This window comes from Oncorhynchus tshawytscha, linkage group LG11 (assembly GCF_018296145.1).
Source record: "Oncorhynchus tshawytscha isolate Ot180627B linkage group LG11, Otsh_v2.0, whole genome shotgun sequence".
Classification (NCBI taxonomy): domain Eukaryota; kingdom Metazoa; phylum Chordata; class Actinopteri; order Salmoniformes; family Salmonidae; genus Oncorhynchus; species Oncorhynchus tshawytscha.
The window spans coordinates 47,431,558-47,564,537 of NC_056439.1; the positions used below are offsets into that span (position 1 = coordinate 47,431,558).

General features: G+C 43.5%; 5 protein-coding genes, 3 non-coding genes and 1 pseudogene across 14 annotated transcripts; 6 read left to right on the forward strand and 3 right to left on the reverse strand.

Moving 5' to 3' along the window:
• Positions 1 to 11,473: 11,473 nt before the first annotated feature.
• On the reverse strand, positions 11,474 to 60,744 carry LOC112262090 (serine/threonine-protein phosphatase 2A 56 kDa regulatory subunit gamma isoform). 3 transcript variants are annotated; one of them, XM_024437791.2, is made up of 16 exons: positions 60,547 to 60,744; positions 57,173 to 57,241; positions 55,443 to 55,596; positions 35,203 to 35,402; positions 30,652 to 30,762; positions 30,055 to 30,147; positions 28,513 to 28,643; positions 28,291 to 28,350; positions 27,988 to 28,096; positions 26,707 to 26,760; positions 19,515 to 19,685; positions 17,483 to 17,610; positions 16,706 to 16,807; positions 16,261 to 16,333; positions 15,618 to 15,657; positions 11,474 to 14,450 (listed from the first exon to the last, which is right to left on the reverse strand). In XM_024437791.2, exons 1-15 carry the CDS (start codon positions 60,571 to 60,573, stop codon positions 15,646 to 15,648), a joined length of 1,494 nt encoding a protein of 497 aa, XP_024293559.1. In that variant the 5' UTR covers positions 60,574 to 60,744; the 3' UTR covers positions 11,474 to 14,450; positions 15,618 to 15,645. The 3 variants fall into 3 exon arrangements, with proteins under 3 accessions (XP_024293559.1, XP_024293561.1, XP_024293560.1); XM_024437793.2 differs by lacking the exons at positions 15,618 to 15,657; positions 55,443 to 55,596; positions 57,173 to 57,241; positions 60,547 to 60,744 and adding exons at positions 15,274 to 15,391; positions 43,203 to 43,390 and having other exon boundaries at positions 11,474 to 14,437; positions 16,249 to 16,333; XM_024437792.2 differs by lacking the exons at positions 55,443 to 55,596; positions 57,173 to 57,241; positions 60,547 to 60,744 and adding an exon at positions 43,203 to 43,387.
• A 686-nt stretch (positions 60,745 to 61,430) lies between these two features.
• dync1h1 (dynein, cytoplasmic 1, heavy chain 1) lies at positions 61,431 to 109,720 on the forward strand. The gene is made up of 75 exons (XM_024437790.2): positions 61,431 to 61,790; positions 67,714 to 67,801; positions 68,172 to 68,345; positions 68,451 to 68,706; positions 68,980 to 69,166; positions 69,407 to 69,678; positions 70,227 to 70,454; positions 70,679 to 71,755; positions 71,903 to 72,082; positions 72,410 to 72,559; positions 72,690 to 72,836; positions 73,015 to 73,155; positions 73,426 to 73,602; positions 73,734 to 73,844; positions 74,043 to 74,162; positions 74,536 to 74,775; positions 74,906 to 75,061; positions 75,318 to 75,431; positions 75,539 to 75,649; positions 75,891 to 76,100; positions 76,298 to 76,444; positions 76,709 to 76,875; positions 77,310 to 77,483; positions 78,646 to 79,000; positions 79,285 to 79,479; positions 79,711 to 79,993; positions 80,341 to 80,441; positions 80,566 to 80,725; positions 80,952 to 81,192; positions 81,369 to 81,552; positions 81,884 to 82,096; positions 82,602 to 82,840; positions 83,073 to 83,229; positions 83,631 to 83,858; positions 84,024 to 84,254; positions 84,702 to 84,842; positions 85,810 to 86,043; positions 86,686 to 86,892; positions 87,293 to 87,414; positions 87,710 to 87,875; positions 88,639 to 88,802; positions 89,063 to 89,192; positions 89,568 to 89,701; positions 89,835 to 89,949; positions 90,382 to 90,543; positions 91,304 to 91,518; positions 92,535 to 92,739; positions 93,149 to 93,322; positions 93,506 to 93,625; positions 93,816 to 93,936; positions 94,333 to 94,528; positions 96,183 to 96,300; positions 96,813 to 97,028; positions 97,372 to 97,584; positions 97,955 to 98,082; positions 98,401 to 98,554; positions 98,989 to 99,286; positions 99,484 to 99,737; positions 99,957 to 100,091; positions 100,266 to 100,360; positions 100,541 to 100,715; positions 100,919 to 100,994; positions 101,234 to 101,394; positions 101,593 to 101,704; positions 101,828 to 102,012; positions 102,320 to 102,433; positions 103,881 to 104,051; positions 104,358 to 104,575; positions 105,241 to 105,344; positions 107,141 to 107,355; positions 107,686 to 107,839; positions 108,084 to 108,226; positions 108,666 to 108,834; positions 109,014 to 109,138; positions 109,339 to 109,720. The coding sequence occupies exons 1-75, from the start codon at positions 61,538 to 61,540 to the stop codon at positions 109,465 to 109,467; spliced, it is 13,935 nt and encodes a 4,644-aa protein (XP_024293558.1). The 5' UTR covers positions 61,431 to 61,537; the 3' UTR covers positions 109,468 to 109,720.
• LOC112262466 lies at positions 99,338 to 99,409 on the forward strand. The gene has a single exon (XR_002955353.1). It is a non-coding gene; the product is annotated as a small nucleolar RNA SNORD50 (small nucleolar RNA).
• LOC112262465 lies at positions 99,793 to 99,864 on the forward strand. The gene has a single exon (XR_002955352.1). It is a non-coding gene; the product is annotated as a small nucleolar RNA SNORD50 (small nucleolar RNA).
• Positions 104,112 to 104,182, forward strand: LOC112262468. Its single transcript, XR_002955354.1, has one exon. It is a non-coding gene; the product is annotated as a small nucleolar RNA SNORD50 (small nucleolar RNA).
• On the forward strand, positions 107,497 to 107,564 carry LOC112262467 (annotated as a pseudogene).
• A 346-nt stretch (positions 109,721 to 110,066) lies between the features above and the next one.
• LOC112262092 lies at positions 110,067 to 112,666 on the reverse strand. Its single transcript, XM_024437796.1, has 6 exons — positions 112,603 to 112,666; positions 112,307 to 112,414; positions 111,945 to 112,012; positions 111,719 to 111,793; positions 111,094 to 111,189; positions 110,067 to 111,012 (listed from the first exon to the last, which is right to left on the reverse strand). Exons 2-6 carry the CDS (start codon positions 112,344 to 112,346, stop codon positions 110,449 to 110,451), a joined length of 843 nt encoding a protein of 280 aa, XP_024293564.1. The 5' UTR covers positions 112,347 to 112,414; positions 112,603 to 112,666; the 3' UTR covers positions 110,067 to 110,448.
• Positions 112,617 to 120,561, forward strand: LOC112262091 (WD repeat-containing protein 20). Of its 2 annotated transcripts, none has more exons than XM_024437795.2 (4): positions 112,617 to 112,952; positions 117,054 to 117,236; positions 117,459 to 118,289; positions 118,373 to 118,655. In XM_024437795.2, exons 1-4 carry the CDS (start codon positions 112,683 to 112,685, stop codon positions 118,520 to 118,522), a joined length of 1,434 nt encoding a protein of 477 aa, XP_024293563.1. In that variant the 5' UTR covers positions 112,617 to 112,682; the 3' UTR covers positions 118,523 to 118,655. The 2 variants fall into 2 exon arrangements, with proteins under 2 accessions (XP_024293563.1, XP_024293562.1); XM_024437794.2 differs by adding an exon at positions 119,380 to 120,561 and having other exon boundaries at positions 112,619 to 112,952; positions 117,459 to 118,751.
• Positions 120,562 to 123,099: 2,538 nt separating this feature from the next.
• Positions 123,100 to 129,943, reverse strand: LOC112262093 (MAPK/MAK/MRK overlapping kinase). Of its 4 annotated transcripts, none has more exons than XM_024437799.2 (12): positions 129,825 to 129,943; positions 128,708 to 128,822; positions 128,198 to 128,287; positions 128,027 to 128,097; positions 127,822 to 127,900; positions 127,623 to 127,671; positions 127,311 to 127,489; positions 127,029 to 127,130; positions 126,747 to 126,920; positions 126,485 to 126,608; positions 126,092 to 126,283; positions 123,100 to 125,509 (listed from the first exon to the last, which is right to left on the reverse strand). In XM_024437799.2, the coding sequence occupies exons 1-12, from the start codon at positions 129,868 to 129,870 to the stop codon at positions 125,432 to 125,434; spliced, it is 1,299 nt and encodes a 432-aa protein (XP_024293567.2). In that variant the 5' UTR covers positions 129,871 to 129,943; the 3' UTR covers positions 123,100 to 125,431. The 4 variants fall into 4 exon arrangements, with proteins under 4 accessions (XP_024293567.2, XP_042186126.1, XP_024293565.1 ...); XM_042330192.1 differs by lacking the exon at positions 129,825 to 129,943 and adding an exon at positions 129,691 to 129,709; XM_024437797.2 differs by lacking the exon at positions 129,825 to 129,943 and adding an exon at positions 129,025 to 129,338.
• Positions 129,944 to 132,980: the final 3,037 nt, after the last annotated feature.

Here is a 132,980-nt window from a genome sequence, read left to right on the forward strand (position 1 = left end):
CACTGTAAATATAACATTTTTTAGTACACCAACTTTACCTAAAAAACCTGAGATCCAGTATGACAAAATAGGTGCTGTGATTCTCACATAACTGTTAAAGGGATAGTAAAGGCCCAAATTTCAAAATTACACATTGGTTTCCTTACCCAGAAAGGTTATGTAGTCCTCCTGACATGGGGCCCTGAATAGGTTTATACTCCTTAAAAGAAGGCACCATTAATTGTATATGAATAAAAACATATGCAAATGATCTAGGAACACACATCTAATTATGTTTCCTAATTTGTAGAGCTGGTCTAGAGCATAGAATAACAATGACAAGGTACATTAGTAGCGGAGTTTGCACTTTAAATGACTGATATGTATATTTTTTCCAAATATAACAAATAAACCTTCCTTTCACTGTGACCTGGCAGTTAGGTGTTGGCTTTGGCTCCATAACCACTACATGGTCAGGCAGTTAGGTGTTGGCTTTGGGTCCATAACCACTACATGGTCAGGCAGTTAGGTGTTGGCTTTGGGTCCATAACCACTACATGGTCAGGCAGTTAGGTGTTGGCTCCATAACCACTACATGGTCAGGCAGTTAGGTGTTGGCTCCATAACCACTACATGGTCAGGCAGTTAGGTGTTGGCTTTGGGTCCATAACCACTACATGGTCAGGCAGTTAGGTGTTGGCTTTGGGTCCATAACCACTACATGGTCAGGCAGTTAGGTGTTGGCTTTGGCTCCATAACCACTACATGGTCAGGCAGTTAGGTGTTGGCTTTGGGTCCATAACCACTACATGGTCAGGCAGTTAGGTGTTGGCTTTGGGTCCATAACCACTACATGGTCAGGCAGTTAGGTGTTGGCTTTGGGTGGGTCCATAACCACTACATGGTCAGGCAGTTAGGTGTTGGCTTTGGGTGGGTCCATAACCACTACATGGTCAGGCAGTTAGGTGTTGGCTTTGGGTCCATAACCACTACATGGTCAGGCAGTTAGGTGTTGGCTTTGGGTCCATAGCCACTACATGGTCAGGCAGTTAGGTGTTGGCTTTGGGTCCATAACCACTACATGGTCAGGCAGTTAGGTGTTGGCTTGGGTGGGTCCATAACCACTACATGGTCAGGCAGTTAGGTGTTGGCTTTGGGTGGGTCCATAACCACTACATGGTCAGGCAGTTAGGTGTTGGCTTTGGGTCCATAACCACTACATGGTCAGGCAGTTAGGTGTTGGCTTTGGGTCCATAGCCACTACATGGTCAGGCAGTTAGGTGTTGGCTTTGGGTCCATAACCACTACATGGTCAGGCAGTTAGGTGTTGGCTTGGGTGGGTCCATAACCACTACATGGTCAGGCAGTTAGGTGTTGGCTTTGGGTGGGTCCATAACCACTACATGGTCAGGCAGTTAGGTGTTGGCTTTGGGTCCATAACCACTACATGGTCAGGCAGTTAGGTGTTGGCTTTGGGTCCATAGCCACTACATGGTCAGGCAGTTAGGTGTTGGCTCCATAACCACTACATGGTCAGGCAGTTAGGTGTTGGCTCCATAACCACTACATGGTCAGGCAGTTAGGTGTTGGCTTTGGGTCCATAACCACTACATGGTCAGGCAGTTAGGTGTTGGCTTTGGGTCCATAACCACTACATGGTCAGGCAGTTAGGTGTTGGCTTTGGGTCCATAACCACTACATGGTCAGGCAGTTAGGTGTTGGCTTTGGGTCCATAACCACTACATGGTCAGGCAGTTAGGTGTTGGCTTTGGGTGGGTCCATAACCACTACATGGTCAGGCAGTTAGGTGTTGGCTTTGGGTCCATAACCACTACATGGTCAGGCAGTTAGGTGTTGGCTTTGGGTGGGTCCATAACCACTACATGGTCAGGCAGTTAGGTGTTGGCTTTGGGTGGGTCCATAACCACTACATGGTCAGGCAGTTAGGTGTTGGCTTTGGGTGGGTCCATAACCACTACATGGTCAGGCAGTTAGGTGCTGGCTTTGGGTCCATAACCACTACATGGTCAGGCAGTTAGGTGCTGGCTCCATAACCACTACATGGTCAGGCAGTTAGGTGTTGGCTCCATAACCACTACATGGTCAGGCAGTTAGGTGGGTCATTGCTATTATGCGGTACATTTTCTGTCCCCAGGAAATCTAACTTTAGTGTAAAATGGGGATTCCAAAAATATTTAAATATAAAGTCAGTAAAAAGAAGTGTTCTTTGCCTTAAAAACAAACATATGGATCTTGAAAGAGGAATTTGACACATTTTTCACACTTTCTTTCAGTGGATGTAGGCGTTTTTGCCACGTCCCCAGGTGTTAATCATCATTGTAGTTAAATTCTCTCTCATTAATGTTCTCTTGATTTGTATTTATTTAATTTAAGATTTGTGTCCCCGATATTGTATTTATTTTATTAAAAGATTTTGTGTCCCGTTCCGTCCTTTTAGCTGGTTATAAATCGACATTTAAGAAAACAACCTCTTCCGACAAGGACACAGGAAGTGTCAGAATTTCAGTTTGATCAATGTTCCATGTTGTTAGTTTATATGTCCTATACAACCCGGCTAAATTATTAAAAAAATGTTTTACCAAATACAAAAATATGTTTGATGGAGAAGTTAAAATCATGTTCAAGTGCTCAAAATTATGCTAGCTCAATCTTGCTTGCTCACAGAGCTATGGACAATTTAGGCTCAAAATATCCACCCTGTTAGGATTATGCACCTAACAGGTTGGAAAATGCACCTAAAAACAAGTGGCTGAGCTTGATCAATTTGTTTTTCTGAAAGTTAAAACGTCATTCTTCTGATAGAATACATTTACAAAAGTTAGGTCCAAAACGCACCACAAGGCAGAAATGACCCTGAGAAATTAAAAAATGAGAAATGACACTACGTTGTAGTTTATGCCTGAAGCAAAAAACAATTCATTCAGTCAGACCCCAAAATAGGTTATTTGGGGCCCTCTTGTGGTCAATGATGCTACCTACAATGAGTTCTTAGAGGTCAATTTCAATAGCAAGCTCAGCTCGAAAGGGAGACTAACCCAATTACACAATCATTACATTTGTATTACGGACAGTATATGCAAATTGACTTAAACATATTTGATTTAAGAAAATCATGGTCAGTTGTATAAAGGCAGTCACAGGAAAGGTGCTGTCCGCACAAGGTGCTGTCCAACAGTATAATACACTGTACAGAACATTAAGAACACCTTCCTAACATTGAGGTGCAGGTTTGTAGACATTTTTCCCAATTTATTGAAAACAGAAACACCTTATTTACATAAGTATTCAGACCCTTTGCTATGAGACTCAAAATTGAACTCAGGTGCATCCTGTTTCCATTGAGCATCCTTGAGATGTTTCAACAACTTGATTGGAGTCCACCTGTGATAAATTCAAATGATTGGACATGATTTGGAAAGGCACTCACCTGTCTATATAAGGTCCCACAGTTGACAGTGCATGTCAGAGTGAAAAGCAAGCCATGAGGTCGAAGGAATTGATCTTAGAGCTCTAAGATCGGATTGTGTCGAGGGATCTGGGGAAGGGTATCAAAACATTTCTGCATCATTGAAGGTCCCCAAGAACACAGTGGACTCCTTCATTCTTAAATGGAAGAAGCTTGGAACCACCAAGACTCTTCCTAGAGCTGGCCGCCCAGCCAAACTGAGCCATCGGGGGAGGTGACCAAGAACCTAATGGTAATTCTGACAGACCTCCAGAGTCCCTCTGTGCTTCCGGCGCCGACAGAGATGGCCGCCTCGCTTCGCGTTCCTAGGAAACTATGCAGTTTTTTGTTTTTTTACGTGTTATTTCTTACACTAGTACCCCAGGTCATCTTAGGTTTCATTACATACAGCCGAGAAGAACTACTGAATATAAGATCAGCGTCAACTCACCATCAGTACGACCAAGAATATGTTTTTCGCGATGCGGATCCTGTGTTCTGCCTTACAACCAGTGTAACCGAGTGGATCACATGCAGCGACCAAAAAAAAAAAAACGACTCAGAAAAAGAGGGAAACGAAGCGGTCTTCTGGTCAGACTCCGGAGACGGGCACATCGTGCACCACTCCCTAGCATTCTTCTTGCCAATGTCCAGTCTCTTGACAACAAGGTTGATGAAATCCGAGCAAGGGTAGCATTCCAGAGGGACATCAGAGACTGTAACGTTCTCTGCTTCACGGAAACATGGCTAACTGGAGAGACGCAATCCGAAGCGGTGCAGCCAGCGGGTTTCTCCATGCATCGCGCCGACAGAAACAAACATCTTTCTGGTAAGAAGAGGGGCGGGGGCGTATGCCTTATGGCCAACGTGACATGGTGTGATGAAAGAAACATACAGGAACTCAAATCCTTCTGTTCACCTGATTTAGAATTCCTCACAATCAAATGTAGACCGCATTATCTACCAAGAGAATTCTCTTCGATTATAATCACAGCCGTATATATCCCCCAAGCAGACACATCGATGGCTCTGAACGAACTTTATTTAACTCTCTGCAAACTGGAAACGATTTATCCGGAGGCTGCATTCATTGTAGCTGGGGATTTTAACAAGGCTAATCTGAAAACAAGACTCCCTAAATTTTATCAGCATATCGATTGCGCAACCAGGGGTGGAAAGACCCTGGATCATTGTTACTCTAACTTCCGCGACGCATATAAGGCCCTGCCCCGCCCCCTTTCGGAAAAGCTGACCACGACTCCATTTTGTTGATCCCTGCCTACAGACAGAAACTAAAACAAGAAGCTCCCACGCTGAGGTCTGTCCAACGCTGGTCCGACCAAGCTGACTCCACACTCCAAGACTGCTTCCATCACGTGGACTGGGAGATGTTTCGTATTGCGTCAGACAACAACATTGACGAATACGCTGATACGGTGTGCGAGTTCATTAGAACGTGCGTTGAAGATGTCGTTCCCATAGCAACGATTAAAACATTCCCTAACCAGAAACCGTGGATTGATGGCAGCATTCGTGTGAAACTGAAGGCACGAACCACTGCTTTTAATCAGGGCAAGGTGTCTGGTAACATGACTGAATACAAACAGTGCAGCTATTCCCTCCGCAAGGCTATCAAACAAGCTAAGCGCCAGTACAGAGACAAAGTAGAATCTCAATTCAACGGCTCAGACACAAGAGGCATGTGGCAGGGTCTACAGTCAATCACGGACTACAGGAAGAAACCCAGCCCAGTCACGGACCAGGATGTCTTGCTCCCAGGCAGACTAAATAACTTTTTGCCCGCTTTGAGGACAATACAGTGCCACTGACACGGCCTGCAACGGAAACATGCAGTCTCTCCTTCACTGCAGCCGAAGTGAGTAAGACATTTAAACGTGTTAACCCTCGCAAGGCTGCAGGCCCAGACGGCATCCCCAGCCGCGCCCTCAGAGCATGCGCAGACCAGCTGGCCGGTGTGTTTACGGACATATTCAATCAATCCCTATACCAGTCTGCTGTTCCCACATGCTTCAAGAGGGCCACCATTGTTCCTGTTCCCAAGAAAGCTAAGGTAACTGAGCTAAACGACTACCGCCCCGTAGCACTCACATCCGTCATCATGAAGTGCTTTGAGAGACTAGTCAAGGACCATATCACCTCCACCCTACCTGACACCCTTGACCCACTCCAATTTGCTTACCGCCCAAATAGGTCCACAGACGATGCAATCTCAACCACACTGCACACTGCCCTAACCCATCTGGACAAGAGGAATACCTATGTGAGAATGCTGTTCATCGACTACAGCTCGGCATTCAACACCATAGTACCCTCCAAGCTCGTCATCAAGCTCGAGACCCTAGGTCTCGACCCCGCCCTGTGCAACTGGGTACTGGACTTCCTGACGGGCCGCCCCCAGGTGGTGAGGGTAGGCAACAACATCTCCTCCCCGCTGATCCTCAACACTGGGGCCCCACAAGGGTGCGTTCTGAGCCCTCTCCTGTACTCCCTGTTCACCCACGACTGCGTGGCCATGCACGCCTCCAACTCAATCATCAAGTTTGCGGACGACACAACAGTGGTAGGCTTGATTACCAACAACGACGAGACGGCCTACAGGGAGGAGGTGAGGGCCCTCGGAGTGTGGTGTCAGGAAAATAACCTCACACTCAACGTCAACAAAACTAAGGAGATGATTGTGGACTTCAGGAAACAGCAGAGGGAACACCCCCATCCACATCGATGGAACAGTAGTGGAGAGGGTAGCAAGTTTTAAGTTCCTCGGCATACACATCACAGACAAACTGAATTGGTCCACTCACACAGACAGCATCGTGAGGAAGGCGCAGCAGCGCCTCTTCAACCTCAGGAGGCTGAAGAAATTCGGCTTGTCACCAAAAGCACTCACAAACTTCTACAGATGCACAATCGAGAGCATCCTGGCGGGCTGTATCACCGCCTGGTATGGCAACTGCACCGCCCTCAACCGTAAGGTTGGCTGTTAAACAGCCACCACTAACATTGAGTGGCTACTGCCAACACACTGTCAATGACACTGACTCTACTCCAGCCACTTTAATCATGGGAATTGATGGGAAATGATGTAAATATATCACTAGCCACTTTAAACAATGCTACCTTATTGTTCATTGTTCATCATTGTTCATCTCCTATTGTTCATCTCATATGCATACGTTGCTACTGTACTCTATATCATCGACTGCATCCTTATGTAATACATGTATCACTAGCCACTTTAACTATGCCACTTGGTTTACATACTTATCTCATATGTATATACTGTACTCGATATCATCTACTGTATCTTGCCTATGCTGCTCTGTACCATCACTCATTCATATATCCTTATGTACATATTCTTTATCCCCTTACACTGTGTATAAGACAGTAGTTTTTTTGGAATTGTTAGTTAGATTACTTGCTCGTTATTACTGCATTGTCGGAACTAGAAGCACAAGCATTTCGCTACACTCGCATTAACATCTGCTAACCATGTGTATGTGACAAATAAAATTTGATTTGATTTGATTTGTGGAGATGGGAGAACCTTCCAGAAGGACAACCATTTCTACAGCACTCCACCAATCAGACATTTATGGTAAGAGTGGCCAGACAGATGCCACATCTCAGTAAAAGGAACATGACAGCCCGCTCGGGGGTTTGCCAAAAGGCACCTAAAAGGACTGACCATGAGAAACAAGATTCTCTGGTCTGATTAAACCAAGATTGGAGGAAACATGGCACCATCCCTAAGGTGTCTGGAGGAAATCTGGCACCATCCCTAAGGTGAAGCATTGTGGTGGCAGCATCATGCATCATGTTTTTCAGCAACATGGACTGAGAGACTAGTCCGGATTGAGGGAAGTATGAACAGAGCAAAGTAGAGAGCTCCTTGATGAAAACCTACTCCAGCTTGCTCGGGACCTCAGAAGGTGGATCTTTGCCCCAGTCTAACAGGACAATGACTTGCACACGTACAAGACAACACAGGAGTGGCTTCGGGACAAGTTTCCGAATGTCCTTGAGTGGCCCAGCCAGAGGCCGGACTTGATTGAACATCTCTGGAGACCTGAAAACAGCTGTGCAGCGACGTTCCTCATCGAACCTGAGCGCTTGAGAGGATCTGCAGAGAAGAATGGGAGAAGAACTCTCCAAACAAAAAAGGTGCTCCAACAAAGTACTGGTCTGAATTTTGTAAATGGTCTGAATTTTACCTAAATGGTTTTATTTTATACATTTGCAAAAATTTCTAAACCCGTTTTTGCTTTGTCATTATGGGGTAGTGTGTGTAGATTGAGGGATTAAAAAATAAAAAATACATTACTGCATATTTTTTAAATGTATCAATGTGGTAAAAGTCAAGAGGTCTGAATACTTACCAAATACAAGCAGGTGCTTCCACACAGGTGTGATTCCTGAGTTAAATGAAGCAATTAACATCCCATCATGCTTAGGGTCAGGTATAAAATTGCCCAGTTGCCAATTTATTTTGGCTACCATGGCTAGAAGAGATGTGACTTAGAGAGGGGTCTCAAAATTAGCATACGGGTTTTAAAGGGTGTGTGTGTGTCAGTCACCAGATCTCAACCCAATTGAACACTTATGGGAGATTCAGGAGCAGCACCCGAGACTGTTTTCCAACACCATCAACATAACACCAACTACGGAATTTCTCATGAAAGAATTGTCGCATCCCTCCAATAGAGTTCCAGACACTTGTAGAATCTATGCCAAGGCACATTGAAACTGTTCTGGCTCAAAACTATATTATGACACTGTTGGCATTTCCTTTATTTTGGCAGTTAGCTGTACATTGACTTCTACACGGAGTGTAAAAAACATTCAGAACATCTGGCCTTTCCATGACAGACTGACCAAGTGAATCCAGGTGAAAGCTGTGTCACTTGTTAAATCCCACTTCAAAATTATGTGTAGATGAAGGGGACAACACTGGTTAATCAATTAAGCCTAGAGACAAATCGAGACATGGATTGTGGATTGATTGCCTCCCATCTATCTTCAGAGTTCCTTCTGTTAGGTGACCTAAACTGGGATATGCTTAACACCTCAGCAGTCCTACAATCTAAGCTAGAGGCCCTCAATCTCACACAAATTAAAGGAAACCACCAGGTACAACCCTATATCCGTAAACATGGGCACCCTCAGAGATCATCCTGACCAACTTGCCCTCCAAATACACCTCTGCTGTTTTCAATCAGGATCTCAGCGATCACTGCCTCATTGCCTGCATCCGCTATGGGTCTGCGGTCAAACGACTACCCCTCATCACTGTCAAATGCTCCCTAAAACACTTCTGCGAGCAGGCCTTTCTAAATCGACCTGGCCCAGGTATCCTGGAAGAATATTGGCCTCATCCCGTCAGTCGAGGATGCCTGGTTGTTCTTTAAAAGTAATTTCCTCACCATCTTAAATAAGCATGCCCCTTTCAAAAATGTAGTACTAAGAACAGATATAGCCCTTGGTTCAATCCAGACCTGACTGCCTTTGACCAGTACAAAAACATCCTGTGGCGGACTGCATTAGCATCGAATAGCCCCCGCGATATGCAACTGTTCAGGGAAGTCAGGCACCAATAAACAAGTCAGTCAGGAAAGCAAAGCCTAGTTTTTTCAAACAGAAATTTGCATCCTGTAGCTCGAACTCAGAAGGTTTTTGGACACTAAAGTCCATGAGAACAAGAGCACCTCCCAGTTGCCTGCACTGCATTGAGGCTAGGCAACACGGTCACCACCGGTAAATCCATGATAATCGAAAATTTCAAAAAGCATCTCTACAGCTGGCCATACTTTCCTCCTGGCTACCCCAACCCCGCTCCGCACCCCTCGCAGCAACTTGCCCGAGCCTCCCCAGCTTCTCCTTCACCCAAATCCAGATCGCAGATGTTCTGAAAGAGCGGCAAAACCTGGACCCGTACAAAGCCGCTGGACTAGACAATCTGGACCCGCTCTTTCTAAAATGATCCGCCGCCATTGTTGCAACACCTATTACCAGTCTGTTCAACCTCTCATTTCATCCAAGATCCCTGAAGATTGGAAAGCTGCCGCGGTCATCCCCCTCTTCAAAGGGGGTGACACTCGACCCAAACTGTTACAGACCTATATCCATCCTGCCCTGCCTTTCTAAAGTCTTTGAAAGCCAAGTTTATAAACAGATCACTGACCATTTTGATTCCCACCGTACCTTCTCCGCTGTGCAATCCGGTTTCCGAGCTGGTCAAGGGTGCACCTCAGCCACGCTCAAGGTACTAAACGATATAACCGATCGATAAAAGACAGTACTGTGCAGCAGTCTTCATCGACCTGGCCACGACTCGACTCTGTCAATCACCGTATTCTTATTGGCAGACTCAATAGCCTTGGAATCTCAAATGACTGCCTCGCCTGGTTCACCAACTACTTCGCAGATTGAGTTCAGTGTGTAAAATCAGAGGGCCTGTTGTCCGGACCTAGTCTCTATGGGGGTGCCACAGGGTTCAATTCTCGGGCCGACTCTTTTCTCTGTATATATATCAACGATGTTGAGGTTGCTGCGGGTGATTCCCCGATCCACCTCTTCGCAGACGACACCATTCTGTATACATCTGGCCCTTCTTTGGACACTGTGTTAACCTCTAAATGAGCTTCAATGCCATACAACACTCCTTCCGTGGCCTCCAACTGCTTTTAAACGCTAGCAAAACCAAAATGCATGCTTTCAACCGTTCGCTGCCCACACACGTCCGCCCAACTAGCATCACTACTCTGGACGGTTCTGACCTAGAATACGTGGACAACTACCTAGGTGTCTGGCTAGACTAAACTCTCCTTCCAGACTCATATCAAACATCTCCAATCCAAAATTAAATCTAGAATCTGCTTCCTATTTCGCAACAAAGCCTCCTTCACTCACGCCGCCAAACTTACCCTAGTAAAACTGACTATCCTATCGATCCTAGACTTTGGCGATGTCATCTACAAAATAGCTTCAATACTCTACTCGGCATATTGGATGCAGTCTATCACAGTACCATCAGTTTTGTTACCAAAGAGCCTTATATCACCAACCACTGCGGCCTGTATGCTCTAGTCGGCTGGCCCTCGCTACATATTCGTCGCCAGACCCACTGGCTCCAGGTCATCAACAAGTCTATGCTAGGTAAAGCTCTGTCTTCACGCTCACGATAACACGTAGCACGCGCTCCTGCAGGTATAGCTCACTGGTCATCCCCAAAGCCACAACCACCTTTGGCCGCCTTTCCTTCCAGGTCTCTGCTGCCAATGACTGGAACGAATTGCCTAAATAAATACATTTCCCTCACTAACTTTAAACATCAGCTAATCTGAGTAGCTAACCAATCGCTGCAGCTGTACATAGTCCATCTACCTACCCCATATTTTATTTTTTTACTTTGCTGCTCTTTTGAACACCAGTATCACTACTTACACACCACCTGCTCATCTATCACTCCAGTGTTAATCTGCTAAATTGTAATTACTTTGCTACTATGGCCTATTTATTGCCTTACCTCCTTATGCCATTTGCACACTGTATACAGACTTTTTTTCCTATTGTGTTATTGACTGTACGTTTGTTTATTCCATGTAACTTTGTTGTTGTTTGTGTCGCACTGCTTTGCTTTATCTTGGCCAGGTCCCAGTTGTAAATGAGAACTTGTTATCAAATAGCCTACCTGGTTAAATACAAGGTGAAATAAAATCAACATTTAAAGAGTGAATGGGCAAGATTTAAATGTCTTAACGGGGTATGCTAGTAGGTGCCAGGCGCATCGGTTTGTATCAAGAATGGCAACACTGCTGGCTGTGTGTGTGTGTCAAGAATGGTCCACCACCCAAAAGGGGTGTCTATACAGTAAGTGAGGAGGAAGAAATCATTTTTAGCCATATCCATTTTCCCTCAGATCAAATCATATACACTTAACTGTCAAAACGTATAATAACCGACTGCGTTTTGAGACTTCCGTGAAGTAAAATGCCTCCAGAATTGATGTATGGTTGAAAATATAAAATTCAAATATTCTCTTTATTCATTCTATTACAGATGAACACCACTTGAGATTGTGATAAAAGCACACAAAAGGCTACGGACTGAAATCTGGTCACAGATAATTAGGAAGAGGGAATTAAAGAAAATATTAGATGTATTATTTCTAATAATGCAGAAAGTTACAGGGGAGAGAGAAGTTATGTGCCACATTGACTTCTTTGTCATTGCTATTGATGTTTTATTCTGTACAGAGGACAATTTTATACAAAATTAATCTAGATATAACACTACATAAAACAAAGTAAATCATATGTACAATATTAAATGAAGCCACATAGTACAGATCACAGACAAAAGGACACTTGTCAAGTTATTATATTCGGGAAAGAACATGTTCTAACTAAAAACCTGCAGAGGCCAAGCAAACAATTCCAGAAAACAATCCAAAACATTTGTTGTCTAACTTGTCATACGAGTAATTGATGGGTCTTAAAAAAACAAAAACAGTTTGAACACAAATAAAAAGCAAACTGATCAAACATCTTTCCAAATGATACTGTTATATAAAAGTGAAGATTTTTTTTTTTGGGGGGGGGGGTCAAATTGTTTCGGCGAGTGCCATTCGTCCAGGACAAAAGATACATGGTAGTTAAATGAACACCTTTTTGCATTTAAGTATTAATAATGTAGTTACCAAGCCAAGCCTGGATGTCAGTCTTTCAACATTGGCCTTTTCCATTGGCAGCTACAATGCTAAAATGAGCATCCAGGCTACCAGTTGCCAGAGACTAGAAACAGAAAAGACAATACAGATTGGATACACATACTAGATTTGTAAGTTCAAACAATGGTACCAGAGAAAGATTAACATTTACAATGGGGCCCCAATCAAATTAAATTGTATTCGTCACATGCTTCGTAAACAACAGGCGTGGACTAACACTGAAATGCTTACTTATGTGTCAGTTCCTTGTCCAGTCCAGGAAATGGACAGCTTCCTGAACTTGAGAAAGCAGAACAGACTGTATATATAGACTCAACGGGACACTGAAGAGCGCTTCATTGAAGATACACAAACATGTCACATCTTTCAAGTTTCAGGAAGTGCTTTTTCAATAGACTTATTCTTAACGGTTACAGATATCATCCAAAGAGGTATTCAGGTTTGAAATCACCTCTTCCTATGCTCATTCAACTGTCACATGAAATGGTTGTCATCCAAACAGTGTTGCTGTTCTCATCCTATAGCATTCCGCCATTCGATAAACATCTCTCTGATCCCCATTTGTTCAGTACTTCACAACAAGACAAGTAACAGTCCTTTCAGCTCCACAGCAAAGCACCTCTGGGTAGGAGGGCACTGGTAAAAGCCAACACAGGGAAACATGAGAATGCTGTGGGGGGGGGCTTCAGGGCATGTGATACCATGTGTACCTCTGGAACATGCTTGACTAGCAAGCAGCGCCAGGGCTTCTGAAAAGCCTGCATCTGAGGACAAGGTGTGCTTTTGAGAAGGACTTCATTACAGTCGGGCTGTGCAGAATCACAGTTCTACAACGTCACCCTACATCCCAAATAACGTATTATGTGATCGAGATGAGTAATTCTGCACCTCGCCTTCCTCAAACTGACACCCCCAGGTAATGTGTCATAATGTCATTTCAGTTGGAACGTTTGTGGAATGTTCTGCATAACGTAGCATTACAGTGTGTGTGGCTACAGGTGTCTTGATGGACTCTGTGTCAAACCAAACACTTCCTAGCTGGCCATTGAGAGTTAAATGAAGCTTCCCAATAGCAGTAAGAACTGGGGACATGCATTATGTATGAATTAAGGAGACTGACATGTCTAAGAAGGGCTTTTGAATATGACAAACTGGGTGCAGACTAACAACCACCCAATGTGTTTCTCCGTATGAAATAAGTACCATTGTTTGAACTGTCAATATTTCATTGTGATCTGGCTCACATATTGCCAATGGACTTCAACAGAAGGGAAATCAATCCAACGAAAGAATGTGCATGGCACAAAGTGTAGTGTGTAAAGAGTCCAGTGTCCACAGAGAACCTCCCGTCCTGCCCTCCATCCTAGTCATAAAGTGACTTCATCAGAACAGATGGATCAGTCACTTCAGAAAGTCCTGTTGCTCTTCAGCTTATTAAAAAAAACAAAAAAAACAACAACATTTGAATCATCTGAGGCTCCAAAAAAATGAAGGCAAACGACACAGGCTGTCTACCTAGATAGTCATCCTGGTTTCTCTCACACAGAAAAACAGACACAGAAAGAACAAACAGTCTTGGCACTGGCAAATGTCCCTGGGATTACAAAAAAAAAAAAACGAGCGAAGAAACAAAACTTCCGAAAAGTCGATCCAGTCACCCCCCACCATCCAACAATGGCTGTTCTTAGTTTTGTTTCCCCTTAACAGAAACTGACATGAGAGGAAACAAGAGGAGCCTCCCCCATTCTGTTTCTGCTCTCTACCAACTGCGCTCAATGGGGGAACATAGGAGCTTGTCATGTTGCTAGTGGAACGGAACTTCCCCATTTTCATTTGTACAGTAAGAGCCTGGAGGGATGAGCCGATACTGTTATGCACAATTAAGCAAAAAAAATTGACAGCAAGACTAAAAAAGAAAGTTGCGGCCCCACCCCTCCCAAAAAGAAACACCTGAGAAAGCAGAAATCCAGGGGGGTGGGGGGTTGTGTACTGGCGACGATGAGGAAACTGGGCCAGTAATCTGAATGTGCTGTCTGGATGAGGGTGGAGAGAAGAGGGGACTGGACACTAGAGGAAAGAGAGAAGATGGGACTGGAAACTAGAGAGAGAGGGGCAGACCTAGAGCCCATCGCGGGTAGTGATCATGACGTCGGCTCGGCGACGGGTCTCCAAGGCTTTTGCGGTGTAGATGTCCTGAGGGAGATCAGACTTACGCCGCATCATAGGCCGGTCTTTCCTCTGGTCTCTCGTTCGTAACTGCAACAGGGGAAGGGGAGAGTGTTAGAGAGAGTTCGGTCCAATGGAATAAAAATGCTTTGCTTGTAACTACAGTATCCTCCTGAGTATGGTCTACTACGTGTTTGCCACAAGTACCACTCCTTTTTTCACATTACAAAGTCATGTTTAAAGACAATCACCAATTGACAGAAAACCGCTCACCATGCGTCATGCTAATGAACTAAGGCAGCCATGCACCAAACAGGACGGTGAGAAAAGAGTTGGTGAAATGTTAGCTACCTCATGACATTTCACAGAAAGAAAAAGAAAGAAGGGAAGGAAGGAAGGAAAGGTGAGTCGAAGAGAGAACAGACAATAACAAAAGTAGTTGATTCCAGTGTTCAGTCCATGGTCTGATGAGTCATCCCTCCTCTATAGGAGAAACAGTTGATGAGTCATCCCTCCTCTATAGGAGAAACAGTTGATGAGTCATCCCTCCTCTATAGGAGAAACAGTTGATGAGTCATCCCTCCTCTATAGGAGAAACAGTTGATGAGTCATCCCTCCTCTATAGGAGAAACAGTTGATGAGTCATCCCTCCTCTATAGGAGAAACAGTTGATGAGTCATCCCTCCTCTATAGGAGAAACAGTTGATGAGTCATCCCTCCTCTATAGGAGAAACAGTTGATGAGTCATCCCTCCTCTATAGGAGAAACAGTCCAGGACCCATTTTGAAAAGAGTGATCAGGGCCCAATGTCATAACATGTCTCAGAGTAGAGCATAATGATTAAGATGACAGGTGCAGGGGGGGACCTGATCCAAGATCAGCACTGACGGACAGACCGAAGACGGACAGTTACCTGGGCGACTTCTTCCGTTAGTCTTTTTTAACCTGTGAACTTCTTCATAGGTTAATGGGCCATCAGACGCCATTGCTACTGGACCGTTGAGGCCAGTGGAATCAACATGGATAAGAGACTAATGTTAACAGGAAACAAACACACAAAAAGAAATGGGAGAAAGAGACTTAAGTCGCATGCAAAGACGAAAGATTCAGAGAGAGAGTTTAGATAAACAGAAAAGTTTTGAAATTGGATGCTGGAGTCATGGCTTCTATTAGATATCTGGTGAGAGTAGAAAATGATGCGGTGCAGACAGACTAATTCAACTGATCGTTAGTACGGTCATTAAGAGTAGATTTTACCTTATACTAGGACTGTTCAACATCCACCCTAGAAGACTACCTATAATAAAACAAGACATTGGGAATGCAGTTCACAGTAGGTACTTCCACCTTAGTTTGTATTTACTGAGACCAGAAATGAAGCAATATAAAATAGGAATGCAGTTTAGGAAGAGCATTCAGTCAACTGGCATTTCACTTGACTTAGTACAGGGTTGGCTACGGAGATCGTATGCCAATATATCATTCAGCAACCAACCAATCTCCTGATCAACCTCCTGATCTTAATTTTTTTTAAATTTAATTTAATTTACCTTTATTTAACTAGGCAAGATCAGTTAAGAACAAATTCTTATTTTCAATGACGGCCTAGGAACAGTGGGTTAACTGCCTGTTCAGGGGCAGAACGACAGATTTGTACCTTGTCAGCTCGGGGGTTTGAACTTGCAACCTTCCGGTTACTAGTCCAACACTAACCACTAGGCTACCCTGCCGCCCCCCCTTAATCAGGAAAGGGTGATGCAGAGCATGTGGTAGAAAAGACTGGGCATACTCTGCACAGCAAACAGTCCTCAGAGAGAAGACGGAAAGGAAACTACTTCAGCTCTTTAGATGCCACGCATGTACACACTGCTGTGTGTCCCACACACACACACACACACACCTGTGGGTTGGATTTGGCAAGGTTCTCAATCTTGATCCAAGCCTCTTCCCGGTCTTTTGACTTGGCCTTCTCTCTATAGGAGGAAACAAACATCTACAATCATAACCTCAGCCCCCCTACAGTAACCCCCTCTACAGTCACTACAATGTATATATGATATATTATCATTCAGATTTGCATATGTAATAATCATTACAATACTGTCTAAACTTTGAGACATGCTAATCTGGAAGAAAATATATTATAATCTATTTACCATTACAATATATAGTCATATAAGATTTGATACATGCTAATCTGAATGAGAATATTACCTGAACAGGTTCCACATTTGAAATGTAATATTATCATTCACTTTAAGACTAGAATATGATGTACTAACTACAATCTGTAGTCAAGATTTGAGATATACAATATTCTCATTTCGGAGTAGCATATTACATACTTGTTTTTCTCTGCTCTGAACTGCTGTGTGCAGTCATCAAACAACTTCTGGTTCATCTCCATGAAGAGCTTGAGAGCGTTGTAGATGAGGCCATGGATGGTCCTGCACAGAGACAGACACACAGGCAAAGAGAGCAGCGAGAGTCAGTCTGCCCGTCATATCTATAAAGGGGAGCCCTGTCCTCCAGCCCAAACCAAAAATTAGATTCCAGTGAATGACTAAAGTAAGTCTGAACCACTGTTGAGCTCCCTGCAGTCAACACTAGCACTTTCAGAGCAGCTTAATATTAAAAGAAGTCTCGTTCCACATAAAACAGTTTGGTAAGGTGTTGAACTTTCGAATCATATATTTATTTTGTTTGTTTGTTAATTAAATATGCCTCCAAGGAACAGAATGTGTTTTATTGGCCATCTGTTTGATATAACCTGCTTGTAATGCCAGATGGCTGTGTACTTTTGCCACTGGTTATTTTGCGCCAGGCAAGCTCACACACAAAAAAAAAAGAAGCCAGGCAAGCTCACAAAAAAATGCCAGGCAAGCTCAATCGAGAGCAGCTAAAAAGTTTATAGTATTTAAACCCAGGTCTTGCTAACACTACATGTTCTGAGATCTTGGAGTGAGTGGCCTATGAGGGCAGATCAAGGTCACCGTTATTAGGTCACACAGCGGAAAATGAAAAATGTCTTCCTGGACCAGGTAATCCCTCCATATCTTAGTTTGTGGTCTTTCTTTTGGTGCCTAATGAACACGGCTCTCTTTTGAAGAGGGGCTACTTACTTGTTCCAGTGGGTCTTGGAGTTGCGGTAGAGCGCCGGGAACATGATGGGCAGGATCTTGGCTGCGTTGTCGCTGATCAGACTCATGATGTACTCGTTGTTCCAGTAGTACAGAGCTCTCTCTGCTACCTGCACAATGACCCACAGCACCATCGATGAGGACAGCTCACTCATAATGGTGATGGCAGGAGGCGCAGTATATACAGTCGTGGCCAAAAGTTTTCAGCAAACAAAGTTTGCTGCTCCAGTGTCTTTAGATATTTTTGTCAGATGTTACTAATCAAATACTGAAGTATAATTACAAGCTATTCATAAGTGTCAAAGGCTTTTATTGACAATTACATGAAGTTGATGCAAAGAGTCAATATTTGCAGTGTCAACACTTCTTTTTCAAGACCTCTGCAATCCGCCCTGGCATGCTGTCAATTAACTTCTGGGCCACATGCTGACTGATGGCAGCCCATTATTGCATAATCAATGCTTGGAGTTTGTCAGAATGTGTGGGTTTTTGTTTGTCCACCAGCCTCTTGAGGATTGACCACAAGTTCTCAATGGGATTAAGGTCTGGGGGGTTTCCTGGCCATGGACCCAAAATATCGATGTTTGGTTCCCCAAGCCACTTAGTTATCACTTTTGCCTTATGGCAAGGTGCTCCATCATGCTGGAAAAGGCATTGTTCGTCATCAAACTGTTCCTGGATGGTTGGGAGAAGTTGCTTTCGGAAGATGTGTTGGTACCATTCTTTATTCATGACTGTGATCTTAGGCAAAATTGTGAGTGAGCCCACTCCCTTGGCTGAGAAGCAACCCTACACATGAATGGTCTCAGAATGCTTTACTGTTGGCATGACACAGGACTGATGGTAATGCTCACAATGTCTTCTCCGGACAAGCTTTTTTCCGGATGCCCCAAACAATCGGAAAGGGGATTCAGAGAAAATTACTTTATCCCAGTCCTCAGCAATCCAATCCCTGTACCTTTTTCAGAATATCAGTCAGTCCCTGATGTTTTTCCTGGAAAGAAGTGGCTTCTTTGCTGCCCTTCTTGACACCAGGCCACCCACCAAAAGTCTTCGCCTCACTGTGCGTGCAGATGCACTCACACCTGCCTGCTGCCATTCCTGAGCTAGCTCTGTGCTGGTGGTGCCCCGATCCCGCAGCTGAATCAACTTTAGGAGACGGTTCTGGCTCTTGCTGGACTTTCTTGGGCACCCTGAAGCCTTCTTCACAACAATTTAACCGCTCTCCTTGAAGTTCTTGATGATCCGATAAATGGTTGATTTAGGTGCAATCTTACTGGCAGCAATATCCTTGCCTGTGAAGCCCTTTTTGTGCAAAGCAATGATGACGGCACATGTTTTCTTGCAGGTAACCATGATTGACAGAGGAAGAACAATGATTCCAAGCACCACCCTCCTTTTGAAGCTTCAAGTCTGTTATTTGAACTCAATCAGCATGACAGAGTGATCTCCAGCCTTGTCCTCATCAACACTCACACCTGTGTTAACGAGAGAATCACTGACATGATGTAAGTTGGTCCTTTTGTGGCAGTTCTGAAATGCAGTGGAAAAGTTTTTGGGGGAGGATTCAGTTCATTTGCATGGCAAAGAGGGACTTTGCAATTAATTGTTATTCATCTGATCAATCTTCATAACATTCTGGAGTATATGCAAATTGCCATCATACAAACCGAGGCAGCAGACTTAGTGAAAATTAAAATGTGTCATTTAAAACCTTTGGCCACGACTGTTGAGAGATAGAGAAGCACACTTGATTGGTGAAACATCCTTCCATTAAGCCTAAAAATAACTGTTCCAACATATCTCTAGAACCCCTCATGTTGGTTTCCACTACAAGGTCGAACCAGGCGGTACGCTCATTACATACTGGATCTTGTTCTGTTTCAATGGACTGCTTAGTTCTAGGAACCAACTAGAAACATTTCACTACTCAAATTCACTTTCCCACATAACCGTAATGACTAAAAGTTAAAGGACACCAATAACAGGGTTCCCATGGCATGGGGTCAGTCACCTGGAAGTGTGGGCTGGACACACACTTGGCCAGCTGCCTGAACAGTGGCTCCATGACCTTGACGAACTCGGATGGCTCGATGACGTCTAGAATCTCCTCCAGCTCGTTAAGGAACATCACCTCTTTGGGGGAGTGAGTCTTGGGCCAGTATTTCAGAAGGGCCATGACCACCTGGGAGACGCATTGAGCAGGGAGTGGAGTGGATATTGACCAACAGATCAGTGAGTAACATATACAATAATGTTCATGAATAAGCAAAAACATTACTTTAACTTTAAATGTAACTTTTTATGAAATCGTTTATGTTAACATGCAAAGAGCATTTACACACATTACTGTTCATTAAAGTCTAAATAAATTATTTGTCACATGCGCCGAATACAACAAGACCTTACAGTGAAATGCTTACTTAAAAGCCCTTAAAACAGTTAAGAAAATATTGACTAAATAGACTAAAGTTTTTTTTAAAGTAACAATAAAAGCTCTCGAGTGGTGCAGCAGTCTAAGGCACTGCATCTTAGTGCAAGAGACAAAACTACAGTCCCTGGTTCGAATCCAGCCTGTATCACATCTGGCCATGATTGGGAGTCTCATAGGGCAGTGCACAATTGGCCCGGGGGCATCCGGGTTTGGCTTGGGTATGCCGTCATTGTAAATATGAATTTGTTCTCAACTGACTAGCCTAGTTAAAAAATTAAAATAACAAAGACTGTATACCGGGGGAATCGGTACCAAGTCAATGTACGGGGATACAGGTTAGTTGAGGTCATTTGTACATGTACAGCACCAGTCAAAACATTTGGACACACCTACTCATTCTAGGGGTTCTCTTTACGTTTGGACACCTACTTATTCTAGGGGTTTTCTTTAGTTTCACTATTTCATACATTGTATAATAATAGTTAAGACAAACTATGAAATAACACATATGGAATCACGTAGTAACCACAAAAAAAAGTTAAACAAATCAAAATATATTTGAGATTCTTCAAAGAGGCCACCCTTTGCCTTGACAGCTTTGCACACTCTTGGTATTCTCTCAACCAGCTTCACCTGGAATGCTTTTCCAACCGTCTTAAAGGAGTTCCCACATATGCTGAGCACTTGTTGGCTGCTTTTCCTTCACTCTGCGGTCCAACTCATCCCAAACCATCTCAATTGGGTTGAGGTCAAGTGATTGTGGAGGCCAAGTCATCTGATGCAGCACTCCATCACTTTCTTGAACAAATAGCCCTTACACAGCCTGGAGGTGTGTTTTGGGTCATTGTCCTGTTGAAAAATAAATTATAGTCCCACTAAGCACAAACCAGCTGGATGGGGTATCGCGGCAGAATGCTGTGGTAGCCATGCTGGTTAAGTGTGCCTTGAAATTCTAAATAAATCACAGAGTGTCACCAACAAAGCACCCCCACACCACCTCCATGCTTCAGAGTGGGGACCACACATGGACTCAGACCAAAAGGACAAATTTCCACCGGTCTAATGTCCATTGCGCGTGTTTCTTGGCCCAAGCAAGTCACTCCTTATTGGTGTCCTTTAGAGATGGTTTCTTTGCAGCAATTTCACCATGAAGGCATGATTCAGTCTCCTCTGAACAGTTGATGTTAGGATGTGCCAGTTACTTGAACTCTGAAGCCTTTGGGCTGCAATTTCTGAGGCTGGTAACTAATGAACTTTTCTGGTGCAGCAGAGGTAACTCTGGGTCTTTCCTGTGGCCGTCCTCATGAGAGTCAGATTCATCATAGCACTTGATGGTTTTTGCGACTGCACTTGAATAACTGTTCAAAGTTCTTGAAATGTTCCAGATTGACTGAGCTTCATGTCTGAAAGTAATGGACTGTCATTTCAATTTTCTTATTTGAGCCATAATATAGTATTTTACCAAATACCCGTATGGCTCACAAAATCATTTTAAACGCAAGCCACCCCCCGTACCTGAACTTTGAATTACTCCCCTCTGGGCGCAGGTATAGGGCACCCCCTCAGCAGGAAAAACAGAAAGAGACAATCATTTGTGCCGGGTGTGACATCCCTCCTAAATAGCTCAGGCGAATGTTCCCAATTACCCCGTAAGGCCAGCAGGCTAGTCTTTTCTTCTAAAAAAAAATATATATATATTTCTTACTATTATTATTGGTGCGTAACTGTTATGAAAGTTGTTTTGTCAATCTTGTTTTGTATTTACACACCACTTTAAATTGGTACATGACACTGAAACAAAATTTAGTCAGTAAGAAAGTAAGTAAATAGCGCCATCTTCTGAATACTACCCCTACCTTGTCACAACAACTGTTTGGCTCAAACGCATTAAGAAGGAAAGAATTCCACAAATTAACTTTTAACAAGGCACACCTGTTAATTGAAATGCATTCTAGGTGACTACCTCATGAAGCTGGTTAAGAGAGTGCAAAACTGTCAAGGTAAAGGGTGGCTACTTTGAAGAATCTCAAATATACTTTGATTTGTTTAACACTTTTTTGGTTACTACATGATTCCATGTGTGTTATTTCATATTTTTAATGTCTACACTATTATTCTATAATGTAGAAAATAGTAAAAAATAAATAAAAGGAAAACCCCTGAATGAGTAGTTGTGTCCAAACTTTTGACTGGTACTGTAGGTAAGGGTAAAATTGCCTATGCCTAGATACACAGCAAGTAAGAGCAGTAAAAACAAAGGGGGGTGGCAGGAAGCTTGCTCCCAGTGATGTACTGGGCCGTACACACTCCCCTCTATAGAGCCTTATGCTGAGCAGTTGCCATACCATGTGGTGATGCAACCAGATGCTCTCGATAGTGCAGCTGTAGAACCTTTTGAGGATCTGGGGACCAATGACAAATCTTGAGTCTCCTGAGGGGGAATATGTGTTGGGCTGTGCCCTCTTCACAACTGTCTTGCTGTGTTTAGACTAGAGGTCGACCGATTAAATCGTCATGGCCGATTAATTAGGGCCGATTTCAAGTTTATAACAATCGGTTATCGGCATTTTTGGACGCCAATTATTTTGCACTCCACGAGGAGACTGCATGGCAGGCTGACCACCTGTTATGCGAGTACAGCATCAAAAGGACCTGGTGGCTGCAAGGAGCAGCGGTAAGTTGCTAGCTAGCATTAAACTTCTCTTATAAAAAACTATCAATCTTAACATAAATCACTAGTTAACTACACGCAGTTGATGATATTACTAGTTTAACTAGCTTGTCCTGCGTTGCAAATAATCATTGCGGTGCCTGTTCATTTATCATCAAATTACAGCCTAATTTGCCAAACGGGTGATGATTTAACAAGCGCATTCGTGAAGAAAAAAAACCGCTGTCGTTGCACCAATGTACCTAACCATAAACGTCAATGCCTTCCTTAAAATTAATAGACAAGTATATATATATATATTTTTTTAAACATGCATATTTTGTTAAGAAATTCATGTTTGCAGGCAATATTAACTAGGGAAATTGTGTCACTTCTCTTGCGTTCAAGAGCAGAGCAGAGTCAGGGTATATGCAGCAGTTTGGGCTGCCTGGCTCGTTGAACTGTGTTAAGACTATTTCTTCCAAACAGAATTTTACATAATTATGACAGAACATTGAAGGTTGTGCAATATAACAGAAATATTTAGACTTATGGACGCCACCCATTCGTTAAAATACAGAATGGTTACGTATTTCACTGAAAGAATAAACTTTTTGTTTTCGAAATTATAGTTTCCCGGATTTGACCATATGAAAGACCTAAGGCTCGTATTTCTGTGTGTATTATAAGTCTGATTTGATATAGCAGTCTCACTGAGCGGTGGAAGGCAGCAGCATGCTCGTAACCATTCACTCAGAATCACAGCGCTGTTCATGACTTCAAGCCTATCAACTCCCGAGATTAGGCTGGAAATACTCGTGCCTATATGAACATTCAATAGTCAAATATATGAAATACAAATGGTTTAGAGAGAAAGTCCTATAATAACTACAACCTAAATCTTCTTAACTGGGAATATTGAAGACTCATGTTAAAAGGAACCACCAGCTTTCATATGTTCTCATGTTCTGAGCAAGGAACTTACACGTTAGCTTTTTTAGATGGCACATAATGCACTTTTACTTTCTCCAACACCGTTTTTGCATTATTTAAACCAAATTGAACATGTTTATTTATTTGAGACGAAATATATGTTTATTTATTTTATTAAGTTAAAATAAGTGTTCATTGTTCATTCAGTATTGTTGTAATTGTCATAACTACAAATACATGATAAAAAAAATAATTAAATCAGCTTTTTTTAGTCATCCAATAATAGGTATCGGCGTTGAAAAATCATACTCAGTCGACCTCTAATTTGGACCATGATAGTTTGTTGGTGATGTAGACGCCAAGCTCTCGACACACTCCACTACAGCCCCGTCGATGTGAATGGGGGAGTGTTCGGCCCATCTTTTCCTGTAGGCCACGATCAGCTTCTTTGTCTTGCTCACGTCAAGGAGAGGTTGTTGCCCTTGTACCCACACTGCCAGGTCTCGGACCTCCTCCCTACAGTCTGTCTCATTGTTGTTGGTGATCAGGCCTACCACCGTTGTCGTCAGCCAACTTAATGATGTTGGAGTCGTGCGTGGCAGTGCAGCCGTGGGTGAACAGGGGGGGACTAAGCATGCACCCCCTAGGGGCCCGTGTTGAGGGTCAGCATGGTGGATGTGTTGTTACCTACCCTTACTACCTGGGGGCGGCCTGTCAGGAAGTCCCAGAGTTGCAGCGGGAGGTGTTTAGTCCCAGAGTCCTTAGCTAAGTGATGAGAGCTTTGTGGGCACTACAGTGGTGAACACTGAGCTGTAGTCAATGAACAGCAATCTCACATACAGTTGAAGTCGGAAGGTTACAAACACTACAAACACTAGGTTAAAGTCATTAAAATTTGTTTCTCAACCACTCATCAAATGTCTTGTTAACAAACTATAGTTTGGCAAGTCGGTTAGGACATCTACTTTGTGCATGACACAATTTTTCCAACAATTGTTTACAGACAGATTATTTCACTGTATCACAAGTCCAGTGGGTCAGAAGTTTACATACACTAAGTTGACTAACTTTAAACAGCTTGGAAAACTCCAGAAAATGGTGTTATGGATTTAGAAGCTTCTGATAGGCTAATTGACATCATTTGAATCAATTGGAGGTGTACCTGTAGATGTATTTCAAGGCCTACCTTCAAACTCAGTGCCTCTTTGCTTGACATCATGGGAGAAAAAAAAAAAAAATCTGACAAGACCTCAGAATGTTTTTTGTAGACCTCTACAAGTCTGGTTCAACCGTGGGAGCAATTTCCAAACACCTGAAGGTACCACGTTCATCTATACAAACAATAGTACGTATAAACACCATGGGACCATGCAGCAGACATACCGCTCAGGAAGGAGATGCGTTCTGTCTCCTAGAAAGGAACGTACTTTGATGTGAAAAGTGCAAGTCAATCCCAGAACAACAGCAAAGGACCTTGTGAAGATGCTGGAGGAAACCGGTACAAAAGTATCTATATACACAGTAAAAACGACTCCTATATCGACATAACCTGAAAGGCCGCTCAGCGAGGAAGAAGCCACTGCTCCAAAACCCCCATAAAAAAGCCAGACTACGGTTTGCAACTGCACATGGGGACAAAGATTGTACTTTTTGGAGAAATGTCCTCTGGTCTGATGAAACAGAAATTGAACTGTTTGGCCATAATGACCGTTGTTATGTTTGGACGAAAAAGGGCAAGACTTGCAAGCCGAAGAACACCATCCCAACCGTGAAGCACGGGGGTGGCAGCATCATGTTGTGCGGGTGCTTTGCTGCAGGAGGGACTGGTGCACTTCACAAAATAGATGGCATCATGAGGTAGGAAAATTGTGGAAAAATTGAAGCAACATCTCAAGACATCAGTCAGGAAGTTAAAACTTGGTTGCAAATGGGTCTTCCAAATGGACAATGACCCCAAGCATACTTTCAAAGTTGTGGAAAACCCGGCTTTAGGACAAAAAAAAGTCAAGGTATTGGAGTGGCCATCACAAAGCCCTGACCTCACTTCTATAGAAAATTTGGGCAGAACTGAAAAAGCATGTGCGAGCAAGGACGCCCACAAACCTGACTCAGTTACATAGGCTGTCAGGCGGAATAGGCCAAAATTCACCCAACTTATTGTGGGAAGCTTGTGGAAGGCTACCCAAAACGTTTGACCAAGTTAAACAATTTAAAGGAAATGCTACCAAATACTAATTGAGTGCATGTAAACTTCTCACCCACTGGGAATGTGATGAAAGAAATATAAAGCTGAAATAAATCTCTCCTATTATTCTGACATTTCACATTCATAAAATAAAGTGGTTATCCTAACTGACCTAAGACAGGGAATTTTAACTAGGATTAAAATGTCAGGAATTATGAAAACCTGAGTTTAAATGTATTTGGCTAAGGTGTATGTAAACTTCCGACTTCAACTGTAGGTGTTCCTTTTGTCCGGGTGTGAAAGGGCAGTGTGGAGTGCAAGTGCGATTGCGTCATCTGTGGATCTGTTAGGGTGATATGTGAATTGGAGTGGGTATAGGGTTTCCGGGATGATGGTGTTGATGTGAGCCATGACCACCCTTTCAAAGTACTTCATGGCAACCGACGTGAGTGCTACAAGCGGTAATCTTTTAGGCAGGTTACCTTCGCGTTCTTGGGCACAGGGACTATGGTGGTCTGCTTGAAACATGTTGGTATTACAGACTCGGACAGAGAGAGGTTGAACATGTCAGTGAAACCACCTGCCAGTTGGTCCGCGTGATGTTTGGAGTACCTGTCCTGGGAATCCGTCTGGCCCCGCAGCCTTGTGAATGTTGACCTGTTTAAAAAGGTCTTGCTCGCATCGGCTATGGAAAGCGTGATCACACAGCCGCCGGGAACAGCTAGTGCTCTCATGCACGCTTCAGTGTTGCTGACCAGATGGGCATTTAGCCCATCTGGTCACTGGGCAGCTCGGTTTCCCTTTGTAATACGTAATAGTTTGCAAGCCCTGCCACATCTGACAAGCGTCAGCCAGTGTAGTAGGATTATAAAGTGTAACCGATCCGTTTTGATCAATGGGTCGATATGCATTGCAATACAAAAATCTTCAGAGAAGACGGAATACGTCGTCACTGAAGGGGTAATCAATACACCTTACTTGTGAGCAGAAATTTCACAACTTACTGGTTCAGTGAGAGTGCTGTCCTTCTCTAGAAACTGCACCACACAGTATGCCAACTAGGGGGGGGGGAGAAAAAGACAAATGGAACACAATTACTGTCTGATCCTAAAAATCAGACTAATTGTGTTGACATTCACAACGATAGGACACAATTACTGGTGACACTGGCCGGTCCTGTCAGCCTAATTGTGTTCACATTATCAACGACAATAGTCACTGACAAATAATTGCAGTCATGAAGTTGCAGTAACTGTAATACTTGCAGTATAACTGCAATGTAACAAAATTACTTTTTGTAAGGTGTTCTCATTTTGCATTAGGCTAGCTCTAACACAGTTGATCAAGCTGTAATGTAGATATTATGCCATGGTCCATAGAGCAATGCATAGCACAGCAGTTTCACGATAGATATAGAGATATATATATATAGAGATATATATATATATATATAGATAGATATATATATATAGAGATACAGAGATATCTCTATCCATCTATCTAGTGAAACAGTCCGGCAGACACCAAGAGAAACACCGCGAGCGAGAAGCTGGCCCAGAAAGAGGCCCCTGACAAGGACCTTTGTCTTCATAGTAATTCTGGCTTGTGAGTAGCAGATATCTGATTCCAGCTAGCTTGAAGCAGCCAGGCTACTGCCCTCACCTCCCACACTGCCTGAACAGGCCAGGCCCCATTGGAAATAAGCCCCACCTACACCTAAGTCATTTCCATAGTGTGCATTCAGTAGGGCAAAAGGGGCAGGACAATCAGAATGTGGCAGATAGAAAGGGATTAAATAGAGCTGAAACTCCCTATTATTGTTGGCAGAGAATCATGTCTGTTGTATACACTGTATTTCTGTGTGAACATTCTGTAACGTCGCACCCTCTTGAAATGAGCCCAGGGTAGCATGGCTGATAGAACAATCAGAGCTGTGTCGTGTTCATTACAGTCACACAATGGAAAACGTTTTAAAATGTCCACACACACTACATGTTAAATGTATGTAAATTATAAAGTATTTTGTAATGTTCTTTTCGTTATGTTCTTTTCATTATGTTCTTTTCGTTATGTTCTTTTCGTTATGGTCAGACCCCAGTAAGACTAGCTGTCGCCATTGGCGTGAGCTAATTGAGATGAAAAAAATATTAAATCAAATCTTTCAACGGAAAACGAAAACACACGTTTCTTATTGGACAAGGAAATCCCTCCCCGTTCCAGTCTGTTTTCTTCCATTTTGTACCCAATGAACACGACCCAGCCCCTAAACAGACACAAGAGCTTACCTGCGGATGGTAGACACTAAGTGATTTGACTTTGTGCAAAGGCAACAGGACCTTTAAAAGGAATATCTTGTGCTCCTCTTTTAGTGGTAAGGCAAACCCATTGATTATACTGTGAAAGAGAGAAACAATTAGAATGATTCTAATATAAAATCACTTCAACTGAACTCAATAGCAATGAATATGAAACAGATAAAACAGCAGCAGAGCAATGGTTAGAGATCCTATCTGCAGTCCAGAAGACATTGTGAGACTGGATAGAAGTCCAAAATAACAATACACGCCGTGTTACAGCTTAAGGTGTACCTTCCAAGTATCTCCAGTAATTCTGCTATTCCATTATGGTGCTCAGTCTCATAGATAAACCTGTCAAAAACACAGAGATGTTACATTTTAGTTACACAACCAAACCTCCATTTCTTAGTGGTATGAAACACCACAAGTCACCATTGAATCTTTAGCAATTGATTTGATGTGTTAATAAACTATCTGACATAAAAAAACGAAATTGGCTAAGATTAAACTTACCTATAAAATATATTATTGATGTGTTTTCTGATGTAGGCCCGTAGTCCCAGGAACTTCCCATATATCCTGTGGAGAGTGGTTTTGAGGAAGTCCCTCTCCCGCGGGTCTTCACTGTCAAACAGGTCTAAAAGCTGGACACATGACATCCCTCCAGCGCTTAACATTCACTTTTTTTTATAGAATTAGAAGATTTTAGTAAATAAAATGGCTTGTAACAAACACCATGTGCCAAAAATGTGACTGAAAATTGTGTTGTGTGATGCAAGGAAACGCTTGAATAAAAATATCCTTCATTAGTACCACTGGTGTTGACAATGGAAGACTGCTGGTCTCTGATCCCATGTAGTGCATCTCTTGCCGTTGTGCCATGAGCAAGGCACTTAACCCTCCCCAAAGTTGAATATTGCACTGATAGGCTACAGTATAAAACACGTGGTCTGTCAAGCCCCACCCACCTGGAGAGCTACTGGGCATGCAGGCCTTTGATCCAACCCTGCTCAAACACAAGAGTTAGCTTATCAAGGTCCTGTTGAGCAGGTGATAATTTTTTTTAACAAAATGAGCTGTGGTAGAGCAGGTCTGGAGCAAATGCCTGCATACCCCGGAGCTCTCCTGGACACTCGAGGAGGGTGGTTGGTCTCCCAGCAACATTACAATTACAACCAAATACTTGGTCTTAATAAAATAATTCCCTCATTCGGTGAACCAGGGAGCAAATGGCGAAGGAGGATGAGGTAGCTAACAAAGATGTTTATCCATTTGTAAAGGTTAAAATATTCAGGGGAAATCTTGACAGCATAGGTCACAGGAGTTACTTGTCAATTAGTAACTTTGACAGAATTACATGGTCAGTGTATGTTAGGAGGTGAATCCTGGCCAATTTTAAGCGCTTGAGAAGGTTTTACAATTGGAGTACTCGGGAATTGAGTCATGCGTCCTCCGAAACATAACCCACCAAACCGCGCTCAACACCCACCCGCTTAACCCGGAAGCACCAATGTGTCGAAGGAAACGACCGAAATCAGCCTGCAGGCACCCGGCCCGCCACATGGAGTCACTGAATGAGCCGAGTAAACTGCTAAACCCTCCCCTAATCCGGACGATGCCGGGAGAATTGTGCGCCACCCTATGGGACTCCCGGTTGTGACACAGCCTGGGATCGAACCCGGGTCTGTAGTGACACCTCAAGCACTGCGATACAGTGCCTTAGACCCCTGCGCCACTCGGGAGGCCCCCACACTAGTAATTACACTATCAACAAATGTGCAAACACAGCTAGGCTCGCTTTGTCTCAAAGACACATCTCACGACAGCATGATTAAAATACCATTCGTGCTGGTCAATGTAGGCCTATATTAATTATACTCCGATGCACTCTGCAGAGATTTGGAGGACACTGAGCAAAACATCGCATCCGGAAGACACTGATCCAATTCTGATCGGAGAAGTCTAATTGTTTGATATTGTGATTTGAGTGATTTTGTTTCCCTTGTCCATTCGGACAATTTAAAATGTATAATCTGTGTTTCTTTCAGCTCTTACCTGCATCACAAACTTCTGGTCGATGTACTTCTTCGCTATGTTCGGTTGAAAGTCAGGAGATTCTAAAAACCGAAGGAAAAATTCGTAGACGAGCTGGAAAGAAAACATTTTTAAAATGCATAATTTGCAGAATGCATAGCAAGAGTGCCCTTCCTTACAAAAATGCTTGGTAAAAATCTAAAATATGTTTCATTAGATCACATAATTAGACAACCTAAATTTCATTAGATCACTTAACAGTGTCAGTAATTTGGTGGGTAATATTTGTATATAACATCGTATCATAATGATCCATAATAAAAACAGCCGTGCTCTTTTTGTCCAAGCCGAGAGGTAAGGAAGGTCCAACGATGGTTTATGCTGATTAGATACTTTAATTATACAGCACTGTACTTGAGAGAATGTAAGGTCTGCAACACTTCATTCTTACTCAAACAGCAGGTTTGTGTGTTCATTAGGACACGCAACAGAAAACAAAAAAATAGCCGGGTAAAAGTCCAGATAAAACCGAGGGTACTAAGTCTGTTTTCTTCATTTTGGTGCGTAATTAACACGACCCAGGCCATGTGAACTGGGTTAGTAAATATCCCTAGGTACCTGGAGATGTGGCCATGCAGCCTCAAGTGTAGGCTCGTCCTCCTCGGGGTCGAACTCTGCTCCTGTGGGGTTGGACGACGGAGGCAACGTTCGGAACATGTTCACCGCAAACTAATGGGGGGGGGGGCAAAAAGAGTATATTCAGAGTCAGTAGACCACAGTGATGAAGGCCAGTATGGAGTCAAATTGCTTCAGTGCCTGTTGTTTTACATAGAATGTAACAGGATTGCCAAGAACACATACCTGACCTTTCCGTCATACCTTAAACCAGGGCTATTCAACTATATTCTTAATGGGGCCAGATGTAAAAATTATTCTTTTTTTTTAAAGCAACACACCAATAAAAGGAGTCGTCTTAAACGTTGCTAAAAGTAATTTAGAAAGATGGTCGCAACCCAACAATTAGATCATAACTGAAAAGGAAAAGCAACCGTTGTTCTTTTTTTAAATTTAAACTATTAAAAGCTTCCTAAAACTTTAGGTAATCTCTTTTTTTATTTAAACTAAGCATCTCAATAAACAAAAATATGTCAAATCAGGCAATGCCGAATTCCAGTCTGAAGGAAGTATGCTTTGAATTATTTTCCCTCAGTCATTTTGTGCATTGTTTGTCTCACTCCCTTCAAACAAGTCCTTGTGAGCGTCAGAGGGGGAAACAAAAAGGCACGTACGTGTTCCTTAAAGTCATAGCTTTCAGAAATATTTTGTAGCTTAAACCATTAAACCAAAAATGATAAGAGCCAAATTCAAAATAAAGAAAAAAATGGTCAACATGCAACATAGGCGCGAGAAACCGCTAAAAACAGACTAAGACGACCCACTATAGTACTTGTAATTTCGGCACTGAAAGTCAGAGTTTGGATGAGATATTTTTTAATGTTCAGAATTGATCAAAGGGCCAGTCTAAATCAATTAAAACAGTCTGGATTTGGCCTGCGGACAGCCAGTTGCATAGCCCTAAACTAATCACAGATCTGAATTAGTGAAAGTGATAGAGGAGAGCACATTATCCCATCTAAAATCACTTCTAGATCTGTGTTTACCTCAAGGGACCAAGGAAGGGAGGGGGTGTCTGAAGTATTCCAAACACGTCCCTAGTTAGTATCCACTTGGCAAAGTCTAACACTGTTCAATCCTTTGACCCAAGCGGGTTACCATTTGTCTCTGAACATCAACTGACTCTGCGTGTGGGGTGCTATAACTGCTTCTGGCAGTGAAGACAGATCATGAGACAGTGCAGTTGGCTTGAGGAACAGAACACTGCTATTTCTGTTGGGCTGATAGCTAGGTACGCTATGTTCAAGCCTACATTTAGCTTTGAAAAAAAAAAAGAGATGTGTTTTACATTTTAATATGTCATCTTGTCTGTATGTAATTCTAATAATGAACTGCCTTTTGAAGATATTTAAAAGTTCTCCGGATCTGAAGATCCATTCATTCAAAGGAGAACGTTTTCTTAAAGCACTGTCGAATTATTATAATAACTCATTAGCTGCCCAGCTACATATGGAAGCTTAGATCTATATTTCATTTTTTTAAATTTTACCTTCATTTAACTAGGCAAGTCAGTTAAGAACAAATTCTTATTTTCAATGACGGCCTAGGAACAGTGGGTTAACTGCCTGTTCAGGGGCAGAACGACAGATTTGTACCTTGTCAGCTCGGGGGTTTGAACTTGCAACCTTCCGGTTACTAGTCCAACGCTCTAAACACTAGGCTACCCCGCTCTATTCTCTATAATAGAGAAACATTTCAGACTGGACATGGGTGATGACGTCAGACAGACAAGGAAGAGTAGAATAGGAGATTAGGAATCCAGGGCGAAGAATTATGACAATAATATGTATATATATATATTTTTAAATCGGGACTAAACGGAAGATTTTGACACATGAAAAGGCTTGCTGCATTTACACTTATTCATGAAAGCCTTATGCCGAGTCAATGACATTTCGCATTAAAAACCACGATGGGTGGCACACATGCAGGGTATTGCGTCGCTCTCCATATTTCAATTATAATTTTTCTTCGCGGCTTTGACATCCATAGCTACTTCCTATTTGTATGTGAGTCGTAACCAGGGTTCATGTCAATTCTGGAAGTCAATTAACATTGCAATTCCAATTTCTCTCATTGCCAAAGATTATCTATTATATTTTAGCTTCTGGTAGGCTAATTGACATCATTTGAGTCAATTGGAGGTGTACTTGTGGATGTATTTCAAGGCCTACCTTCAAACTCAGTGCCTCTTTGCTTGACATCATGGGAATATCAAAATAAATCAGCCAAGACATAGAAATAAAAACATTTGTAGACCTCCACAAGTCTGGTTCATCCTTGGGAGCAATTTCCAAATGCCTGTAGGTACCACGTTCATCTGTACAAACAATAGTACGCAAATATAAACACCATGGGACCATGCAGCCGTCATACTGCTCAGGAAGGAGACGCGTTCTGTCTCCTAGAGATGAACGTTATTTAATGCAAAAAGTGCAAATCAATCCTGGAACAACAGCAAAGGACCTTGTGAAGATGCTGGAGGAAACCGGTACAAAATTATCTATATCCACAGTAAAACGCGTCCTATATCGACATAACCTGAAAAGGCCACTCAGCAAGGAAGAAGCCACAGCTCCAAAACTACCATTAAAACACCAGACTACAGTTTGCAACTGCACATGGGAACAAAGATCATACTTTTTGGAGAAATGTCCTGTGGTCTGATGAAACAAAAATAGAACTGTTTAGCCATCATTATGTTTGGAGGAAAAAGGGGGATGCTCGCAAGCCGAAGAACACCATCCCAACCGTGAAGCACGGGAGTGGCGGCATCATGCTGTGGGGGTGCTTTGCTGCAGGAGGGACTGGTGCGCTTCACAAAATAGATGGCATCATGAAGTAGGAAAATTATGTGGATATAATGAAGCAGCATCTCAAGACATCGGTCTTGTAATAAAGTGCTCGCTGCATGGAAGTTAAAGCTTGGTCACAAATGGGTCTTCCAAATGAACAATGACCCCAATCATACTTCCAAAGTTGTGGAAATGGCTTAAGGACAACAAAGTCAAGGTATTGGAGTGGCCAGCACAAAGCCCAAGGAAGATTCGTGGGCAGAACTGAAAAAGCGTGCGCGAGCAAGGAGGCCTACAAACCTGACTCAATTACACCAGCTCTGTCAAGAGGAATGGGACAAAATTCACCCAACTTATTGTGGTAAGCTTGTGGAAGGCTACCCGTAACGTTTGACCCAAGTTAAACAATTTAAAGGCAATGCTGCCACATACTAATTGAGTGTATGTAAACATCTGACCCACTGGGAATGTGATGAAAGAAATAAAAGCTGAAACAAATCATTCTCTCTACTATTATTCTGACATTTCACATTCTTAAAATAAAGTGCTGAGCCTAACTGACCTAAGACAGGGAATTTTTACTATGATTAAATGTCAGGAATTGTGAAAAACTGAGTTTAAATGTATTTGGCTAAGGTGTATGTAAACTTCCACTGTATACACACATACTTTATTGCATTCTTTTTTTGGGTGCACAAAACAATTTAGGCAACAGGGATATTGATCCAGGAGGGGATTGAATGTCTCTGCGGTCACCAAGAAGCTTGATCTTGGCATCAAGCTAGCAAGTCAGAAAACCAAATGCATGGCGCCCTGAGCTTGAAATTTTTTTTTTGGCACGTTAGATTTCTTATAGTTATACTTAACTTATAAGCAGTGGCTAAACTCATATTGTCAGCATTTTTAAATAACCTCGGTATACTGGCCAAACCTAATGGGCAGCGCCATTGAGGCCATTTTATTCATTGGCTGATTGCTCAAAACTCATAGGAATCCCCACCCAGTTGATTACTTTAAAATGGTGGAAGCCCTCAATGGAAACACCCATGCTAAAAACAGGTTATATCCAGTGTACCGAGGTTATCCATTATAGGTCCTCTATTCATCTCTATGAACAGCGCCGTTATGAAGTACATATTTTTTCTAAAGTTGACGAAATTCCATGTGTCCACTTACATCAGTGCATTCATAACAACCTAACTGTTATGAATGTACTATTTGATCAAATAAGCCTCGTGTAGGATTTTAGCAATTGCATTTTTTTGTTGACCAAATTCAACACTCATTGACCTCCATACAGAATATCCTAAATTCGGATTTTCATGGACGGATTTTGGGGTGGAGTAAAACATCTCGATTCGGCTCTTTCTCACTGTCATTGCTTTCAATAATTGGGGGTAGCACATCCTGAACAGTAAGTCAGAAGGTTGTTTGTCCTACCCACTCTGAATGTGCGACCCCCAATAGAGATGAGAGATTATGGTAGCACATTCGGTAATATTGAAATGTGTGCTGCCCTACCCTTTGTATTCAATTCTGAACAGTAGAGACACAATAGTAGCACATTCTGATGGACAGCTCACACTGTCAGAAAGTAGCACTTTCTGGACAGTAGCAGAGATGCTCATAGCACCAGCCATAGAGACACCCCGATCGAGCTGGCCTTAGGGGTGTCTCTTCTCAGTCTGCTGACACTCACCACGTGCACCACCTCTGGGTAGATGGGCTCTGTGATGACATTCCGGTTGTGCGTGATGTACTCCACCATCTCGCTCAGCGCCGCCCGCTTCACCTCCTTCCATTTCAGGTCACTTAGTGGGTCTGACAGGAAGTCGAAGAGCACGCAGCACTGGCGCAGCTTCTGCACAAACAGCTTCTCCTGCTCTGCCGGAGCACAGTCTGAGGGGAGAGAGAAAATAATGTTTCATTTTAAATATTTTTGTGAAAAGGTCATTTTTAATGTAATAAAGTGCTCGCTGCATGCAACAAACTACATACAGAAAAAAAGTCAAACGCACTCAACTGAAGAACACATTCCAGTTTTTACCCTGTTAACTTGAGTCAACATCCTTATAACCCCATATGGTCTTACAGCTGGGGAGGTCCTTCATTAGAATATGAAACGCTAAGTTAAATTATTGCTCAAAATTCTAGTTCAAATCCCTGCTTGACCGGACTTAATGTCATGTCCCCTACTCAGATAAAAAGCCATCTTTGCCTGTTCCCACAAAAGGAGATTTTTTTCGCTGCCTATTAATAAGGTAACACAAGACCATTGGGTGCTTTCTGACCTGTTGCATCCTGACCGGTTGCATCACCGCCTGATATGGCAACTTCTCAGAATCCGACTGTAAGGTGCTACAGAGGGTAGTGCATAAAGCCCACTACATCACTGGGGCCAAGCTTCCTGACATCCAGGACCTACACTACCGTTCAAAAGTTTGGAGTCACTTAAATATGTCCTTGTTTTTGAAAGAAAAGCAACAAAAAAAAATTGGTCCATTAAAATGGCATCAACTTGATCAGAAATACAGTGTAGACATTGTTAATGTTGTAAATGACTATTGTAGCTGGAAAGGCAGATTTTTTTAATGGAATATCAACATAGGCGTACAGAGGCCCATTATCAGCAACCATCACTCCTGTGTTCCAATGGCACGTTGTGTTAGCTAATACAAGTTTATGATTTTAAAAAGGCTTATTGATCATTAGAAAACCATTTTGCAATTATGTTAGCAGAGCTGACAACTGTTGTTCTGATTAAAGAAGCAATAAAACTGGCCTTCTTAGACTAGTTGAGTATTTGGAGCATCAGCATTTGTGGGTTCAATTACAGGCTCAAAATGGCCAGTGTCAGACACTAGGCGGTGTCAGAGGAAGGCCCAAAACATTGTCAAAGACTCTAGTCACCCAAGTCAGGCTGTTCTCTCTGCTACCGTATGGCAAGCAGTACCGGAGCACCAAGTCTAGGTCCAAAAGGCTCCTTAAAAAGCTTCTACACCCAAGCCATAAGACTGCTGAAAAATTAATAAAATGGCCACCTGGACTATTTACATTGACACCCCCCCCCTTTATTCTAACACTGCAGCTACTCACTGTTTATAATCTATGCATAGTCACTTTACCTGGCATTTCACAATATGAGGAATGGCCTATGGTGGAGAGGCTTACGTAGCCTATTGCGCATGGGAACAGCTAGAAGAGAGGCCAGAGATGTGTGTAGCCAAAGTAAAAAGCTAAATATTAGGGCTAAAGGCCAAATATTTACCAGTCAAAGTGCACAAAAAAAAAAGTAAACAGATTATGAAATGACATATCTGTCTGTTCCTCCAGGCTATGCTCAGTGGTGCCCGGGCATGCAACGCTCCACTATTGATTAGGCCTACGTTTTTACAACACAGTGCCATGTATTCTTACCAAGTGAGTACACAATTACTTTCTATAGGCTGTAAACGGTCTTGATGAAGGCTAATGATTAGGCCTGATTACCAACAATGACATGACAGCCTACAGGCAGGAGAAGAGAGATCTGGGCGGAGTGATTCCAGGAACATAACCTCTTCCTCAACAAAAACAAAGAAGCTGACTGTGGACTTCAGGAAACAGCAGAAGGAGCACGCCCCCATCCACATTGACGGGGCCGCAGTGAAGAGGGTGAAAAGTTAAGTTCCTCGCTGTGCGCATCCCTGACAACCTGAAATGTTGCATCCACACAGACAGCGTGGTGAAGGCGCAACTGCGCCTCTTCAACCTCAGGAAGCTGAAGAAATTCAGAAACAAGATGCACCTGAGCTCAATTTCAAGTCTCAAAGCAAAGGGCCTGGATACTTATGTAAATAAGGTGTGTGTGTGTGTATGGGGGGGGGGTTATAATAAATAACTTTTCATTTATCATTATGGTGTACTGTGCATAGATTGATTAGCATTTTTTTATTTGATTTTATCCATTGCAGAATAAGGCTGTAAAGTAACAAAATGTGGAAAAAGTCAAGGGGTCTGAATACTTTCCAAATGCACTGTAGTCACCAATAGCCAGCATCCACCCAGTACCCTGCCCTGAACTTTAGTCACTGTTACTTGCCGGCTACCACCCGGTATGCAACCCTGCACCTTAGAGATGGCTATCCTATGTACATAGTCATTGAACAGAGGTCACTTTAATAATGTTTGGTTTTTGCCCTAGCACTTCACAGCTGATTCAAATAAATCAACAAGCTTTGATAATTTGAGTCAGCTGTGTAGTGTTTGGGCAAAAACGTGCACTATGTTTGGGAAACGCTAGGTCATAGCCTACTGACATTACAAGTGTGATTCAGAAATTAGGGATAGATTTTTATTATTACAGAAGAATGGATTCACAATGGTATATATATATATATATATAACGTTTCACATAGGATTTATTAAACTACAAAAAAATGAAGAATTCTTAAATCTGGTGCCACTCTGCACACACAAACTTGTTAGCTAGGTAGCTCCGGTCCAACGTTAAGCCAACTCTCAGAAGTTCAAAGACAAAAGCCCTTCACAGAAGCCGCTCCTCCGTAGATAGCATAGCACCCCGTATTATCGGCATATTCAACAGCGTTTAAGAAATATTACCTTCAACAGTGTTATCTTGAGATCAAACCAATATTTTGTGATTATTGGTGGTAAAAAATGTTAGCTGGGTTAGCAATTAGCACGTATGACATTTCAGTGGAAATACTCATATCAGCTTTTTTATAAGCGTTTTTTTATTTTAAATAGGTCCCGCATTAACGGCATACGGTCCCCAGTTATTGGCCACCTTACTATTTTGTTCAATTACAAGATATCCGATTGATGTTGTTAAAATATATAATAATAATAATTTTTACAGGTCACCAGGCTCGTATCCGACGCGCTTACTAGATAGTTGGCTAGCCAACCAGAAAAAAAAAATGCATGTCAACTTTTCACTGCGTAGCCCGGTGCGCCCTCCTGTAGACTTAAGAATGGTTCTTCAACCCCGTCTTCTTCATCTTCAGTGTGGGAACCAAATAATGTCTCATATGTTTTACAGACTAATCTTATGTTAAGAAAGTAGATATGTTTAATACTAACACGAGTATGAATAATGTAGGTAAAAAGTAGGATATTAAATTATGTGGTCTGTTGCACAGACACATTTTACAATACACAGCATATACATAAACTTCTTTGAAAACTATCAAAACCTAACTTGCAAAAACTGCAATGAAAATCGGTGGTCTTCTAGCTAGAAGGGTGCCTTCAAATCAAATTTAATTTGTCACATACACATGTTTAGCAGATGCTAATGCGAGTGTAGCGAAATGCTTGTGTTTCTAGTTTCGACAATGCCGTAATAACCAACGAGTAATCTAACCTAACTATTCCAAAACTACTACCTTATACACACACAAGTGTAAAGGGATAAAGAACATGTACATAAAGATATGAATGAGTGATGGTACAGAACGGCATAGGCAAGATGCAGTAGATGGTATCGAGTACAGTATATACATATGAAATGAGTAATGTAGGTAATGTAAACAAAGTGGCAGTCTGTCGCAAAACGTACGGTTATATTCAGGCCATTTAAAATGTTGAGCTCAAAGTGATTTAATCCTCCAACCACTGGCAAGTGTCTGAAGTTAGGGGGAAAAAAATAGCTGGAATTATGTGGGCCCAATTCAGATAATGTATGTCATAAGATTCCCAGCGCTTCAAGACAAGCCTCCTCCACCCTCTAGCTCTTTCCCCACCTGCAAAATTACAGTCACATCTTGAGCTTTACACATGTAAAACACTGATTGGTCAAGTAATTTAATTGTCGAGGTCATGTAAAGTCTAAAAAGGAAGGAATAATTTAAACGGGTACTTTTTTGTTAGTTATAACGGGTTCAGAAATTTATTTTGCAGTTCGATACTGCGGAATGGATTGAAAAAAACTAAACGATTGGAAAATAATTGTGGTTCCAACCCCTGGTTTAAAGCAGGCCTTGCAGGTGAAGGCGGTGTGTGTTTAAAGCTATGGAACACCGTATGGGTCAACGCGTGTCAAAAAAGATACACAACATTCTATAATAGAACAGTGTTTGACGTGTGTCGAATTTGCATGTGCAAGCCAAGCACCACCATCTCTGTCAAAGCTGTACAATACTGTGTTGCTAATAAGGCATTATTTGTTCAACTGTGTGAGCATTTGAAATTAGATCAGGACCAAAATGACAAGGATCAAAAATGTTTGCAAATAACTTTGATACAGATGATATTAGCAACTTCTGGGGTAGCTAGCTAGCTATGTGGGGTAACCAGCCTGAAAACAAAGACCAGTAGAAACGGCTGTCATTGTCAATATTCTTTGCAATGATTTGGGAATCCATGCGAGTAAGTATTAGCTTGGTAGCCACTTGTTCTTCTATTGAAATAACTAGCTAGCCAGCTAGTTAGCCTTGTTGCCCAAAACTAGCGTTACAAGCAGCCATCTAGCTAGTGTGGCTTGACCGGACTGGGTTGTGTGTTGTGAAACTAGCCACAATAAGGATTAGACAATAGTGGAATCTGTATTTCCCCATTCAAAATAAATCACTCTTAGAAAGTAGAGGTCGACCGATTAATCGGAACGGTCGATTAATTAGGGCCGATTTCAAGTTTTCATAAGGTACAAATCTGTCGTTCTGCTCATGAACGCCCATGTTCTCTGGGTGTCATGGAGTAGACTGACCCACCATCCATAGGTTAAGGCTGTACAGTGAAATAAGTATGCCATCAATGCAATGCTAAAGTCCAATACATCCAGCAGGATTTTAAAAGATATGTCAACAATTTGTTGTTTGTTTTTATATCGTTTTGCACGATCTATTCCACTATTTGTATTAAAGTGCTTCACTTTCATATAGAGACTTATTTTTGAAGGCAAACTGCAAATTCCACTATTGTGGCTAGCTTCACATAGGTGGGTCCGACCACCATTAATCAAATAAGAACGGTCTTATAAATTAGGGGTACTTCAAATGACACCTTGCTAGATAGCAAGCAAACTAACTATAGCTACTAAAACAGATTGTCGTTTTGCTAGCTTTATGACCAGCACTGTACAGAGCTTGGGGGAAGTGTGTTTGCGCTCGTGCGGCAGGTGCACGAGACAATTTTACCAGCATCATAGCATGTGTGTCGTTGAGACATATGAAATACAAGTGATTGTAATAAATGAGTAATAACTAAGTAAAAAAAATGTATGAATGTGTTAAATGATTGTGACATCATTCAGGTCTTGATTGGTCAACAAGTTATTTGACAAGCAAAGATTCAAACGGCATTCCATTTCTGCTGGTGGGTATTTGACACTAGGCAAAGACTCAGTTCGAATACATCTGAAAGGACTCACAAATCAACATGGTTTGGATTGGGCAAAGTAATAAGGCAGTGACATTTCTTTCAGCCATCCAATCACTTACAGATTTGTGTTAATCGCAAGGAAACAAGGGACAGAATGAAGGATCAATAATGCATTCTAAAGTAATCTAACAGTGCCACTGTCAGTTAAATCACCAGCCCTGCATGCCCCCTTACCTATGTCATGTGCAGACTACTCCAATTACAAAAACGCTTGCTGATAAAGTTTCTGTACATGTGCCTAAAATACCCTCTAATGGGATGTGCAAGAGAGATAAAAGCATCTACATTAACCCTGATGTAACCCCCATTACTATAGGACACAATAGTGTCACAGAGGCAGCCTTGATCATCTTTACGTGACTATAATAACAGCAGTCATGGGAGTCACATGGGGTTAAGAGTGACATTTCCGCAGGTCATAATCACATAATAGTTAACAAAAATCGCAATCTGTTTCACTAGGGGCTACTTTAAGTTGTGAAAACAAAAATGTTTGCCTGGAAAGTTTGTTTATTTCAAGATAGCGGCATTACAACCTTTAAAACGGGTTTAGCAAGGAGCGCCAATGTGACATAAGGTCTGTTATAAACAGTGGTTTGATCCTTAAATACTGACTGGCTGACAGCTGTGCTATACCACGGGTATGACAAAATATTTATTTTTACTGCTAATTACATTGGTAACTAGTTTATAATATCAATAAGGCACCTCAGGGGTTTGTGGTATATGGCCAAAATACCAGGGCTAAGGGCTGTATCCAGTCACTCCGTGGTGCACATAAGAACAGCCCTTAGCTGTGGTATACTGGCCATATACCACACCTCCTCGTGCCTTATTGCTTAAATATACAACGGCTTTCAGCCAAATCAGCATCTAGGACTCAAACTACCCGGTTTATAATGTCATTTAGTAGAAACTTTAGTCCAAAGCAATTTACAGCCATACATGCATGCATTTTTTTTCTTCTCATATGGGTGGCCCCAACAGGAATCAAACCCATGACCCTGACGTTGCAAGTGCCATGCTTTACCAACAGCCACAGAGGACCAGTGAAATGTACTTTTTGTATTACTTTAACAAGTCACTGGCAAAGACATGGGCTCTGAATAGGTCAAGCATGCCTCATAAGCAAAACACAATGCACCCATCGCATTCTCCACATTTCCATTGTACCTTTCTGAATAATACACCTAAGGCCTTTCCCCCTAGTATATTAGCAAGAGGGAGCCTCCGATGTCTTACAAGGACACTGGAGAGAAGAGGGAGAGAGACCACTTGATTGTTCAAAACAAATGAATGTCATTCAATGTAGGGGTGTTGGTCGACTCCAATTCAGAACCAAATCAATAACTCCACACGGCATAATGGATCTTATTCAAAACCACCAACTCCATTGGCTTTCACAGAACAGTTGGGGGCATAGGCCCACCTTTCCAGAACAGGCCATGTCTGCGTGCTATTGACTCAGTGTGCTGGCTAGCCTACTGCTAGCCTATTAGCCTACTGCTAGCCTATTAGCCTACTGCTAGCCTATTAGCCTACTGCTAGCCTATTAGCCTACTGCTAGCCTATTAGCCTACTGCTAGCCTATTAGCCTACTGCTAGCCTATTAGCCTACTGCTAGCCTATTAGCCTACTGCTAGCCTATTAGCCTACTGCTAGCCTATTAGCCTACTAACTGTGACTCTCAAAGGTTTGTTGTTTCAGGGGAGGGAAATACCAGGCTTTTGCCCTTCTTTGGCGGTGGCGACTTCTCCTCCGTTGGGAAGAGGAAGGAAGACAGATAAGGGCGGGGAGGCAGCAGAAGCAGAAAAGGGGCTACTGCAGCGGAGGCAGTAATCTACACACCTCTGGACAATTTGTGCCCAGATTAACTGGAGTGTGACAAACCATGGGCCAGAACAAAAAAAAAAAGAGGTAACGAACACAGGCCGAGTCTGCCGTACAACCTCTTAAAACTCTAACAAAGATATACAAATCACACTCTCAAAACACACAGAGGGAAACATAATGAAAACCTTCCCTAGGCTATGACCTCACTGGGCTGTGCGGGGGATGGGCAGAGGGAGTAGAAAAAACAGCTTTTTCTCAATCTTTTCATGTAGCTCTGCCTACAATCCCTAAGAAAACCAACCCCTGATCCACTATAAGGAAACAATAAAACCCTTTCCAAACGGCTATCCTTCTGAAACAAAGACCCTTAAAGCTTATCTTCCCATCTTGGTAACAAATCAGCCAATAACCAACGGAGGGGAACAGATAGAGAAATGCTGTCTCTGTTCTCGAGGACAAAATGTAACAATGGTTCCTACGTACCTCTGAAGTGCATAAGAGCCACCGGCTGGAAAGGCCCATTGGAATTAGGTGCATCCACAACCATCCTGATTCCAGCTTTATTGCATGTCAACATCTAAACTCGACCAGGAAGGCAATCCACTTAAGGTAAGGGGCCAGCCTCCATTTTAGCACAAAAGCAGATGAGAAAATGAAGCGCTCTGCTGCTGGAGGGAACTGTCTAGTTAGTGACGTCAGCGGTAAGAAGCAAGCCGGTTGGCTGAGCCCAGCCACATAAAGTGACGTGGGCAGGCAGCTCGGGAAGCGGATGTTGATTGGTAAACAGAGAGTAGGGGGCAGGACTTGCAGGGACAATATATTGGTCTGTGATTGTTCAGAACCGTTTTGAGCTTGGCCCTGCCTTCTTTAAGGACTAGGAACTCTACAAATTCACTGTATTCTATTCCAGACATTACTGAATATGACTCCATGTGCCTAATGGTTGGTAAAATTCTCAATTTGAATGACAAAAGGTACATATATGATGGATTTTTTAAGATACTGTTAGAAGAAGTAGGGTTTCAGATGTTTTCAGAAGATGGGCAGAGACTATGCTGTCCTAGCTTCAGGGGGAAGCTGATTCCATCACTGGTGAGCCAGGACAGAGAAGAGCTTTTGACTGGGCTGAGCAGGAGCTGCATTCCTGTAGGGGTGGGAGGGCCATGAGACCAGAGGTGGCAGAACGGACTGCTCGGGTTGAGGTGTAGGGTTTGAGCATAGCCTGAAGGTAGGGAGGAGGGGAAGTTCCTCTTGCTGTTCCATAGGTAAGCACCAATAATATTGTTCAACATGATTTTTGAATGACTACCTCATCTCTGTACCCCACACATACAGATAATTGTAAGGTCCCTCAGTTGAGCAGTGAATTGCAAACACAGATTCAACCACAAAGACCAGGCAGGTTTTCCAATGCCTGTCAAAGAGGGGCACCTATTGGTAGATGTGTGAAAATATAAAAAGCAGACATTGAATATCCGTTTGAGCATGGTGACGTCATTAATTGCACTTTGGATGGTGTATCAATACACCCAGTTACTTCAAAGATACAGGCTTCCTTCCTAACTCAGTTGCCGGATAGGAAGGAAAGTGCTTGGGGATTTCACCTTGAGGCCAATGCGGACTTTAAAACAGTTGCAGAGTTTAATGGCTGTGATAGGAAAAAACTGAGGATGGATCAAACTGAGGATGGATCAACAACATTGTAGTTACTCCACATTATTAACCTAATTGACAGAGTGAAAAGAAGGAAGCCTGTAAATAATTAAAATATTCCAAAACAATGCATCCTGTTTGGAACAAGGCACTAAATTAATACTGACAAAAATGTGGCAAAGCAATTAACTTTCTGTTCTGAATACAAAGCGTTATGTTTGGGGCAAATCCAACAACACATCACTGAGTACCACTCCACATATTTTCAAGCACGGTGGTGGCTGCATCATATTATGAGTATGCTTGTAATCTTTAAGGACTGGGGAGTTTTTCAGGATAAAAAAAAAACGGAATGGAGCTACGCACAGGCATAATCCTAGAGGAAAACCTGGTTCAGTCTGCTTTCCACCAGATACTGGGAGATTAATTCACCTTTTAGTAGGACAATAACCTAAAACACAAGACCAAATCTACACTGGAGTTGCTTAACAAGAAGACAGTGAATTTTCCTGAGTGGCCGACATATAGTTTTAGCTTAAATCTACTTGGAAAATCTATGGCAAGACCTGAAAATGGTTGGCTAGCAATGATCAACAAACAACTTGACAGAGCTTGAAGAATTCTGAAAAGAATAATGGGCAAATGTTGCACAATCCAGGTGTGGGACTTACCTTGACAGACTCACAACTGTGAGAAACAAAGTCCATGAAGTCAATAACTTGCTTGTAAGCGATGACATTCACATTCTGACAAGCTATGAAACTCACTTAGATAATACCTTTGATGATACAGTGGTAGCAATTAGAGGTCGACCGATTAATCGGAATGGCTGATTAATTAGGGCCGATTTCAAGTTTTCATAACAATCAAAAATCAGTTTTTTTGGACTCTGATTTCGCAGATTATTTTTTTAATGTATTATTTATTTATTTTAAAACCTTTATTTAACTAGTCCAACACTCTAACCACCTGTCTCACAAGGAGCCTGCCTGCTACGCAAATTCAGTAAGAAGCCAAAGTAAGTTGCTAGCTAGCATTAAACTTCTCAGAAAAAACAATCAATCAATCATAATCACTAGTTATAACTAGACATGGTTGATGATATTACTAGTTTATCTAGCGTGTCCTGCGTTGCATATAATCGAGTCGGTGCGCATTCGCGAAAAAGGACCGTCGTTGCTCCAATGTGTACCTAACCATAAACATCAATGCCTTTCTTAAAATCAATACACAGAAGTATATATTTTTAAACCTGCATATTTAGCTAAAAGAAATCCAGGTTAGCAGGCAATATTAACCAGGTGAAATTGTGTCACTTCTCTTGCGTTCATTGCACGTAGGGTCAGGGTATATGCAACAGTTTGGGCCGCCTGGCTCTTTGCAAACTAATTTGCCAGAATTTTACATAATTATAGACTTAGGGATGCCACCCGTTAGATAAAATACCAAACGGTTCCGTATTTCACTGAAAGAATAAACGTTTTGTTTTCGAGATGATAGTTTCCGGATTCGACAATATTAATGACCTAAGGCTCGTATTTCTGTGTTTTATTATGTTTTAATTAAGTCTATGATTTGAGAGAGCAGTCTGGATGAGCGATGGTAGGCACCAGCAGGCTCGTAAGCATTCATTCAAACAGCACTTTCGTGCGTTTTGCCAGCAGCTCTTCGCAATGCTTCAAGCATTGCGCTGTTTATGGCTTCAAGCCTATCAACTCCCGAGATTAGGCTGGTGTAACCGATGTGAAATGGCTAGCTAGTTAGCGGGGTGCGCGCTAATTGCGTTTCAAACGTCACACGCTCTGAGACTTGGAGTAGTTGTTCTCCTTTCTCTGCGTGGGTAACGCTGCTTTGAGGGTGGCTGTTGTCGATGTGTTCCTGGTTCGAGCCCAGGTAGGAGCGAGGAGAGGGATGGAAGCTATACTGTTACACTGGCAATACTAAAGTGCCTATAAGAACATCCAATAGCCAAAGGTTAATGAAATACAAATCGTAGAGAGAGAAATAGTCCTATAATTCCTATAATAACTACAACCTAAAACTTCTTACCTGTTCTCATGTTCTGAGCAAGTAACTTACACGTTAGCTTTCTTACATGGCACATATTGCACTTTTACTTTCTTCTCCAACACTTTGTTTTTGCATTATTTAAACCAAATTGAACATGTTTCATTATTTATTTGAGGCTAAATTGATTTTATTGATGTAATATATTAAGTTAAAATGTTCAGTATTGTTGTAATTGTCATTATTACAAATACATTTAAAATTAAAATAAAAAAAATATATTTTTTTTAAATATTTTTTTATTACATCGGCGATTAATCGGTATCGGCTTTTTTTGGTCCTCCAATAATCGGTATCGGCGTTGAAAAATCATATTCGGTCGACCTCTAGTAGTAATACATGGTTATAACTTCTACCGAAAAGACAGAAATGCCAACAGAGGCGGTATTGCTGTCTATATTCAGAACCACATTCCTGTAAAGCTTAGAGACAATTTCATGTTAAATACTATTGAAGTAATATGGCTACAGGTTCATTTGCCTCACCTAAAGCCCCATTCTTGTTGGAAGCTGCTATAGACCACCAAGTGCTAACAGTCAGTATCTGGATAATGTGTGTGAAATGCATGTGATATCAACAGAGAAATATATTTTCTGGGTCATTTAAAATATTGACTGGCTATCATCAAGCTGCCCACTCAGGAAAAAACTTCAAACCGTAACCAGTGGCTGCCACCTGGATCAGGTTGTCAGTCAACCTACCAGAGTAGTTACAAACAGCACAGGAATTAAATCATAGACATGTATTGATCACGTTTTTCACTGACGCTGCAGATATTTGCTTTAAAGCAGTATCCAAATCCATAGGATGTAGTGATCACAATAGAGTAGCCATATCTAGGAAAACCAAAGTTCCAGAGGCTGGGCCTAATATAGTGTATAAGAGGTCATACAATACGTTTTGTAGTGATTCATATGTCAAGAATATTTGCTAGTCTGTGGTGTGTAATGAGGAGCAACCAGATGCTGCACTTGACACATATATGAAATGACTTATTCCAGTTATTAATAAGCACGCCGACATTAAGAAAATGACTGTAAAAACTGTTAAATCCCCTTGGATTGATGAGGAATTTAAAAATTGTATGGTTGAGAGGGATGTGGCAAAAGGTATGGCAATTAAGTCTGGCAGCCCAACTGATTGGCAAACGTACTGCAAATTAAGAAATCATGTGACTAAACTAAAGAAAATGAAACTACACTATGAAACAAAGATAATATAATTTAAGAATGATAGTAAACAGCTTTGGGGCACCTTAATGACATTTTGGGGGAAAAAGCCAACTCCTTCATTCATTGAATCAGATGGCTCATTCACCACAAAGCCCACTGATATTGCAAAGTACTTGAATGACTTTTCATTGGCAAGATACGCAAACTTGGGGATGACATGCCAGCAACAAACGCTGACACTACACATCCAAGTCTATCGGACCAAATTATGAAAGACAAGAATTGTACTTTTGAATTCTGTAAAGTCAGTGTGGAAAAGGTGAAAAGATGATTGTTGTCTATCAACAATGACAAGCCACCGGGGTCTGACAATCTGGATGGAAAATTACTGAGGATTATAGCAGACGATATTGATGATTGGCTGAGAGAAATTGATGATAGAATGATTGTGGGGGCTGTCTTGTTAGACTTCAGTGCAGCTTTTGACATTATTGATCATAGTCTACTGCTGGAAAAACATATGTGTTATGGCTTTACACCCTCTGCTATAATGTGGATAAAGAGTTACTTGTCTAACAGAACACAGAGGGTGTTCTTTAATGGAAGTCTCTCAAATATAATCCAGTTAGAATCAAGAATCAGAATCAGGAATTTTTACTAACAACATGCCACTGACTGAGTAAAGCCAGAGTTTATATGTATGCGAATGACTCAACGCTATACACATCAGCTACTACAGCGACTGAAATGACTGCAACACTCAACAAAGAGCTGCAGTTAGTTTCAGAGTGGGTGGCAAGGAATAAGTTAGCCCTAAATAATTCTAAAACTAAAAGCATTGTATTTGGAACAAAACACTCACTAAACCCTAAACCTCAACTAAATCTTGTAATGAATCATGTGGAAATTGAGCAAGGTGAGATGACTAAACTGCTTGGAGCAACACTAGATTGTAAACTGTCATGGTCAAAACATATTGATGCAGTAGTAGCTGAGATGGAGAGAAGTCTGTCTATAATAAAGCGAAGCTCTGCCTTCTTAACAACACTATCAACAAGGCAGGTCCTACAGGCCCTAGTTTCTACCTTCTTAACAACACTATCAACAAGGCAGGTCCTACAGGCCCTAGTTTCTACCTTCTTAACAACACTATCAACAAGGCAGGTCCTACAGGCCCTAGTTTCTGCCTTCTTAACAGCACTATCAACAAGGCAGGTCCTACAGGCCCTAGTTTTGTCGCAATTTGACTACTGTTCAGTCGTGTGGTCAGGTGCCACAAAAAAAAGAGACTTAGGAAAATTGCATTTGGCTCAGAACAGGGCAGCACGGCTGGCCCTCAGAACAGGGCAGCACGGCTGGCCCTTTGATGTAAACAGAGAGCTAATATTAATAATATGCTTGTCAATCTCTCCTGGCTGAAAGTGGAGGAGCGATTGACTTCATCGCTACTTATATGTATGAGAGGTATTGACATGTTGAATGCACCGAGCTGTCTGTCTAAACTACTGGCACACAGCTCGGACACCCATGCATACCTCACAAGACATGCCGCAAGAGGTCTCTTCACAGTCCCCAAGTCTTCCCATAGTCCAACAAGTACTACATAGAGCCATGAATACATGGAACTCTATTCCACATCAGGTAACTGACGTAAGCAGTAAAATTAGATTGAAAAAAACAGATTGAAAAACACCTTACGGTACAGCGGGGACTGTGAAGCAACATAAACACACACAGACGTGTGCACACACACACATACACACACACACTACTATAGTTATGTGTCAGTGGGGGAGTAGGGGCCTGAGGGCACACAATTGTATAAACTGCCTTCATTTTGTTGGCCCCCAGGAAGAGTAGCTGCTGCTTTGGCAACGGGATAGATCATAAACAGTAACAGCGTATCTGATGGGTCAAAAGAGATTAGTGCAAAAAGGGTATTTGCAGATATTCCGGGTAGCTATTAGTTAACTATTTAGCAGTCTTACAGCTTGGGGGAAGAAGCTGTTCAGGGTCCTGTTGGTTAGAGATTTGGTGCATCGGTACTGCTTGCCATGCAGTAGCAGAGATAACAGTCTATGACATGGGTGGCTGGAGTCTGACAATTTTATGTAGCTCTGCTGTCAGAAGTGTTATCATCAGGACAGTTTGACTTATGAAACATGGGAATTATTTGTCGGTGCATTATACGTTTTAGAAAACCCTATTTAGTCTGCACAAAAAATATTGTCTTCTCTACACAAGTGAAAAGAGTAGTGGGAAAACTTCAGTTGAGCCAAGTAGCAGAGAACTCACATGCAGGGCATTAAATGCCAAATGACCATTGAAGTTGGAGAGGGTAACTAGACAAGAGTAAATTGTCGTTGTCCTCGTTTCAGCCTCCACCACGTCCTCGTTTCAGCCTCCACCACGTCCTCGTTTCAGCCTCCACCACGTCCTCGTTTCAGCCTCCACCACGTCCTCGTTTCAGCCTCCATCACGTCCTTGTTTCAGCCTACTAACACTTTTCCTCCTCAACCTGCACATTATGCTTTCAGTGTGTTGTCTTGTTTGCTTCTGATCTGGAAAAGACAGTCCGATGTGTTTTTATGGACTGTGTTTTATCTTGCCAAAAAGGTTAAAGTGCTGACATTTCAAGAGTAGCCAAGCAATAATACACCTGTTAATCAAAACCCATAGATTGCAGCGCTGAGATGGCAAGAATAGGGCTGAGTAACGACAATTAGCATAATTGCGGATCACATGGATCTCTGAAGAGAGAACTTAACGGTGTGCACCTCTTTCTAATTATACTCTACGAGCCAGGCTTAAGGTTATTAAAAGGAGGGCGGCGGACCTGCCGCAATAGAGGAGGGCGGCCGACCTGCCGCAATAGAGGAGGGCGGCCGACCTGCCGCAATAGAGGAGGGCGGCCGACCTGCCGCAATAGAGGAGGGCGGCCGACCTGCCGCAATAGAGGAGGGCGGCCGACCTGCCGCAATAGAAGAGGGCGGCCTACCTGCCGCAATAGAAGAGGGCGGCCTACCTGCCGCAATAGAAGGGCGGCCTACCTGCCGCAATAGAAGAGGGCGGCCTACCTGCCACAATAGAAGAGGGCGGCCTACCTGCCGCAATAGAGGAGGGCAGCCTACCTGCCGCAATAGAGGAGGGCAGCCTACATGCCGCAATAGAGGAGGGCAGCCTACCTGCCGCAATAGAGGAGGGCAGCCTACCTGCCACAATAGAGGAGGGCAGCCTACCTGCCACAATAGAGGAGGGCAGCCTACCTGCCGCAATAGAGGGCAGCCTACCTGCCGCAATAGAGGAGGGCAGCCTACCTGCCACAATAGAGGAGGGCAGCCTACCTGCTGCAATAGAGGAAACACAGTACAGGGTGTGAGCTCCATTGGAAACTGGGTTGGGGTCAATTCCATTGCTGTTCAGTCAATTCAGGAAGTAAACTGACATTTCAGAAATGTAACTAAGGAGAATTTAATTAACATAAATCCAAATGAAATTGACCCCAGCCCTGATTTGCTGATAATCTACCACCATAAGAGAAGCCTCTCCAATAGGGAAACTCATGAGACGGTATAGGCTAACAGAATACCATCTTGATCCTTATTTCTCAAGGTGTCTTTCCTAATGCATATGTACGTTCAAATCTACGCTAAAGGCCTGGAGCATTAAAGATTCATTTTAGGACTAGACTTTAAAAATAGGCATTTACCATTCATCCAAGTCTCCCGATTGCAGCTTCCAAGTGTTTACAGTGGGGCAAAAAAGTATTTAGTCAGCCACCAATTGGGCAAGTTCTCCCACTTAAAAAGATGGAGAGGCCTGTAATTTTCATCATAGGTACACTTCAACTATGACAGACAAAATGAGAAAAAAAATCCAGAAAAATCACATTGTAGGATTTTTTATGAATTTATTTGCAAATTATGGTGGAAAATAAATATTTGGTCACCTACCAACAAGCAAGATTTCTGGCTCTCACAGACCTGTAACTTCTTCTTTAAGAGGCTCCTCTGTCCTCCACTCGTTACCTGTATTAATGGCACCTGTTTGAACTTGTTATCAGTATAAAAGACACCTGTCCACAACCTCAAACAGTCACACTCCAAACTCCACTATGGCCAAGACCAAAGAGCTGTCAAAGGACACCAGAAACAAAATTGTAGACCTGCACCAGGCTGGGAAGACTGAATCTGCAACAGGTAAATAGCTTGGTTTGAAGAAATCAACTGTGGGAGAAATTATTAGGAAATGGAAGACATACAAGACCACTGATAATCTCCCTCGATCTGGGGCTCCACGCAAGATCTCACCCCGTGGGGTCAAAATGATCACAAGAACGGTGAGCAAAAATCCCAGAACCACACGGGGGGACCTAGTGAATGACCTGCAGAGAGCTGGGACCAAAGTAACAAAGCCTACCATCAGTAACACACTACGCCGCCAGGGACTCAAATCCTGCAGTGCCAGACATGTACTGGTTTAAGCAGGGGGACATGTCCAGGCCCGTCTGAAGTTTGCTAGAGAGCATTTGGATGATCCAGAAGAAGATTGGGAGAATGTCATATGGTCAGATGAAACCAAAATATAACTTTTTGGTAAAAACTCAACTCGTCGTGTTTGGAGGACAAAGAATGCTGAGTTGCATCCAAAGAACACCATACCTACTGTGAAGCATGGGGGTGGAAAAATCATGCTTTGGGGCATTTTTTCTGCAAAGGGACCAGGACGACTGATCTGTGTAAAGGAAAGAATGAATGGGGCCATGTATCGTGAGATTTTGAGTGAAAACCTCCTTCCATCAGCAAGGGCATTGAAGATGAAACGTGGCTGGGTCTTTCAGCATGACAATGATCCCAAACACACCGCCCAGGCAATGAAGGAGTGGCTTCGTAAGAAGCATTTCAAGGTCCTGGAGTGTCCTAGCCAGTCTCCAGATCTCAACCCCATAGAAAATCTTTGGAGGGAGTTGAAAGTCCGTGTTGCCCAGCAACAGTCCCAAAACATCACTGCTCTAGAGGAGATCTGCATGGAGGAATGGGCCAAAATACCAGCAACAGTGTGTGAAAACCTTGTGAAGACTTACAGAAAACATTTGACCTCTGTCATTGCCAACAAAGGGTATATAACAAAGTATTGAGATAAACTTTTGTTATTGACCAAATACTTCTTTTCCACCATAACGTGCAAATAAATTCATTAAAAATCCTGCAATGTGATTTTCTGGAATTTTTTTCCTCATTTTGTCTGTCATAGTTGAAGTGTACCTATGATGAAAATGACAGGCCTCTCTCATCTTTTTAAGTGAGAGAACTTGCACAATTGGTGGCTGACGAAATACTTTTTTGCTCCACTGTATATGACTTCTAAGTCGTCCGACACAGGTGAATAACATTTAGAGATTTATGACGCCTATCCGTTTAGTGGGGTTATTGGTGCCTGCCAAGTGGGTGAATGTACTGCAACAAGTAAGAACACATGAACCATTGTAGTCTGACATACTGTATCTTTACATTTGTAGGTATGTAGGTATTCAAATGTTTTGAGAGAAGCTCCCTGCTCGCCTATCAGATGCGGTTAGTTAGCATTTATATGTATGACATTAGCTATCTGCTAAGTTATTTGCCAGGGAATAGTGGACTGTCAACAATACATAGTGATGTGCGGGGGGGGGCAGTCCTGTACAGCCACAGTGCAGTCCTTAAACATGTCAGGTGTGATTTGTGTGATGACATTAAAAGGTTTGGCTTGCTCAGACATGCTCCGGTTGCTCCCACCTTTGCTTAGAGTGGTTACTGCAAAACAAACCAAGGACAACACACCAATGCCTTTGTGTTGTCTGGTAGAGAAAAACAATATCCATACTGGCGTCTAAGTGTAGAATGCCTGGCCAATACACTGCTTCTCTGTACGTAGTAAGATATGCTAGTAATGTTGGATCAGTAGGAAGGAGAGTTGTGTTTGTGGTCTGGGGGGACAAAACATGTTGTGCTCTGATATCCATATTAGCATCGGCTACAACTTGGAATTTAATGCCAATACACTGCACTCTATGTAGTATGCTATTGTATGGATATTGGCACAGAACCAAGCACTGTTTAAACACGGTTTAAGCTTTGAACGTGCCTGGTTGATCGTATATGATCAACATAATTCCTCTATAGAAAAGTAATACCTCTGTTTGTGGTTCTTGTCAATCAATCAGTCATTCAACCAATCAATGTCTTTCTTCTGCGGGTAAGAAGAAGAGACCCACTGGGCTCAGATGAAAACAAAAATATAAAATTCCCTTATGTTGATGACTTGTTGCCAAATCCAATCAGTTTACCATTCAACGTCATCACATATACTTTTTGGTCTGAAATGACGTGGAAACAACATTGATTTAACCAATTTGTTTGGCCCCAATGGGGAGCGCACTGTAGGATACTTTTCTGAAAGCAAACGATCTTGTCTGTAATGCTCTGTGTAAACAAATGAGTCATGTAAAGGTGTAAACCTCAACCCCCTATATCTCATCGAGTGCATCATAAGACCAAACAACAACTGCCAAATATCTGTACAAAATATAAAATCACTGTCAGTCCTTTCAATCACTGTTGGTGGGCAGCATGTCGAATGGTACATCATGTCACTCTGCTCCCTCGAATATTACATAACAATCTATACTTAAATTATTTAATGTTTTTTTTAAACAATAAATGGAAACAAAACAGTGGAAAAAGGATTTTTATCTAGATTTGCGGAGAGTCTATTTCTCAGGTAAATTATTTCCAAGAAGCAATACAGGGCCCTATACCGAAAGCATCTCAGAGTAGGATTGTGGATCTATTCATTTTTATCTAAAAAAGCTAAACTGATCCTAGATCAGCACTCCTACTCAGAGACACTTTGTGGATATGGGCCCAGGGCCCATATGTGTGCTGAGATATGATCTGAATAGCAAAACTGATACGAATAACATTATATAAACAAGGGGGCAGCTGATACTAGATCAGCACTCTATTTTGTAATTTGTTTAATTTTATTGAATATTAAAACATACAAATCTACCTGCAGTGAAGCCGCTCAAGATTATATTACATTCAGTCATCTAACAGACCCATCTAGAGTGATCCACAGAAGCAACCATGGTCAACACTCTTACCTTAACTGTGCCGATTCCATAGTGGCACCAATCCCACTAATGACCGATCTTTGTCTCAAGACTCCATTTGAATCACTGTTACCCTAGACATGATGTGCAGTCCGTCTCTAGGGACTATCTGTTTCTTCAAGATAAGACTTGAGATACAGTTGAGTGCAGATGATTAGCATTGGCGATAGACATGAACTGCCATCCGCTATGGTCTAAATAATGTAGCACGCTAAGTCCTGAAGGTTAAAAAGCTGGTTATGAGAATCCTAGGAGCCTATGAATTGTTAATATAACCTCCCCTGATCCTAATAGGTCAGAACTAACGGTGCTACGCTAATGTCATGCATGTGATTACTGGTAAACACAGAATGTGTGAGCCCTTGAGACATATTGCACTGAACTGTACAATGATAAACTGAGAAGAGTGAATATTTAAGAAGAGTCACTAACTTCTTCTCCTACTCCGATTCTAAAACATAATCTTTGAGGCCATATTGGAAGTGAGAGACAATGTTTGTTTGGAACCACACTCTTGTGATAAGTAACCTTGCCTGAGACCTGAAGACTTACATTGGCTCCCTAAGCTAATTCCTAGGCTTTAGCTCAGTGGGCTAACACAGTCTTGTTAACTCGGAGACTTGAGTTTGAACCACCCGAGTCTGTCACGTGTACTGTATATGTGCATTTCAAGAGTACCTTTAATAGCAGGCAGCGTCTGCAGCTTCCTATTGGTGCTGATGGGGAAGACAGACGCACTCAGCCTCCGCTCCCTCTTGACTGCTGAGTTTGAGCCAGGTTTCACCCTCATTAGCTGGGTGTTAGGCGGCTGCGCGCTCTTCTTATTGGAACCCTGTGGAAACAAGAGTCGCAAAGCGAGGGTTCCCGTTACTGGCCAGCAGTTTCCTGCCCAAGGAAGCCAGGGATCACAATTACCCAAATTGTTTCCACGGGGAGGAGTCAGTGATGATGTGGAGTTGTGGTTAAGGGTCATGTTCCTCTTCCAAATCAGATGTTTCCCTGGGAAGGAACCTGATCAGAGGTGCTGTCTGTGTGTGTGTGTGTGTGTGTGTGTGTGTGTGTGTGTGTGTGTGTGTGTGTGTGTATATACGGTCTCTGTTGACACAGGGTGTGTAATGGAGTCCCACAGAGACAGATAACTGATAGAGCTGTACAGGCAGTGATAGTGGCATCATGCTGTCTGTCTGTCTGCCGGTCTGTCTGTCTGCCGGTCTGTCTGTCTGCCGGTCTGTCTGTCTGCCGGTCTGTCTGCCGGTCTGTCTGCCGGTCTGTCTGTCTTCTCAAGGTTCAAAAGTTGTCTGGAAGTGTAAATTACGAATATGGACAGAGTTGTTCTCATCTCACCCTCTGCAATATCCTGGGCGTATTTTCCAGGTAGTGATAACCACAAAACACACCCCAGATAAAAATCAGGATTACTATGCAATAAATGCTATATGATACACAATAATATTTGTTTAACAGTGACAACTGTGTGTTATCAATATCGTATCACTTCATTGTGACTACAGATAAAAAGTAATAACAGTCAATAGGCTTGCTGCTACGATTCTCTTCTAATCAGTATTCATGTTCACACTGGTGTGGTAATTATACAGCACAAGAGCCTCTTGGTCAAGGGACTTAGCTCTGCTTCCTCATGCTGTTTCAGCAGATATACATATGCTTTAAGTCTAAATAAATACTACAGTACCATACTGTAGGACCATACGGATAGACTGTAGACAGCCAGACGTGACTGTCTAGTTCTAGTCAGTACCTAACAGTCGATCAACTGACAGTGTATTAAAAAAAACACTTACAATGCATAACACTAATATTGATTAGTAGGTTTTCTAAGAACTCTGCATGCCAGAGGAACCCTGTGGCTTTGTTCCAAATGGCACCTTTTCCCTATTTAGTGCACTACTTTTGGTCAGAGCCTTATATGCCCCCGTGCACTAGATAGGGAATAGGGTACCATTTTGGAAACACTCTGACAGTGTATTTATAGAACCAGAAGTCTGGAGCTAGAAAGGCTCTAAAAAGGTGAAAGAGGATTCATGACATCTCTCATTAGACCGGTTTGTTCTTTCCACTAACCCCAATTAACCCCAGATAAAGTCATATATTCCTTGGCTCATTGAGTACTTGTACAGCTTCCCGAAAAGACACCTTCCTTTGCCTATTTTAGAAGAATCCATGCAGTTTGTTTCACACATGAGTGTAAAAGTCAATTGATTTTCACATTGCTTGATAAGTACTTGATGGGTGTAGATAGAATATAACAGAACAAAGATGGGCCCAACTCTGTTTTCAAATCAAAAGGTTCATCAGTATCATTGTTCATCAGTACTTTCCAACTTTTTGGGGATTTCTTTGAAGTATGGTGGCAAAACTAAGAAAATACAGGTTGGACTGCTTCCTACCTCATGGTCAGAGTTGGAATGTCCATTTTTGCATCCAGGTTTGCTTGATTTCACAGGCTTGGAAGATTCCTACATAAGACAGACAAACTGTGTGAGTGACAGTAGGCCCAGGTTAGATAGATCTGGCAAAAAAGTACTTGAATCAGTTAGAGAACACATTGCCCTTTATGGTTGTGAGGTCTGGGGTCCACTCACCAACCAAGAATTCACAAAATGGGACAAACACCAAATTGAGACTCTGCATGCAGAATTCTGCAAAAACAGTGTACAATGTAAAACACCAAATAATGCATGCAGAGCAGAATTAGGCCAATACCCAGTAATTATCAAAATCCAGAAAATAGCCTTGCTATTGAGAGAGGCTGCTGTTGGTAGACCTGGCTCTCAAGAGAAGACAGGCTATGTGAACACTGTCCCAAAAAAATGAGGTGGAAACTGAGCTGCACTTCCTAACCTCCTGCCCAATGTATGACCATATTAGAGACACATATTTCCTTCAGATTACACAGTCCCAAAGAATTTGAAAACAAATCCCATATTTATTGGGTGAAATACCACAGTGTGCCATCAAAGTAGCAACATTTGTGACCTGTTGCCACAAGATAAGGACAACCAGCAGTGGTGTAAAGTACTTAAGTAAAAATACTTTCAAGTACTTCTTAACTTGTTTTTTTTTTTTTTGGGGGGTTATCTATGCATTCCTAAAGAAAATAATATATGTTTTACTCCATATATTTTCCCTGACATCCAAAAGTACTCGTTACATTTGAATGCTTAGCAGGACAGGAAAATAGTCAAATTCACACACTTATCAAGAGAGCAACTCTGGTCATCCCTACTGCATCTGATCAAAATACTTTTACTCAAGTAGTATGTCACTGGGGGACTTTCACTTTTACTTGAGTAATTTTCTATCAAGGTATCTTTACTTTTACTCAAGTAATACTAAACTCAGCACTGTCAACTGCGTTTATTCTCAGCAAACTTAACGTGTAAATATTTGTATGAACATAAGATTCATCAACTGAGACATAAACTGAACATATTCCACAGACATGTGTCCCTGAACAAAGGGGGGGTCAAAATCAGTATCTGGTGTGGCCACCAGCTGCACTAAGTACTGCAGTGCATCTCCTCCTCATGGACTGCACCAGATTTGCCAGTTCTTGCTGTGAGATGTTACCGTACCCTTCCACCAAGGCACCTGCAAGTTCCCGGACATTTCTGTGGGGAATGGCCCTAGCCCTCACCCTCCGACCCAACAGGTCCCAGACGTGCTCAATGGGATTGAGATCCGGGCTTTTCACTGGCCATGGCAGAACACTGACATGTCTTGCCGGAAATCACGCACAGAACGAGCAGTATGGCTGGTGGTATTGTCATGCTGGAGGGTCATATCAGGATGAGCCTACAGGAAGTGTACCACATGAGGGAGGATGTCTTCCCTGTAGCGCACAGCATTGATATTGCCTGCAATGACAACAAGTTAAGTCGGATGATGCTGTGACACACTGCCCCAGACCATGACGGACCCTCCACCTCCAAATCGATCCCAATCCAGAGTACAGGCTTCGGTGTAATGCTCATTCCTTCGACGATAAACACAAATCCGACCATCACCCCTGGTGAGACAAAACGGCGACTCGTCAGTGAAGAGCACTTTTTGCCAGTCCTGTCTGGTCCAGTGACGGTGGGTTTGTGCCCATAGGCGACGTTGTTGCCGGTGATGTCTGGTGAGGACCTGCCTTACAACAGGCCTACAAGCCCTCAGTCTAGCCTCTCTCAGCCTATTGCGGACAGTCTGAGCACTGATGGAGGGATTGTGGGTTCCTGATGTAACTCGGGCAGTTGTTGTTGCCATCCTGTACCTGTCCCGCAGGTGTGATGTTCGGATGTACCGATCCTGTGCAGGTGTTACACATGGGCTGCCATTGTGAGGACGATCAGCTGTCCGTCCTGTCTCCCTGTAGCACTGTCTTAGGCGTCTCACAGTACGGACATTGCAATTTATTGCCCTGGCCACACCTGCAGTCCTCATGCCTCCTCGTGTAACCAATGTGAAATGGCTAGCTAGTTAGCGGTGTGCGCGCTAATAGCGTTTGTGGCGCGATGGGTAACGATGCTTGATGGGTGTCAGTTGTCGATGTGTGCAGAGGGTCCCTGGTCCGAGCCCAGTTAGGGGCTATATTGATGCTGGTTGCTGGCTAGCTAGTTAGCGGTGTGCGCGCTAATAGTGTTTCACTCGGTGATGTCCCTAGCTCTGAGACCAGAAGTTGTTGTTCCCCTTGCTCTGTGGCTTTTGTGGCACGATGCTTCATGGGTGTCAGTTGTTGATGTGTGCAGAGGGTTCCTGGTTCGAGCCCGGGGAGGGGAGGAAGCTAAACTGTTACATTGATGCTGTTGACCCGGATCACTGGTTGCTGCGGAAAAGGAGGAGGTCAAAAGGGGGGATGAGTATAACCGATGTGAAATGGCTAGCTAGTTAGTGGTGGTGTGCGCTAATAGCGTTTCAATCGGGTGATGTCACTCGCTCTGAGACCTGAAGTAGTTTGCTCCCCTTGCTCTGCGAGGGCCGTGGGTTTTGTGGAGTGATGGGTAACGATGCTTCGTGGGAGGCAGTTGTTGATATGTGCAGAAGGTCCCTGGTTCAAGCACAGGTAGGGGCAAGGAGAGGGACGGAAGCTATACTGTTACACTTGCAGCATACCTAAGACACGTTCACGCAGATGAGCAGGGACCCTGGGCATCTTTCTTTTGGTGTTTTTAAGAGTTATTAGAAAGGCCTCTTTAGTGTCCTACGTTTTCATAACTGACCTTAATTGCCTACTGTCTATAAGCTGTTAGTGTCTTAACGACCGTTCCACAGGTGCATGTTCATTAATTGTTTATGGTTCATTGAACAAGCATGGGAAACAGTGTTTAAACCCTTTACAATGAAGCTCTGTGAAGTTATTTGGATTTTTATGAATTATATTTGAAAGACAGGGTCCTGAAAAAGGGACCTTAATTTTTTTCTGAGTTTATTAGCTCCTTTTCCACCACTGACAACCAGTGAAGAACAAACACCATTGTAAATACAACCCATATTTATATGTATTTATTTTCCCTTTTGTACTTTAACTATTTCCACATCGTTACAACACTGCATATAGCCATAACATGACATTTAAATGTCTATACTGTTCATTTGTGATTGTTTATTTAAGTTTAGTTTATCTATTTCACTTGCTTTGGCAATATGTTTCCCATGCTAATAAAGATCCCTTTGAATTGAATTGAATTGAGAGACTCATTCAATAACCAATTAGGCTATTTCACCTATGAATCCTAACAGTTTTGTTATTCAATAATATCTTTACATCTAGCCTACTCACCTTATATTTTTTCCCTTTATTCGGCATTTTTAGGCGAGGAGTCGGAGCCCCCCCGTCCTTCTGAAAACTCCGTTTGCTCCCTCAATGCCTCTGATCCCTCCGTGTGACAAAAGTAGCCCACACCTCTGTTTTCGTCCATAGAGGTTTGAGTCGTTGACTTCGGTCATGTGACTTTAAAATCCATCCACACAGCTCTCCACCTCATTTACCGTCACTGCCTATGGTTACTGCACTGTCATAATCCTTAACGACCTTGTGCCAACTCAATAGGGGTGTCAGACAGACTGTGATAGGCTATAATATCAAGCTAGTCCGTACTAAATTTGTAATATGTCATAAAACGACAGGGATTTCAGTTTATTCACATCAAAATATATTAATAGAAGGTAAGAGAAAGGACATTTGATTTAGTAGGTAGACAGAAGGTAAGAGAAAGGACATTTGATTTAGTAGGTGCCTAGATAAATATAAACCTGTCTAAAAGAGTTTAATTGAAATGTTTTCCGTGACTGACACATTCTTGAATAGCAATACCGCCCCCTAGTGGTACAATTAGCTTGTAAATGCTCTTTCTGAACCCGCATTTGTTCAAAGATTGTTTTATCACAGAAACATATGAATTTTCACGAAAATCTGATTGTTTCTTGTTCCAAATATACTACAAAGGTTAGGTAATACTGTAGTTTAGGTTACTATTAGTTTTCAGGCAGTAAAACAATATGAGTTTATCAGCCAACTCCCATTTCCCCCCCTTCAGACAAAAGTTTAGACCGGTCTGAATTGCATTGTGGGTAGCGTAGTAGTTTTATGGGACATTTCGACTTAAAGCTTCAAATTCGTCATCTGGTACTACAAATACCAGCATGCCCTGCATGAATACATCTGAAGGGTAGCGAATGTACCGCCGCATTGACACGTTACCAGTTGATGTGGTTTCACCAGACGTTTCTTTGTTCAGTCTACGACCGACTGTTGGTCGTTATTTCGTAAAATGTCGGACGGTGGCGGGGGCGACGATAGCTCCGGCACCATGGAGGTGTCTACTGCCGTACAAACGGTTGCTGATGCCGCGGTGCTGCAGAAGCATATTCGTAAACTTGTCCCTCTGCTCCTGGAAGATGGCGGCGATGCTCCGGCCTCCTTGGAAACCGCCCTAGAAGAGAAGAGCTCCATAGAGCAAATGAGGAAGTTTCTTTCGGACCCCCAAATTCACACCATTCTGGTTGAGAGAAGCACACTCAAAGGTCAGTCTGATTCAACTAAGGTAGTTAGTTAACTAACTAGCTAGTTAGTTTAAGAAATTGCTAGCTAATTGTTTAAAAAATACAAAAATTGCTAGCTAATAGACTGCACCTTCGTAGGCTACATCGTAACGTTATCTAACCAGTCAAATGAAATGGACTCATGCTGCTGCAGCATCCGTCAGAGGATTCCTCTTCCTCTAAGTTAAAATGTCAATCTTATAGAAAATACAAGGCAGTCTTGACTGCCAAAAGCAGATAACGTTAACGGTGGATGCGCGGTTCAATGAACGGCTCCCTTGTTCTATAGTTTTGCCCTCAGCTATAGGATCATGTGAAAATCAGGCTCCTGTTAGTCCTAGACCACTGTGCCAGATAGAAATGCCATTTCAGTCACACACGCACGTCTATATTCCTTTTATCATCAAGGCGTGGCACACTTAACTAAGGAAATTAGATAGTTATCTGTGCTGATCATATAGTTATCTGGCTACAGTGATGAGTAGAAATGTCTCCATTCGAGTGATGGACTTTGTTTTCTGTAGGCTTGGTTGAGATGCACAGACAGAAAGTGAATATTTGTATGAATGCTGCAATGCAGAATTTTATTTCTAGCAGCAGTGAGTGACCTCACATTGCAGGGAGGGGAGCACAAAAGATTTGAGTCATCTCTGAAAGCAGTGTCATGCGCTCAGTAGGGCTGGGCGATTTTACGAATGTATCTATCGACTAGGTTTGACAGCCATCGTCGATAGGCAATTTTACGAATGTATCTATCGACTAGGTTTGACAGCCATCGTCGATGGGCAATTTTACGAATGCATCATCTATCGACTACGTTTGACAGCCATCGTCGATGGTGAAAACATCGCGATGTCATCAACATATTTGAACTTGACTGCACCTCCGAAGTCTGGCAGAGCACCACATGTGTGTTTTTAGTTAGACTATTAACATAATGCAAGAGAACCGTGACTTAGCTAGTTAAATAAAAATATTGTAATGAGAGCGGAGAGATGTCAGCGCCTGACATGTCCCCCCCCCCTCCAATGTCGGATGATCATGGGCCTTTTCAATTTAGTTGTCTTTGTAAAACAATAACCATCTTAATTTCTCAATCGCCATTCGATTTGAATATGACTTGTTGGGCTAGGCATAGCCAACTCTTTCATGATCAACCATCAAATGAATATTTGCCTAACGGATTTCCATTTTAGTTGTTTGCCAATAGCCGCCTAAATAAGTAACAATAGTAGTAATGAGAGGGGGAACAAACAATTGCAATATGGACTAATAAAATTGGAAGTTTAAACAAACATTATATGTTTCTGCTTTACTTGACCAGAGTGTATGCAAAATCAATTGTGCAGTCAGAAAATTCCAAACCAACAGGCAAATAATAGGCTATAGGCCTACGCATACCCTTAGTCCATATAGACCTCATCAGAAGGAATTTGCCTCGACCACACCAACAAATTGGGGGGCATTCTTTCCCATTGACCCCAATTGTCAACATTTTTGTTTTTTTATTGTTATACAGAAATTGCAAAGCATGCTGGAAATCTGCTGTGTTCAATGTACATGTAACCAGGTATTTAAAAAAAATCAACCTACAGTTCACAATGCCCCCATGTAAGGAAAAAGACCATGCGCATTTCAGGTAAAATAACAGCTCAATGTTTATATCCCAGGACAAATTAGCTAGCGCCAGCAAGCTAGCTAAATAGGACAAATTAGCTAGCAAGTGCAAGCTAACTAGCTAAATTGCCATATGTTTAATGCTTTTTGACCTGTCCCCAAATTAATATAATTGGTTCAGAGTTTTGATATTTTAACCTGCGTGTCGTGATCACGTTTGGTGTGGGAGGACAAAATAAATGTATGCACAATGGCGCACGTGCGCAGCCTGTTTGGGTTCCGTGTAAGGCTGTATCACAACCGGCCGTGATTCGGTGGCGCACAATTTGGCCCCGCGTCATCCGGGCAAGGCTGTCATTGTAAATAAGCATTTGTTATTAACCTTTTCTAGGGCAGGCGTTCTGCTAGCGGAACCCCTCCACAACATTCCGCTGCAAAGGCAGCGTGAGAAATTCAAAACCTTTTTTTTTTTTTAAATGTAATGTAACTTTCACACATGAACAAGTCCAACACAGCAAATGAAAGATTAACATCTTGTTAATCTACCCATCCTGTCCGATTTCAAAAATGCTTTATAGCTAAAGCACAACACATGATTATGTCATAGCCAAGTCTAAAAAAACACACAGCCATTTTTCCAGCCAAAGAATAGGAGTCACAAAAAGCAGAAATATAGATAAAATTAATTACTAACCTTTGATCTTCATCAGATGACACTCATAGGACATCATGTTACACAAAACATGTATGTTTTGTTCGATAATGTGCATATTTATATCCATAAATCTGTTTACATTGGCACATTACATGCAGTAATGTTTTGATTCCAAAACATCCGGTGATTTTGCAGAAGTACTCATGATAAACCATGATAAAAGATACAACTGTTATTCACAGAATTCAAGAGACTTCTCCTTAATGCAACCGCTGTGTCAGATTTTTTTAAAAACTTCACGGAAAAAGCGTAATCTGAGAACGGCGCTCAGAGCCCAAAACAGCCAGAGGAATATCTGCCATTTTGGAGTCAAGAGAAGCTGGAAGTAACACCATAAATATTCACTTACCTTTGATCTTCATCAGAAGGCACTCCCAGGAATCCCAGTTCGACGACAAATGACTGATTTGTTCCATCATTTATGTCCAAATAGCCACTTGTTGTTAGCGTGTTCAGCCCAGTAATCCATAATCATGAGGCGCAGGCACTTCGTCCAGACAAACTTGAAAAGTTCAGATGTATGGAATCAATCTTTAGGATGTTTTTAACATAAAACATCAATGTTCCAACAGGAGAATTCATGTCTGAAGAAAAGCACTGGAAAGAGCGGTAACTCTGTCAGGAGCACGCGTCATGAGACCAAGGCACTCTGCCAGACCACTGACTCAGAGGTCTCATGAGCCCCTCCTTTATTGTTGAATCCTCATTCAAGTTTCTAAAGACGTTTGACATCTAGTGGAAGCCGTAGGAAGTGCAACCTCATCCATATCTCAATTTGTATTCGGGAGGCCAATCTTTGAAAAACTACAAACCTCAGATGTCCCACTTCCTGGTTGGATTTTTCTCAGGTTTTCGCCTGCCATATGAGTTCTGTTATACTCACAGACATCATTCAAACATTTTTAGAAACTTCAGTGTTTTCTATCCAATACTAATAATGATATGCATATATTAGCATCTGGGACAGAGTAGGAGGCAGTTCACTCTGGGCACTCACGTGGCTGCCCAGCACTGTGATGAAAAGGGTTTTTCATACTTAAAAGAAAAATGTAAGTAGTGAGAACACTCGGGAGCAGGAAATGTTGAAAATTGATCTTTAGAAATGCTGTACATTCCTTAAATGTCGTTTTGTTAACTAAAACAAGCAGACAACAACAAAATTGCATTTGATAAAGGTCAAGTTTTTGCTGTGAGCCAATGGGGTAACCTCGATAACCACATGTTGTTTTCCCCCTCAGGTGGGCGGGGCTGTGACGTTCTATCTCATACCGACTGGGCCTATAGGCTACTGTCAATCAATAAAAGTTGCAGTAGGCTAAGCGTTATATATGTGGAAGCTCCGTTTTATATATATAAATGGAAGAGGTGGATGGATGGGGGAATTTGGGGTTGTTGGTACTGTCTTTCTGTTATCATATCTGATACATGCATACAGTGGGGAGAACAAGTATTTGAAACACTGCTGTTTTGCAGGTTTTCCTACATACAAAGAATGTAGAGGTCTAATTTTTATCATAGGTACACTTCAACTGTGAGAGACGGAATCTAAAACAAAAATCCAGAAAATCACATTGTATGATTTTTAAGTAATTACTTTACATTTTATTGCATGACAAGTATTTGATCGCCTACCAACCAGTAAGAATTCCGTCTCACAGACCTGTTAGTTTTTCTTTTGAAAGCCCTCCTGTTATCCACTCATTACCTGTTAACTGCACCTGTTTGAACTCACTACCTGTATAAAAGACACCTGTCCACACACTCAATCAAACAGACTCCAACCTCTCCACAATGGCCAAGACCAGAGAACTGTGTAAGGACATCAGGGATAAAATTGTAGCTCTGCACAAGGCTGGGATGAGCTACAGGACAGTAGGCAAGCAGCTTGGTGGAAAGGCAACAACTGTTGGCACAATTATTAGAAAATGGAGGAAGTTCAAGATGACGGTCAATTACCCTCAGTCTGGGGCTCCATGCAAGATCTCACCTCGTGGGGCATCAATGATCATGAGGAAGGTGAGGGATCAGCCCAGAACTACACGGCAGGACCTGGTCAATGACCTGAAGAGTGCTGGGACCACAGTCTCAAAGAAAACCATTAGTAACACACTATGCCGTCATGGATTAAAATCCTGCAGCGCACGCAAGGTCCCCCTGTTCAAGCCAGCGCATGTCCAGGCCCGTCTGAAGTTTGCCAATGACCATCTGGATTATCCAGAGGAGGAAAGGGAGAAGGTCATGTGGTCTGATGAGACAAAAATAGAGCTTTTTGGTCTAAACTCCACTGGCTGTGTTTGGAGGAAGAAGAAGGATGAGTGCAACCCCAAGAACCATCCCAACCGTGAAGCATGGCGGTGGAAACATCCTTCTTTGGGGATGCTTTTCTGCAAAGGGGACAGGACGACTGCACCGTATTGAGGGGAGGATGGATGGGGCCATGTATCGCGAGATCTTGGCCAACAACCTCCTTCCCTCAGTAAGAGCATTGAAGATGGGTCGTGGCTGGGTCTTCCAGCATGACAACAACCCGAAACACACAGCCAGGGCAACTAAGGAGTGGCTCCGTAAGAAGCATCTCAAGTTCCTGGAGTGGCCTAGCCAGTCTCCAGACCTGAACCCAATAGAACATCTTTGGAGGGAGCTGAAAGTCTGTATTGCCCAGCGACAGCCCAGAAACCTGATGGTTCTGGAGAAGGTCTGTATGGAGGAGTGGGCCAAAATCCCTGCTGCAGTGTGTGCAAACCTGGTCAAGAACTACAGGAAACGTATGATCTCTGTAATTGCAAACAAAGGTTTCTGTACCCAATATTAAGTTCTGCTTTTCTGATGTATCAAATACTGATGTATCAAATACTTGTGTCCTGCAATATGACACATGCTTGGCACACCTGTATTTTGGGAGTCTCTCCCATTTTTCACTGCACATCCTTTCAAGCTTTGTCAGGTTGGATGGGGAGCGTCACTGCACAGCTATTTTCAGGCCTCTCCAGAGATTTTCGATTGTGTTCAAGACCGGCCTCTGGCGGGGCCACTCAAAGACTTGCCACGAAGCTACTCCTGCTTTCTCTTTGCTGTGTGCGTAGGGTCGTTGTTCTGTTGGAAGGTGAACCTTTGCCCCGTCTGGTTTTCATCAAGGATCTCTTTGTACTTTGCCCTGTTAAACCTTTCTATTGATGCGGACTAGTCACCCAGTCCCTGTCGCTAAAAAACATTCCCTAAGCATGCTGCCACAACCATGCTTCACCATAGAGATGGTGCCAGGTTTCCTCCGGACGTGACGCTTGGCATTCAGGCCAAATAGCTCAATCTTGGTTTCATCAGACCAGAGAAGCTTGTTTCTCGTGGTCTGAGAGTCCCTTTAGGTGCCTTTTTCGCGAACTCCCAAGCGGGCTGTCATGTGCTCTTTGCTGAGGAGTGGCTCCTGTTTGGCTACTCTACCATAATGGACTGATTGGTAGAGTGCTTCTGCAAGGTTACATATTGTTCTTTAGGTACTGTAGGCTGAATCATAAACCTTTTTTTTTAATGCTTCTGTGCTTTCACTGATTGGTATTCTTGTTTTTCTCTCCTCAGAGGATGTTGGGGATGAAGGAGAGGAAGAGAAGGAGTGCATCTCTTACAACATCAACATTGACATCCACTATGGGCTTAAGTCCAACAGGCAAGAACTTTTATGATACAGGAAGTAAATGGCAGTGTCAGGGAGAATTACGCAACTGCAATATCTTTGGTTCACCCAGCCGCTCGTGGTCATGTCTCTGAGTCTGTTTTAAGCCCTGAGTCATCCTTGACCGCAAGATCATCAAGTGATATCCATTTTAAGATTGTGATGGCATATGATTTCCATTTTAAGACGGGCCTAGGGGTAGTTAGACGGATTATTTTACCAGTTAGATAGGCCTGCCCTACATGTTACCTTTCTGTATCAAACTGTGGTGAAACAGTTCCTAACATTGCATAATACTACATCAACTAGCCTATATCCCTGTATTCATATGTGGATTATGACATTTTACAACTTTGTTTTTCAGCCTGGCTTTCATCAAGAGGACTGGAGTGATTGACGCTGACAAGCCCATATCGACCCAGGTGCGCGTGTTGACTCTGAGTGAGGATTCTCCCTACGAGACCCTGCACTCTTTCATCAGCAATGCTGTTGCTCCCTTCTTCAAGTCCTACATCCGTGAATCTGGCAAGGCAGACAGGTAAACCAGGAACTAAGTGGACTATCATGATAGTTTGTTTTAATATTTTGCGCATCTCGTTTATACCCAGTGGGTTAATAATGGCTCCATTTTGTCCTGGTCCAGGGATGGTGACAAGATGGCTCCCTCTGTGGAGAAGAAGATTGCAGAGCTGGAGATGGGCCTGCTTCACCTGCAGCAGAACATCGAAATCCCAGAGATCAGCCTTATCATCCACCCCATCATCCTCAACATCGCCAAGGCGTGCTACGAACGTGGTGAGAAGCCCAAGGTCACTGACTTTGGCGACAAGGTGGAGGACCCCACCTTCCTCAACCAGCTGCAGTCGGGGGTCAACCGTTGGATCCGGGAAATCCAGAAGGTGAGGGTAGAAACAATGACTTGTCTGAGAAATTGGGTGCCAGGTAGTGTTCAGTAGCAGGCCATCCAAGCAAAACATTTTACAAAGAAAAATAAAGTTTATATTGAACACGTTAAGTTAATACCTCCCCCGCTTCACTCCATTTTGAAATGCTTGCCACCGACTGAACATGACCATGGCTTGCTGGTTGCATTTGGCATCTCTTACTGTGGTTTTTTTGTTCTCCGGCTAGTCTGAATGGTTGTTTTTTGAATACTGTCCTCTTCCTGTCAGGTGACCAAGCTGGACCGTGACCCGGCCTCTGGAACGGCCCTGCAGGAGATCAGTTTCTGGCTGAACCTGGAGCGCGCCCTGAACCGCATCCAGGAGAAGAGGGAGAGCCCCGAAGTGCTGCTCACTCTGGACATCCTAAAGCACGGCAAGCGCTTCCACGCCACCGTCAGCTTTGACACTGACACCGGTGAGTTTTGTTTGATGAAACAAGCCCCAATACCTCTTTATGAATTGGATATTACAAGGAACCTTTTTCTTTTATTTGTTTGTTTGAGGACTTGTCACTCAAACCTCCGGTCAATATACATTTTCCACTTTGTGATTGACATCACTACTTTAGAACCATGGCGATCCTATTGTATTCTAATTCTATGTTTAGAACGTGCCATAATTTTATTAGACTTAACGACTTGAATATGTTTCCCAGGTCTGAAGCAGGCAGTGGAGACGGTCAACGACTACAACCCCCTGATGAAGGACTTCCCCCTGAACGACCTGCTGTCAGCCACTGAGCTGGATAAGATCCGTCAGGCGCTGGTGGCCATCTTCACCCACCTGAGGAAGATCCGTAACACCAAGTACCCCATTCAGCGAGCCCTGCGGCTGGTGGAGGCAATCTCCCGAGACCTCAGCTCCCAGCTCCTCAAAGTGCTGGGCACCAGGAAGCTCATGCACGTGGCCTATGAGGAGTTTGAAAAGGTGAGTCTACAGTGGCAGCTGCGACAAATACTCCATAGACGAGTTGGTTGTTTGGCAAGAAAACCGAGATGTGTGCAACTATGGGGTAAAACGGACCGAGTTGGCTTAGATTGTTGACAACATGTAAGCTATATTTCGTCTCCCAATGTTTTTTGATAACATGAATACGTTTACACATTGACCACTTGTCTTTCAAATGCATTGTTAGTAGTTGGTTGGCTAGCTAGCAAGCGAATTTTAGCCATATTAGCATTGACATGACATCAGTCAAAACAAGACATGGTACCAATAACAAGATTAAATGAGCTACTTACGATTCCCCACACGGCAGTTTCTTGTCGTTCTTGCTAGCAATCTGGCCATCCAGATTCACAACAACACACTGACTTATGCCCCATGGATGGATGCATATGGCTTTTGTGTCGTTGTCAATAAACCCATCTATACATTCCTATACTATTCTATATTGTTGTATTGATATTACTTAGTTGATAGTAGCATTAGTTTATAGTAGCATTTAGTTGATACTTATTTCTATCCCATTGTAGGTGATGGTAGCGTGCTTCGAGGTCTTCCAGACCTGGGAGGATGAATATGAGAAGCTCCAGGTCTTGCTGAGAGACATTGTGAAGAGGAAGAGGGAGGAAAACCTGAAGATGGTGTGGCGCCTGAGCCCAGCCCACCGCAAGCTCCAGGCCCGCCTCGACCACATGAGGCGCTTCCGCAGGCAGCACGAGCAGCTGAGGGCCGTCATCGTTCGTGTACTCAGGCCTCAGGTAAGAAAGAGACAGATTTGTCAATGGTTAGTGCCCCCGAGGGTTGGTATTATGGGCCCAGATTACGTTTATCTGGATTAACCACTTTTGCTGGAGATTCTCTATTGAGCGTACATCCCCCCCCCCCCACAATGACTTGCAGTTTTGGTCAAGAGTTGCCCTTGCTGGTTCCTAAGTGGTAATATCATACGTCAAGGTTTTCTTTCTCACTATGTCTTGTCAAGGTGTCTGCGGTGCCCCAGCACGCCCCAGGCGAGGCGGTGGAGCCCACTGAGATGAAGGTGGCGGAGGTGCTGTTCGACGCTGCGGACGCCAACGCTATTGAGGAGGTGAACCTGGCCTATGAGAACGTTAAGGAGGTTGACGGCTTGGATGTGTCCAAGGAGGGCATGGAGGCCTGGGAGGCGGCAATGAAGCGCTACGACGAGCGCATTGACCGCGTGGAGACCCGCATCACTGCCCGCCTCCGTGACCAGCTGGGAACGGCCAAGAATGCCAACGAGATGTTCCGTATCTTCTCACGTTTCAACGCGCTGTTCGTGCGCCCCCACATCCGCGGCGCCATCCGCGAGTACCAGACGCAGCTCATCCAGCGCGTCAAAGATGACATTGAGTCACTGCACGACAAGTTCAAGGTGCAGTACCCACAGAGCCAATCATGCAAGATGAGCCACGTGCGTGACCTGCCACCTGTGTCGGGCTCCATCATCTGGGCCAAGCAGATCGACCGGCAGCTGACCGCCTACATGAAGCGTGTGGAAGACGTGCTGGGCAAAGGCTGGGAGAACCACGTGGAGGGCCTCAAGTTGAAGCAGGATGGCGACAGCTTCCGCGCCAAGCTCAACACCCAGGAGATCTTTGACGATTGGGCACGCAAGGTGCAGCAGCGCAACCTGGGCGTGTCGGGCCGCATCTTCACCATTGAGACCAGCCGGGCCCGCGGTCGCACAGGAAACATGCTGAAGCTCAAGGTCAACTTCTTGCCCGAGATCATCACGCTGTCTAAGGAGGTGCGCAACCTCAAGTGGCTGAGCTTCCGTGTGCCGCTTGCCATCGTCAACAAGGCACACCAGGCCAACCAGCTCTATCCATTCGCCATCTCCCTGATCGAGAGCGTGCGCACGTACGAGCGCACCTGCGAGAAGGTGGAGGAGCGCATCTCCATCTCGCTGCTGGTGGCCGGCCTCAAGAAGGAAGTGCAGGCTCTGGTCACGGAGGGCATTGCCCTGGTCTGGGAGTCCTACAAACTGGACCCCTACGTCCAGCGCCTGGCCGAGACAGTCTTCAACTTCCAGGAGAAGGTCAGTGTTTTTTGTAACCACAAGGTTGGATCTCACCTGGCAATTTTTATTTTAAGTGTGCAGTTGCAAGACTTGCATTCCGCACTTGAAGATTGTATGTTCGGATTCTGCCCTGAATGTATGATATTCATGTATTTTGTTTTCCAGGTGGATGACCTCCTGCTCATCGAGGAGAAGATCGACCTTGAAGTGCGCTCTCTCGAGACCTGCATGTACGAACACAAGACCTTCACAGAGATCCTCAACCGCGTGCAGAAAGCTGTGGATGACCTCAACCTGCACTCCTATTCTAACTTACCCATCTGGGTCAACAAGCTGGACATTGAGGTCTGTGCAAAACCCTTACAACACTCTCCAGTATACTTTCTGTGTTGTCTTGAGGCTATTACCCTGTGTCCTACTGGTCACATTCCTGAGGAAATTCCTATTCCTATTTAAAACTGCACTTCCCCCTGAGTACTCCAATTACAAGTTGGCACTCTTTTTCATGGTCCTTCGAGCCAGATAGTTGTCCTGGAACATGACCAGTAGGGGCCACAAATACCAGCACATATTCTGTTGCTGCTGGTCCCTATTCTGGTAGGAAAAGAAGAGGAGAAAAAAGTGGTTTATTGAATCAATATTCATTACAAATGTTATTTTTCCTTTGTGTAGATTGAAAGGATCCTCGGGGTGCGTCTGCAGGCTGGGCTCAGGGCCTGGACCCAGGTTCTCCGGGGTCAGATGGAGGACAAGGCTGATGTGGACATGGACACAGAGGCCCCTCAAGTCAGCCACAAGCCTGGCGGAGAGCCCAAGATCAAGGTAAGGGTTCAAGACTGCAGTAGGAGGATTGATTTGATAAGAATATAATGAATAAAATGTCTTCCCGAAGGCACAAATTGCAGTTTATGAAACGTGTTATGCTTTCTAAACATTTTTTTTACTTTGAAAGAACGTTGTACATGAGCTGAGGATCACCAACCAAGTGATCTACCTAAACCCGCCCATTGAAGACTGTCGCTACAAGCTCTACCAGGAGATGTTTGCCTGGAAGATGGTCATCCTCTCTCTGCCCAGGATCCAGAGCCAGAGATACCAGGTCTGGAGGCCATGCAGAGCACTTTTATATATTGAATTCATTGCTATCACCTAGCTAGCTTCTTTAGCAAGTTAGTATTGAATTCAGTGATATCATCAAGCTAGCCTCTCTAGCATGCTGGGTACAAGTACATGGGATGTTTTGGTATAAGTTGATGTATTGGTGTCCTGGCCACTAGGTGGGCGTCCACTATGAGCTGTCTGAGGAGGAGAAGTTCTACAGGAACGCACTGACAAGAATGCCAGACGGCCCAGCTGCCCTGGAGGAGGCTTACAACTCGGTCAAGGACAACGTCAACGAGGTGGAGCAGTACGTCAAGGTATGCAATCAATCGTGTTGAAGTGTTGGTGTCCTTAATATTTCTGTATATGTGTCAGATTTAGCCAGCTAGCTATTTGAAACACTCATAAATTATACTGGATATTTTTCTCAATTGTCTTTTTTTGTGTCCTTGGTTCCTCCCCTTGTACCTTGTCCTCCAATGTCTTTTGAGCACAAGAAGCAAATAACAATTATTGAGATTAATCCCAAGATGGAGTTCACTTCAGCTAGTGGTTCTGTCACTCACCCATGTGTCTCTGTTGTGTAGGTGTGGCTGCAGTACCAATGCCTGTGGGACATGCAGGCAGAGAACATCTACAACCGCCTGGGGGAGGATCTGACCAAGTGGCAGGCCCTGTTGGTCCAGATCCGCAAAGCCAGGGGGACCTTCGACAACGCTGAGACCAAGAAGGAGTTTGGGCCCGTGGTCATTGACTATGGCAAGGTAAAGAGACTGACTATTCAGCAATAGAGTAGAGCAATTTCTGCTGTTCTGTTCAGTTGTGCGCTGATGAGATGCATTGTTGCCTAGAAATGTGGTGATGCGGATTGGTTATATACTTTGTTCAACTCCAGGTCCAGTCCAAGGTGAACCTGAAATATGACTCCTGGCACAAAGAGGTTCTCAGCCGGTTCGGCCAGATGCTGGGCAACAACATGCAGGACTTCCACTCCCAGATCTCCAAGGTAAGCCCTCTCCTGTCTGCCAAGAGAAACTGGTTTCATTGTAGTCACTGGCAATATAATCCATTGTCATAACTAGCATGAAACTTTGAATGAAGCAATGTATTGGGCATGCATTCTAAGTGGCATGTTAGTGTGGCTGTTGGAGCAGACTATTTGTCTCTATCTGATTTCCCCTGTCCTTCATCTGTCCCACCACAGTCCCGCCAAGAGCTGGAGCAGCACTCAGTGGACACCGCCAGCACTTCGGACGCTGTGACCTTCATCACCTATGTCCAGACGCTCAAACGCAAGATCAAGCAGTTTGAGAAGAATGTGGATGTAAGTACCGTCAATGATTTTTCATACGATCCTCACAAGCGGTGACCTTAAATCGTTGTCATAGGTGAGAACTCGTACACAAGCACGTGCACAGTCAATGCTGCTGTTCGATTATATACTATTGATTCCACTACCCACTTTCTATGTTTAAATACATTCCATTACTATTACGCATCTCCCTCTTCTATTACTTCTAATACTTGTCATTTTTTAAATTGAAAGTATTGATTAATGTACTGCGTTGTTGTTGGCACAAGTATTTCACTGCCCTTTTTTTTACCCTGCTGTTAACTGTATGTGATGAGTACATTTGATTTTTTTTTTATATGAAAAGATGGATGGATTTTTAAAATCCTGACTTCTTTCTTCGCAGCTTTTCCGCAACGGTCAGCGGCTTCTCGAGAAGCAGCGCTTCCAGTTCCCGCCATCGTGGCTGTACATCGACAACATCGAGGGCGAGTGGGGTGCCTTCAGCGACATCATGAAGCGCAAGGACACGGCCATCCAGCAGCAAGTGGCCAACTTGCAGATGAAGATCGTCCAGGAAGACAAAGCCGTGGAGGGTCGCACCATCGATCTCCTTGCGGACTGGGAGAAGACCAAACCGGTGGCTGTAAGAGAAAATTATTTAAGATTGATGTGTAAAGGATGGTTTAATTTGATCTTTACAAAAATCTTTCATGAGTTTTGCACTTGGAATTTTGGTGAGGGTATAAGCTAATCCTAGATCTGTTGTTCCATAGGGGGCCCTGCGTCCAGAGGAGGCCCTCCAGTCTCTCACCATCTACGAGGGAAAGTTTGGCCGGCTGAAGGATGATCGGGATAAGTGTTCCCGAGCCAAAGAGGCCTTGGAGCTGACTGACACTGGCCTGCTGAGCGGCAGCGAAGAGAGAGTTCAGGTATGATTGTCACATCTGTCTTTTTAAACTAGAGGTGTTGTCTTTTAAGCACTATGCTATCTGCAGCCAGCCGCTACTGCATTTTGGACTGTTCATTAGTCCGTGCAAGAGCAACTCGGCATATGACATCGTTGTTCCCCTTGCCTCATTGTGCCTGGAGTCTTGGTATATCTGTCGATACAAACATGTCACTTCCCAGTAAGATGTCCTCATGCTCCTCTGTGGTGCTAAAGTTTGATCTGTTTCTGTGCTGTAGGTGGCTCTGGAGGAGCTGCAGGACCTGAAGGGGGTGTGGTCAGAGCTGTCCAAGGTGTGGGAGCAGATTGACCAGGCCAAGGAGCAGCCCTGGGTCTCTGTTCAACCACGCAAGGTAAGATTAATTTGTGTTCAAGGACACTGTGGACCATGTCTGTTTTGGGCCCATCTATTGGGCCAAGTCTGTTAGTGTAATGTGTATCTGTATTTCCAATTTTGTAGCTGCGTCAGAGTTTAGACGGCCTGCTAAATGAGCTGAAGAACTTCCCAGCTCGACTGAGGCAATATGCGTCCTACGAGCACGTCCAGAGGCTTCTCAAGAGTTACATGAAGGTGAGACCCTGTATTTCCCTCGGTACTAGTCGAAACTAGACATTGCATTGTTGCAATTGAAAAGTAGTTACTTGAGACAAAAGATTGAACCATGTCTGGTTGACATTCCTCTTGGATGGGAAAAGCTTGGACAAAAACTTTGTACTTGTTAATGTTGAATAACATCCTGATCGCGTCTACAATATACCTGAATCAAGTTTCCTATCCTAACACTAAACGGTCCTTTTGTGTCATCACTCAGATCAACATGCTGGTGATCGAGCTGAAGTCGGAGGCCCTGAAGGATCGCCACTGGAAGCAGTTGATGAAGCGTCTGCACGTGAACTGGGTGCTGTCGGAGCTGACTCTGGGTCAGATCTGGGACGTGGACCTGCAGAGGAACGAGATGGTGGTGAGAGACGTGCTGCTGGTGGCCCAGGGAGAGATGGCCCTGGAGGAGTTCCTCAAACAGGTAACCACAACATTCCACTTAAACAAATCTTTGTTCCCTGCAGCACAATTACAAAAAGGATAAAGGATTTCAAATCTGGGTATTCAATTATGTCCATAGAGTGCAATATTAGTGCACCTTTCGACCAATTGGTGATCAAGTCATGTCTATGACAGTAAGTGGCAATATTGATGTATTTTTCCATTGGTCCGGGACAGATCCGTGAGGTCTGGAACGCCTATGAGCTGGACCTGATCAACTACCAGAACAAGTGCCGTCTGATCCGCGGCTGGGACGACCTCTTCAACAAGGTCAAGGAGCACATCAACAGCGTGTCGGCCATGAAGCTGTCACCTTACTACAAGGTCGGTGGACGTTTAAATTCAAAAGGGTTCTTGCCAGAGATGTACTCTTGATCTTGTGGTCTTTACATCATATAAATGCAGTCTTGGTCTCGTGATGGGATCTGGTTTCTTAAGAGGTTGGGCCTGGATCTCAAGAGATCTGGATCTCGAGTTCCTGTCTTGACTTGGTCTCTGGTTCTTGTCGGATAGTATAAGAATGCACGGTTTACATGGTACGGTCCTAGTCTCCATGAGGCTTTAATGGTTCCTTCTGTGTGCCATCAGGTGTTTGAGGAAGATGCTATGAGCTGGGAGGACAAGCTGAACCGGATCATGGCCTTGTTTGACGTGTGGATCGATGTCCAGCGCCGCTGGGTCTACCTGGAAGGCATCTTCACTGGCAGTGCTGACATCAAACACCTGCTGCCTGTGGAGACCCAGAGGTTCTCGAGGTAAGATCCGTAGTTCTTCTCTTCTGATCTTCTCCTCCGATACATTTTGTGAAGGAATCAAGGAAATATTTGTGGTTCCCCCTTGTCACCTAAGATAGGGAATAGGCCAAAGAACCTTGTCTGTGGTAAGGAGGACTTGGTAAAGATCTTGGTAAGCTTTTAGGGGAAAGGGGATACCTAGTCAGTTCAACTGAAATGTGTCTTCTACGTTTAACCCAACCCCTCTGAATCAGAGGTGCGGCGGAGTTGCTTTAATTGACATCCACTTCATCGGCAACTGCGCTTTGCTCTGGGGCCGAACAACAGATTTTTACCTTGTCAACTCGGGGATTCGATCCAGCAACCTTTTGGTTACTGGCCCAACGCTCCTACCCGCCAGGCTACCTGCCACCCCAAGATAACATTACTCAACCTTTTATTTCTCTCCCATATAGCATCAGCACAGAGTTCCTGGCTCTGATGAAGAAGGTAACCAAGTCTCCTTTGGTGATGGACGTGCTGAACATCCAGGGGGTGCAGAGGTCTCTGGAGAGGCTGGCTGACCTGCTGGGAAAGATCCAGAAGGCTCTGGGAGAGTACCTGGAAAGGGAGAGGTCCTCATTCCCCAGGTAAGATGTTATCCATGTCTCTAATAGTGGCATCTGCCATAGGCCTGTCTCTCATTTCCTGAGGCGGGAGATCGGTTTTTGGGAAAATCTGGGAAATCCTATATCCGGTTGAAATTGTAGGGTCTTTTCTCAATAGAAGTGGCTCAAACCAAGAGCAAGTCCTGTTGTAGCATACCTCTTGGTTTGAATTCTGAAAAAACAGGGCCGTATCTAAAGCTTCGCACTTTAAAGTCAACCCTGGGTTGGGCTGGCCTTGGTGGGCTAGCTCGAATTGCATTTCCACGACCTTGGTTAGAGAAATTATGTAATGTTGCTAGCTAGCCAATATGACTGTGCAGCTAGCTTTGCTAATGTTGCTAGCTAGAAAACTAAAACATTTTGCAAAGTCCTTTGGCAACAACTAGCTTAATAAACTTGCTAGCAATGTTGAAGAAATAATTAAATTAACCCTCACCACACTGTAACTAAAGTTACCTTGTACTCCTGACGCCAGCTAGCCAAATGTTTATCTTGCTAGCCAAATGTTTAGCTTGCTAGCTAAACGGTTAGCATCGTCGCCTACATAACAGGCTAGCTAGCTGAATGCCTAACTTTGCTTCTCATGTCACTGGCTACTAGCTAGCAGGCAAACACACCAGACAGGTTTGATAGCTCACTAAAATCCCTGCTATCTCACATTTGCTAGCCAGCATTTTACAACTCTGATTTGCAAGCTAACGTTAGCTAGCGTTTGAGGGCCGACTGTTCTTATAATAAATGTTTGTGTAGTGCAAAAATAAATGACGGATCCACCTGTGTTGGTTATTTGTGTCATGTCTGACTACTGCAGTACTGCTTGTCCATATGCTAGCTAACAGCAACAAACCCAGACAAACTAAACGTGAAAGCATCCAGCGGCGATCAGCTTGTCATTAGCTGGCTAACGTTAGCTATATTATAGCTATAAAGTATCGTTGACTCTTACTGTTTTTAAATAAAATGATATATTTGATTGTATATACATAGCCTTAGCAGGCTAAGCAAAGCTTAGCTTTTTAATCTGTAATATTTAGCCCCCCATTGAAGAAATTAGTAGTTGCTGTTCATTTAGTCCTGTATACACACTGTAAAGTGACTGATGGTCAACACATTCAGGATACACGTGTTTATTTATGTTTACCAGGTTCTACTTCGTTGGTGATGAAGACTTACTGGAGATCATTGGAAACAGCAAGAACGTTGCCAAGCTGCAGAAGCACTTCAAGAAGATGTTCGCCGGCGTCTCCAGCATCCTGCTGAACGAGGAAAACACTGTGGTGCTGGGCATCTCATCCCGTGAGGGCGAGGAGATCTTCTACAAGACCCCCGTGGACCTCCTAGAGCACCCCAAGATCAACGACTGGCTGACCCTGGTGGAGAAGGAGATGCGGGTCACGCTGGCCAAGCTGCTGGCCGAGTCGGTCACAGAGGTGGGCGCGTTCAACAAGGGCAACTCCATCGAACTCGATAAATACATCGATTGGATCGACCGATACCAGGTACGGAACGTCGCAGTGGGCTATTGTTCATCCAGCAGTCAGCCATGATCATGTTGAGTCGGCAATGACACAACAGAAATTGGCCACGATCCACAATCAATCAATTTTAGTAACATAGCCCTTTTCAGAAAAATATTTGTCACAGTGGTTAACCGATAGTAATCCGGTCAGTAGCCCCGAAAGAATATCCATGAAAATTGTAGTCTGACCTGTAACGCCCACAAAGATCTTGAAACCAATTAAACATATTGAAAAACCTCTCTCTCTCCCTCTACTAACTCCAGGCTCAGCTGGTAGTGCTGTCTGCTCAGATCGACTGGTCTGAGAAAGTGGATGCCGCTCTGACCACCATCTCGGGTGGCGGGGACATGTCGCCCATGTCGAGCGTGCTGACCAATGTGGAGGCCACCCTGAACGTGCTGGCCGACACCGTGCTGATGGAGCAGCCTCCACTCCGCAGGAGGAAGCTGGAACACCTGGTGAGTGGGAGATGACACATCGGCAGACATTCTGGACAAGTTGGTTTGGAAGAATGGGTGTAGCTTTTGAGAAGAGTGTTCTCCAAGTAGGATTTCAAAGATGATTAATTGTTAAATGCACAGACTTTGGCATCAAGCTTTTCTCTGTCAGTCCAATTCTAAGCATTTAGAAGTATAGTCCCACTATCCAAACGGATGATAAAGTAAACTGTTTGTGCTCCTTTCCTATAGATCACTGAGCTGGTCCACCAGAGGGACGTGACCAGGCAACTGATCAAAAACAAGGTCGACAACCCCAAGTCGTTTGAGTGGCTCAGCCAGATGCGCTTCTACTTTGACCCCAAGCAGACGGACGTGCTGCAGCAGCTGTCCATCCAGATGGCCAACGCCAAGTTCAACTATGGCTTTGAGTACCTAGGAGTCCAGGACAAGCTGGTCCAGACCCCACTGACCGACCGCTGCTACCTGACCATGACCCAGGCCCTGGAGGCTAGGTTCGGTGGAGCTCCCTTTGGTACGCTCCAAGAACTGCATGCCACTCTCTAGACGAGGCCTGGGCAACTCCAGTCCTCAGGGGCCTGATTGGTGTCACACTTTTTCCCCAGCTAACACACCTGACTCCAATAATCAACTAATCATGATCTTTAGTTAAACATGTAATTAGTTTAAATCAGGTGTGTTTGTTAGGGATGGGGGGGACAGTGACACCAATCAGGCCCCTGAGGACTGGAATTGCCCAGGCCTGCTCTAGACTCTACATAGCCAATAAAGTAGACAGTTTAAGTTCTGAAAGCCAAACTGAGTTGTAACTTTATAGCATATCCTCTGGTGATTTTTTTTTTTTTTGCTCTTTATTTCCAGGGCCCGCTGGAACTGGAAAGACCGAGTCTGTGAAGGCTCTGGGTCACCAGCTGGGACGCTTCGTCCTGGTCTTCAACTGTGACGAGACTTTCGACTTCCAGGTACGCTAATACTGACTGATACTTTACACTAAAATAGGCTAATCTTGGATTAATGTTATTTTCAGAATCAGAGAAGCCTTTCTTTTATTTATTTTTTTATAAAGATCTGTTTATCTGTCTCCAGGCAATGGGTCGTATCTTCGTGGGCTTGTGCCAGGTAGGCGCCTGGGGCTGCTTTGACGAGTTCAATCGTCTGGAGGAGAGGATGCTGTCGGCCGTCTCACAGCAGGTCCAGTTCATCCAGGTGGCCCTGAGGGAGCACAGCAACCCCAACCGAGACCGCAGTACGTATCTCCAGACTCGTTAAAAGCTTCTTAGAATTTCATTTGAAAATGCTTTTTAGTCCATGAAAATGTGTTGTCTGAGAGGCATTATGTTATTTAAAAAATTATTTGAAAAAAACATGTTGAATGACTGCTGACAATATTGCATCGTTCATTTCAAACCAAGCATGTTTTCATATGGCGGTGCACTTAAGAATGTAAGTGTTGCCGTTTCCCCCTTCTCCAGGTGCTCCTGTCACCTGCGAGCTGCTTAACAAGCAGGTCAAGGTGAGCCCCGACATGGCCATCTTCATCACCATGAACCCCGGCTATGCCGGCCGCTCAAACCTGCCCGACAATCTGAAGAAGCTGTTCCGCTCCTTGGCCATGACCAAGCCCGACCGCCAACTCATCGCCCAGGTCATGCTCTACTCACAGGGCTTCCGCACTGCGGAGATCCTGGCTAAGAAGATCGTGCCCTTCTTCAAGTATGTACTATATTATCTACTATTATGTAGTATGTACTATATTTCCAACAACATTTGAGAGATCAAATAATGTGAAATATTTCATGCATGCCAGCACTACTCCCCCTGAAAGCTCTATTGGTTTTGTGTTCCTTCTCATTGACTGAAAATCTATTTTTCTCTCTGTGCACCTGCAGGCTGTGTGACGAACAGCTGTCCTCCCAGAGTCACTACGACTTTGGCCTGCGAGCTCTCAAGAGCGTGCTGGTCAGCGCCGGCAACGTGAAGCGGGAGCGTATCCAGAGGATCAAGAAGGATAAACGTGAGCGCGGCGAGAACGTGGACGAGAACGAGATCGCGGAGAACCTCCCCGAACAGGAGGTAAAGGAACTGAAATATCTTTGGGTTTTCTCTCTTCAGTTTTCTGCATTATTAAAAACATACTAAAACTACAGTCACAAACTTCCAGTTTTATGACCACCAGCTAATCCCATGAGCCATATTTTTTTTTACACTGGTTTAGGAGACCATGCCACCCAAAGTATAAAGATTAAAAGGCCTGCCAATATTGCATGTATGGCATGGCTTTTCTGTTATCTAGAAGGGGTTGTCTAACCTAGAAGATGAGTCCCCTTTCCTCTGTGTCCCTGTGGAAGTGATAGGACCTCTAGAAGGTATGTCACCTAACCTCTGTGTCTCTGTCTGTGTTCAGATCCTGATCCAGAGTGTGTGTGAGACCATGGTACCCAAGCTGGTGGCTGAGGACATCCCCCTGCTGTTCAGCCTGCTGTCGGACGTCTTCCCAGGTGTGCAGTACATGCGCGGCGAGATGACGGCTCTGCGCGAAGAGCTCCGCAAGGTCTGCGCCGAGATGTTCCTCACCTATGGAGACGGAGACGACGTGGGCAGCATGTGGGTTGAGAAGGTACGTAATGTCGTCCCCAATTATTCACTCTGTGTGGTTTCACACAGAAATATACACCTACTCATTCAAGGTGTGCAAGGCTGTCATTAAGTCAATGGGTGGCTATTTTGAAGAATCTCAAATCTCAAATATATTTTGATCTGTTTAACACTTTTTTTTTTGTGGTTACGACATGATTCCATATGTGTTCATAGTTTTGATGTCTTCACTATTATTCTACAATGTAGAAAATAGTAAAAATAGAGAACCCCTTAAATGAGTAGGTGTTCTAAAACTTTTGACCTGTAGTGTAGATTGGCAAAACAAAACTCTTTCTTTATCCTGATGTCAATTGTTACATCTATGACAGTGTTGTTACTACTTTGAACTCTAACTTGAATGTAATTCCCTTAGAACCTTTGGTGCCGACATTGATTAAAATGTCTGAATTTGAAACCACGTTTGTCTGCACTCCCATGATGTCATCGAAGTGTCAAGTCTGTAATGTTAAATCATATCATTCCAGGTGCTCCAACTGTACCAGATCACCCAGATCAACCATGGCCTGATGATGGTGGGTCCCTCTGGCAGTGGCAAGACCATGGCCTGGAGGGTGCTGCTCAAAGCCCTGGAGCGCCTGGAGGGGATGGAGGGTGTGGCCCACATCATCGACCCCAAGGCCATCAGCAAGGACCACCTGTACGGAACCCTAGACCCCAACACCCGTGAGTGGACCGATGGGCTCTTCACGCACGTGCTCAGGAAGTAAGTATTAGCAGGCTTCAATGTAATGTATTGATGTTCAAGCTATTCTATGTAGTGTGCTTATTTTAAGCACCACGTGGTCTCGTGACACGACTGGTGTCCCCCAGGGCTCCGTACTAAGCCCTCTTGGTGTCTCTTGTCATTGTCAGGTTGATGACACAAGTTTTTCTCTTTTTGTATTACAAATCCAGTCAATTAATTAATCGATTGTTTTGGGGATTTTTCATCCCAGGATCATTGACAACGTGAGAGGCGAGTTGCAGAAACGGCAATGGATCATCTTTGATGGTGACGTGGACCCCGAGTGGGTAGAGAATCTCAACTCTGTGCTGGACGACAACAAGTTGCTCACCTTGCCCAACGGAGAGCGTCTCAGCCTGCCACCAAACGTATGTCCTTTTTTAATAAAAAATTTAAAAAATCCAGTACCATGACACGAGCTTTACATCTGTAATACCATTGGTTACCCTGTGAAGTCCACTTTTGAAACACACTTGCACATACTGATTCAGTTTTAGTCCAGGTGGAGGCTTAATTTGAGTGTGAAACTGCGCCATTGAGTAAAACTGGTCATTGTCTTTTAGTCCAAAAAAAAAATCTAGAAAGAATGTGTGCAACTCTTCATTTATTTATATAGTTTACAGTTTATTCACCGTTAGTCAGCACCTCCACACTAAACAATTTTCTCTGGGTGTGCTCCAGCTTTTTATTGGTCCAAAGGGGACTACCATTAAAGTGATTTACATTTGGATCTGTGACATCAGCATTCCTCTAATAATGGTGTCTGTAGGTGCGCATCATGTTCGAGGTGCAGGATCTGAAGTATGCCACCCTGGCCACTGTGTCACGTTGTGGCATGGTCTGGTTCAGCGAAGACGTGCTCAGCACTGACATGATCTTCAACCACTTCCTGGCGCGTCTGCGCAGCATCCCATTGGACGAGGGCGAAGATGAGGCTTTCCGCATGCACAAGGGCACCGAGGACGAGGGCGAGGAGACCGCCTCTCCCATGCTGCAGGTTGGTACTGTTGCTACCTGGGTCCTGTTCAGTAGGGCGCAACAAAACACTTGTTTCACTCTGTTGGAAAATATTTTATCCCTATTGAACACATCCCTGGCTCATCTAGCGTTACATTAACAGTCTTACAACACCCCCCATTGTCCTTTCTCTCCCCCTCTCCAGATCCAGAGGGACACAGCAGCCGTCCTACAGCCCTACTTCACCTCCACTGGGCTGGTGATCAAGACCCTGGAGCACGCCTCCAAGATGGAGCACATCATGGATTTCACGCGGCTGCGTTGTATGGGTTCCCTGTTCTCCATGCTACACCAGGCCTGCCGCAACGTGGCGCTCTACAACAACAACCACTCAGACTTCCCCATGCCCAACGACCAGCTGGAGCGCTACATGCAGGTCAGTCAGCGGTGCCACAGCGCCTCCTGCTTGTGGGGAGGCTAAATGGAGTCCCTCAGGGCTTGGTGTCAATTCCATTTGAATTCATTTAAGTTTAGGAGATTAGTTGAAATTGTGGTTCAAGAATCGAGTAGTTTGGGGGGGGCAAGCGAATGTTTTTTCAATTTACTTGATGGATTGATTGAGTTGAAACTATCCTGTTAGACTGGAGACTTGATTTCTGATGAATCCAGAGAACATTGCACTAAGCAGCTCCTCTCCTGTCGCACTAAGCGTCATTATTATGATTATTGAGTGCTTTTCAAGAATCCAAACAATAATACTACATGGGTTTGTAACAATGCTGCACTAATTGTAAACTTGATTTTTGTACAAAAAAAATATTTAAAAAAATAATGAATGGATTTTATAAATGTTAAACCATATTTCTGCCGTTTGGGTCCACAGAGGTACTTGATCTACGCCGTGCTGTGGTCCTTCTCAGGCGACGGCCGGCTGAAGATACGTGGCGAGCTGGGTGAATATATCCGCCGCATCACCACTGTGCCCCTGCCTTCTGCGCCCAACGTGCCCATCATCGACTACGAGGTAGGAATGGACGTGCTCTTGAATCTCAGATCATCAAGCTGAATAACAGTGGCTCACCCATTTAACTCTCATTAAAATTCTTAAGTTTATTTATTTATTTTGTCCTATCCTGTGGTAGAACTGGAGCCAGGGCATAACATTAACTTCAACTATTAAATGAATAAACTTTTTGGTCTGGCAGGTATATAAAAAAAATCTACAAGACACATTTTTTTACCAGACAAATGTAAAAAAATAAATAAATAAAAATTGCCACTAAAATTACACCAACAAAACACAAAGGGATGAGCATGCTTTGTAATGTTTCTAAAACATATGTATTACTAGTTAGAAGTAGTGTGATATGTTTAATTTCATTTTTTTTTGACCTTGAGTATTTTAACCAAATATCACAGATGAGACAAATGTTCACCTGCCCCTTTAAGGGCAGGGGGTTACCGTGGTAACGGTAATGTAACAAGTCATGTTTGTGTCCGTGAGATTCTGTTGAAACTCCAAAATAGAAAAACATCCTAGTTTGTTCACAAGCTATGTAAACAGCTGGGAAACACAAGGACAAAGTCTCGCTTCAGTAGATTTTTCATTCTAAAAATGAATCTTTCACTCAGCTCTTCACATGTGCACAGCCCCAAGCGAGGCAGTGTGAGGAGTCATAGTTCTTTGCGATTTAATTTACCAGCTATGAAACAAAACGACAAATACTTTTAAGACTGCTACTGCAGCATTGGTATTACTATAAATGTGATCATACTTGACTAGTGAAATACTTGCACTGTGGAGCCCTGACCACCCGCCAACGTGCCTGGTATAATATAATTTTTACCTGCCGATGCCAAAATGTATCAGCGTGTTAGACCCTGACAGGAGCCCTGAGTTTTTCCTGTTTTCCTGACCCATATGAGCTAACTAAGAGAACTTCTTGTCCCTAGAATTCTACCACAACCCTCCTTGTTTTTGTTCCTGTCAGGTCACCATCTCCGGCGAGTGGCAGTCGTGGCAGGGCAAGGTGCCACAGATCGAAGTGGAGACCCACAAGGTGGCTAGCCCGGATGTTGTGGTACCCACCCTGGACACGGTGCGCCACGAAGCCCTACTCTACACCTGGCTGGCTGAGCACAAGCCCCTGGTCCTCTGCGGCCCGCCCGGCTCGGGTAAAACCATGACCTTGTTCAGCGCCCTCCGAGCTCTGCCTGACATGGAGGTAAGTGTGGTCCCGTCAGGAACGCTGTTTACTGGGGTTAGATGGCGCTAGACCTGTGGGTTTCAATTGTAGTCTAAGCTGACCTGGTCTGAGTCATGGGGTGATTCTCAAAATGCATACTACTGTGCTCTGAGCACTCGAGGGTCGGAGTACGAGTCCAAATCAAAGTAGGAGTACAGTTATCAAATGCATACTCTCTTTTGTGCGTATTTTGACACATGTATCGTTGCAAGCTTCAACTGGAAGTATGCAAAGAAATGAGGCAAACGCGTAAAAAAAAATTACACAATGTATTAAAATCAATGTAATGTTTTATGCGTTCTGCGTGCAAGAACGTCCTCGGAGAATGCGCCCGGAACACGGTAGTATGCATATTTTTTGTTGTTGTGCTGAATTGGAACAAAAGCCGGCGCACCCTGCATCCCTTCAGCTGGTCACCATAGAGATGGACTTAGGTCAGCTTCCAATGTCCACTTAGAATGCATACCACTTGGAATGCAAAACCCATACATTGCTAATTCCACAATAAGTATGCTAGTGTGGACATTGGACCGGAGGCTAAATCTTCAAGTGTGCCAATGAGTCTGTCAAATGAATAATAGGTCTTCCTGCCGAAGTTAACCCTTTCACCTCTGCTCCCAGGTTGTGGGTCTGAACTTCTCCAGTGCCACCACCCCGGAGCTGCTGCTAAAGACCTTCGATCACTACTGCGAGTACCGTCGCACGCCCAACGGTGTGGTCCTGGCCCCCGTGCAGCTGGGCAAGTGGCTGGTGCTCTTTTGTGATGAGATCAACTTGCCTGACATGGACAAGTATGGTACCCAGAGGGTCATCTCCTTCCTCAGACAGGTGAGGCGGTCTCGGCGTGTACATGCATACACACGTACTGGCTGTGTCTCAATAGGTTTAACATGACTCCTTCCTCAATGGCCTTTCTACCTATCAGTGGTACTGAAGTAAAGGAGACCAGGAAGGATGCCATTTGAGTATGGGCCGGTGTGTTCTAAAGTTAAACAAAGGCAAGGATGGGCAACCCTGGACCGCAGGCATTAATGTTTTTAATTTTTTATTTATTTAACCGACCTGTGTTGAATTTAGGAAATCACTGAATTGATCAATTATCTGTTGGTCAGGTGTGTTGCCTGCAGCACTCCAGGAACCGGGTTTCCTACCCCTGCACTAAGGCCTATGTTATGCTGAGTTCCTGCGAGAGCATTAGCTCACCTTCCTCTGGTGTTTTCCCCTGCAGATGGTGGAGCATGGAGGCTTCTACCGTACCTCAGACCAGACCTGGGTCAAGCTGGAGAGGATCCAGTTTGTGGGAGCCTGTAACCCCCCCACCGACCCCGGCAGGAAGCCCCTCACCCACAGGTACTGTCAACATGACCTATGTCCATTTGAGACCATGTAGCTTTTTCCTAGGTCTTGTTTAGTAGTAGCGACTCACATGGTACACAGCAAGGGAGCGATGTGACGAACTGTAGCAAAATGTTTTGAAATGGGAAAAGGAGTGTTTTGTATAGGTAAAGTAGTCCCCTACCTGTTTTCAGTCAGTTTTCTACCGTTTGGTGCCTAATGAATACGACCCCGGACTTTACTCACTGTGGTTGATTTTTGAATGATGAGTAACTGTTGTGATTTTAAAAAATTTAAAAAATTATTCCAGGTTCCTGCGCCACGTGCCAGTGGTGTACGTGGACTACCCCGGCCCCGCCTCCCTCACTCAGATCTACGGCACCTTCAACCGGGCCATGCTGCGTCTCATCCCCTCGCTGCGTACCTTCGCTGAGCCACTCACCGCCGCCATGGTGGAGTTCTACACCATGTCTCAGGTAAGAGCTTACATATCAAACATAGACGGATAAAGTAGTAGAGGTATCTACAGTAGTAGAGGTATTTGCAGGTATCTACAGTAGTAGAGGTATTTGCAGGTATCTACAGTAGTAGAGGTATTTACAGTAGTAGAGGTATTTACAGTAGTATTTTGAGTTGAGAATTTTGCTGTGACTTATGCCATGTTATTTTGATATCTGACTGACTAACAAGATCAATGGGGGCCCCCTGGAGGTCAGGGCCCCTGGGCGCGTGCCCGGTCCGTATTCAACAACAATTAGTTTAGATGGCTGGCGTAGACTAACATGCTCATCTAAAAATGGTTACCTGTCAGTGACTGACGAAACAAGAGAAACTGCTGATGCAAAATCTAATTTTAAAATGGTGTATTCTACTATTCTGATTCTAAACAGTAAGTTGAGACCCTGACTGAGTTGCACCAGTATTATCAACGGTAGTATTATCTAATGTAGTATTTACAGTTATCTACAGTAGTAGCCATTTCTATGGTACAACATCATCACAAATATGTCTTGTATAAGAGCCACTATAGGAATCACTCATAATGTCTGATTTTTGTAGTGCTGAACACAATGGTAGGATAGGATGTAACCTAGTCCCAGATCAGTTTATGCCATCTTGTTAAAACCTCAGGTTGTTAGCAAAATGTCACAAACTGATCTGGGACCAGGGTAGATTGGATGTGATGTAAGGGAACTGACCTTTTTGTCCTCATGGAGCATGTCCCTCTGTCCACTACAGGAACGCTTCACCCAAGACACCCAGCCCCACTACATCTACTCTCCCCGTGAGATGTCCCGCTGGGTGAGGGGCATCTTCGAGGCCCTGCGGCCCCTGGAGACACTCCCTGTGGAGGGTCTCATCCGCATCTGGGCCCATGAGGCCCTGCGCCTCTTCCAGGACAGGTGTGTGTTCAGTCCTTAGGGAAGTAGCCAGACTGCCCCAAAGTAGCCTAGTAGAATCTTTGGGGGAAAGATTGTTTAGCGTTATTAATATGGCTTGGAGTTTTCCCTTGCCAGGTGCTTGTTCCAGGCTGTAACCAAGGCCCTGAGTTTTCTTGATTGTGTGACCTGATTGATTTTAAAAGTTGTATACAAAGAGATTCAATGTTGTTGTCTAATGTTGTTGTCTACTGACCTGTTAAACTATTCTCTCCCGTGCACAGGTTGGTGGAGGATGAGGAGAGGCGCTGGACAGACGAAAACATTGACATGGTGGCCCTCAAGCACTTCCCCAACATTGACCGTGAAAAGGCCCTCAACAGGCCTATCCTCTACAGCAACTGGCTCTCTAAGGTGAGCTTCCTGCCCATAGTAGCAATATAATACGGTTCTGTTTATACAGACACAATATAAGTAATTTTTATATATATATATTACTGCACTGTCCCTTCGCTAAACCTGCAATAACATCTGCTAAACACGTATGTGACCAATAAAATGTGATTTAGATTTGAGACTCAATATAATACGGTTCTGTTTATTGAGATGCAATATAACATGGTTCTGTTTAATTCTGTGTATCGGCATGTGTTGCAGCATCACCTAACTACCATATAGACATACCCATTGTAAATGTAGAGCCAAGAAATTGACAATCATGGCTTGTGTCGGTTGAATGAAAGATGTTATTTAGTTTTTGTGTTAATGGCTATCTGTCCCCATCCTCAGGATTATATCCCAGTGGAACAGGAGGAGCTGCGAGACTACGTCAAGGCCCGTCTGAGGGTCTTCTACGAGGAGGAGCTGGACGTGCCACTGGTGCTCTTCAACGAGGTTCTGGACCATGTCCTCCGAATCGACCGGTAAATAAATAAATAAAAATACTTCTCTGCTTCAACATTGTGAAATTTAGCACGTGGATACACTTGAGTTTTGTTGTTGAAATGACTCCTTACTTGACACTGTTAAAAACGGCCAATTCTTGTCCTTTTCCAGAATCTTCCGACAACCCCAGGGTCATCTCCTCCTGATTGGAGTCAGTGGAGCAGGAAAGACCACCCTGTCCCGTTTTGTGGCCTGGATGAACGGCCTGAGTGTCTATCAGATCAAGGTTAGCCATTACCACAGGACTTTTCTTTACTAACTGTAAATCTAACTCTGTTCCTTTTTGAATTACCATTTTTTTTAAAGCTATCTGAATCGTCATCTCGACACAATACGACAAAATATTATGCGTGGGAAAAGTAGTGTTTCAGAAGTGTTTTTAAATTTTTTTTTAGGTCTGGAATCCATCAATGTTTTTTAAATTAAATTTTCTTAGTTCACCTTTTATTTAACCAGGTAGGCCAGTTGAGAACAAGTTCTCATTTACAACTGCAACCTGGCCAAGATAAAGCATAGCAGTGTGAACAGACAGCAACACAGTTACACATGGAGTAAACAATAAACAAGTTAATGTAAAAATGGAACAAGTCGATATGTAGGTTCTAATGAGTTGAGTGGTTGAATGAGGTGCTGACTGCATTGTGATGTCTGTGTCCAGGTCCACAGGAGATACACGGGTGACGACTTTGACGAGGACCTGCGGACGGTGCTGCGTCGCTCCGGCTGCAAGAACGAGAAGATCGCCTTCATCATGGACGAGTCCAACGTCCTGGACTCTGGCTTCCTGGAGCGCATGAACACCCTGCTGGCCAACGGAGAGGTAGAGACCGCCAACCCAAGCTTACACTTTAATACTCAAAAATAGAACAGTCTCCGTTCCTCTGTCTGCACTGACGTTGAAGAGACAGGATGGGGTGAAGGCCAAATCAAGATCATATTGCTTTTACCTATCTTGTCAGCTCAGAGCAGAAGGGACAAGAAGGTAGTCACTTTAAACAGATCCCCTGTCGCCTCTTCCATTGGTTCCTACCTAGATACTGCTATTGAGAAACTTGTTGTTAGGAAATACCATACCTTTGGTCATGTACATAGGAACTTGAGGGTATGTGGACACCTGCTCGTCCAACATCTCATTCCAAAGTCATGGGCATAAATATGGAGTTGGTCCCCTCGTTGCTGCTGTAACAGCCTTCACTCTTCTGAGAAGGCTTTCCACTAGATGTTGGAACATTGCTGCAGGGACTTGCTTCCATTCAGCCACGAGCATTAGTGCGGTCGGGCAATAAGTTCTGGCTTTCAGTCGGTGTTCCAATTCATCCCAAATGTATTTCATGCTCTAGCAGGGTAGAAATTTGATGATTTGTTGGAAAGGTGGCATCCTATGACGGTGCCTAGTTGAAAGTCACTCTGAACTCTTCAATAAGGTCATTCTACTGTCAATGTTTGTCTATGGAGATTGCATGGCGGTGTGCTCAATTTTATACACCAGACAGCAACGGGTGTGGCTGAAATAGCCAAATCCACTATGTCCACATACTTTTTGTGTGTGTGTGTATTCTCTAACATGTGTCCCTGCCCAGGTGCCAGGTCTGTTTGAGGGTGACGAGTACGCCGCCTTGATGACCCAGTGTAAGGAGGGCGCCCAGAAGGAGGGTATGATGCTGGACACGCATGAGGAGCTCTACAAGTGGTTTACCAGCCAGGTCATCAGAAACTTACATGTGGTCTTCACCATGAACCCCTCATCTGAGGGCCTGAAGGACCGCGCCGCCACCTCCCCTGCCCTCTTCAACAGGTGGGGGCCTCCTATATCCACACCTGCAGTCAAGGCCTAAAATTTACTTTGTGTTCCACCAACCACTGGCAGGTAGATGGAAAAAAATCTACTAGCCACTTAGATTTTTTTTACCAGCCGAAATGTTTTGCCATAATTAACAAACATAAAAAACAGATGACCATGCTTAATGATTCTAATGCAAAATAATGTATTAGTAAGCAGTAATGTGATAAATTGCTCAATTTCGTTACATTTTTTTTGTGACCCAAGTCTTTTATTAACCAAAATATCAGATGAGACAAAATATTCAGCTGCCACTTTAAGGGCGGGAGGTTACTGTGGTAACGGGGCCACTCGAGTCATGTCACGTGGCTGTGATTTTGGATCTGACTAGTAGACCCCGCATCTCTTCACTATCACTCAGAGCCTCCAAAAATGAATCTATCAGCACAAAGCTCCCCAGCCAGGCCTTGTTACTGCGTGAGGTGGGATATAGATTTTGTATTTCTTTGTGCAATTAGCAGCTATGAAACAGCAGAAAAACAGCTACTGCAACATTTATAAATCACAACTAGCAAACGTGCTCCTACTTGACTTTTTGTACTAAATTTTTATTTGCAAATGTAACGCTCTCTCTGTAGAGCCCTGCAAATTGACCACCCACCTAGGTGGCTGGTGAAATACACATTCTTACCTGCCAATACCTAAATCTACCGCATTTGGCAGGTGCTAATGTTATGCCCAGCCGACAGTACAGTGGCGCTGGTATTACCTTAGTAGCTGACTCTAAACCCACTCAAATATTTCCATTGAACAGATTTGCACACTGTCACTGGTCCTGAGTAGTGGCTGATTTGGAACTCTTAGGAAAAAAACATATTTTTTTTGTTGACTTGATTCTTTGGAATCCCTTTTGGATAGACGAGACACACTGCACTCAATCCCCCCCAGTCGTTTTCAGATCTGTCATGATTGTAGCCTTCCACTACAGTATCTGTGTTGGACTCTAACTCTTTCTCCCTTCCCTTCCACAGATGTGTGTTGAATTGGTTTGGAGACTGGTCAACTGAGGCCCTCTACCAAGTGGGCAAAGAGTTCACCATCAAACTGGACCTGGAGAAACCCAACTACAAGGTGCCTGACTACATGCCGGTGGTGTACGACAAGCTGCCCCAGCCACCATCTCACCGTGAGGCCATCGTCAACGGCTGCGTGTTTGTCCACCAGACACTGCACCAGGTAAGACTCACGCGTTGGTGATCAGACCTGGGTTCAAATTGTGTTTGTTTTTAAATTATTTTTTCAAATACCTCAGCTGAGCTCGCCTAGTGCAATGGAACCAATGGAATAGTCCCAAAAGTGCAAAACACTGCCCATCTGGCACTCCAGGCAGGCTCAAACAAACCCTTAAAGTATTTGAAAGAATAGAAATACCAGGCCTATGCACTTGTGGAGATCTGAGAGGATTTGATTGGTGTAAGCAATATAGTGAAACTACTTGATTATACCTGTCAATTCCTCTCAGATCTCCACAAGTGGGCTTAGAGGTACGATTTGGGACTGGGACAACATTTTAAACCAGATCTGTCGATCATATGACGGTAAAATGGTACTCACGTTTGCTTACGATGGCGTTCTTCCTCCTCAGGCTAACAGCCGGCTGTCCAAGCGTGGCGGGCGCACCATGGCTATCACCCCGCGCCACTACCTGGACTTCATCAACCACTACGCCGACCTGTTCAACGAGAAGCGCAGCGAGCTGGAGGAGCAGCAGATGCATCTCAACGTGGGCCTGAGGAAAATCAAGGAGACCGTGGACCAGGTGACGCTTCCTTCCATAATGGTCTTTCCTGACAAACATAAACTTAAGACGTGGATAGAGCTAGCTAGCTTGCAGACGTACAATTTGGCTCAGTGTTTCAAGATTATGGTAGATCTGTTTGGATTTTTATTGTCCGTTCGAGTTGTTTGTCACCACAGTCTGTATCTTGATCTTCACCCATAGGTGGAGGAGCTGCGTCACGACCTGAGGATCAAGAGCCAGGAGCTGGAGGTGAAGAACGCGGATGCCAACGACAAGCTAAAAAAGATGGTCAAAGACCAGCAGGAGGCGGAGAAGAAGAAGGTAAGAGCGAGGGGAACTATTTCACTGTATACCAGTGGTCTGACAATTCCGTCCCGCTGGGCCAAGAAATGAGCAGATCAGGTCCTGATGTGGCTCCCGGGCTGGGACTTTCAGATCTCTGCTGTATACTAACCTCTGTGGAAGTAGATGGTGGTTGTATTAGACCTGTGTTTTCCATTGGGATTTCTAGGTGATGAGTCAGGAAATCCAGGAGTCTGTGTACAAGCAACAGGAGAAGATCAAAGACAAACAGCTGAGTGTCAAGGTAGACCTGGATCAGGTGGAGCCTGCTGTTATTGAGGCCCAGAATGGTACGTCTCCTTTCTGTTTTATTTTGTATTTAATTTCCTTACACTTCTGATGACTGCTTTAGACATTGTTGCAAAATCAGCTTAGAGGCAGACTGATCTATTTAACAAGCAGTGTTGTTTTGGGAGCGTTCATATTCGCAATGTCACTGCTGCTGTTGAATGATTACATCCCCAAGTTTACATTATGAGATGCCCAGCTGATAGAAACATTGCTCTTTTTGAGCAGATTTCTTTTTCTTTCCAAGTTCTTTATTGTCCTCTCTCCAGCGGTCTCGCGGTACGAGATGGATATCTCTCTTCTTAATCTAACTTCTCTGCTTTTCTTCTCGCTTTCCCTCTTTGCTGTTGATTCTCCCCTCCGTCCTCTTGTGCCCCCCCTCCTCTGGCCGGGGTTAGCTGTTAAGTCCATTAAGAAGCAGCATCTGGTGGAGGTGCGTTCCATGGCCAACCCGCCGGGGGCGGTCAAGCTGGCCCTGGAGTCCATCTGCCTGCTCCTGGGGGAGAGCACCACAGACTGGAAGCAGATCCGCTCCATCATAATGAGGGAGAACTTCATCCCCACCATTGTTAACTTTTCTGCCGATGAGATCAGGTGACCATGAGTGTTTTGTTGGAGGGGGAAGATTGCGGCGGTGGGGTTTGCGTGACCGAGGGAAGGGGTGTCTGTGATTGTTCAATGGCAGAGAGGAGTTGTGTGATTTGACATTTGATTGAACCAATTACAGAGCGGTTTGGTTTGAGCTGCCGACATGTTTTGGCACTTCTGCAGTAAAATCTAGAGCAAGACTCATTCCTGCTAGCAAGTTTTAAGAGATCCAAAATGGCCTCTTTCTTCAATGGAGTTCAAATACCTAAACATCTCTGCCCTGAAACACAGTCCCTTTGCCCCCCTCTTCCAACCCTGCTGCTGTCAAACCCCCTCCTCCCACCCCTTCTGTCCTGCATGGTTCCTAAAGAGTGGCCCCCCCTCTCTTTTTCCCTCCCCCATCCATCCCTCCCCAGCCGTCAGCTCTATTAAGCGTCACCATCTTGTTGAAGTGCGTGCCATGACCAACCCCCCTCCCACGGTTAAGCTGGCCTTAGAGTCTATCTGCTTACTGCTGGGCGAGGAGACTAATGACTGGAAAAAGATCAGACAAGTTATTGTCAGGGACAATTTCATCACCAACATAGTCAACTTTGTATCAGAGGACATGAGGTACTGTGCTCATCCGTTTTATATTACTCTGATCGCAATCTTCCTCACGCAGTTGTGATTCACTGTATTATTGTTAATTGCCAAGTGGTTGTCTTGAGAAATCAGAAGAGTAATGTACTGATTTATTGATAGTAGACCAATCTTGGCATGATTGTGCTCATTGAATCAAGTTAGCATGTCCAGCAGTTGGCTAGATATGTTTTCTGACCGTAGTTGGTAGAAAAACAGTTAGTCTGAAATCAGTCACTATGATCTGTATCCATTTGGATGAAACATTTCAAAATGATTCATACTAAATAGAATGCAATTTTCTAGTTGAAGGGGAATTTCACCCTAGCTCTGTCAGTCATTACTATGTTAACAACATTAGGTTTTGTCATCTATCCATCAAAAATATCCCCAGTACAAGCTACAACAAGTGCATTTTCATTTCACCGATAGAATCAAACTTCCTGTGTATTCGTCTGCTCCAAGTGTACCACCACTCCGGCATTCATAGCGAATGCACGATGCCCAACGGGGCCAGAACAGGAAGCACCACTCCACACCAAGCTGTAGTCTCTCAGTGAATCGGCCAATAGGAGCATCGCTGAAAAGACATCTAATGGCTCTGTCAAACAAAGACAACCACATCTACACCCAGATGTATAGTGTGGTCGGTATAACATAGGCTTTGTGAAATGCCTTTTTAGATCTCATCCATCACATCAATACACCGGATGTTGTCATCTGGTGTATCGTTCAGCACGGGAAACCCAGACCTGCTGCCTTTGTGGTCAAATATATGTGAAACACTTCTCACTGTGCTAGAAGCGTTTCAGACACGATCCAAACAAACCCAGTCATATTTTGGTGAAATTTCCCTTTAAAAGCTGTAACAACCAAAAGGCTTTTTTAAAAATGTTTGCTTCCTTGCACGCCACCCCTTTTGTACATAATTTCATCCTAATCATTTCTGAATACCCTGTTTTCAGTTGAATTCATTTGACATTTTTATACAATTGCCTGTTGCTCTGTCCTAACGCTGTGATCTCTATTGTAAATGCAGTGAGTCAATCCGTGAGAAGATGAAGAAGAATTACATGTCCAACCCCAACTTCAACTACGAGATGGTCAACAGGGCCTCCCTGGCCTGTGGCCCCATGGTCAAATGGGCCATCGCTCAGGTAAGGAAACCACCACCCACTGACTTTTTATTTTACTAGGCAAGTCAGTTAAGAACAAATTCTTATTTTCAATGATGGCCTAGGAACAGTGGGTCAACTGCCTGTTCAGGGGCAGAACGACAGATATTGTACCTTGTCAGCTCGGGGATTTGAACTTCCAACCTTTCGGTTACTAGTCCAATGCTCTAACCACTAGGCTACCCTGCTGCCCCATGGGAACGGTGTAAGGGTGAATCTAAAGTCTTTCCTCGATTCCTTGCATCCTCTCTCCTCGTCTCCCTCTCAAAACACATTGGAGGAGAATGTCATAGAGGAGGATTCTTGGATCTTCCAATGCATTTGGAGAGGACGTATTTGAGATTCATGTAATGTCTAATGAGTGCCAGGAGTAAATTCTTCCTTACCATGTGTAAAAAAAAAATATATAAAAAAAAAATACAAAACTGCACCTTACTTATAACCTGCAGTTATAGCCTGCAATTATATTGACCCATCTCTTCCCCCTCTTCTAGCTGAACTACGCTGACATGTTAAAGCGAGTGGAGCCGCTGAGGAACGAGCTGCAGAAGCTGGAGGACGACGCCATGGACAACAAGTCCAAGGCAGAGGAGGTGGAGCAGATGATCCACGACCTGGAGTCCAGCATCGCCCGTTACAAGGAGGAGTACGCCGTGCTCATCTCTGAGGCCCAGGCCATTAAGGCAGATCTGGCCGCCGTCGAGGCGAAGGTAGGGAAGTCCATCCACCCATAACAACTATTTCTCCATAACTTTAGGAATTAGCAAGAGATACCATTTCTCCATAACCTTAAAAATTAGCAAGAGATTTAGGAAATGTGTTTTTAGAGCAAATCGTGTGTTATCAAGGAAAAAGGCGTGGCATCTCAACTATGAACATTCTGAAAGTCAATGCCCTAGACTTGACAATAGAATGTTGCCCAATGGGATGAGTGCTCAGTTTAAAACTCCTATTCCAATGCAATTGAAGACTAGGTGGAAAAGCGCGCTATCAATCCAATCCATCATTGTTCTCATTATTAAATCCGACCTTGACCGTCTTCTGTGAGTGCAGGTGAACCGCAGCACAGCCCTGCTCAAGAGCCTGTCTGCCGAGAGCGAGCGCTGGGAGAAGTCCAGCGAGACGTTCAAGAACCAGATGGCTACCATCGCCGGGGACTGCCTGCTGTCCGCAGCCTTCATCGCCTATGCGGGCTACTTCGAGCAGCAGATGAGGCAGAACCTCTTCACTACCTGGTCGCACCACCTGCAGCAGGCTAACATCCAGGTACTGGGGGGGTGGGTTGTTCAGTGGCTCATGTAATGGGGGTAGTTCTCAACACTAGGCTTTCGTTGACATCATGAGTAGGGGAGGGGTCATGAGTTTTTCCATGTCAAATGAGGGATGATGAGGATTAAAAATACTGGCCTTAATGATAAATGACCTTGCCGGAGATGTGGAGAATTGTGTTGGCTCCCACGACTATTTCCTAGGCTTTAGTTCAGACGGCTAACTGTTTTGAGTCGCATGGACAACCCAAGTTCGAAACCCAGACTTTTACGCCTAGTCTGGCAGTCATCTGTAACTCAAGGCCTTATTCTATGTAATGTTCTAGACTCCATTTTGTATGGCTAAGCAGATCTGTCTCTCCCACTAGTTCCGTACGGACATCGCCAGGACTGAGTACCTGTCCAATGCGGACGAGAGGCTGCGCTGGCAAGCGAACTCCCTCCCGGCGGATGACCTCTGCACCGAGAACGCCATCATGCTCAAGAGGTTCAACAGGTGAGTGTGTCCATCCGAATCACAACATCATCCACTTTTTTTCCACGTCTAGGAGTTGAAGTGTTCTAAATGATCAACACAGAGTGGTAGAGAATGATAGAACTATCATAAACCTCTATAGAAAGTTAAACACTTCACTGCGGATCCTGTCAGAAGATACAAAACTTTACCATGGAAATGTTTGTATAATGAATGCCTATCCTAATTCCACGGTGCATCCAAGAGTGTGATGGATAGACTTTTTTTAAGACTTCTGGAAAGCTGTCCATTTCTTTGGGCTAAATGAGATTCTTAATACATCAATTAAACCTTTCCCAGGTATCCACTGATCATCGACCCATCCGGCCAGGCCACAGAGTTCATCATGAACGAGTACAAAGACCGCAAGATCACCAGGACCAGCTTCCTGGACGACGCCTTCCGGAAGAACCTGGAGAGCGCCCTGCGTTTCGGAAACCCTCTGCTTGTGCAGGTCAGAACAGACTTCTAGGTCGATCCTGCATGTTCCAGACCATGTGTACCTCTATTTTTTAATAACATTTTTTTTAACCTTTATTTAACTATGCAAATCGTACTAGTGGGTTAACTGCCTGTTCAGGGGCAGAACGACAGATTTTGTACCTTGTCAGCTCGGGGATTTGAACTTGCAACCTTTCGGTTACTAGTCCATTGGGAGGTAGTACTCTGCTTCTGCCGCAAAATATGATCTCCCTTGAGACTGGTAACATTGTTACTATATGTAACATAAGCTTTAACGTAAATGTTAGGTCCAGTAGCTAGCTAGCGACTGCAACATTTGGTTCTGGGTTCCAAGATTACTGTTGGGCTAGCCAACCTTGGTTCATTTGGATAAAACCATTTAGTGTCCATGTAACTAATGGTAATATGAAACAATGTCTCCCCCAGGATGTAGAGAGCTACGACCCCATCCTGAACCCGGTGCTCAACAGAGAGGTGCGCAGGACCGGCGGACGCGTGCTCATCACCCTTGGCGACCAGGACATTGACTTGTCGCCATCCTTCGTCATCTTCCTCTCCACACGCGACCCCACAGTGGAGTTCCCTCCAGACCTGTGTTCTCGTGTGACCTTTGTCAACTTCACAGTGACACGCAGCAGTCTGCAGAGCCAGTGTCTCAACGAGGTGCTTAAGGCCGAGAGGCCCGACGTGGACGAGAAGCGTTCCGACCTCCTCAAACTGCAAGGTGAGACGCTTGCTTGCGCAACTCTCGTTCCGTGTGCCGACAGTCTCTTGCATTAGATGATGAATCTATCCAGAACCTGATTTCATGTGAATGAAACTCGTATACGGATCTGACTGCTGATATGCAATGCACACGAAAGTATCTACTCTCTACTCTTAGTCCTATTTTTATAGATTAACCCTCCCTCCCTCCACCAGGTGAGTTCCAGGTGCGTCTGCGCCAACTGGAGAAGTCCCTGCTGCAGGCCCTGAACGAGGTCAAGGGTCGTATCCTGGACGACGACACCATCATCACCACCCTGGAGAACCTGAAGAAGGAGGCGGCGGAGGTGACCAGGAAGGTGGAGGAGACTGACATTGTGATGGCTGAGGTGGAGGCGGTGTCACAGCAGTACCTGTCCCTCTCTTCAGCCTGCAGCTCCATCTACTTCACCATGGAGGCCCTGAACCAGGTACACACACTGCTATCTCTTATAAAGATTATCCCTTGTGCAGACAGCGTCTTGCATTAAATGATGAATATATCCCAAACCTGAGTTCATGTGAATGAAACTCTTATACGGATCTGACTTCTGATATGCAAGTCTCTTCTAGTTCTGTTTCTATGGTGGTGACACTCTTAAAAACCTTCTAGTAGTGAACCAAAAAGTACTGTACCTGTCCGTCTCCAGATGCACTTCCTGTACCAGTACTCGCTGCACTTCTTCCTGGATATCTACCACACGGTGCTGTACGAGAACGCTAACCTCAAGAGTGTTAGCGACCACACCCAGCGCCTCACCCACATCACCAAGGACCTCTTTCAGGTAAGCGCACATCTCAAACACCCACTAGAACCTAGAATGTCTAAAAAAAACTCACATCTAGAACACCTTCTAGAACATCTAGAGCTAGAGTTTTTTCTTCAAAGATTAAGTTTATGGGTTTTTGTTTGGAGGTTTTCTAGTGCAAAATCACCAATCCTATTTTCTTGTTTTCAGGGGGCGTTCAACAGAGTGGCCAGAGGCATGTGTAACCAGGATCACATCACCTTTGCCATGCTCTTAGCCAGGATCAACCTGAAAGGCATGACAAGGTATTGAACTTTGAACTTTCTACACATTCCAGGTTATAATGTGAAGGATAAGGTCCATGGTTCAGTTCCAAAATCTACACTACCACAATGTATTGAGGATGCATTCTAAGTGGTATACTAGTGTGGACAGTGTGGCGTTGCCCCTGCATGTCATTGATAACCATTTCCTGTTGCCCTCAGCGAGCCGTCCTACGACGCGGAGTTCCAGCACTTCCTGCGTGGTGCGGAGATGGTGCTGAAGGGTACAGCGGTGCCCAAGGTGAAGGGCCTGACCACGGAGCAGTGTGAGGCCATGATCATTCTCAGCCGTCTCCCCGCCTTCAAGGACCTGGTCTCCAAGGTGGAAGCTGATGAGGTGAGAAACTTGGAGGGAAGAAAATGACTTTAGCAATGTGAAGCTCTTTAATAAACCGTTTGTTAAACTGACTCTTTACTAAACTGTTTGTTAAGCAGAAGAGCATTACAATTATTTTTTAGAATAAAAGAGTAAGAAAGGAACATTTTAAGTTGTCGTCGAGGTTGACATGTTTTTTTGTGTGTTTTTTTTTACCATTGCAGCAATTCTTCATGTGGATTGAGAGCAACTCCCCTGAGCTGTCCGTGCCCTACCTGTGGACAGAGGAGAAACAGTCAAGTGAGTATTTCAATCCGATTTACTTTGGGGGAAGCATAGAAACCCATGACGTTCAGAGGCTGCTATGCATTGTCGAGATCCCAATTATGCTCTTGATAGAATTTGCATTAAAAATACAAAATGAATGTAGAGAATATGGGTAGTTTGTGGTTCAGTGGTAAAGAGTGCTACGGGGATTCTGTGCAGTCCCGACTGCAATGTAGTCCATGTCAAAAATGTACTTTGTCTGTCCTCGACAGCCTCCATCGGTCAGGCAGTGCACCAGCTGCTCCTGATCCAAGCCTTCCGTCCGGACCGCATGCTGGCCATGGCCCACATCTTTGTATCGAAGGTCCTGGGAGACACCTTCATGGCCATCATCGAGCAGCCCCTTGACCTGGGCAACATCGTGGAGAGCGAGGTAACAGAGCATAGAAATAGAATCTACCATCGTAGTCATTTCATATTTATGGTACAGAAGTCTGGACATCCCTGAATCGACAATCATCTCAGATATAGTGTGTTATTTGTACAGTGTTTTTAAGGGTCACTGTTCTACGTACCATTGCGTATTACAACCGCTCATCTCCTCGTGAAACTTGTTCTCCTACCCGCCTAGGTGAAACCCAGTACCCCTGTTCTGATGTGCTCCGTACCCGGGTACGATGCCAGCGGCCTGGTCCGGGACCTGGCAGCTGAGGAAAACAAACACATCACCTCCATCTCCATTGGTAGGTAGCCTACAGCAGGGTTTAGTCAGTTCAGTTTGAAAACAGCCCAGGAGGAAGTATGAAACATCTACTGGCATCTTAGAATCCTGGTTCCTCCTCTTCTCTCTCTCTCTTCTCTCTCAGGTTCTGCTGAGGGCTTCAACAAGGCCGACCGCGACATCAACACCGCTGTCAAGTCCGGCAGGTGGGTGATGCTGGAGAACGTGCACCTGGCTCCTGGTTGGCTAATGCAGCTGGAGAAGAAGCTCCACTCCATGCAGCCCCACGCCAGCTTCCGTCTCTTCCTCACCATGGAGATCAACCCCAAGGTCACATTCCACTTTCAACTTCCTTAGAAAAAATAAACAAGATAGCGAGTATGACAGTGTTTTACTCTGTATTGAGGACTATAAAGACCAAACTTAATGAAAGGGATTTTTGAAGAAAGTTCAAGCTCACTCAATTGTTGATTTAAAAAAAAAAAAAAAAAGAGTTTTTAAAAAATATCCACGTTGTTACTTGAAGTATAACTTATCACTGTGATTGGTTAACCTCAAGCTTTTTCTCGCCATGTGGCACAGTTATGAATGTCTTGACTGTTGAGAGATCTAAATGTGTTTTCTTTGTTCCTCTCAGGTGCCAGTGAACCTGCTGCGTGCTGGACGTATCTTTGTGTTTGAACCTCCTCCTGGTGTCAAGGCCAACATGCTGAGGACCTTCAGCAGCATCCCTGTGGCTCGCATGTGCAAGGTGACCAACACAACTATATGAATACTGATTACTCTTTCGCTCCTTTTTTTCTTCTGTCACTTTTTGCCCCTCTGTTCGTCTCACACCTTCTTCCTCCATAAACTTGGATGAATGATTTCTTTTTACCTTGACTATTAAAGGGTCAATCTGCAATTGTGACTATTTTTGGGGGGACTTTTAACTTCTTGATGCACCCATCCCGTTAGCGGGTTCATCAACATCCGCTGAATTGCAGAGCGCCAAATTAAATTACTAAAAATCATAAGTGCAATATAGCAAAACACAGCTTAACTTGTTGTTAATCCACCTGGCGAAAGCGTACCAAGCGTTTATGTAAGGACATCTCTCTCAGTAGACAAAACATTACAAACAGCTAGGAGCCAAGTAGATTGGTCAAAAAAGCAATAAAATGAATTGCTTACCTTTGATCTTCGGATGTTTTCACTCACGAGACTCCCAGTTACACAATTAATGTTCCATGAAGAATGCGCGTTCAGAGCGGTCACGACATCGCAGACAAAAATTCCAAATAGTATCCGTAAAGTTAGTAGAAACATGTCAAATGTTTTTTATAATCAATCCTCGGGTTGTTTTTACAATATATAATCGATAATATTACAACTGGGACTGTAGCTTCTTCAATAGGAGAGAGAGTAATGTCTGCTCCAAGCTGTTGCGCATGCAAAACGCTGCTGCCACCCAGCCATACAATGATGTGATCTTTCTCGCTCATTTTCCAAAATAAAAGCCTGAAACTGTTTAAAGACTGTTCACACCATGGGGAAGCCATAGGAAAAGGAATCTGGTTGATATCCCTTTAAATGGAGCGAAGGCAGGCAATGGAACAGGGAGCTTTCAGGAAAAACAGCACTTCCGGGTTGGATTTTCCTCAGGTTTTCGCCTGCAATATCAGTTCTGTTATACTCAGACAATATTTTGACAGTTTTGGAAACTTTAGTGTTTTCTATCCTAATCTGACAATTTATATGCATATTCTAGATTCTGGGCCTGAGAAATAGGCAGTTTCATTTGGGTATGTTTTTCATCCAAACATCAAAATACTGCCCCCTACACTCAAGAGGTTAAATTAATTATATATTTATATTATATACCCATAGGTTCTTTAAGAATATAACTAAGGCCTATTGAGCTTAGTTTAAGTGTCCTACCCCATCAAGAACCCAAGATATAAGCTTGTTTTACTCCATTGTTTGTAAACAATGTAATTGAAAACTAACGTTGTCTCGCCTTGAAACAACATGGTTAAAACTATAATTTTAATATTGTGGATGGTCAGTCCTTGCATGCATAGCTCTTGTCTGAATTTGAGAGCTCCAAACCCATTCCTCAGCTATTTACCAAAACAGTGGTGGAGTGGCCACTTTGTTTGAACTTCAGATTGCCCCTATAAAAACAAACTCTTCTACTTGTCTGTCATCCTCTGCAGGCACCCAACGAGCGTGCCCGCCTCTACTTCCTGTTGGCCTGGTTCCACGCCGTCATCCAGGAGCGTCTGCGCTATGCCCCGCTGGGCTGGTCCAAGAAGTACGAGTTCGGAGAGTCGGACCTGCGCTCGGCCTGCGACACCGTGGACACCTGGCTGGACGACACCGCTAAGGTCAGTCACACGCTGTTGTCTCTTACGTTGGGTTCTTTCTGTATGCAGAACGTCTCTTACATTAGATGATGAATCTATCCGAACCTGATTTCATGTGAATGAAACTCTTATACGGATCTGACTGCTGATATGTAATACACACATAATATATACATTCTTGCAATTAGGAATGAAGTTGAAGGTCACTCAATAAAAACTAAAAATGTACTAGTCTCTAAGTTGGATGGGTGTGGTGACAATAGAACAGGTATTCTATGTATTTCTATGGTGGTAACCTTCCGTTCTCCTCTTCCTCCACACCCCCAGGGCCGTCAGAACATCTCCCCTGACAAGATCCCCTGGGCAGCCCTGAAGACCCTGATGGCCCAGTCCATCTACGGCGGTCGCATCGACAACGAGTTTGACCAGCGCCTGCTCAACACCTTCCTGGATCGCATCTTCACCACGGGCAGCTTCGACTCAGAGTTCAAGCTGGCCTTCAAGGTGGACGGTCACAAGGACATCAAGATGCCCGAGGGCATCCGGTCAGTGGCTGGGGTTGGGGTGGTAGTTTTACTTTAGTGATATTACAGAAATATAAACACAACAGGAGTATTTCTGTCAGAAAGCCCTTTTGTGGGGAAACACAAATTCTGACTGGACCTGGCTCCCTGCCCAGTCATGTGAAATCCATAGATCCAACTGTAATGCAGTAAAATCTTTGAAATTGTTGCATTTATGTTTTTTGTGTATGTGTATCAACTGAAAACTAAGGTGTAGTATACAGTACATACAAAAAACTATATATTGTGATCAATTCTCAGTCAAATGTTTGTCAAAGAAATTCAGGGGAAATTCACACATTTAGGCATTTCAGGTGATTTTCTAACATCCTCCCTCTAACGCTGTTCTCTCTCCTCCCTCCTCTCTCAGTAATGCTGTTCTCTCTCTCCTCCCTCAGTAATGCTGTTCTCTCTCTCCTCCCTCAGTAATGCTGTTCTCTCTCTCCTCCCTCCTCTCTCAGTAATGCTGTTCTCTCTCCTCCCTCCTCCCTCAGTAATGCTGTTTTTGTTTCTCCTCCCTCTCTCAGTAATGCTGTTCTCTCTCCTCTCAGTAATGCTGTTCTCTCTCCTCCCTCCTCTCTCAGTAATGCTGTTCTCTCTCTCTCCTCCCTCCTCTCTCAGTAACACTGTTCTGTCTTTGGTTCCAGGCGTGAGGAGTTCATGCACTGGGTGGAGATGCTGCCAGACACCCAGACCCCGTCCTGGCTGGGCCTGCCTAGCAACGCTGAGAAGGTCCTGCTCACCACTCAGGGTATGCTATTGGCTACAGCTGGTTGGCCCCGGCTGCAGCTGCACTCAAGCGGCTTGTCCGGTTTTGTCTGTGGGATCCTTTGTCTGCAGCGAAGGAGACTGCCGAAACTCATCACTCATCTTTGGTTTCTCCTCTCTCCATATCTGTTGTAACATCTTATTTCCACAGGAATCATTCTCTAACTAGAGAAATGACTACCATTGGTGTACAGCATATTCTAACTTGGGCAAGTATAGGCAACCCTGGTCCTGGAGGGGCCGCAGGCACCATGTTTTTTTATTTAACCGACCTGGAAGACCAGGTGTGTTGAATTCAGGAAATCACTGATTTAATTACCTCCATTGGTATTGTATGGATCCTAGTCCTGCAGTGGCACTCCAGGAACAGGGTTGCCTTCCTCTGAACTACAGGAAGGACTACCAGGGCCTAAAATGTACTTTTTGGTCCACCAGCCACTTGTATTTTTTACCAGCCCAAATATTTTGTTCACCTTAATGACATAAAAAATAAACTGATAACCATGTTTCTAAAACAAATAAGGTTTTTAGTAAGAAGTAATTACTTTTTTAACCAAAATATCAGATGAGACAACATTTTCAGCTGCCCCTTTTAAGGGTGTGGGGGGGGGGTGGTTGTTAACAGGGCCACTTGAGTCGTGTCTGTGTGTGTGAGAGATTTGGGATCTAACTAGGGCGTCTCTAAGCTATCAGTTGGAAGCAGAGTCAAACTAACGTTGAACAACAACTAAGCTTGTGAACAAAACAATTGAAATAGCCAAGAAACACAAGGATAAAGTCTCACCTTGTAGACTTTAGAGTAAATTAGACAAACTTTGATGCCTGTGCACAGTGCCTCCTAAAATGAATCTATCAGCACTTCCCTCAGAGCGCACAGCTCTGATAGGTGAGATTAGCAGCTATGAAACAAAATGGCAGCAGTACTTTGTAAACGGCTACTGCAGCTTTTTTTGTGTGTTAAATCACAACCAGCACATGTGCTCCTACCCGCCAACGTGGCTAGTAAAATGGGTATTCTTACCCACCAACGCCTAGATCTACCTGCATTTGACAGGTGTTCATTTTATGCCCTGATGACTACCATTGATACAGAGCATATTCTCTCACTGCTTCCAGTAATGTGGTTGTAGGCCCTTTTTCCTTTCCTTATTCCTTTCCTCATAGCAGTTCCAGTGTTCTAACCGAAGGCCCCCCCCCCCGTGTGGTAGCCTTACCCATGGGAGTGTTCTGTCCAGCAGAGGGGTGTTCTCACCCTCCAGCAGCTGTATTTCACATTTATCGTGTCTCGCTTGGCTTCCAGTTCCAACTCCCAGCTGTTGATGCATCCATCCCTCCCATCCACCCCTCAATCCATTCACTCATCCCCTTCATCCATCCTTTTGGTTCCAACTGATTTTTCCTCAGAGCCCCAGAAAATGTTTTCACTTCTATAGGTCCTCCTTAAAGAAATATTGCATGGTCTCCCTCCATTTTGTTGGTACTGACTTGTTTTTGTCAGATGTTGATTTGTTGTTTTTACTGTCTGTCTGTCTGACTATGTTGTAATCCCTTGTTTTTGATTGTGAAACACAACAACCCTTTCATTAACACGTCTATGAGGATGAGGCAGTACAAGGCTATGTTCTTGGTCCACCGTTGATATCTTCTTCCCACACTCCTCCCCCGGGCTTGTCTCACCTCTTCCACCCCTCTCCCCCCCCCTTCTACCCCTCCCCTCCTCTTCCACCCCTCTTCTCTCCTCCCTTACCCCTTTCCTGCTCCCCTTGCTGGCTGCTTCAGGCACTGACATGATGGGTAAGATGCTGAAAATGCAGATGCTGGAGGATGAGGATGATCTGGCCTACGAGAAGGAGACTAAGCGCGAGCGCACGGCGTCCACCTCGGCTGAAGCCCAGCCCGCATGGATGCGCACGCTGCTCACCACCGCCACCAACTGGCTGACGCTCATCCCGCAGGTGGTCAACCACCTGAAGCGCACCGTGGAGAACATTAAGGTAACGTCCCAGCAACGTCTCATCTGGTCAGTGTGACGCCTGGGATCTGATGAGCGTTCTGATGCCTTTAAAAAAAAAAAAAATTCACAACCTACACACACTGCAATCTCTCTTACTGCATAAAGGGGGAAAAAAGCATTATGTAAGTGATGAATCTATCCCAAACCTGATTTCATGTGAATGAAACTCATGGATCTGACTTCTGATATGCAATTCAAACACTGTGGGTGTCTTCAAGGACTATACAGGTGAAAATATATTGTTTAATCAACTTCTATATATTTAATTTCCCCCCCACACACACACACACACACACACACACACACACAGGATCCTCTGTTCCGCTTCTTTGAGCGCGAGGTGAAGATGGGCGCCCGCATGCTGCAGGAAGTGCGTCAGGACCTGACTGATGTGGTGCAGGTGTGCGAGGGCAAGAAGAAACAGACCAACGACCTGCGCACCCTCATCAACGACCTCGTCAAAGGTTCTCCTCTCATTCTCTACACAAGATCATCTTCGTTTCATTATCTAATATGGTGACAATGTGTGAGGATTACAGTAATAGTTAATGGCCATGTGTGGTACTTTGTTGTTTTTATACAAGTCTTCCATTGACATCAATGGATGTTTCTATTTAATGGTCAAAAGTTATACTCATGCAACTCGAGTTAGGATTTGGCATGTAGTTTCTACAAGGCTTCCCAGTGCTAATGGTGTGTCTCGTCCAGGTATCCTGCCTCGTAGCTGGTGTCGCTACACCGTGCCTGCGTCCATGACTGTTATCCAGTGGGTGGCCGACTTCAGCGAGCGTGTCAAACAGCTGCAGGCCATCTCCCAGGGAGCTGCCAGCGGGGGCGCTAAGGAGCTCAAGGTGCCTTCAGCTGATCTCCTAATATTAAAGGGGTTGTTCAGCTGACCACCTAATATTGAAGGGGTTGTTCATCTGACCTCCTATATCAAAGAGATAGGAAGACCTAAGTGAATTTGGTGTTGCCTTAAATTTGGTGTTGCCTTAAAATGATTCCATGATCATAGACAGGTAAACCGGCTAATTCGTTAGGTTGGAATATTGCCAATGTTAGCATCCCATTGGATTTTATTCATTTAATTCTGAATGACAAACTACTGTAAAGTCCATGAACAAGTTGTCACTTTTTAAGAGTTAAAAATAAAGCCATCCCATTAATGGGTGCTTTGCAATGAAATTATACCATAATTGACCCCGGGAACTTGACAAGGTATTGGACTTTTAGCAGTAGTGTTACCCAAAACTCTCCACCAACTCTGAATCAGTGTCTTTTCCTGTCCAGAACATCCATGTGTGCCTAGGCAGCCTGTTTGTCCCTGAGGCCTACATCACGGCCACTCGTCAGTACGTGGCCCAGGCCAACAGCTGGTCCCTGGAGGAGCTGTGTCTGGAGGTCAACGTCACCACCGCCCAGGGGGCCGCGCTTGATGCCTGCAGCTTCGGCATCAAAGGTCAGCTCACCAGTCACTCATCTATATTAGTATACAGTACCAGAAAGCAAGAATTAACACCAAAGCTACTTTTAATAGTTATGGTCTGGCTGTGATCCTCCAGGGCCTGGATTATTTATCCATCTAGTATACATGATCAACCCAAGTGACCTTTACGAATCCCTCTTTCTCCCCGACAGGTCTGAAGCTGCAGGGAGCCACCCACGGCAACAACAAGCTGTCTCTCTCCAATGACATCTCTACGGAGTTGCCACTGACTCAGCTGCGTTGGGTGAAGCAATTGAGCGCCGAGAAGAAGCACATGGTATGTCTGAGCCACATACAAATGTGAAGCTTGAGCACAACACTTTCAATATCCCCTCGGGGGTATTGCTAGATTACATATCAATTTTCTCCAGATGATAGACCAGACCTCACAATTCCCTTCAATAGATGGTTCATAGAATGTGGGGAGTTTGTCATTCTCCAAACACCATGAACATTGTACATCTGTCATTCCCACAGGTCACTCTCCCCGTGTATCTGAACTTCACCAGAGCTGATCTCATCTTCACCGTGGACTTTGACATCGCCACCAAGGAAGACCCTCACAACTTCTACGAGCGTGGAGTGGCAGTGCTCTGCACAGAGTAGACTCTGGAAATTATTTTATTCATCATTCCTATTAATCACTTATTCCTAGTGTAGTCCACAGGGTAATGTAGTCAAGTAACTAGTTGGAGAAGTAACATTAAGTCATTGGTAAGTGGAAGAAAGTCTTGAGTAATGTGGTCAGTTGGATTGTGAAAGGGAAGTTGGAAAGAGGTAACAATTTTTATATGAAGGATTCTGTATGTTATGATGGCGTAAATGACATGGAAAATAAAGTATCAATGGTTTAACATGGCTAACAGACTGGGTATAGTTTGTTTTTGACTATGGTCCATGATCTTTAAAATGCATAGCAGCCATATTGCTGCTTATCCATCTCAGATATGAGGGGCTAAACCCGAGCATTTTACTTCCACTGTGGGATTAGATTCATTGTTCCGCATTCTGTAGGCCGAATTACATGCACACTAGCCTCTTGGAATGTGGAATTTTCTCAATAGGATAATTGTTCAAGCCTTTCATATCTACAGATGATTCTTTGTAGTCTGCCATTCTCACTTGGAATGCACCCAATGAATTGACATTGAGGGGAGCTGTCTGGAGAGATGCCTTGTAATAATTAAGGACTCATAAAAATGTAATCAATTTGGTAGTACAGCTTTATTTAATATTAGTCTAAAGCAAATCTGTCTACCACTACCATACACTAGAACTAGCAAATGCATGATTTATTCAGTCCCCCAAAATATACAGCACCAATGAACAATATAGCAATGCAAATTAATATGGAATGTTATTCCTTATGTGTGAGAATGAAGTTATTCAATTTAGTGTTAGACACTTTTTTTTAAGTGAAGAAATAACGTGACACATTCTCCTAGTTAACTTGAATAGACTCAACATCAATATATTATCACCTAGTCTACTTGTTCTGCAGAGAAAGGTCAAGTGTCCCCGTTTTTCCAGTGTCATGACCCTGTCCAGAAACCGCTCCTAGCCACCTGTGTAGATAAGCAAGTGTCTCTAGGCTAGGGGGGTGTTTCTGGTCATGGACCAGCTCACCTCAGGAGGAGAATCCCCAGCCTCCATTTTGGTGACACACTGCTTCTTCCTGTGGTAACAATCTTGTAGTGCCTCTGCTCCTGGAAGACTTAACTTCCTTTTGAAGACACCCCTGAGGGGGATAGTACTGTCAGGAGATTTCTCTGTTATCTGGACTTTGGGGACCGAGGTTGCTGCCCCCACAAAAGTGGGAAACACAGGTGTGCAAGGTGAAGATTTAGTAGTGAGCACTGAGTCTGCAGATGTCTCTGCCACAGGGCCCCGCCCCTTGCTGTGGCTGCAGGATGACATGGTATCCATGTGGCTGCATGTCCATAGCTCAGAGTCACTTGCTGACCTCATCTGGACATCAATGAGATGAGGCTCTGTTGGACCACCACTTTTGATCACTTCTTTAGGGATGGGAGTGTGATTGTTCCTTCTTTGGCTCCTGCCCCAATACCTGCAGCTCCCCTGCCTCGGTCGCCTGGGGCCAGCTATAGACTCATCCGAATCTTCTGAGCTCCCGTCATATGGGTCCAAGGACTGAAGCGAGACATACTGTTAAGTATAGTATGAATGTAAGTGATTTGCTCATCAATGCTTGTGAATTGCAATCCTACTTACCAAAGAAAGCCACGAATATCGTCCCACCGGCTTGTGTGAACATGTTAGCATCCTTTGAATGGGTTGTCTGCTCTCTGCCGCACTACTTCCACATCCCTGATCAGAGTAACATTGTAGAAACTAGTTAAAGTTCATAACTTTGTAGTCTGGTAACTTAAAATGTTGTAAAATAAATAAGGGTGTTTAACTTGTATCAAAAGTGAGGGCATGCTAGTTCTTGGTCATGACTCAGTTCCATTGCACAAAGGCGTTTAAGAGCACGATGCTCTGAACATTGACATGAGTCACATGCGTAAGTTTTTGGAAGCATAAGGAACTTTCATATCAGTAAGAAAAAAGTTGAATTGATACACATTGATATGACCGTGTGGGAACGCTAGACCTATCTCCATGTTATTGCGCTTGTTTACGGAAGACAAGAGGCCACCACCTGTGCGTCAGCGTAACTCAAAGTGTAGCGGAAGTCATTTCGTGGATGAATGCTGCCTATCCATACAAAAAAAAAAACTGCAGTCTTCCATAAGGATAGAGTTTGAGAGTTAACGGCATGCATGCTCATAATTATTGTAGACTGCCTACCATAACACTTACTATCAGTCAAAAGGACATACAATGAGACTATTACCATGGTGCTGGTATCAGACCATCTTGGACTGACATCTGATTCGGAATCAGTACTGGACTCCACTTTACACAGCTCCTACAATAAAATAGGGGAAGAAAGAAGAGCTATTACATATTACTCACCTCAAAGTTGTGGCACAATAATGTTTACCTATGCTACAGGCGTTGACTTTAACCGTCTAGAATATACAAAATGTGCATACAACTGCATCTTTGAATTTCCTCACCATGTATTTGAATGCAAGCTTATCCATACTACTGGGGCCACTTTCAACAAGACTGTCATCAGGAAAACCTGCGAATAAAATAAATAAATCCATATGTATATTTTATAAGGTAAACCATCAGTAGGCCTAATTAGAGTTTCTGTCATCCCAATTCATAACGTCACCTCAATTGGCCTTCTGTGATAAAAGACCCATGTTTTTGTAAAAACATTGGTTAAACTCGTCACGTTTAAAAACAAGGTTTTTCTATAGAAACGCACGTCTATTCAGATGAAAACATAATGTGCATAAGTCTGTATGTATTTGATTTACATTGCTCACTACCATCTGTAAACACTGACACTCAATTCATCCAAAATTACCTGGAAGTGAGTGTTGCTGCTGCCGGTTCGTTGTCGCCATGGTTCTTTGATTGACCACCAACTTCACAGATTTGGGCAGGTGCGCCTTGTCAGCATCTCAGCTGGCTGCTGTGAATTGATTGACTAGTTTATTACTTTTCATTGGTTCATTTCAAACAGGTAATTTTACCTTCATGCCTCGTTTACCAAGGAGATAAACGTGAGTTTGCCAGTATTAAACTTCAATTGGAACAAAAAACATGTTTTAATGGTTCTCATCTGTTCAACCCCTGTCCATTTGAATAGGTCACACTCACTTGCGCGAGTCGACTCCAAGCTACCCATGAACGGTGATGCGCATGCTCCATGCGTAAGATCCGAGCTCGAGGAAGGATGAATGTTATTGTTCATTTTAAAGATGGCGGCGGAGGGAGGAGGGAAGGAGTTGAACGAAATTAAAACTCAGTTCAATACACGGGAAGGCGTCTATAAACTCCTCACTCACTCCGAATATAGCCGCCCCAACAGGGTGCCTTTTAATTCCCAGGGTTCAAACCCCGTCAAAGTCTCCTTCGTCAACGTCAATGATCAGTCTGGTAACGGCGACAGAATATGTTTTAATGTGGGCCGGGAACTGTACTTCTACATCTACAAAGGCGTTAGAAAGGTTGGTAGCTAAACATTATTATGACAGCTTGCTTATAATTCATGTGTCTTAATTGATGACCACAGGTCAGTGTTGTCCAATTTTTATGGTTTATGACTAATGCACAGCACTGTGTCCTAATAGCACCACCAGTCTGTTCTCACTGCACAGTCCACCTCGTCCAAAATTGTTGTGGTATGCACAGCGAGCCAGCTAGCAGACTGGCTAACTCTAATCTGACAGTCACCGTTAGGTTGTAACACCTATCAACGCACCATGGACATGGTGGACATTTGGCTAGAATCCCAATATTGGCAGTGAATGCATGCTCGTGAAATCACAAGTGTGACCTCTATTTGTACTTCCACTTGGGTGATGACTTACAGTGCACGGATGCCCTGTCTGATGTGACCTAGGAAATCTAGCCTTGAAAGGTGCTTAAACAACAGTTGTGGCGTCAAGAACAAGGTGTTGTGAATTAATTTGCACAATTACTTGAAATTTACATACATATGAAGATGTTATATAACCCAAATCTAAATCTGCATACAAGATGTCCATTGAATGGTTTTACATTAACTTCCAATGATGTGTGGTGACAGGAAGTGCTTCCTGGAGTTCAGTCAGACAGAGGGGCATCTTAGTGAGTGAGTTGCTGTTAACTTTTGAACATGACAAGTTGATAATGCAGGACTACAGGTGCTTGATCCTATTTTCCTCAGTGTGGCAGATAGTAGACCAAGTCTATAGTTTTTCCATTTCTTCCAAGTGTGTAAACAGATCTAAACATCTACAATATTCACAAGGACTATACAGGTGCATAAATTCTATTTTGCCCTGTTTATCAAAACATGTCAATAATCAACTGACTGGCTTTCTTGATGTCTATAGTATTCTCTCTGGTATGCAATCTGGTTTCCGCTCAGGTTATGGATTGTGTCTCTGCAACCTTAAATGTCCCTTAATAACCTCTTTGAACCACCCCTCCCGGATCCGGGATAATTGTCATCAGCAACGCTGAATAGCATAGCGCAACAGTCAAATAATATTACTAGAAAATATTCATATTCATGAAATCACAAGTACAATATATGAAAACACAGCTTAGCCGTTTGTTAATCACCCTGTCGTCTCAGATTTTGAAATTATGCTTTACAGCGAAAGCAATCCAAGCGTTTGTAAGTTTATCGATAGCCTAGCATAGCATTATGTACACTTAGCATCAGGAAGCTTGGTCACGAAAATCAGAAAAGCAATCAAATTAACCATTTACCTTTGCTCTTTTGATGTTTTCACTCACGAGACTCCCAGTTACACAACAAATGTTCCTTTTGTTCCATAAAGATTATTTTTATATCCAAAATACCTCCGTTTGTTTGTCGCGTTATGTTCAGAAATCCACAGGAAAGGGCAGTCACGACAACGCAGACGGAAATTCCAAATAGTCTCCATAATGTCCACATAAACATGTCAAACGTTTTTTATAATCATTCCTCAGGTAGTTTTTAAAATATATATTCGATAATATATCAACCGAGTGTGTAGCTTTTTCCATAACAGCGGGAGGAACAATGGCCGTCTTACTCAATTGCGCACCAACTCACTCTGAGAGCCCCCACCTGTCCACTTACGCAATGTGATCCTTCACGCTCATTTTTCAAAATAAAAGCCTGAAACTATGTCTAAAGACTGACTCCTTAGGGAAGCCACAGAAAAAGGAATATGGTTGATATCCCTTTAAATGCGCAATAGGGATGCATAAGAACTGAGAGACTTCAAAAACAGGGGCACTTCCTGATTGGATTTTCCTCAGGTTTTAGCCTGCAATATCAGTTCTGTTTAACTCACAGACAAAATGTTGACCGTTTTGGAAACTTTAGAGTGTTTTCTATCCCAATCTGTCAATTATATCCATATTCTAGCATATGTTCCTGAGAAATAGGCCGTTTACTTTGGGAACGCAATTTTTCCAAACATAAAAATAGTGCACACTAGCTTCAAGAGGTACCTTAATGATGTTGTCATTGCCCTTGATTCTAAGCAATGTTGTGCTGCTATTTTTATTGAATTTGATACGGGCGACCATTCCATTCTTGTGGGCCGGCTAAGGAGTGTTAGTGTCTCTGAGAGAGGTAGTTAGTAAACCAAGCCAAAGATCCCTCAAAGAGTGCAGTGTATAAAGTCAGAACATCTGCTGTCTCAGCCACTGCCTATCACCAAGGGTGTACCCCAAGGCTTGGTCCTAGGCCCCACGCTCTTCTCAATTTACATCAACAACATAGCTCAGGCAGTAGGAAGCTCTCTCATCCATTTATGTGCAGATGATAGTCTTATACTCAGCTGGCCCCTCCCTGGATTTTGTGTTAAATGCTCTACAACAAAGCTTTCTTTAGTGTCCAACAAGCTTTCTCTACCCATAACCTTGTTTTGAACACCTCCAAAACAAAGGTATTGTGGTTTGGTAAGAAGAATGCCCCTCTCTCCACTGGTGTGATTACTACCTCTGAGGGTTTAGAGCTTGAAGTAGTCACCTCATACAAGTACTTGGGAGTATGGCTAGACCGTACACTGTCCTTCTCTCAGCACATATCAAAGCTGCAGGCTAAGGTTGCATCTAGACTTGGTTTCCTCTATTGTAATCCCTCCTCTTTCACCCCAGCTGCCAAACTAACCCTGATTCAGATGACCATCCTACCCATGCTAGATTACGGAGACGTAATTTATAGATCGGCAGGTAAGGGTGCTCTCGAGCGGCTTGATGTTCTTACCATTCGGCCATCATATTTGCCACCAATGCTCCTTATAGGACACTTCACTGCACTCTATACTCCTCTGTAAACTGGTCATCTCTGTTTACCTGTCGCAAGACCCACTGGTTGATGCTTATTTATAAAACCCTCTTAGGCTTCACTCCCCCTATCAGATATCTACTGCAGCCCTCATCCTCCACATACAACACCAGTTCTGCCAGTCACATTCTGTTAAATGTCTGCAAAGCACACACATCCCTGGGTCCCTCCTCTTTTCAGTTTGCTGCAGCTAGCGACTGGAACGAGCTGCAAGAAACACTCAAACTGGACAGTTTTATCTGAAACTCTTCATTCAAAGATTCAATCGTGGACACTCATACTGACAGTTGTGGCTGCTTTGCGTGATGTATTGTTGTCTCTACCTTCTTGCCTTTTGTGCTGTTGTCTGTGCCCAATAATGTTTGTACCATGTTTTGTGCTGCTACCATGTTGTGTTGCTAGCATGTTGTGTTGTCATGTGTTGCTGCCTTGCTAAGTTGTTGTCTTAGGTCTCTCTTTATGTAGTGTTGTCTCTCTTGTCGTGCTATGTGTTTTGTCCTATATTTTATTATTTAAAAAATAATAATCCCGTCCCGGCAGGAGGCCTTTTGGTAGGCCCTCATTGTAAATAAGAATTTGTTCTTAACTGACTTGCCTAGTTAAATAAAGTAAAAATATATTTTTTAAATGCTAAAGCGTGTACCTTTCTGGCATTCTCTAACTGGAATATACCATATGGGCCTATGGTTGGAATAGGCCTATGCAAAAACAGCTGAGCTGTCTGGAGACACAAGAAAACTTTCCACTCTAAAACTTTCCGATCTGCTGTCACCAGTGTGACTGTTGTGCTAGTAAACTCACTGTGCCCCTGAGGCATTTTGAATAAAGCACAAACTTAAAAGGCTAGAGTTGCATGCCCAGGTCTGATTCTTTATGTCAGTATTGTTCATAACACACCGCATCAAGCCCCCCCCGAGACACTACATTGTTATGTTAGGCCTTTATTTCAGGAAGATATTTTTTTAAGGGTGTCTTTTTGATGTCCTCTGATTATTACAATTGATTGTACTGTAGCGCAATTAAATTATTGACTTCAAAGGCTGCGTCATAGACCTAGTTACCACTTCAAAAGGCATTTTGTGGTTGCTGTCATGTTCAAAGAATTCTGTGTCGTCATGAGCACTCTACTCAGGTTGGCTTCGTTGCTTTTGCATGCCACCCTTGATGCTTTGATCTGCGATTTGACCAGGAGCCGAAAACACACAACACTGAAAAGATTAGAGCAGTAACCGTATCTCACTGGGTTTTTTTTTGTTGTACTCTTTTCTTTCAGGCAGCTGACTTGAGCAAGCCTATCGACAAGAGGATATACAAGGGAACACAGCCCACATGTCATGACTTCAACCACCTGACGGCCACAGCGGACACCGTCTCCCTGCTGGTGGGCTTCTCGGCAGGCCAAGTGCAGCTCATCGACCCCATCAAGAGGGAGACCAGCAAGCTCTTCAATGAGGAAGTAAGTTGTCATGAAAGTCTCCAAATGAAATGTAAAGCCACATAAAGCTGTGATTGGCCAAAACCACCATAGATTGGGGTAGAGAGAGAAAGGGTGTTTGGTTACTGACTTCTAATGTACTTTTTGTGACATAACTCAAGCCATTGTTGCTTACATTTGCATTTAAACATGTTTTGTTCCTTCTCTCCCTCCTCCCTTTCTCTCCCGAAATGCTTTCCCCAGAGACTAATAGACAAATCCAGAGTAACTTGTGTAAAATGGGTGCCCGGCTTAGAGAGGTTGTTCCTAGTCGCTCATTCCAGTGGAAACATGTACTTGTACAACGTAGAAAACACGTGTGGCACCACGGCGCCTCACTACCAGTTGCTCAAACAGGGCAAGAACTACTCGGTGCACACGTGTAAGAGCAAATCCACGCGCAACCCTTTGCTCAAATGGACGGTGGGCGAGGGAGCGCTCAACGAGTTTGCCTTTTCACCCGACGGGAAGTTTCTGGCGTGTGTCAGCCAGGACGGCTTCCTTCGGGTCTTCAACTTTGACGCGGTGGAGCTGCACGGGACCATGAAAAGCTACTTTGGGGGTCTGCTGTGCATGTGCTGGAGTCCGGACGGAAAGTACATTGTCGCCGGGGGCGAAGATGATCTGGTGACCGTGTGGTCGTTTGTGGACTGCCGGGTTATCGCGCGCGGTCACGGACATAAATCATGGGTCAGCGTGGTGGCGTTTGACCACTACACAACCAGTGTGGAGGATGCAGACCCTATGGAGTTCAACGGCAGCGACGAGGACTTCCAGGGCCTCCACTTTGGTCGCGACCGGGCCAACAGTACGCAGTCCCGGCTCTCCAAACGCAACTCCACAGACAGTCGGACAGTACACACCACGTACAGGTTTGGCTCAGTGGGCCAGGACACTCAGCTGTGCTTGTGGGACCTCACAGAAGATATACTTTTCCCCCACCTCCCGCTTTCCCGGACAAGAACACACACCAATGTGATGAACGCTACCAGCCCCCCGGCGGGAGGTGAAGTCGCTGGTGACATAGTGAACAATGTGAGTAATAACCCTAGCACGAACGATAGCGGCGCCAACACCCCCAGTAACTCCCTCTCCTCTCCCCTGCCACGCTCCAACAGCTTACCGCACTCGCCAGCTATGACTGCCAACAACAAGAGCTGTGCCATCGCCTCGGGTGTCAGCAAGTTCGCCACGCTCTCCCTTCACGATCGCAGAGAGCAGCACCAGGAGACCGACCACAAACGGAACCACAGCATGGGTCACATTAGCAGCAAGAGCAGTGACAAGCTCAACATGCTCACAAAATCCAGAACAGACCCTGCAAAGACTCTGGGGACACCGCTCTGTCCCCGCATGGAAGACCTACCCCTACTAGAGCCTCTTATCTGTAAAAAGATAGCACATGAGAGACTGACTGTCTTAATATTTCTTGAGGACTGTATAGTGACAGCTTGTCAGGAGGGATTTATTTGGACATGGGCGAGGCCTGGAAAAGTGGTAAGTTCTTTTTGAATAGAATTTAAGTTCTGCATAATACCCATGCATTTCTCTTTGTGGTTAGTTTGGGCACTGCAAGGATCCATTTTGAAAACTTTTGTATATTTGTGAACATTTTGGACAGCATTGTGTTGTGACATACTGCATGTGTAGGAGATCCCATCTCAAATCTGTCTGTATGTGTGTAAGTTTTGTGTTCATCTGCCACCCCATGCAAAGCCCATACATTTTCAAAATATGAATAATGGTTAGACACTTGTATTATGTACAATCAAGTCACCTGGTGGATAAGTAAGTGCACTTAGGCAGCCCTCCTTATCAGTGGAAAGAAGACATTGATCACAACCGAGGGTGTTTGTGTGCATCGGCTCAAACACCCATTTTGACTCATTACCATCCCACAATGCACCGCAGCATAACCAAGCAAGACCTCTGCACGCTCACCCACTACACAGATTCTTTCAGCTTTCTACGTTAATGCATTATATTCACTGCATCATGCACTCACTAACTGCTGTGCAAAGGCCATTTGAATGCAGGAAAGTGGGAGAAGGAAGATGGGGGGGTTAATTCATTTGATGCTTTGAAAACTTTCCCCAGTGTCAAATCTCCTTGTTTTCCTTTCCAGGGTTTGTCATCCCAAAAGCAAGCAGTCTCTCCCAGTGGAACGATAATATAGCCAACACTATTTCTGCTGCTAAGAAACCTGCATTACACCAGAGCCTGGTGCTGCTCTTCACCCCACAATGCATTGCAAGTTTTTTCCTTTCTCTTGTTACTTTTTCTATTCTCTCTTTATTTTTTGGTTATCATTCACATGGTCTAGATGGTAGAAGTATTCAAATACAGAAATGGAAAGAGTGTGGAGACATTTTGGACAGTAATTCTAATGTATTTTCTGGATTTTTAAAATGTTTTTTTTTTTTTTCTCTCTTTTTGCTCCCACATCTGGACTTTGAGCTTGGCTTAGTTAGATGCAAACCAATCAAATTATGCTTGTGTTTTAAAATGAGAGTTCACCCAACTTTCATAATTCCTATGCAAGTGGTCCATGGACCAGGAGTGACTGCCACCAGCCGCTACAGTAAAGTAATGGAGTTCCATGAGTTGCTCACCAACCATAGTCTAAAAACTGCACACAAAAATCAATTTGTTTAGCCTTTATGATTTTGAAGATGTGCACTGTCAAAAGATATCTAAGTTGCTAGAGTCCCAACTATTTTCTTAACCGAGCTACAGACGATCACAGGTTTCGGTGTGCCTTGCCTTCCGTTAGCATCCAAGGATTTGCCTCTAACCAAATTCTTTACAAGTGTTTTATTTATTTTTATAGAATCTCCCCATTGAGAACTTAGCACAGATTTTGTTACAGTGACTGCAAAAACCACACCTACGATGACAGACTGTCTTCTGAATGGAAGACAAGGCACACCGAAACCTATGATCGTCTGTAGCTCGGTCAATACTAAACAAAAATATAAATACAACATGAAACGATTTCAACTATTTTATTGTGTTACAGTTCATTTAAGGAAATCAGTCCATTTAAATAAATTCATAAGGCCCTAATCTATGGATTTCACATTACTGGGAATACAGACATGCATCTGTTGGTCAGATGCCAACAAACAAAAAAAGTAGGGGCGTGGATCGGAAAACCAGTCGGTATATGTCTGGTGAGTAACGCAACATGTTGGTCCCATTTTTAATGAGCTGAAATAAAATATTCCAGAAATGTTCCATTTAAAGCACAAAAAGCGTATTTATCTCAAATGTTGTGCGCTTATTAGTTTAAATCCCTGTTAGTGAGCATTTCTCCTTTACCAAGATAATCCATCCACCTGACAGATGTGGCATATCAAGAAGCTGATTTAACAGCATGATCATTACACAGGTGCACTGTGGACAGTAAAAGGCCACTTTAAAATGTGCAGATTTGTCACAACACAATGCCACTGATGTCTCAAGTTTTGAAGGAGTGTGTGATTGGCATGCAGAAATGTCCAACAGAGCTGTTGCCAGAGAATGTAATGTTCATTTCTCTACCATAAGCTGCCTCCAATGTGGTTTTAGAGCATTTGGCAGTATAGCCAACTGGCCACACAACCGTAGGTTGACCACACCATCCCAGGACCTCCACATCCGGCTTCTTCACCTGTGGGATCATCTGAGGAAGGGTGGGGGATTCTCAGAAGTATTTCTGTCTGTAATAATGCCCTTTTGTGGGGAAAAACGTATTCTGATTGGCTGGTCCTAGCTCCCAAGTGGGTGGGCCTATGCCCACTCATGGCTGCGCCCCTATCCAGTCATTTGAAATCCATAGTTTAGGGCCTAATGGATGTATTTCAATTGACTGATTTCCTTCTATGAACTGTAACTCAGTAAAATCCTTAAATTGTAGCATGTTACGTTTTATTTTTGTTCAGTATAGTTTATTAGAGGAAAATGGCTTTACATTTTGGGTGTGCAATAACTGACAGCTGTTAGGAGAAATTATTAAAAACCTTTTATATCTAGTAAAGAAACCCTACCCGAAAACTATATTTTGGTATTTTTGTTTTATATAGTCCCAATGTTTTGCATGTCAGCAATCAAGTTTTCAAGATGTGCAACTTTCTAAATTAAATATACCGGCTGTATTTCTGTACTTTTAAGTTATACAGTACAAGTCAAAGGTTTAGACACCTACTCATTCAAGGGTTTTTCTTTATTTTTGCTATTTTCTTCATTGTAGAATAATAGTAAAGACAAACGATTACATAACACATATGGAATCATATAGTAACTAAAAAAGTGTTAAACAAATCAAAACATATTTGAGATACTTCAAAGTAGCCACCCTTTACCTTGATGACAGCTTTGCACACGCTTGGCATTCTCTCAACCAGCTTCACCGGGAATGCTTTTCCAACAGTCTTGAAGGAGTTCCCACATGTTGAGCACTTGTTGGCTGCTTTTTCTTCACTCTGCGGTCCAACTCGTCCCAAACCATCTCAATTGTGTTGAGATCGGGTTATTGTGGAGGCCAGGTCATCTGATGCAGCACTCCATCACTTTCCTTACTGGTCGGATAGCCCTCACACAGTCTGGAGGTGTGTTGGGTCATTGTCCTGTTGAAAAACAAATGACAGTCCCACTAAGCACAAACCAGCTGGGATGGCGTATCGCTGCAGAATGCTGTGGTAGCCATGCTGGTTAAGTGTGCCTTGAATTCTAAATAAATCAGTGTCACCCACAAAGCACCATCACACCACCTCCTCCGTGCTTCACGGTGGGAACCACACATTGAGACCGTTCACCTACTCTGTGTCTCACAAAGACACGGCGGTTGAAACAAGCAAGTCTCTTCTTCTTATTGGTGTACTTTAGTAGTGGTTTCTTTGCTGCAATTTGACCATGAAGGCCTGATTCATGTAATAAAGGGTGGCAGGTAGCCTAGTGGTTAGAGCGTTGGGCCAGTAACCAAATCCCTGAGCTGACAAGGTAAAAAATCAGTGTGGCAGATGGTAGACCAAAAACAAAAATCTGTCGTTCTGCCCCTGAGGAAGGCGCAGAAAACGTGGATGCCAATTTAAGGCAGCCCCCCGCACCTCTCTGATTTCAGAGGGTTTGGGTTAAATGCAGATGACACATTTCAGTTGAAGTCATTCTGTTGTACAACTGACTAGGTATCCTCCTTTCCCTAATGTTGATGTCTGTTACTTGAACTCCGTGAAGTATTTATTTGGCTGGTACAGTAAAACTGGGAACTCTAATGAACCTATCCTCTGCAGCAGAGGTAACTCTGGGTCTTCCTTTCCTGTGGCGGTCCTCATGAGAGCCAGTTTCATCATAGAGCTTGATTGTTTTAGCGACTGCACTTGAAGAAACGTTCAAAGTTCTTGAAATGTTCCTTTTGTCTTAAAGTAATGATGTAATGTTTGATCTTTGCTTATTTGAGCTGCTCTTGCCATAATATAGACTTGGTGTTTTCCCAAATAGGGCTATCTTCTGTATACCACCTCTACCTTGTTACAGCACAACTGATTGGCTCAAACTTAATTTGTGGAATTCTTTCCTTCTTAACAAGGCACACCTGTTAATTGAAATGCATTCCAGGTGACTACCTCATGAAGCTGGCTGAGAGAATGCCAAGAGTGTGCAAAGCTGTCAAAGGCAAAGGGTGGCTACTTTGAGGAATCGCAAATATATTTTGATTTGTTTAACACTTTTTTTGGTTACTACATGATTCCATAAGTGTTATTTCATAGTTTTGGTGTCTTCACTATTATTCTACAATGTAGAAAATAGTTTTAAAAAATCTGAAAAACCCTGGATTGAGTATGTGTGTCCAAACTTTTGACTGGTACTGTATATCTTAACATACAAAACATTTTCGGACTATATCAACAATGGACTAATGAAATAAATACCGAAATATTTTTTTCTGTGTAGGATTTCCTTTAAGCATTTATTGTAATTATTTCAAATTTAAACCTGCTCTATCGTATTATTGGAATTCAGTGAGTATTCAGGGTAATAGCAAATTATTACTGTAGTGTAAGTTCTAATGCAGAAAAATATACATTAATTATATTAAAATCTTGAGTATGCAGTTTTCTTTTCTCTTGTACAAAATTCATCCAGATGTATTTTGATATACGAGATTAATGTATTAAATGCTCGAAATAAACGCTTAGAATAATCACAATGTGCAGAAGTCAGACAAAGCTGCTGTCAACTTCACAAATATTATGAAGCTCAGGAAGTCTTAAGACTATGATAAAGAAAATATATATTTTGCTTACCATCAGCAATGCTTTTCTATGTGTCCCAAAAGACCCACAGTAGGACCTTGTTCTGTGTGACACCTATTTAAGGAGTTAAGTGACTCCACACTAAGCACAGAAGGAACGAATGGTGAAGTGAATATATTTTTTGATTGTGGTTAACATTTGACACGTTTTTTTTTATTCTTCATTAAAAAGGTATATATTCTATTACACTTGTGTTGTTACTGATTTTGTTTGTCCATTTTATTGTGCAGATTGATTTTTATAAGTACATGGTGAAATGTCTTTACATTTGGGTTGTAAAGATAAGATACACATCATGAAACACACTTTCACTTTGCTTGTTCCCATACAATACGTGCTGGGATAAGTATGGGCGTACACTGTATATGCCTTGTCATTGTATATGTACAATAATACCTATGTCTCAAATGACTTAAAACAGTCTGTCACAGTATTGGAAAATCTTATGTAATATGTCATAGAACAAAAGGCAAAACATTCAACAGAACTTACAAAATGTGTTGCTTTTTCTCAATAGTTTGTTATACTCTTATGGCAATGCAGTCATACAGGGGTAGGCAACCCTGTTTCTGATGGAACTGAAGGATTTTGTTCCAACTAGGCACCACACCTGATCAACTGAGGTAATTGATCAGTTTAGTGATATATTCAACCCACCTGGTCTTCCGGGTTGGTTAAATCAAAAACATGACGTGCCTGCGGCCCTCCAGACCCAGGGGCGATACTAAAACATAATGTACTTGACTATTGCTTTGTAAGTCGCAGGTGGTGTAGGAAATCTACAATTTTAATTGGATCATGAAGATATGCTCTGTGAGCAAAAGAAAAGAGAATTTCCAAAAATCAGATTTGATCTAGCACTGGGATACAATGCACTGTGCTGAATCAATAAACTTACCAAGGAACTAACACCTGATCTTTCATAAGATTTGTATTAAATACACTGAGTGTACAAAACATTAGGAACATATTGAGTTGCACCCCCTGCTTTTGCCCTCAGAACAGCCTCATATTTCTCATTGAATGGACTCTACAAGTTGTTGAAAGTGTTTTGCAAGGATGCTGTCCCATGTTGACTTTAATGCTTCCCACAGTTGTCAAGTTGGATGGATGTCCTTTGGGTGGTGGACCATTCTTGATACACACGGGAAACTGTTGAGCGTGGAAAAACCGAGCATTGTTGCAGTTCCTGACACAATCAAACTGGTGCGCCTGGCACCTACTACCATACCCTGTTCAAAGGCACTTAGTATTTTGTTTTGCCCCTTCACCCACTGAATGGCACACATACACAATCCATGTCTCAAGGCTTAAAAATCCTTCTTTAACACGTCTCCTCCCCTTCATCTACACTGATTGAAGTGGATTTAACAAGTGACATCAATAAGGGATCTTAGCTTTCACATTGTCAGTCTGTGTCATGGAAAGAGCAGGTGTTCCTAATGTTTTGTACATTCAGTGTATCAGAGCTCGTCCTTGAAGTTCTGCTTTGCATGTGAGTAGTCATTTGCTCACTTTTGAGCAAATGTATCAACAACTGTTAAGAACACGACACTAGTTAGGAAATGGTTAGGTTATTAACGGTCAATAGGCATCTTCTCATTTGCCTAACACTGATGACAGAGTCAAATATACTTTGTGGATCATGTTGTATTTCATCTGCCAGAATGATGACTTATACAAATTAACCCTGGTAATTATTGCTATGGGACATTCCTTTGTCCAACACCATGTTAGCATTGCTCACTAGAAAGCAGCAGGCTTTGAAGTAGCTAAGTAGCTTTGTTCAACAATGTCTAACCAAATCAAAAGAATCAGATCAGAGTATGTACAGCAGGTACAACAGGTCTGTTGAACAGCAACAGTTCTTAAGAATTGGGGCTCTCAGTAGCCACCAGGTTTCCTATCCAGAGGAGGCATGTAGTAGGTCTTGAAAGCAGAGCAGTGGGATTCATCCCTTGGCTGTTGGGTAAAGAGAAAAAAACGGGGTTAAAAGAAATATATGAACAACACGCTATTCTATTGAGTCCTGAGGCTGTAAATCAAGGGTCTCAGAGTAGGAATGCTGATCTAGGATGTGTGTAGCTTTTTTAGATCATAATGAATAAGATTACATGGACGGATGGGGTCTGATCCTAGACCAGCACTCCTACTCTGAGATTTTTGACACATACAGCCTCAGATGTTATTTAAGATGGGCAATAAAGTCATGTCTGTACAGGACATTTTGTCGAAGGGAGTAGACATACTAGTGATTAGAGCGTTGGGGCCAGTAACCGAAAGGTTGCTGGATCGAATCCCCGAGCTGACAAGGTAATACATTTTTATTTTAAAATTGGTCGTTCTGCCCCTGAGCAAGACAGTTAACCCACTGTTCCCCGGGCGCCGAAGACATGGATGTCGATTAAGGCAGCCCCCCGCACCTCTCTGATTCAGAGGGGTTGGGTTAAATGCAAAAGACACATTTCAGTTGTACAACTGACTACGTATCCCCCTTTCCCATAGGGATGTCCTAAAATGTACACCGTAATACAGTGCGTTTACCTTAGCCAACCGGGAGTGGCACTTTTTTGATGTGATGGCTGGGAGGGACCCACGGTGAGTGATGGTGAGAACTGGCACTGTGCTAACAGGGTAGGTAATCTGGGGTGCAGGCACTACCACATTGAGCTTTGGTAATTCCACATGTGGGGCGTTGCGTCTGATCAGAGGCTCGGCAACGTGCTTTATGTTGTGCTGCAAAACAGAAGAATATTATCCCATCATAAGGGACCTACCATCATAGTAGGGCAAAGTACATCCAAATTATGGAGTGTTTTGTCATTTTCCCAGTATGTAGCATATTAAGACATTTTATCCTACCTTTTATAATGTGGTTGATTACTCATAAAATGTGATGTAGGGTCAACCTTTTTAGGAGATGTGTCTGTCTCTTACCTGCCTCCTGCCCTGTCTGGCCATGCGCCGCAGGTGATCCACAGAGTTGGGGGTCCCACTGCTCTCTCCTCCCTCTACAGTCACAATGGCCCTGCGCAAACTATCAGCTCTCCTCTCCGCCAGCCTGAGACAAGGACAGGAGGAGGGAAGATAGCATTTACCATATGAATTCAATTAAATACTTTCTCTCACACTACACATACTACAATTATAAAGCACAGTATGTCTATGTGTTTTTATACAGTAAAGTTTGTGTGCTTACCGTAGCTCTCTAAAAAAGATGTGCTGTAGCGCCGCTCTTGCGCCAATGCGCTCCTCTGGGTCGTAGGTCAGCATCTGGTAGAGCAACGACAGACTGGGTGCTGAACAGTTTGGGATGAGCTGAGATATTCCACTGCCTTTCCGCAGAGGGAAGTCAAAACGCATCGCCCTAGACCTGTCAAAAAATGTATGTACAACACTGTCACTGAGGACAATAGTTTCCACTGAACATACTGTAAGTCTTTGGTCTTCATTACATGATAAGTGTATCTAACAAACGTACTGAGGGAATTTTTGAAGGAGACTGTTGTCAGGTGTACCCAAAACATCGTGGATCTTGGTCACCTGATCCAACTCATTGCTTCCCGGAAACAGAGGGCTGAGACTGAAATACACAAACATGATCGTCTGTGATGTCATCAAGGCTATTTACACAACAGCAGCTGTTCACGAATGTCTGTGGCGTCGACCGTAGAGGAACACAACGCTAAGGCCATAACCAAAGTCTCCTACTAGAATGGACATAAGCAGTTCTGTATCCGATTTGATGATAGATGAAAGGTACCTGATGATCTCGTAGAAAACACATCCTACACTCCACATGTCCATCTTGTGTGAGTAATAGCCGTCTGTGAGGAGGCACTCTGGGGCTCTGTACCAGCGGGTGGAGATGTACTCTGTGTGGGGAGGTTTGGAGTGCAAACTCCTGCACGAGCCAAAGTCTCCAAGTTTGAGCACGTCGTGCTATGGAAGCAACCAACCAAATCATGGACAACATATGGTAAACAATGTAACAGTAACAGTTCTGATTTACCAAATCAGCAGGCAAGGTTTTTAGCATCATAATTTAAAATTAAAATTAAAAATGTTTACTTACTTTGATTAGAATGTTCTCTGGCTTAACGTCCCGGTGAAAGATCCCGTTGCTGTACCAAGATAACAACACAGTACAACTGTTCAGTTTTAGGGGAAGCAACAACAACAGACCCTTAAAACCCCCTCTGTGCCAGTGAAAAGGTCTGTAGGAAATGTATTTATACACGGACAAGATCCCGACTCCATATTTTCATTCTTACCTATGCATATGATCGAGTGACTTGCAAAGTTGGTACATGTAGTGTCTGATTTTACTTTCTGGCAAAGGTTGCTGCCTCCCTGCAAGTGAGACAAGTTAGGAATGCACAAGATAACTGAATGGGGAATAGAATTTGATGTGCTGTAGTTACAGTTGTGGTAGAGGTTTTATGTCATTCACAGTAGCAGTTTCACTGTGTCTCTGACCTCGTATGAACTCATAGATGTTCATCTCCATCAGCTCACATATCAAGGACAGAGTCCCTGACTCTTTGTCACTGTAACACATTGAATGAATCAGACAAAAATGATAATGTTATTGTTCAGTTGAGGCTTCGCACAAACAATTCAAAAGACAGGGACAAACATTGTACTCACAATATCAATTCATGCAGCTGAATGATGTTTGGGTGAGGGTTTAGTCTTTTCATGGCCTGGACTTCTCGCAGGTTGTTGGCCTGTTCCAGGCTGAGCAACAAACAATAAAACCATGTAGCGAAACCTGTTATTAACTCTGTAACTGACTGATAACCAGAACATGTATCATCATGTCATGACTTATTTTCAAAGACGATTCACAAAATTGAGAGTTAAGAGTAGTTAGCTATACAGGTTAATAAACGTTAATGTACAGGCTTAGAAAAATCTGTTCTAAAAAGCAACATTGTCCCTAGCCGAACTCAACCTCGCAAGGTCACAGTCAGGGTATGTTGACAGTGACTTCCAGTTGGATAGGCAGGGTTAGGCAGGCTAGCTCAAGTTTCAAGGCAAGGGTCCACACACACACACACACACACACACACACACACACACACAGAGGACGTAGAGCAGCTCAAGGCAAACAGCAGGCAGAACAATTATAAGGCAGCACACCTGATAGTTAGTTACCTGCTGAGTGACTGCTTCATCGTTTTACACGCATAATATTTCCCATCTTTCAGGCTTTGAGCCTTCACCACTTCTGAAAATGTCCCTTCTCCAATTTTGTTGATTATCTTGTAATCTGCATAACAAAACAGAGTTTAGACATGTAGCTAACGTTACTCTTGTAATAATTAAGAATAAAAAAACATGCAGCTCTAGCTAGCAGCTAACGTTAGCTGTATAAATATATGAGAATATGAAAAGTTGACAGGAACAGAATTTAACATGCCACGATATTTCCTAGCCAATGTAAGGTTAGCTAACGATAGCTAGTAACGTACTATCCATTCTTCAAAGTGTTCACTGCACAGAAGTAGATTATCCATACTAGTCCTATATTTAAATAAAACATTGCGATAATTTCATGGAACAGCCGTGTTGTGGAAAGATTGCTAGTTGGCTGATCGAGATATCTCCCCCAAGATTGACAGGCTGGAGAGAGAGAGAGAGAGAGAAGAAAAAAAACCGCCTCGCCGCTCTAGGTAGCCATGTTAGCTGGTAACCAGGCACACCGCACCCTCAACTCTCTGACCTAAAAAGGTGGATGATTGAAAACAATACATTTGTCTCGTTACAATGGTTACGCCTCGATCACACCGACATTGCTAGGGATTTTTTTTTTTTTTTTTTTTTTTTTAAATGGTACGCGGCACAATTTGGATATGTGTGCAACAAAAGTTCAACATTAATAACATTCTGCCACCATCTTTGTCAAACCGTCTACGCATATGTTAGATACATCCAACGTACACAGAACGTACAGTCCTCTGTAACGCAATAGTGCAAGGCACACGCAGCGTTCCATTGGAAATTAATGTACTTCTGATGTCCCGCATTGCAATTGCAAAAACACAATCGATGTGATTGAGGCGTTACAATGGCTGGCTATCTATGCAGAACAAAAATATAAACGCAATTTGCAACAATTGGGTGGGCATAGGCCCTACCCATTTGGGAGTTAGGCCCGAACAACCGGAGAGTCAGGCCCAGACAATCAGAAAACGTTTTTCCCCACATAAGGGCTATATTACAGACAGAAATACTCCTAGGTTTCATCAGCTGTCTGCGTGGCTGGTCTCACATGATCCCGCAGGTGAAGAAGCCGGATGTGGATCCCGGGCTGGCATGGTCTACGGTTGTTAGGCCGGTTGGACATACTGCCAAATTCTCTAAAACAACGTTAGAGGTGGCTTACGGTATAAAAATTAACATGACATTCTCCGGCAACAGCTCTGATGGACCTTGCTGCAGTCAGCATGACAATTGTACACACCCTCAAAACTAAAGACATCTGTGGCATTGTTGACAAAACTGACCATTTTAGTGGCCTTTTGTCCCCAGCGCAAGGTGCACCTGTGTAATGATCATGCTGTTTAATCAGTTTTTGGGCTAATTCTGGGCTATTTTATTTCAGTTTATGAAACATGGGACCAACACATTGCATCTTGTGTTTATATTCATATTTTATATTTTTGTTCAGTATATACACATATATATACATACACATATATATATATATATACACATATATATATATATATATATATATATATATATATATATACACACAGTTGAAGTCGGAAGTTTACATATACTTAGGTTGGAGTCATTAAAACTAGTTTTTCAACCACTCCACACATTTCTTGTACACATTTCAAACTATAGTTTTGGCAAGTCGGTTAGGACATCTACTGTGTGCATGACACAAGTGATCTTTCCAACAATAGTTTACAGACAGATTATTTCACTTATTATTCACTGTATCACAATTCCAGTGGGTCAGAAGTTTACATACACTAAATTGACTGTGCCTTTAAACAGCTTGGAAAATTCCAGAAAATGATGTCATGGCTTTAGAAGGTTCTGATAGGCTAATTGATATAATTTGAGTCAATTGGAGGTATTGTGGATGTGGATGCATTTCAAGGCCTACCTTCAAACTCAGTGCCTCTTTGCTTAACATCTTGGGAAAATCAAAAGAAATCAGCCAAGACCTCAGAAAAGAATGTGTAGACCTCCACAAATCTGGTTCATCATTGGGAGCAATTTCCAAACGCCTGAAGGTATCACGTTCATCTGTACAAACAATAGTACACAAGTATAAACACCATGGGACCACGCAGTCGTCATTCCGCTCAGGAAGGAGACACATTCTGTCTCCTAGAGATGAACGTACTTTGGTGCGAAAAGTGCAAATCAATCTCAGAACAACATCAAAGGACTTTGTGAAGATGCTGGAGGAAACAGGTACAAAAGTATCTATATCCACAGTAAAACGAGTCCTATATCGACATCACCTGAAAGGCCACTCAGCAAGGAAGAAGCCACTGCTCCAAAACCACCATTAAAAAGCCAGACTACGGTTTGCAACTGCACATGGGGACAAAGATCGTACTTTTTGGAGAAATGTCCTCTGGTCTGATGAAAATGTTTGTCCATAATGACCATAGTTATGTTTGGAGGAAAAGGGGGGGGGGGCTTGCAAGCCAAAGAACACCATCCCAACCGTGAAGCACGGGGGTGGTAGCATCATGTTGTGGGGTGCTTTGCTGCAGAGGGGACTGGTGCACTTCACAAAATGGATGCCATCATGAGGAGGGGAAATTATGTGAATATGATTATCATACCTTTATTTCACAAGGAGCACAGACTGAGACCAAGGTCTCTTTTACAGCCAGGCCCTGCGTATACATGTTTACATATACAGTGCAGGTACAATGATTAAGAAACTGCACAAGACAAAACCATCACAGATAACACAAAAAATACAGCAGCAGTTTGTTACATTTACACACAGGTTATTCCCCTAACAGGTTATTCTACTAACAGGTTATTCCCCTAACAGGTTATTCTACTAACAGGTTATTCCCCTAACAGGTTATTCCCCTAACAGGTTATTCCCCTAACAGCACAAGAACTTGCATTACCCGAAACAGTTACAAGAAATAGAAAAATAAAAATCCTCCAATAAATGTTTAATGGGCGACAAGAGTCTCAAGTTTAAGTTTAGTCTGCAGGCTATTCCATAGGCAAGGAGCATAACAGGAAAAGGCAGCCATACCCAACTCTGTGGAAACCGCATGGGCCTCAAGTGTAATCCATGTTTGAGACCTGTTTTCATGAATTATAATTATAATGTTGAGAAGTGTTGATAAATCAGAAGGTAGTTTATTCAGAAGTGCGTTATAGACAAACACGAGAGCATGTTGTTTTCGTCTCATGGACAGCGAAGTCCAACCCACATGTTGATATAAAACACAGTGTTGAGTTCTGTATCTAGCGCCCGTAATAAATCTGAGTGCGCAATGATAAGTAGCATCCAGCGGTTTAAGTGTTGATGCCGTAGCATGTAAATAATATCCCCATAATCTAGAACAGAAATAAAAGTAGCTTGCACAATTTGTCTTCTATGTGTAGAGGACAAACATGTCCTGTTTCTATATATTGAAGCAACATCTCAAGACATCAGTCAGGAATTTAAAGCTTGGTCACAAATGGGTCTTCCAAATGAACAATGACCACAATCATACTTCCAAAGTTGTGGCAAAATGGCTTAAGGACAACAAAGTCAAGGTATTGGAATGGCCATCACAAAGCCCTGAGCTCAATCCTATATAAAATGTGTGGGCAGAACTGACAAAGTGTGTGTGAGCAAGGAGGCCTACAAACCTGACTCAGTTACACCAGCTCTGTCAGGAGGAATGGGCCAAAATTCACCCAACTTATTGTGGTAAACCTGTGGAAGGCTATCCGAAACATTTGACCCAAGTTAAACCATTTTAAGGGCAATGCTACCAAATACTAATTGAGTGTATGTAAACTTCTGACCCACTGGGAATGTGATGAAAGAAATAAAAGCTGAAATAAATCACTCAACTCTTATTGACAGATTGACATTAAAATAAAGTGGTGATCCTAACTGACCTATGACAGGATTAAATGTCAGGAATTGTGAAAAACTGGAGTTTAAATGTATTTGGCTAAATTGTATGTAAACTTCCGACTTCAACTGTATATATATATATATATAGTAAATCACACAAATTTGCCTCGGTCTTATTCTGGCAGTCTGGAATATTTAAGCAAGCACCTAGGCCATATGAATGACTGCTTAGTCACTTATCACTAACCATCCATGAGTGTGAAAAGCGAGCTCTGGTTTTCACATCCTTTTATCGCTCGTTTCAGGATATGGATTTATCTAGAAACATCCATGGCAATGTTAAAGTATCAGCAG

Coding starts and splice junctions, on each gene's coding strand:
- LOC112262091 (XM_024437794.2), top strand. CDS start 112,683: ATGTTATTGTTCATTTTAAAGATGGCGGCGGAGGGAGGAGGGAAGGAG. Junction 117,237..117,458: donor GCAAGCTCTTCAATGAGGAA/GTAAGTTGTCAT, acceptor TGCTTTCCCCAG/AGACTAATAGACAAATCCAG. Junction 118,752..119,379: donor GGGCGAGGCCTGGAAAAGTG/GTAAGTTCTTTT, acceptor TTTCCTTTCCAG/GGTTTGTCATCCCAAAAGCA.
- LOC112262093 (XM_024437799.2), bottom strand. CDS start 129,870: ATGCCAGCCCGGGATCCACATCCGGCTTCTTCACCTGCGGGATCAT. Junction 126,921..127,028: donor CTCCTTCAAAAATTCCCTCA/GTACGTTTGTTA, acceptor ATTTTTTGACAG/GTCTAGGGCGATGCGTTTTG. Junction 126,284..126,484: donor CCAGACAGGGCAGGAGGCAG/GTAAGAGACAGA, acceptor TCTGTTTTGCAG/CACAACATAAAGCACGTTGC.
- LOC112262092 (XM_024437796.1), bottom strand. CDS start 112,346: ATGGCGACAACGAACCGGCAGCAGCAACACTCACTTCCAG. Junction 112,013..112,306: donor GCAGCAACACTCACTTCCAG/GTAATTTTGGAT, acceptor TTTTATTCGCAG/GTTTTCCTGATGACAGTCTT. Junction 111,013..111,093: donor GATATTCGTGGCTTTCTTTG/GTAAGTAGGATT, acceptor GTCTCGCTTCAG/TCCTTGGACCCATATGACGG.
- LOC112262090 (XM_024437793.2), bottom strand. CDS start 43,296: ATGTTGACATGCAATAAAGCTGGAATCAGGATGGTTGTGGATGCACCT. Junction 16,808..17,482: donor TCCAAGACCCACTGGAACAA/GTAAGTAGCCCC, acceptor GTCTCTGTGCAG/GACCATCCATGGCCTCATCT. Junction 15,392..16,248: donor ACCCACAGGTGTGTGTGTGT/GTGTGTGTGGGA, acceptor TGTTAACATTAG/TCTCTTATCCATGTTGATTC.
- dync1h1 (XM_024437790.2), top strand. CDS start 61,538: ATGTCGGACGGTGGCGGGGGCGACGATAGCTCCGGCACCATGGAGGTG. Junction 68,707..68,979: donor GGATCCGGGAAATCCAGAAG/GTGAGGGTAGAA, acceptor TCTTCCTGTCAG/GTGACCAAGCTGGACCGTGA. Junction 75,650..75,890: donor TTCTCAAGAGTTACATGAAG/GTGAGACCCTGT, acceptor GTCATCACTCAG/ATCAACATGCTGGTGATCGA.